This window comes from Paroedura picta, chromosome 9 (genome assembly GCF_049243985.1).
Source record: "Paroedura picta isolate Pp20150507F chromosome 9, Ppicta_v3.0, whole genome shotgun sequence".
Classification (NCBI taxonomy): Eukaryota; Metazoa; Chordata; class Lepidosauria; order Squamata; family Gekkonidae; genus Paroedura; species Paroedura picta.
In genome coordinates this window covers 60291244-60434835 of record NC_135377.1, presented here as the reverse complement: position 1 = coordinate 60434835, position 143592 = coordinate 60291244, and the positions used below count along the sequence as shown (strand labels likewise).

General features: G+C 44.3%; 3 protein-coding genes, 1 long non-coding RNA gene and 1 pseudogene across 11 annotated transcripts; 4 read left to right on the top strand and 1 right to left on the bottom strand.

Annotated features, from left to right (window-relative positions):
• The first annotated feature begins 5776 nt into the window (after window positions 1–5776).
• LOC143844263 (uncharacterized) lies at window positions 5777–21751 on the top strand. Its single transcript, XR_013233900.1, has 3 exons — window positions 5777–5864; window positions 20627–20739; window positions 21440–21751. It is a non-coding gene; the product is annotated as an uncharacterized LOC143844263 (long non-coding RNA).
• On the top strand, window positions 15580–16020 carry LOC143844262 (small ribosomal subunit protein uS19 pseudogene; annotated as a pseudogene).
• Window positions 21752–24083: 2332 nt separating the features above from the next.
• PARD6G (par-6 family cell polarity regulator gamma) lies at window positions 24084–109270 on the top strand. Of its 3 annotated transcripts, none has more exons than XM_077352980.1 (4): window positions 24084–24483; window positions 52254–52476; window positions 59031–59102; window positions 108241–109270. In XM_077352980.1, the coding sequence occupies exons 1-4, from the start codon at window positions 24412–24414 to the stop codon at window positions 109098–109100; spliced, it is 1227 nt and encodes a 408-aa protein (XP_077209095.1). In that variant the 5' UTR covers window positions 24084–24411; the 3' UTR covers window positions 109101–109270. The 3 variants fall into 3 exon arrangements, with proteins under 3 accessions (XP_077209095.1, XP_077209098.1, XP_077209096.1); XM_077352981.1 differs by lacking the exon at window positions 24084–24483 and adding an exon at window positions 46351–46477; XM_077352983.1 differs by lacking the exon at window positions 59031–59102.
• Window positions 109271–114550: 5280 nt separating this feature from the next.
• On the top strand, window positions 114551–121633 carry BLOC1S4 (biogenesis of lysosomal organelles complex 1 subunit 4). Its single transcript, XM_077352984.1, has 5 exons — window positions 114551–114930; window positions 115761–115832; window positions 116859–116960; window positions 118970–119104; window positions 120465–121633. Exons 1-5 carry the CDS (start codon window positions 114706–114708, stop codon window positions 120564–120566), a joined length of 636 nt encoding a protein of 211 aa, XP_077209099.1. The 5' UTR covers window positions 114551–114705; the 3' UTR covers window positions 120567–121633.
• Window positions 121634–123566: 1933 nt separating this feature from the next.
• ADNP2 (ADNP homeobox 2) lies at window positions 123567–138718 on the bottom strand. 6 transcript variants are annotated; one of them, XR_013234217.1, is made up of 6 exons: window positions 138361–138692; window positions 135836–135920; window positions 134384–134503; window positions 132781–132870; window positions 124125–128395; window positions 123567–124007 (listed from the first exon to the last, which is right to left on the bottom strand). XR_013234217.1 is itself a non-coding variant. In XM_077352975.1 (5 exons), exons 3-5 carry the CDS (start codon window positions 134489–134491, stop codon window positions 125390–125392), a joined length of 3204 nt encoding a protein of 1067 aa, XP_077209090.1. In that variant the 5' UTR covers window positions 134492–134503; window positions 135836–135920; window positions 138361–138692; the 3' UTR covers window positions 123567–125389. The 6 variants fall into 6 exon arrangements, 5 of the variants coding, with proteins under 5 accessions (XP_077209090.1, XP_077209092.1, XP_077209093.1 ...); XM_077352975.1 differs by having other exon boundaries at window positions 123567–128395; XM_077352977.1 differs by lacking the exon at window positions 138361–138692 and adding an exon at window positions 137238–137657 and having other exon boundaries at window positions 123567–128395.
• Between the last annotated feature and the right edge of the window lie 4874 nt (window positions 138719–143592).

Below are 143592 nucleotides of genomic sequence, written 5' to 3'. Positions count from 1 at the left end.
AGCTTATAAATAATGTGAATAAAATAAATAAAAACCCATGAGGCCTGTGCCTGCTACTTCTCAACCATTGTCTGAGCTGAAGGGAGTTTATGGGTTATTAGTCAGCATTTTAATTATGAATAATATGGTTGCATATTTTGAATTATGCAAATGGGGCTTCTTATTTATACTGGCTCTTAGGTGATCTCTTGCTCTGCGTTTTGATGACGTTTGGGTCTTTGCATTGGAAAGCTCGCTGGTATAGCCACTCATAAATTTCAACCCACCAAAACGATTACTCAGCAAAAAGCCAACCAATTCTCAAACAGATTTTAAAATATCCACGACACAGCAATAATAAACTTAAAAACACACACACACACATGAAAGACCATGTAATTGGTAATTATAAATGGTGGTTAGGTGGGGAGTCAAAATGACTCAAAAGCCAGATTAAATTAAAAGGAAGAGTGCAAAAGCATGATCCTGATCCTGGGATAATTTCCTTGGGCCAAAGGGATTTCTTCCAGTGGGAGGGGACTTCCTTGCTGACTCTGCTCCTTGGGGCACTGCAAAGGACATGTTGCTTGTCTGCAGTGGAAGGGGGGAAATGATGAAAATTACCATGCTTTTCATTACTGGAAATCTTCCACTGAGTCCAATCCAGTGTGGTTTTTTGTCTTTGTTTACAGCAGCTGCTATTTCATGTCATTTGCTTTCAGATGTCCATTCCTGTGCCATTGGTGCCATAAAAAGCCTCACCACAAGTATGTGCAGTAACTTACGCTTCTTCCCATAGTTGTTGTTGTTGTTGTTGTTGTTATTGTTGTTGTATTTATTACTCACCTCTCCTCATAGGCTCAGACGAGTTACAGTATAGCTCCAATAAAACCCCCTATAGAAACCCCATACATAATACAACAACACAGAACAAAGATGTGGCGGAAAGACTAAAATGACCCCGAACATCCCAACCCCGAACATACTGGGGGGGAGGGAGAAAGAGGATGCTGTTGACATTCACTACTGCTACTCCGATCCTATGGGGGACCCTGATTTTCCGTGTCTCCCGGCCTCAACCAACGACCCTGTGGAAGAGCTCTGTTTTGGAGGCCCTGCGGAAAGATGAAAGATCCTGCAGCTGAATCAAGCACCACTTGAAAGAACTTCTGTACACTAAGAGTTTGATGGCAAATAACTGCTTCTGCTCATTGAGAGATTTGTGTCAACCCCAGATCCCTTTGGCAAGTATGGAAACTGTGTGTGTGTGCGCGCGCGCACCTCCTCCATTATATTCCCCCAAGATGTCTAAGATCCAGAGAGCAAAACTTGCTCAAGATCCCCAGAAGTCAAATCAGTAGACTTGATTTAGAAGGGAAGTTGTAGCATATTATTTGCGAAATTTCTTTCCAGTGCCTAGAAAAATCATGATCCTTTCTTCCAGACTGTTTTGAAATTAGGAATTATATACGTAGACATGTAATGTATAAAATGCACATTAACGTAGCTCTTGTCACGGGTTTTTAAGCACAAATTTGATAATCACCTAACTATATACTGGGATGCTGGTAAAATGGTTAATGTCAAGACGTACAATGGAAAATATGTTGCATGATATTTAGAAAGAAGCTGCGTTATATGGTTCTAGCAAATGGAAGAATTCCTTATGTCCAGACGTTGCAATAAAGCCAGTCGCCTGCTTTAACTCACTCTCCTCTCTTTGCCTTCATTTGTAGGAGATAAGGCATGGGTTACTAGCCATTAGCTCTCTTTGTAATTAACTCTCTTGCACTCTTCTTAGCTCATTGAAGTCAACAGGTTTAGAAGAGTTTTAAAATAATTAATTCAATGATTTAATTAATCAAACAAATCAAATTTTATTTTAATTTTTAAAAACCCAGCCAAATCAGGTGACAAAAAATCTTTTCTTGTGGCCCAGAACTTTGCAAGGCAGAAGCAGTTCTTTCTTACTGAGTAATGAGAATAAGAAAATGACCTTGTGTTGTTGTTTTATAATGAAGCTGAAATTTCAGAGCAAGAGACAGAAACATCTCTGAGCCAGGCAACTCCCCCCACCACAGTCCCACCCCTGTGGCTCTGGCCTTGTGTGAAATCATATAAAAGTGGTGCTCCATTCAGCTTGGTCCTCTGAGAGAGAGATCCAGGCTTGGATTGAACAAATCTGCGAAACCAGAGTCCATTAATTGTTTAATATTGAAAATAGTAATAGAATGTAACAAATATAAAAACACAGGTGACCCAGTGACTGCTGCTAGACCTGGATCCAGTAAGTCCTGCTTCCCCCCCCCCCCCCAGGTATACAGAAAGACCTGACTTGTCTATTGATGACTCCAGTCTCTGGATTTAAGTATTCAAAGATCTGGCCATGTTGAGAGCTCCCAAATGAGATCAAGGCCCTAATAGAACTTAAATAGTTCCGTAGCACCTGCAAAATGAAGCCATCCCGCCAGGCTTTTGGCTAAAGGCCAGTGATTGGGGGGGGGGCTCCCTGCAGCCTGGACCCATCCCTGTCAGGCAACTCCACTATGCCATTATCCCCAAGCTCATGGTCTTCACCTCACTAACTTCCTGCAATTATCTAACGGATCAGTGCTCCCATGTCTGATGCTGACTGTTATGATCTGTTATATGTTCTTAATGATTCAATGTATGTTCCATTTTACTGATTCTGTGTACACCGCCATAGTGAGGGGGGATATAAATTTATATAAATAAAAATAAAAATAAAAATAAATGTGACAGGTGGGGTCCTGCAAGGAACTTGCTGCTGCAGCCATCACACATCCCTACCTTTGCTTTTCCCCATCTCTCACCGCCCCTTCTCTTAGATCGTTTATGCACTGGAGGTTTCATGCTGGGCTGCAGAGTGGAGTTTCAGTCGTGGCAGGTTGCCCCACCTCTTCCTGCACCCACACGGGGGGAGCATTTGGCCTGGTGCACCTCATCCAGCCCCGATTTGTGCTCTTGCACGGGAGCTGGGGCAGTGAAGTTCCCAGTGCATAAATGGTCTTAGTCTCTCCATTGCCCTCTTCTTCTTCCTTCCCTTCTCAATGGGGTCTTGCCTGCTGGCAGCCCAGCTGCCCTTCAGCTTTTCCCTCCAGGTACCCTCCACATACACATTGGCTGGGCCAGAGGGCTGGCTGAAGTGGCTCCAAGACCCCAGCCTCTCTCAGACTCGCCTTCTGTCTGGCCGTCAAAGGGTTTGCCTGGACCACCATCCTTTCTATGGGAAAGCTCTGAGCCCTCCCCCTTACCAGCAGTGAAAAACCTATTTAGCTTCCGTGTGCCCCAATCTACAGATTTAGAGATCCATGAATGGGGTGAGGGGTGGGGACAGGTAGTGATATGTTATTGGTAAAGATTGATAAACTTTAGCACAGTTACAGGTTTTATGAATCTCTCATTAGGGTTGGGTTTGGGCTGACTCAGGATGGGAGACAGGGATTTGGAAAAAGAACCTGACTGTTCCTTTCATGGCTGCTGCTGTTTCCTGACGGGAGTGAGTCACCTGAAGAGTGCCTGTCTGATAGGAATGCGCTCACGAACACCCAGGTAGCTGCCTTACACTGAATCAGATCATTGGTCCATCAAGGTCATTGCCGGCTACTTGAACTGGCAGCTCTTCTCCAGGGTCTCAGGCAGAGGCCTTTCACTTTACCTAATGCTCGGTCCTTTTAACGAGAGATGCCAGAGACTGCAGCTGGCAGCTCCCAGTTCCTCCCCTGATAGTCCACCCCTCCTTGCTTCTCCTTTAAACACAGAACAACAAGCCCCACATGGTCATTATAGGCAGAAATGGGTGGATGGTGGTGGAGACAGTGGTTTCCATTGGCCTTGGGCTCCATCCATCCTGGCTAGTCTCCTTGCCTATTTGCAAATAAAGGAGAGACGATAAAGGTGACCAGATTTTAACATTGGTAAAGCAGGACACCATTGACCGGGGGGGGGGGGGGGGGTTCTTGATTAAAAATTTGGTCTATATGGAGCAACAAAAAGTTTCATAGAACGCATAGAATGCAAAACTAGTATTGTAATATATATATTTTTAATTTCAACATAAGTACAATTTGCTAGGTACCCCCAGATGTCCCTCCAAAAGTGGGACAATCTGGTCACCTTAATATATGGACCCTTATTTGTCTCGTTCTGCCCCACCACCATAATTTGGTTTCACTGCCACCCCACCTCTATGCTAAGCTTCTGCAGTGCCTTTCCAATCCACCTGCCATTGGCATGACAGATTGCAAACATTTGGTTTGCGAAATGTTAATACTTATTATTTGCATTATATCATTCTAGAGTTAAATTCCAGAATCAGTTAATTAATTGTTTTATTTATTACATTTGTTAACCGCCGCTCTTGGATCAGGCAGCCCATAGATTTAATAGAAGAGCTCAGAATAATTCAAATATACTCATGCTTTGCAAAGCAGAGAAACTATGAGCTGAGGACCCCATCTTATTTTAAGGACTGAGTAAGCCGTAAAGGCATTGTACAATCTCTCTTGGAGTTGCGTTCCATGCACCCACACTCAGCCTTGGTCGTTCTGCACTCCTCCTCTTGCTCCATACCCTGAGAGCTACACTGATAATGAGCCGGATGTTTGTGGCTTCACGGAGAACGCCACTCACCCACACAACCCCTCCTGCAGTGGTGTGACTCAGTATTCCATTAGCAGAAGTCACCTGTATTACTGAGCAGTCAGGTTGGATTCGTGTATGTGGAAGACTTTTTACTGCCTCTCTAAACCAATTTGCCCAAGCTGGTTTACAAAAGGAAACAATGGTGCAAACAATGATTGACAACAGTACAAACAACAACTGGTTGATCAAGGGACCTGTAGTATCTCCAAATCCCCCAAATACCTTTGTGTGCAGTGCATTAAGGCTTAATAAACTTTGTATAGCTGAACATTTGAATGACAGGAAAACACTGATTTCTAGAACTTTTGTATTGTGCTGCAATCAGAGGTGGAAGGAGTTCACACAAACAATGGACATGACTTTCAATGGCTAGTAATTCTGGAAAAGGAGGAATTTCAGCAGGAAGTCTTTGGGAAATTATACAGGAACTTATTCACATTCTTAAATATATATTGTTTTCTTCTAATCCTGAAAGAATGAACTGTGTGTTCTTAAGGAATAGAACCAGTTGGAGTCCAGGGGCACCTCTAAGACTCACCCAGTTTTATTCAAGGTGTAAGAGTTCATGCGCACAGCACACTTCCACAGGCACACATGAAATGGGAATTAGAAGCCACATATATTAGCATGTAGCACAATGAAGATATTTAACAGACTGAAGGGTCTTATAGGAATAACAAGCTAAGTTTATAAGGTATCATTGATAGATAAACAGATAAACAAAAATGATAACCTTATAAACTTATCTTGTTATTCCTATAAGGCCCTTCAATCTGACACACATGATCACGCAGTGTACTAATATATGTCTCACCCTCTACCTATATATGTGGACTTCTACTTCCCATTTCATTTGTGTCTGAGGAAATGTGCACGCACATGCAAGCTCACACCTTGAATAAAACTTTGTTGGTCTTAAATGAGCCCCTGGACTCAAACTTTGTTCTGCTGCTTCAGATCAACAGGGTTACCTGCCTGAATCTATCTTCTTTAGAAATAGTTTGTTTGCAGTCTCCTGGAGCACAGGTTTTGTAACGTATTGAATTGGGTACCTGCCCCTTTAAGAGCACGGAAAAGCATTTCCCGCGCACGGGAAGTTTTGGCATGCACTTATATATACACTGAGCTGTTTGTTATTCTTTGCCAGTTACCAGTTGTACTTGTTGCCGTTATTAAAGAGCTGTTGGAAGAAGCATGGCTCTAGTTGCAATATATTATAGGTAAGATCCTATTTAGAAATGAATTCTCTGTTCTTGATCCTATAATGCCTGTGTGTGCATATTACAAAACTTGTATATTTCCAGCTGAGCAAACACCTTTAAATGTATACCACTGAAACACACCCATGATGCAACAGAAAGAGAGAAACCCAGAATCTCAAAACCACCTGACCTGGGGCATCTGCCTTTCGACAGCCAAATATGCTGAACTTTCTCCTTTTCCCAGCATCAGAGAAGTCAGATATGATCTGCAAGGCCATTGCTTCTGGGTGGTTGGCCTTAGAGAGGTGGTTCCTGTAGCTAAACGGCTGCCACTCAATGCAGATTTGTGTTTTAAAAGAATTTGGACAAATTTATAGATCTATCAATGGCTCCTAGCAATGTTAGCTCAATGAACCTCTATGTTTAAAAGCGGCATATCCAGTGCTGGGGATAATCAACAGGGCTATGTCCTCCTGAACTATCCATCTGGCTCCCAAGCCCAGTTTCTTCTGCCTCGCCTTCATCAGTGACTACAGACAGGGCTCTTTCAATTGTGGCACCATTGGAATCCCTTCTCTTGCTTGAGGTCCACCATCTTGCCCTTTAGGCCATAACATTTCCTTTAACTCAAGTAAGTGATTTATCTGTTTAGCTGCTTTATGATTTGCTTCCGGCATGAGGTCTATTTTATGAATATCTTTGTGCTTTTTTATGTCCATTGTTTTAATGGTCTGCTTTTTTGTATTGTTAGCTGATGGTGATTTTATGATCTTATGGTGCTTTTTAACCTGTAAGCCCCCTTACAGGACTGTAGCAAGGCACCATAAAAATCCCCTAAATCAGGGGTAGTCAACCTGTGGTCCTCCAGATGTCCATGGACTACAATTCCCATGAGCCCCTGTCAGCGTTTGCTGGCAGTGGCTCATGGGAATTGTAGTCCATGGACATCTGGAGGACCACAGGTTGACTACCCCTGCCCTAAATAACTAAACATGGAGACTTGTTGCCTTCGTACCTCAACTTCCTGGAGACGTTTTGCTTTTTGAGAACTGTTTCTCTGCAGACAGATTAAGGGGGTGAGCTATGTGGGTTGAAGGAGCAGAACAAAATTTGAGTCCAGTGGCACCTTTAAGACCCATGAATTTTTATTCAAGGTATCAGCTTCACCCTATCTGAAGAAGTGAGCATGCACATGAAAGCTCATGCCTTGAATAAAACTGTGTTGGTCTTAAAGGTGACCCTGGACTCAAACTTTGTTCTCTTTCTCTGCAGAAATTTAAATCTGTTTAAATCTGTTGCTCTCCCCTGTGCTGTCAAATGGTCATTCTAGACATGTGGGTGCCTGTTCTGACTGAACTCAACTCAGGAAATAACCATATAGAAATCCTAGGAAAGTGAAGGAAACAATTGTAAAAAGGAATTTAAATTAGGTAGGAGTCACTGTGTTGTGAGGTTACTGTAACTGTTATTCACCAGTGAATTACTTACACAGCAAATGGATGTGAATGCTCTCATTAGATAATATAGATCCATTGACGAAGAAGGCTTTAGGCAGTACATATGAGGAGATTTTGAAGAGATGGTGTAGTGGTTAGGAGAGGCGGGTCTGAAGAACCGGGTTTGATTCTCCATTCTTCCACCTGAAGCCAGCTGGGGGACCTTGGGTTAGTCACAGTTCTCTCAGAGCTATTCTCATAGAGCAGTTCTCTTAGAGCTCTCACAGCCCCAACTACCACACAGAGTGTCTGTATAGGGGAGAAGAAGGGAAAGGTGTTCATAAGCTGCTGTGGGGGTCCCTTTGAGTAGTGAAAAGTGGGGTATGAGAAACTAAATCATCTTCTCTCTTCTAATTCAAATGTGGAGAATTGGGTTTGATTCTCCACTCCCCTAAATGCAGCCAGCTGGGTGACTTTAAGCTAGTCACTGTTCTCTTAGAGCTGTTCTCTTAGAGTGTTCTTGGTCCCCCCCCCCTACATCACAGGGTGTTTGTTGTGGGGAGAAGAAGGGGAAAGTTGTTTGCAAACCACTTTGGGACTCCTTAGAGTAGTGAAAATGGAGTATGAAAAACCAGCTCTCCTCTTCTTAGCATTTTGCCATGACAAAGGTCACTGGGTATCCGCTTTCACTCTAACTCAGGCTTTCTCAACCAGAGTTTCGTGATATGACCATATATGGGTCATGTTGACCCCTCCCCCCCACGGCCAATGATGGGCCTGGAGGGAGTGGGAAGGGGAGGGGCCCCAGGTGGGCGTGTACACAGCTCTGCTTCCCAACCATATTCTGCACGATTGCGCCACTTCTGGGGTTTCTCAAAGGCTGAAGAATGTTCCAGGGGTTTCTCAACAGTACAAAAGTTGAGGAAGGCTGCTCTAACCAAAGTCACAAGGCTGTTGTGAGGGCAACATGGAGGAATTCTGCCTCCCACCTGGAGAAAGGGTGGGGCAAAAATGAGATGGGTAGGAAACAGAGAGATTCCAAGAATATCATTTGTGTTTTTGAGAGCACTGTTCCATCTCCAAGAGTTTTACAGCCCAGTTCCACAATCCACCTAAGCTGCAGTACTAGGAATGAAGCTATTTTATAGCCTATTAGCTGGCACATTGATAAGCGAGCAAGAACTGTTGGGCCATGCAATAGCGCCGAGGGAGTTCTGAGCCAATTCAAGTTGCTGTGCCGATGCGGTTAATCAGATCTGCATTTCTACACAGGCATCAGCCAGTACTGCTGTCTCATAGCATGAGTTATCTCTGCTGCATGGCCCAGAGGTGGAGGGGCATGCACTGGAACCAAAGAATGGCACCCTGTCCTACACCCAGTCTTAGAGTGATTTATGGCTCCATAGGAAGGCAGAGTGGCCGGGCTCCAGGCGGGCAAACACAATACAAAAGGAACTCTGAAGAGAACACAAAAACAGTACTGAGAGTACAAATTAGGCGTGGTAATCAAGGGTTCGATATATTATCAGAAACATGAACGCCACGCAATAATCAATATTACAAAAATGTAGGCCCATGAAAGGCGGAGAATAGTGGAACATACAGAATAAAGACTCTTACAAGCCACAGAGCCAGACACGGATTGAATGTAGCACTTCAGTGCTACACTTTGAACACAGCGCCACGGCGCCAAACAGCAGTATATTTTTTTTAATTTAGCATTATATTTCCAAAGTGCTTCATTACATTTGCTTTACATCGTTCCTTGTCTACATTGTCGATTCCTTATATGGGCCTACCACGGGCTGTTAAGTGAGAGGGTTTATTCTGTATAGTCCACTATTCTTCGCTTTTCATGGGACTCAATTTTTGTAATATTGATTATTGTGGAGCTCATGTTTCTGATAATATATCAAATCAAACCTTTGATTACTATGCCTGAATTTGTACTCTCGGTTCTGCTTTTGTGTGTCTGGAGATCTCCTGGGATTACAGCTGATCTCTAGAACTCCTACCTGGAGATAGGGATGCCAGCCTTCAGAAGGGACCTGGGGCTCCCCTGGAATTAGAGCTTATCTCCAGAACACAGAGATCTGTTGGAGGGTGGACTGTGTAGCATTGTACTTCACTGAGGTGGACTATGTGGCCTCGTACCCCACTCTCCCTTGCTGTTGTCTCCAGGCTCCACCCCCAAATCTTGAGGAGTTTCCCAACCTGGAGTTGGCAACCCAATATTACAAACAATTACACCTCCGTAACTTTACTTAGAAGTAAATTGGGTTAGAATGATGTAGCTCGACCTAGGGTGGCATTGCTAGCCCTCACAAAGCTGTCTGCATTATTGCTCTGTCCAGTCAGGCAATAAAAGGAAAGCTGGAGGTAAAGCCGTAATGTCCAATGCCTGCCGCATGTGATACAGAACAATACAGAGGCATCACTACTGGTTTATTATTGAATAATGAAAGATTGATGGGCTGCCTGGCTCCTCTGATCGTCCCAAGGCAGTTTACAAAGTATGCATGCCAGCATACAGAACGCCAGAAACAATTAAACTCCCTCCAAACATCACAGGGAAACAGCATCCTGAATGAATCACAGAATCACAGAATCGCAGAATCATAGAGTTGGAAGGGGCCACACGGGCCATCTAGTCCAACCCCCTGCTCAACGCAGGATCAGCCCTAAGCATCCTAAAGCTGATGAAGTCGTACAGATGCTGGAACGAAGAGCCTCTGCATCGATATCCAGGGGTAGTCAAACTGCGGCCCTCCAGATGTCCATGGACTACAATTCCCAGGAGCCCCCTGCCAGCGAATGCTGGCAGGGGGCTCCTGGGAATTGTAGTTCATGGACATCTGGAGGGCCGCAGTTTGACTACCCCTGGATATGACCATGCTGCTGCTCTGTATAGCACCTGAACGGGACTGAATATGAATCACACAACTGACTTCAGTGCACTTGGAGGGGTGTGACTCTGCCTAGGATTGCGCTGATAGTGTGTTTTGTATCAGCTAATGGGAACAGAGAAGTAAACATGAATGACTGCATCTGTGCCTTTTGCACCAAGCAACATGTTACGTTTTCTAAGGAGTTGGGTCTGGGTTCTCCAGTCCTGACTTTTGACTCTGCCGCTACACAGCAGCTGCAGGGAATGGCATATTAAAAGTCTGTGGGGATCAAATTTGGCTCAAGACCACAGGGGGTTCTTGCATTCCTCCAAATGCTGTTTTTACAAGCTGAGAAGTGCCCTCAGGGAGCTATTGCCCCATTTTGGAGCTGCCTGTGCATGGGAAGGAAGATTGCTTGAATGAAGAACCGAACAAGCCTTTAAAAATGTATTACAAAAGCATGCCTGAACATTTTTACTTGTCTCCGTTTTTTAGGATTTTATTTGTGTGTCTGTCATTTCACCAAAGTCTCTTGCTGTTACTGACACAGACGTCTCACTCTTTTTAAATGTTGAGTTACTTGGTGAAGCTTGTAACATTAAATTCCCAGTTTCCCTTTACGGATGCAAGTCATCCTCAAAATTCTAGAGAGGAGCGCAAAACAAGGCCTCCATCCTGACTACCAGATTCCATATCAACACTACCACATTGAAACAGGAAACTGAAGCGGTTTATGTCTTGCAAATCAATACAAGAGCTAAGTGACATTAGCTGCCCCTCTATGGACTCTGACCCCTCCCCAGCTTAGACCTCCTTGGTCAGTGGGATCCTCCTTTTATTTTTGGCTTAGTTCTAATAAGCGCCCCCTTTTAGAGCCTAAGTGCCAGGAGATCTGGAATGTAGGGAGTCTCATAAAGTCACCTCATTACAGCTGTGAAGACCCAGGAAAGAGGCAGGGGGTGCTGGCATTACCAACTGATGAAGTGCAATCTCCCGCCATCTCAGGGTTCTCAGTAACAATAAGGGCTTTTCTGCACATCTTAATTTTAGCGTCATACTTACCTTTTGAAGACGTTACATTCCAGGCGCTCCGCATGACGTTGCCGACCTCCCACATCCAGATAGCAAACTGCTTGCTATATCTGCCATTTTAAAGCATGAGTTGGTGAATCCCAAAAATTGGATTCACCAACCTAAAAAGCGCTATCCCCAAGCAGACAACCAGCAGGCCAGCAGTCAAAGAAATGAATGGAGGCCAAGAAATGCTAGCTCCGCCTCCAATGTCCCACCCTCGCACCCACCTCCCTCTCCCTTCTTCCGGGGATGGGAATTTTTTTAAGGCGAACTGCCTGGAGCAACAAATAGGTGGACAAGTGTGCAGGCAATGCCAGAAATATTTTTTCCCAAAGTTGTGACACAAAGCATGCCTCTCTAAAGGTTAAAGGTAAAGGTAAAGGTATCCCCTGTGCAAGCACCGAGTCATGTCTGACCCTTGGGGTGACGCCCTCTAGCGTTTTCATGGCAGACTCAATACGGGGTGGTTTGCCAGTGCCTTCCCCAGTCATTACCGTTTACCCCCCAGCAAGCTGGATACTCTAAAGGTTCCCCCTCTCCAAATCAGAAATGTGATTAATTTTTATAAGTATCAAGACTTGTGATTCCATAAGAGGTGGCATTCAAAAAGCACTATGCATCTATGATTAGATGCATAGGCAATAGTGGGCATCGTGGGACGTTTACAACATGGAGAAAGGGGAGTGGATACCTGGCTTGATTGACAGGCAGAAGAGAATCATGTATAAGGCGTGATGCTCTCTTCTGCCATTTCCAGCAGTGCTTGTGGAGGGTGAGAAGCACAAAAAGGCGGCAGCACAGATCTGGCTCACTTCAGCTTTATTCAAGTATGTTAATCATGTTACCTCATCTAGCCTCTTTGTGTCTATGCAGATTTGGCTCACAGTAACCTAATGAGCGTATTTTCCCTTTTTTCCCACCAAAGTTTGACAGCTGTTACCTTTAAACCAGACGGTGAGATTCAAACTTTGTATGTTGGACCAGTCATGCTCCTGGGAAAGTGGGCTTCCATGTCCAGCAATGGGACTCTTCCCCATAAAAAGTTCACCCCAAGTCAGGGGAAAACGTGCCAGGTTTCCTGTTGTCTGGACACCTCCTGCAACTGCAATGCAGGATTTTTCTCTTTGCTAAGGCAGCTCCTGGTTCTGTTCCTTGGACCTCTCCAGACCTCAAGCTCTAGATTTCAGGTCATGTGTCCCTTCCCTAGAAACTTCCCAGTTTCCTCCCTTTTATAAGTGTGTCTACTTGTTGGTGGTGAGTTAGTTCTCATGTGCCCAGCGTAAATTTTTTACATTTTAACTTTATTTTATATGCAGTAAAGCTATTGGCTTGTGTTTAAAACTATTCTCTCAACTTTGTCTCTTTTTTAATACCAAAATCATAGGCCAAGGTCCTGTTTTATTCCTTTTAAAAGCTGTTTTCTCCTTTGCTGGGCCCACTTTGGGACTTTTCCTACCTGACATATCTTCAGGATAGAAAATGAGCTCAGCTGGATACCCAAATGGAATGTAAACTGAATCATCATCGCATGAATTGCTGTTGAGCAGATGGTAAACCCCAACTTGCATGTGACTCTGGAATGCAATAAAATCAGGCTATTCTGGTAAAATATTTTTACTTCGCTTAACACCGCTGACTAGAACTGTAGGCCTGATCTTGCTCATAGAACTAATCTCTGCACAAGCAAGGCAGGAGAAGCGGTAAAGAAACTTATGACATAGCCATGAAGAAATTCTAGTATTTGAATTATCACCAAAAGTAGAAGGAATCTTCCCCTGCCTCCCCCCGGCCGCCTTTGGTTATAAAGACGGTCAGTTAATTCTACACTGTAAAGCCCTGGAGAATTGTATGCAGCCAGATATATTAAGACTGTCCAGATTTGCATTTCTTACAGGTCTAAATTAGCTTCTTGTGGAGCAGAGTCGTAAGGCAGCAGACATGCAGTCTGAGGCTGGGAGTTCAATCCCAGCAGCCAGCTCAAGGTTGACTCAGCCTTCCATCCTTCCGAGGTCGGTAAAATGAGTACCCAGCTTGCTGGGGGGTAAACGGTAATGACTGGGGAAGGGAATGGCAAACCACCCTGTATTGAGTCTGCCATGAAAACGCTAGAGGTCACCCCAAGGGTCAGACATGACCCAGTGCTTGCACAGGGGATACCTTTACCTTTACAGGTCTAAAATTTTTCCCCATAGGAATGTTTTGGAGCTATATTGATTATCATTTTACCTCTCATTTGTTTTTAAAGGGGGGAATGTAACCCAGTGAGAAAAAAGGGTGTTTTTTGTTTTTTTGCAAATGTCAGAATGCATTCATAAAGATGTAGAAGAAATTCAAAAGCTTAAAAGGGAAGCACAGATCTAATGCTTTCAAAGGTTCATCCTTTTATTCTGAGGAGGGGGCTTTCTGGCTCCACCCCAGAGACAAAGGGGCAAAAAGTTTCCCCTCATAGCACTGAAAGAACAAGGGATTTTTAATCAAGCTCTCTTACTTTACAGCTGACTGTGAGTCTGGTTGTGCTCCCATGAGCCTGCATGTGTTGGGCGTATTCTATATTTCTTCCCTCAGCTGTGGGAACAACTAGGACCACTGGAAATTATGGCCACGGTTAATAGCACAGCAGCCTGTTTTCCTCCTTTTAGCCTTGTCAAGTACCAGGACGACTGCTAAGCCTGGAGGTCAGGCAAACTGCCCCCAAGAACAAGCCTCAACTCTTGCTCCTCCTCCTTCCCTAGGGTTGCTAACCTCCAGGTCAGATCTGGATTGGGATACCAGCCTCTGAGTGGGACTTGGGGATCCCTGGGAATGACAGCTCATATCCAGACTCTATAAATCAGTTCCCCTGGAGGAAAAGGATGCTTTGGAGCAGCCTTTTTAATCTTTTGACTATAGAAGAGCCCCTGAAATAATTTTTCATGCTTCAAGGAGCCCCAGGAAGAGCTGTTAGCTTGCCACACCTCCCTGCCACGCCCCCCCAGAAGTGACATCACTGCCCATGTTAACAGGCAGGTTCAAGGAGGACTGAGGGGGAGAGGTAGGAGGCTGTTTTAAGTGGGAGTAGACTTGAGGGCGCCACCTCCTCCCAGATGCAGACACCACAAAAGAACTCACACTTGGAAGGGGGAGAAATGGAAGCAGCCAGTCCCACAGCTTTTGACTGAGTCCATTAAGGCAGGAGAGGACAGACCACAGACCCTTCCCACCGAGCCCCTGCAGTTCCCTGGGGATCTCCGGACCTCTGGTTGGGAATCCTTGATTTAGAGGGTAGACTCTATGACAGGGTACCCCAAAGGTCCTCCCCAAAGATTTCCAACCTGGAGCTGGCAACACTATCCCTTCATTTTTAGCTGGTGATCAGGAAGGACCTGGCAACCCTAGGTCTGGAGATTTCCTGGTATTCCAACTGATCACGAGATAACAAATAATATCTTTGGAGATAATCTCTGGAGAAGATCTCTGGAGAAAATGGCTGCTTTGGAGGATGAACTCCAGGGCATTCTACTTCCCACCATCCCCAAGGTACCTCCCATTCTGATCCCTGCCCTCTCAAACTCCACTCCCAAACCTTCAGGAATCTTCCAACCATGAGCCGACAACCCTATTCCTTCCCCATCCTTCAGGGTTTTTTTTTTCAGACTTTCATAGTCCCTTCCCTTGGAGCAAGTAGGAGAAAGCTGGAGATTTTTGTCAAATATTCCAAAAGTATTATGTATTTTATTTATCAAAATGATAATTAGATCCCTGGCACTCAGCTTTAAAAAGCTTTTGAGGCAGCTCACAGCACAATATATAAAATGAAAGTATTAAGTCAACTTGTACAGAAAAACCCACAATATCTAGGCCAGAAGAGCTAATGGTACACGATTTATTGGTTCACCAAATAATTTATAAGGTTTTTGGATATGTTATATGGAAACACATTAGAGCAAATGTGCTGAATGTTGTGTAAAGAGATTAGAACAGGCTTTCTCCAACAGGGTTTCATGGCCCTGGAAGTGTTTCCAGAATGGGTGGGAGTCAATTTTATATATTTTTAATTTGTTAAATATTTATTGGCTGATATGACCATACATGGTCATGTCGACCTGCCCTCCCAATGATGGGCCTGTAAGGGGTGGGAAGTGGAGGGACCCTGGGTGGGTGTGTACACAGCTATGACTCCCAACCAAATTCTGCATGACGGTGCCACTTCTGGGGTTTCTTGGAGCCTGAAGTATCTTTCAGGGCTTTCTCAATGGTAAAAAAAGTTGAGAAAGGCTGGGTTAGAATGTCATCTCATCCCCCCCACCCAGACCTCTGTTTAATTTATGACTCTCAAAAATTAACGGAAAAGCTTTTCCCGGTGAGGCCCACGTCAAGATGGCGGAAGTGGAACAGAAGAAGCGCACTTTCAGGAAGTTTACTTTCCGAGGTGTTGACCTGGACCAGCTTCTTGACATGTCCTATGAGCAGTTGATGCAGCTCTACAGCACCCGCCAGCACCAGTGTCTCAACCGTGGCTTGCAGCGCAAGCAGCACTCACTCCTGAAGCGCCTCTGCAAGGGCAAGAAGGAGAAGCCCCCCATGGAGAAGCCCGAGGTGGTCAAGACTCACCTGCGTGACATGATCATCCTTCCAGAAATGGTGGGCAGCATGGTGGGCGTTTACAATGGGAAGACCTTCAACTAGGTGGAAATCAAGCCTGAGATGATTGGCCATTATTTGGGCGAATTTTCCATCACATACAAGCCTGTGCACGGCCGACCTGGGATTGGGGCCACCCACTCCTCTCAGTTCTGAAATAAAAGAGGCTTTGGGAAGAAAATTTCTACATGTAAATAAAGGTGTTTCCCAACAACAACAACAACAACAACAACAACAACAACAACAACAACAACAACAACAACAACAACAACAACAACAACAACAACAACAACAAAATTCACGGGGGAAAATCATGGTAGAAAAACACCCCCTGGTATTTGGTAACTGTGATGATGGCTTACAATCAAAAGAAAGACCAAGAAGGACCAATGGTAAGAGCTTTGTGAGCCACTAAATTCTGCATACTTTATTAATATGTGCCACTTTCCTCCTCCTCCTCACTCAAGACCAAGGCCATGGGGGCAATAGCATACTTTAACCCAAGCAGATAAAGGTGGTTGAAAATGTAACAAAATGTTAAAATACTGACAGCTAATTTAAAGCTGTCACAACATAGGACATGGAAAGTGCAGAATAAGTAACCTTTAAGCATGTAGAGAAGAAATGAACCATCCAGTCTGGTGATAATGCCCACGGCTGATGGAATTTAAGTCCAAGCTATTAGCTATCTTGGTTTATCTTCAGTTTATGTAACAGCGGTTAAGACTGGAATCCTTCCTTTGGTTATAAATGCCTTGATATAGTAGAGAGAATTGCAGAATTCAGCTTGATAAGAGAAGAGAGATGGCAGCTCTTAGCTTAAGTTTAGGGAATGTTAAAATATGGCTCATTTCTGTTTAATAAAGTGAAGCTTTCAAATAAACGAGGATAGGGTGAAGGAAAACAAATTCTATGGATGAGTTAAAGTTGGTTACAGCAGGGGTAGTCAACCTGTGGTCCTCCAGATGTTCATGGACTACAATTCCCATTGTAGTCCATGAACATCTGGAGGACCACAGGTTGACTACCCATGGTTTACAGCACAATCGTGAGCAGTGCTATACCAGACTTTAATTATATAATGAATTAATATAAGTGTGCGTGTTGTTTATTTGACCACTGAAGAAAACCCAAAAGGTAGAAACTAGAAACACGTAGAACATTTTATAGGTTGCTATAAATGAGAAGTTATGGTTTTAAATGGGGGTATACTCTAATTTATGTGCACTAGATAATGAATAATTATTTTTTGTTTTAATCTCATTTTTGGTCAACCTTCACATTCCTAATTTGTACAGGCACAGAAAGCCTTAAGATATGTGTATGCCCTCAGCTCTCCCTGGATATGTCCTAAACACCATGCCATAGGTGGAGTAAATGATTTGTCCTCTCTACTTCTTGGTTTTCTTGGAGGACAGTGACTTCCATGTTGATGAGGAGCTCACTCCTCCCTTCATACTAAGAAACATAGGGAACATTCACTGCTTTCTTGAGATCAAACTATTTAGGGTGGGTTCCAGCCTGCCATTAGGAGCAGTGGGCTACAACCCTCTCCTCTATACTTGACCAGTGAATTCACAAGTATCTAAGGCAAGCTTTCTCAACAGGGGTTTTGTGAAACTCTGGGGTTTCTCAACAGCCTTGGATGGATTTTGTCAAATGGGTGGAAGTTAATTAATTCTAACGTATTTTTGGAACTTAAAAAAAGAATGGGGTAATATGACCATATATGGTTATGTTGACCCACCTGCCCTCCCCCCCACAAATGGCCAATGATTGGCCTGGAGAGGGTGGAAAGGGGAGGGGCCTTGGTCATAAAAATCCTTGCTGGCCAAGGCCCACTGTGTATGACTGGAGTTCAGAGAGGTAAGTACTCTCATTTTAAATTAACTGTGTTGGGGGGCAACGGAGTGACAGATGTCAGCCCCAGATCTAATCCCGGCCCAGTAGAGTAGGCTGCTGGGCTGTTTCTGATTTGGGGGGGGGGGGGGCAGAGGCAATGGAATATGATGTCACATCCAGTGGGAATGTCTGAGTCATAGCACTTCTGGTAAGATGTGACTTCTGGGTGTGTCACAGGGAGGTGTGGCTTGCTGACATAATTTCCGGGGTTTCTTGAAGCCTGAGGAATGCTTCAGGGGTTTCTCAATGGCAAAAAGGTTGAGAAAGGCTGCTTTAAGCTGTTGGAATATGCAAAATCTGTACTGTGCATGATTCAACAGCATATACAAAAATATTCTACTAAGGGGATTGGAGGAAATGTGTTGCTAGCTTAGTTTGTTATCATTATCATTATTATCATTATTGGCTGCCTCTCCCTAAAAATAGGCAAACATCAATAAAAACAGTATAAAACATTTGATATTAATCTTACAAATTCTTTATCCAAATACCTTCTTGAGTGCCCCAGATCTAACAAGTTGGGTCTGGATAATTCTGGCATTGATTTTGTGTCTGGATTTCAGGATGGAAGTGGAGGTAGGGGGAGGGGCTCTGTTGATGTCATATTGGCCTCAACCAGATGCCTGGTGGAAGGGTGTCATCTTGCAAGCCCTTTGGAACTTTGTCAACTCCTACAGGGCCCAAGTCTCAGCCAATCCAACCACGTTGGGGCAGGGAACTACCAGTAAATTGGAATTCACAGAACAAAATGCTCCTCAGGGAACCTACTTGGAGAGGCAGTCCCTCAGATATGCAGGTCCTAGACCATGTAAGGCCTTAAAGGTTAAAACCTTGAACTTGACCCAGAATTCAACCAGAGATCAGGTCGAATATGCATTTTCCATGAGATCCTTGTGAGGACTTGGGCTGCTGGGCAGCCTCAGTCTGAACCAGCTGTGGTTTCCAGATCAAGGGAAGGCCTGTGTAGAGTGAGTTACAGAAGTCTAGTCTGCAGGTGACTGTCATGTGGATCACTGTGGCTAGGTGTTCTGGAGCCAGATAGGGTGCTAGTAGCTTCGCCTGCCAAGCTATCTTTGTGACCTGCACCTCCTTAGTAAGGGAGGCATCGAAGATCACCCCAAATTTTGGACAGTGCTTCCAGATGAGGGAGGCATGCTTTGTTTTCTAATCCTTTCCTGCCTAGCCAGAGGACCTCTGTATTCAAGGGGTTTAGCTTCCAGCGGCTTTGTTGGAACCACTCCCTCACAGCTCCCAGATATTGGCCAAGGATTTTGGTGAAGCGTTTGGCTGGTCACTCATCAACACTGGTGGCACACTAGCCCATATCCCTGAACAAACTGTCCTAGAGGGACAGATGTAAAATAATACTGGGGAGAGAATCACGCCCTGCGGTAGTCCACATTGAAGTCCACAGCAGCGCAACAGCTCTTTCCCAACAGCGACCTTCTGTCCACGACCTTGGAGAAAGGAGCCCAGCCACTGCAGGAACTTAGATCAGGAACTTCCTGGGGGTTTTCATATACTCTCCCCCAGGGTCTTGATTGGCATTTTGGAGACTTCATGCTTTTTTGAGTATACTTCCTCCCTCCTGAATAGAACAGACACAGTTTCGTAGAGCCTGAAAGACAGAGCCCTCCCACCTGGCGTTTGGTTGAGGCCAGGGCAAGAGAAGATTTTCTAAGCACCAACCCTGAGAAATCTGACTGCAGTGGGGGGATTTTGAGTTGGGTTGCTTTTAGACTGTTGTATTTTAAATGTATTCACGTTGCTAGCTGCTGTGGGATGGCGGGTCCAGGAGCAGCGGTATACAAACGCGATTAATAATAAACAAATAAATAATGAAGACAACAGAATAGTTAGACTGTTAGTTAAGACCCTCTCTTCCTATAGTAAATTATTTCTCTTCTAAACAAAACTATTTTATTCTTTTAAACAGCCGGGTGCTACGCCCCTTGTTGCAAATTTAAACCCTGCCAGCATAAGGCATAAGTGTTCAACGGTGATGACAAGGAAAGAGGAAAGAGGAAGTTTGCTATGCCTACCTCTGTGTGGTGACCCTGGAATTTCTTGGTGGTCTCCCAATTGCAAGGGCCGCACTTCTTTCTTCATCTGAGATGACCCCCCCACACACACACACACACCATTAGTGAGATTCCCCTCTTATTTTGGACTTTCCAACATTGGGATATCCAGGAGGTTTCTGCCCAGCCCATGGAAGGATTCATCTTTTCCCTTTTTTAACTCAATCAAGAAAAGCAGTCAAGTCATTGATTTACACCCCATCCCGTTTCAGGGCCTGTCTTGACTCACCCAGACTTTTGTGTCAGTGCAGCTCTGGCTCATTTCAACCTCATTAAAGTATGTTAATCATGTTGCCTCACCTAACCTCTTTTTGCCCATGAAGATTTGGCTCACAAAAGCTGACAGTGTAGATTCTTTGCGTTTTAAAGTCTTTTACTTTATTTTGTATGCAACCAAGCTATTTGTTTGGGTTTATAATTGCTCTCACCCTTACTTCATGATTTCATTGTAGGGTTTCCATACCAAGATCCACTCTGGTATACACAGACCTACGAAGTCCTGAGTTATTCCTTGTGAAACCAGTTTTTAAAGCTACTTTGCCCTTCTTTGACTCCAGTTTGGGAAACAATTTAATTATTAGAAGAATGGGGGCAGTTTAAAGTTGTTCCTTTCTTTTAAAGCTAATTTCCCTTTCTTTGGGTCCAGTTGGGACATACAAGTAGTTACCACGGTCAACCCCGCTTAGCATCCAAGATCTGATGAGACTGGGCTAGCCTGGGCCATCCAGGTAAGGACATAGGTGCTTTCTCACATTTAGTGCTTCTGTTATGCTTTCCAGGTGGAGACATACTAAGAGGAGGAGAAGATTTTTCCAGCAGAAGTACCCAGAGAGAGAGACAAATGGGATAAAGTTTCAGGGGTGCGGGTCACTTTGGAAGACCATAAAACTGGGCAAGTCATGTGCTTTACTTCCTGTATGATGTTCGGGTTATCTTTGGGTGGGTTAAGGGAAACGCAGGTGGAATCTTTGCCTGTGGGCCTGTGAGTGTTCTCAGTAGTCTTATGTTCCAGCTACAGGATGGACCATAGAGAGATCTTTCCCTTTTCTTGGAAAAGAGGCCGGGAGGTGCAACCTTATCCTTAATTATTGGGATGTAAATCAACTGTGCTGCAGATTCAGCTGTATGACAACTAAGCTTTGTTGGGATGTGCAAAATCTATACTGTCCATGATTCAACAGCATTAAAAGAATATCCTGCAGGGGGCATCAGAGGAGATTATACTTAGCATAGTTAGAATGGGAACTTCCTGGATTTTTTCAAATACTCTCCTTCAGTGTCCTGATTGGTTCAGTTAGAGACTTCCTGCCCCTTTGAGCACACTTCCTCCCCGCTTGCCTCCAGACATAACAGACAGAATGATTACAGACAAGTTAGAACAGTTAGCTCTCTCTCTCTCTCTCTCTCTCTCTCTCTCTCTCTCCCCCTCCCCCTTTGTCCTACCCTCCTTTCTATACAAAATTGTTTCTCTTTGCAATAAAACTATTTTATTATTTTAAGCCTTCAGGTGCTGCGCACCTTTGCATATCGAACCTCTACTCACAGACTAAATGTCACACTGTCTATGTTTTTCTTCTTTTGTCTGTGTGCAGCAGCTCATCCATATATCCACAACTCAATCATGTGAAACCTTTCGACTGCAGACAAACCTTGGGATCATTGTAACATCACCGCCTATGAATTTGATCCTGCAGGGCAACTGAGACATCTGGTGATTTGAAACATTGGCATCGGAGTCTTCTGACTTAATCCTGAGAACATAGATGTGGGAGGGATCTGTGCTGCAACTTGATCAGAAAGGAGTGCTTAAAAAGTGCATCCAACAGGCAGAGAACAGGACTCTCTCCCTCTCCCTCTCCTTCTCCCTCTCTCTGCTTAAGCCATTGTTTCTCACCGGAATAAAGTTAGGAAATCTAATATCAGCAATGGCTCAATTAACAAGTTTATAGCTGGCCATGACGGTCTGTGGCAACAACAGCTGCACCAGCACATCATAATGAAACATGACATCATATTGTCACTAGAGAAAGCAATGCTGAAAAAGAGGCATTTTGAGATGCCAAGTCTGTCTCAGCCTGGGGGCTATTTTCTTTTGCTCTGGCATCTCAGTGAGGATAAAAAAGACAACATTTTGAAGGTGAATCTCGGAAAACGTCTTTTGGCATGTGGAATCTGCTAATACTTTAGGGGCCAACTAAGAGATATTGGATCAAGCTGGAATCCTCTCCCCCCCCCCCTCCACAAATGCCTTGTTGGCGAATAGCCTGGGCTGAAAGGGTTTGCATTGTATAGCTTGACCCACTTGCTTGACTCATTGGGGTCTCTGCTGAAATCTTGCCAGGGACCCTGATCTCTGCATGCGGCACATTTGGGGGAGGGGCTGCATTATATAACTGGGCAGGTGGGTGGTTGAGGCAATGAAGCTCAAGTATGCGTTATAAATTGTTCTTTTCTTCTCCTCTCTATGGCATTTCAAAACAGACCATTAATTCACAAGGAACACCTAATGTGATGCAAAAAAGTCTAGATGGATCACTTTGTATCTCTGCTAGTCTTCCCGCAGTCTTCCCCCCTCCACTGTTGCCCGGTGGGTAAGTTTCAGGGAAGAAGGAATCTTGCCAAGAAGGGACAATTTGCCTGAGATGACAGCCAGAACATTAGGACTGTTCCTGTTGAATCTTGAGATGGTGTTCCTCATGCGCAGGGCGCACTGTTTATGGAAACATGATCTCTACATGCACTCAGTATTAAGTTGCAATCCTGTGCCACATTCTCTAGCGTGATCCTGGGCAACAGGATTTACGTCTGAGTATACATTCACAACAGAAACTATTTTTGTACAAAGGGCCAAGTCTTGATTCCACGTCAATACCAAGTCTTTTTATTTCTTCGATGTCTATCCCACTCCTCCCTGCAAAGCAGGCTTGGAGCAGTTTACAATAAAATAATAACTACAGATAAAAACAATACCCCTCCCCTCACCCACTAGATACCTCCTGCCTGGATAAAGGCAAGTCCAATCCCGTCACCTCTCGGAAGCTAAGCAAGACCGGCCCTAGCTAGCACTTGGAAGGGATACCAGGGTTGTGACCCAGGGGCAGGTGATGGCAAGCCACCTCCAAATGTCTCTTGCTTGGCAGGCAGACAATCTTTGGATGGCCTGGTGACATCCCACCTATGCCATACGATAAAAGAAACGTGGAAGGCAACAGCGCAGACCCATAACCTGAGTCTCTGGGGTGGGCAGTATGTATGAGTGCCTGTTTGGTGTAGTGGTTAGGAGTGCGGACTTCTAATCTGGCATGCCGGGTTTGATTCTGTGCTCCCCAACATGCAGCCTGCTGGGTGACCTTGGGCTCCCCACAGAACTGATAAAGCTGTTCTGACCGAGCAGTGATATCAGGGCTCTCTCAGCCTCACCCACCCCACAAGGGTGTCTGTTGTGGGGAGAGGAAAGGGAAGGCGATTGTAAGCCGTTTTGAGCCTCCTTCGGGTAGAGAAAAGCGGCATATAAGAACCAACTCTTCTTCTTCTTCTAAATTCAATAAATAAACAAGTGATGAACTTTGCATTCGAGGCAAGAATATAAAATTGCACCCTTTATTCTACTGTAGTAAGCGTTCTAGAAAATAGGTAAATATAAGAAGAGTAATAAACCACTGCATTTATTTTGTCACGGTATACATTCTGCACCCCACCGCTTTATGTGCCCACACCCTGGCTACAGCTCTGGAGCCGTGCTTTCCCTTGAGAATTGCTCCCGCTCTGATGTTAATGGATCGACACCATCTGCCTCACAAAGATTACAGGTAATGTTTTGATTGAACAGCAAAAAACTAGTGACAAAAAAAAATGTTGTATCTTCCTCTACGTTTAAGGCGATCTTTAAAAAAAAACATTTTAAAAAGTGTGTAAATTTAAAAACCACCTGAGTATTTATATGAATGCAGCCATGCCTTTCTAGAAAGAGATTTAAAGCAAGAGAAGTGTCTGTGATTTCCCGATAAAGATTCCGATTTTGATCTCTACACATCCGAAACGGAGAGCCCAGAAAGCCCACGTGGGAATCAGCGCGTCCTTTAAGGAGGATTCCTGCGGGATGACAGTCTCGGACCTTTGCGCGACCCCGGCCATTGTGACCCGCCGGATTCAGGACTCTGAGCCCGTGAGGCGCGCCCTCTGGCGGGGGGCGGAGGCGCGGCGGAGGCTGCGCCGAGGGGGAGGGCCGCCAGGGGGCGGGGCGGGGCGGGGCGGGGCGGGGCGGCCTGCGTGCTTGGCGCCGCCTCCCCGAGCGAGTCCGGAGAGGCGCGTTGCCAGCCGCCCGCGAGCGCTGCTAACAAACAGGAGCCCGGAAAGCCGAGCGAGGCGGGCGTTGTGAGCGGCGCGCCGGGACAAAGTCGCCTGAGCGTTCCCAAGAAAGTGGCATTCCAGGGCCGGAGCCGCGGGAACCGGCCGCCTGCCCGCCGGGCGCTCTCGCACGCAGGCGGGCGGATCTTCTCCGCAGCCCTTGTGGACCGAGGGCGAAGAGGACCCGGGGGGCGGGTTTCAACGGGGGGCCGAGAAAATGAATCGGAGTTTTAATAAATCTCAGAGTCTGCGGTATTTTGGTTATAGCGCGGTGGAAGTCAAAAGTAAGGTAAGCGTGGCCGGCGGGCGACCGCGATGCGGCCCTTCTTCTTCTTCTCTCCCCCCCCCCTTTCATCTTTCTCCGACCTCCCCCTAATTCGTTTTTCAAATGAATGGGAAGGCCCTCCCCTTTTCTGGGCTCCCCCCCGCTTTGGTTATTGATGCTTAAGAAAACAGATTTGAACAACAAAGTTTGGTATGAAAGGGAGAAAACGTCCCGTCCCCCCGGCTTTAAAATAAACCCCCCGTGTTTGCTTTCGTTTTAAGTCCGGGCTCCCCCGCCCCCGGGTCTGTGTTCCTTTCCCCTGGCTGTCTCCCCCGCGGGGGTCCCTTAGCAACTTGCTCTGAGGCCCCTTCGGTCGTTTGCCGTGCGGGGAGGGGAGGGGGAGGCGTGGGGGCTGCTTCTCTGGCCGGGCATCTCCCGCCCCCGGTCTCGCTTCTTTGTTGTGCGCGGAGCTTGTGGGACTCTCCGTTCTGCGGATCCGATTCCGGACGGGGCTCGCGGCGCCTCGCTCGCCTTGTGGGTTCTTCCCAACAAAAGGCTGGCTTCCAAGCGGGGGGCGGAGGATCTCCCGAGGCTTCCTCGGATCTGGATGAATCCCGGGAGGCCGCCAGCAGAGGGGAGCGAGGGCTGTGCAAGCGCCCACCCGGCGAGTCGGCTCCCACTGGATCGCCCCTTGCGTGGGAGTGCCTGCAGCAGAAGCGAAATCTTCGGTTCTCTCCCGGCTCCCATTGTCTTCCTAGTGGAGGAGTGGCGGAGTTTTGTAGAAAAGGACGTCTGTGTGTGTGTGTGAACTCGGGAAGGCGACTAGGATACCGAGAAGGAACGGAGAATGTTTACCCCCCCTCCCCTTTCTCCCCCCCCTCCTCTCTTTCTTCCAGGGGGAGATTCGGTGCAGGAGCTGCCCCATATAACTCTCAGCCCTGCTGGGAGTCAATCCCATCTTGGCCCTTCAGATGGTTCAGGCCATCTTCTCCTGGCGCTCTTAATGCTGCCTGGCACGCCTGCGAGCTCTCCTCCCTTGCTAATCTTGTCACAACTTGCTGGGTTGTGTGTTTCTCCCCCCTCCGTAAGCGCCTGCTTCTCTGCCTGGTGGGGCTCCTCGGCTGCTTCTTGGGCCTGTTGCTCAGGGGTGTTTTCTCTGACTTTCCCCATGGATTCAAGTGGGCAGCCCTGTTGGTCTGAAGCAGCCGAACAAAGTGCAGTGGCACCTTTTCCTCCCTTCAGCACTCCGCTCACCTTCTGGTGGTTGTTTGCTCCAGTTTTCTGAGAGCACTTCTGTGCCAATTTTTCCCTTGTTTTGCTTCCAAGCCGATGGTAATTTAAAAACTGACAGATTCTCTTGGCTTTCCCACACACACACACATTCTTTTGTCACCCTTCAAAGATCTCTTCCCACCCACATAGAGGTTGTTCCATTCACTCGGAACCTTCTGCCATTCTCTTCCCTTTGTTGATGTGCAAGCTCCATTTCCCTCTCATTGTATTTCTTTTATACAAGTAGCATGAGTCAAGCAATAAGAGGCTATTGCCAGTCTCAGACTGCTGAATTTTAAAAAATCTAAAGCCACTGAGGGAGGATTTTAAAAGGAGCTGCATGAGTTTTAGTTCCCTGCTAGTATTGACTTGAAAGTGGGATCGAAGAAGAGGCAAATAGTAACATTCCCAGTGCAAAGGAGGGGAGGGGATTTTAGTGCTTTATGCAAACAAAATAAAAGGTGAGGATCAGTGCAGAATGGAATTGACCTGAGAGATAAAAGAGAGACACTGGGATGGGAAGCCTAAATCTTTGACATTTTTTCTTTTTACGTTTTAATGAACAAAGTTTTGGGGGGAGCATTTTTGCCAATCTCTGGAAGCTTAATATGAAAATGGTGGCTGAGCCAGATGGACCTTCTGTGAACAGCCAAACTTAAGAATTATTTGGGCTCCATCCGTTTGGAGGACAGAATGCAGTCCACACCGGACAGGCTTTAAAAAACCAGTGCGCAGGATCAGATTAGAGACTGACAAAGAGAAAAATGTGCAAATTTGTAAGAAAGGGCAGGAAATTAGCGTTACTGTGCAGCTGCCCTGGGACATCACCCCCTTTTTAAATTTCAATTTAATGACCACAAAACTAAAGAAGTTCTCCAGTGCTTCTGCCAGGGGACTCCTCCCCCATACAAATTGCAGCCCTGAGCACAGCCTGGTGGAGACTCAGCTGACTTTGCATAGATGTGTCAACGCGCACACACATGTTGTCAACAGTCACAGTTTGCAATGTCAGTGGGTTCTACTGTCCATGCAGTATACCAGCCTTCCTCAACTGTTTGCCATTGAGAAACCCCAGAAGTGGCATGATTGTGCAGAGGCATAGCTGAAGACATGCCCATTCAGGGCCCTTCCCCTTCCTGCTCCCTCCAGGTCCATCATTGGCCATTGCGGGGGGGGGGGGGGGGAGAACAGGCCAACATGACTATATATGGTCATATCACCTGGTAAATGTTTATAACAATTTAAAAATATGTTTAAAAATTTATTAACTGCCACCCATTCAGGAAATTCTTCCAGGGCCATCAAGGAACCCCAGGGTTTCACAAAAGCCCACTGTACACCCATCATGACCCCCTGTATTAGGAGATTGTGTGACTCTGTCCCATTTTTTTACAATGGCTGATAACACAACAGAGAATCCCTAAATTTTGGCACTATGGAGGGGAGCTTGGCAAGCTGCTTGTCAGTTTCCAACAAAGTCTTGTCAATTTCAGCATCAGGTTTCTCCTTTGACTCCTTCCTTTCTGTTCTGTTTCGTTCAACAAACTAATGCTAAAATGCATGCACGAGACCTGAACCACACAAATGGTAGGCATTTGCAGGACTACTGTGCAGTTGGACGCCACCACCCCACCCACCACAAGGGACGTTCCGCCCCAATTTAGAATAGGTTTTTTAAAATTGTAGCTGCAGAAGAAGTACATGGGAGGAAAAAGAATGGCGTGTAAGGTGGACAGAGAATCTGAAGTCAAGATTAAAGACTTACGGTTCTGAAAATCCACAGCAAGATGTGTGCGCATAATGGGCCTTTGTTGAAAGGAAGGCTCTGCTTAGTGGCTTAGTGAAAATCATCCCCCAACTTTCTGATTCTTCTTTTGGCAAGAAGAGATGCTGAAGAGCATCCCAGCCTCTTGATGCATAGCTCTACCCACCCCCTCCCCACCAGCCCTCTAGAATGGCCCTCTAGGGAATATGGAGAGTGCAAAAGCTGCCTGGCTTGCCCTCAGGACCCGGGCTGACCAGCAGCAGCCTGTGTCTTGGGAGAGAGACATAAATTACATACCGCTTAAGTATAGCCTTCCAACTCAGCCTCCCGGTTTTAAGTGCTTCCAGAGTTCAAATAAATCAAAGGGGGTGAGGAATAATGGGCCGTGAGTCCTCTTGGATCTGACTGAGGTTCCATCTTAACTCATGGTCCTGTTTCTAACAAGGCCAGCCAAATGCCTGCTGCAAATAATGATGATGATGATGACATGAAGGCAGAGGCCTCCTGTGTTCCATCTTACCGGCATTGCTGATAGCTGTTAGTAGACTGAACTATGCCATCTCAGCCAAGTTACTGGCTTCAGTTATCATAGAGCGGGGGGGGGGGGGACTGTGGCATAATGCTGGCAGGGGCTTGTGGGAATTGTAATCCATGGACATCTGGAGAGCCACTGTTTGGCCACCCCTGACATAGAATGCAACTTTGCTCCATATCGTACTGTACCGCTCCATGGGGTTTTTTTAGTCCTAAGTGGCCATTGCTACAGCGCATGGCAGTGAATCCATGAGTTAAGCATGGCATTGCATGGATTATTGCTTCTGTCCTGAATGACCAGCCACCCATTTCATTGGGTGACTCTTGAGTATTATGAGGGAGGAAGCGAACTCTCTTCATGCTGTTTGTTTTATAAGCTTGCCTTGGGTGCCTCTCCCCAACTCCAAAGCCCCGAGCACTTTGGTCTTTCCTCCTGGAGACAGTACTGCAGCCCTGGGTCTTGCTGAATTCAGTCCTTGGGAAGGCTCCTACTTCCTGCGCTTGAACTCTGGTGTGCTTCCATGGTGCGGCTACAGATCAGGAATATCTCCTTGATCAAGGCTCAAGGGGGTAGCAAGTGACAGTAGATGAGCGATAGGAATCTGACTGTCCTGCATACTGCAGGGGGTTGGACTAGATGACCCATGAGGTCCCTTCCAGCTCTATTAGTCTATGATTCTAAGCACCAGATGTGGTTGTCAGCAGTCAAGGTGCTGCTACAACACAGAGGACTCTGTGTGGGCACAGTTCATGTAGGGAGCCAGCTAGATGAGACCAAACCCACTCACTGCCTTTGACATGGCTGGTTGGGCACCCTTTCGATCAACCTTTTGACCATGAAATATTTTCCAGATTTTGAGGAACACCAGAAGTGGTGGCCTGCCCCTTCAGACAAATGGGCAGGGAAGTAAGACGCAGGAACCAGCCAGTCAACCAGTTGATCATTGAGACTAGTAGGCCTGTAGAGCAACAGGAGGAAGGGGTTCCAGTGACGTCTAGTAATGCCAGTGGCCATCTGAACTTCTGGGAAAGGCTACAGAACCCCTGGGGAGCTCTCACATAACCTCTGGTTGGGAATCCCTGCTTTAGAGTGTGCCCCAGTAAGTGGTTGTCCGGTGAGTCCATGTGGCGACTAATGCTCTGCTTACAATCACCTCTTTTATCAAAACCTTACCTGAACCACTGTGACTTCCCCTTGTCTGCATGCTTTCCCTGCCACCTCCTTTTCCCCTGTCTCACTGTCTTTGTTCCTTTGACAATCCCCAGGCGGGAGAGTAACCAAGGTCATCCTGGTGATGCATCTCAGGAAGGTCCCCTTTTCTTGCTGGCATTTCATTACTGGCTCATACCAGCTTACTTTGTCTTGGAGCAGACAAGAATACTATAAACTCCTTTGAGTTCCCCCTGGGGCGAAAGGTGGGTTATAAAATAAGGAAGTCAAATGTAAAGAAATATGCTGTCATGGTGGCAGTCCCCTGTGGGTCTCCGTTCTGCCGCCAGTTTGTAAATTCAGGCAGATTTCTTGATGCCTTTCTTGGTTTAGCTGTCTGAAAACATGGGCAGTAAATATATATCTGCGGCTGTAACTGACATAGAGACTTATACTGATTTACGTGTTTTGTACACTGTTCATGTAAACAGATTGGTTCTGGAGGTATCTCGAGGCAGCTACATTATGTGTTCTGTATTAGAGGTTAGCTGGTGCTCCTGTTGTGAAAATGATGGTTGAAGCAAAAAGATGGAATATAGCTGACTTCCATTCTCCCTTGGTATCCGGAGTAATCTTGTGTCCAATAATACAGAAAAATAATGTTTTTCTCTTTTCAGCCTCTCTATATATTTAGAAAATTCAGAAATGTGCACTGTATTAAGCACCCTTTAAATAACGGACTGCAATTCTAGATAAAGGAATTGAGCTGAGTTCATACGGCTCCTTTAGTTAGTTTATCCCTAACACGATTGCCAGGCTGGCTCACTGAGATTCGTACAGAACAAAGTTTGAGTCTAGCAGTGCCTATAAGACCAATAAACTCTTATTCAAGATGTAAGCGTGTGCACGCATACTTCTTCAGACACCAGTTCATACAGTCCCCTGTGTATGTACTGATGGTCAGTGGTTTGGTTTGGTTGCAGCACTCTGTCCCTGAGGGCAAACTAAGGGTGGGGAATCTCTGCCATCCATTTTCTAGATCAGGCTATCTCAACCAGGGTCTCGTGGAACCCTGGGGTTTCTTGATGGCCCTAGAAGGGTTTTCTGAATGGGTGGGAGTTAATTTTTTATATATTTGTTTAAAAGGGTTAAACATTTATGAGTGATGTGACTATTTATGGACCTACTATTTATCAACCTGCCCCTCCACAATGGCCAATGATGGGCCTGGAGGGGGTGGGAAGGGGAGGGGCCCCAGGCGGGTGTGCTTCCCAGGCATATTCTGCACCATCGCACCACTTCTGGGATTTCTCAAAGCCTGAAAAATGTTTCAGGGGTTTCTCAGTAGTAAAGAAAAGTTGCGAAAGGCTCCTAATAGAACTGATTTCATCATAGTGGTAACCTTGGTAGCATTCCGGTAGCACATACAATCTTTTCAAGAGAACCCGTTTGATCAAACACCAGATGTGGTTGTTAGCGATCAATGTTAACTACTATGAAGCTCAATAGTCTGTTTGGAATACAAAAGTGCTCATGTACCTACTCTAGTAAGGGGACAGCACTCAGTATAGCCTCAGCGATGTTGACCGTTTTATCACTGGCGTTCTACATTCCTAAGGACGTGTGAGTTCGTGATCGCTGTATGAAGTCTGCCCTCAATTTACGGCGACCCTGCCATGTTTTCAAGGCAAGAAATAAATAGCTGCCATTGCCTTACCCCTACATGGCTGACCCTGGACTTCCTTGGTGGGTTCCCATCCAAAATACTAGCCAGGGCTGACCCCGCTCTGCTTCTAAGTTCTTACAAAATCAAGCTAGCCTCAGCCAACCAGCTCAGGGCTTTGCAATGGCTGCATCTGGTTATAACCAGTTAGGAAGTAATGTAATAGTATATTGTGGATAGTAGGAATGGACAAGGTCTCTGGAGAGGCAGCATAGAGGTGTGCTAAATACGGACCATGTATCCATCAAAGGGTTGTAATGGTAAAGTTGGGGCCTACTGAAATTGGTACCTCCCTATTGCTGGTGTATAGACGGCTGATGAAGAAAGAGGGCGACTGATGCTGTTCCCTTATTGCCAGCAGTTTGAGGCTGTGATGCTGGAGCTGTGTGATTGGCCTGGAAGGCAAGGCAGCAGCAGCTAGAGGGGGAATTTTGTTTTGGGCAACATACTTCTGGGCAATTAACTCCACTCCACTACATTCCTAGTAAATGAACCTCAGATCAGGGTGATTAGGATGTCCTTCTCTGCCTTTCTCCAGGCTGTTCCTGTCGGGTGTCTTCTTGGGAAATAAATTTGAGTGAAAGGAGCTGCTTGTAGGATTGAGGCTGTGGCAAAGAATGTGTCTGAGATTCTTGGTGTATTTCTTTTTTATAGCTGCTTGGATTTGGGGAGCTACTGAAAACTGTGGTGGCTTCAGAGGTTATGAGAAGTCTGGAGGCATCCCTGCCTTTGAACCCCCAAATTATTTGGGTGAAAATTCAAGGGTTTCTAGTCAATTCATGGGACTTACTATCTTTCAAAGTCAAGCCTTTTCTGCTTGGTATACCAGCTTAATGTTGAGATAATGGGAAAACTGCTTCAGTAGTTCACACTAGAGTCAACCAAATTCTTCCTCTTTTATGGCAAACCCTATCAGCAGTTCCTGTCTGATCATCCAACGTGTGCATGAACCCAGACGGTAAGTGTGTGTTTCTGTGATCCGAGTCACAGAGGTATCTAGTGATGGTTAGCAGCAACCAGGTGTGAAATGGTTCGCTTGAATGCCTGGTATTGGAGACGACTTGACACAGAACATTTTATTTAACATGTTTTGTAGGTTTTTTGCCATTTCAGGGTTCAAGCCAATGCTTGATGTCAAATGAAAATGTATGTGTGAACCAGAACTGTGTCTTTCTGTAGTCTGTAATTGATTAAGCAAGTGGTGAGAGAAAGAGTAGGCACTGGAGTGGCCGATTCAGTTGGGAGAATACACAGTCATTAAATACGGGTTCTTTTAATTTGTTTTATTTAGACATTGCAATACTTCAAGGCCTTTAGTAGTAATCAGAAACTTGACACAATTAATCCCTTTCAGTGTAAATCCCTTGATTTAGGTTTAAGGTTTCCAGGATTCTTAGTCTCTTCTGTGTTGTGGACTGTAAAACACCCACATTCTGATCAACTGATACCCATTCATTTGTGTGTGCATCTATTGCAACTTGACTTGGTCGGGAGATGGAGATGAATGGCTCTCGAGCGCATATATCTATTTTAAAACATAGTTCAGGAATTGTTACAGTAACGTACTTGGAGTTATTGATGAAGTTCCTGGATATTGTACTTCTAATGGTACTGTTGTGTTTCTTAGATTATATAGTTAGCTTTCAAAGTATGGTCTCTTTGCTGTCACACTCATCCTAGCCAAGAGAGGAACAAAAATTGGGTGATGAAATGCAGTGTTTACTAAGTCCCAGATTCCTTCTAGTCAAAGTAACTTGGCCACATGTACCACTAATGATGGGTTGGAGGAGTTGAGATTATAAAGGTCAGTGGTCTTGGCACGCCTCATTCCTAAAAAAAATCCTAACGTTACTATAGCATATAGTGTAATGACAGGGTCTCAGTTAATTACTCTCAGCATCCCACAATTAAGACTACATCTGTCCATTAATCTCCAATCTTGACATACTTATTTCCTTCATTGTGTCCCTCCCCCCCATTTAAACCAAACAAATGGTGACTTCATAAACTCAGCTTGTTTTATTTATGTTTGGTCCTTGAATCTGTTAAACATCTGCATTATGTTGCATGTTAATTTGCTGCCCACCTTCTGCCTCTGTGTAATGGTTGGGGATATTCTGTTTCATTGTAACTGATAAAGTATGCATGCATATGAAAGCATAGCCCTTGAACAAAATTGTGTTGGTCTTAAAAATGCTGCTGGACTAGAGCTTTTTATAGCAGACTACAGTCATTACAGTGTAGAAATAGAAGAAAAGTTGGTTCTTATATGCCGCTTTTCTCTACCCGAAGGAGGCTCAAAGCGGCTTACAGTCACCTTCCGTTTCCTCTCCCCACAACAGACACCGTGCGAGGTGGGAGAGGCTGAGAGAGCCCTGATATCACTGATCGATCAGAACAGCTTTATCTGTGCTGTCCTATCTATATCCTTTTCTTTCCTGGCCTCTTCCCATGTGATGCAGGCAACACTGGGGTCCTCTCAATGGAAGATCCCTCCGCATTCAAGAATTCCAGCGTGTAGTTTTTAATCTAGGGATTGTTCAGGGAGTTTTGACAGATTAGCTGGGACTCTGTTGTTTTGCTCTCTAAAGCCCCAAAGTTCCCCATTTATAAGCAAGGGCCTCAGTCTCTTCTTGCAATTATAAATGTCTGGATTATAAATCCTGCACAGATGGCCTAAAGGATTGGGGGGAGGGGAAACACCCTGGACTTGTTGTTTACATCTGTTTCCTGGCTTGGTAGTCATATTTGCTTGCCATAGACAAATAGCTGTTTACGAGGATGGTCTTGGCCTGGCTGGACCTTTCAAGAGCTGAAGGAGGTAGGCTCAAATGCCATCTGGCCTGTGATTCTCCTGGCAAATGTTCTTCCAGTCCTGGTTGTCGGGGGAAAAAAAAGATTGACTCATCTCTCTGTTGTAAGCACCGACTTGTCAAAGCCTGTTTGAGAACTAGAAAGTTGAGATCAAGAACTGATGTTTCTCTTTGTTTGTTCTCCAGTGCTTGAACCTGTAAGAAGAGGTAGGAGTGGGCGTAGTCCGCCCTCTTGGGCCTTGAGGGGCGATGAGGTTGGGATTGCAGCGTTACGGTTGGTTTTGAAAGGAAATGACAGACCTTGGACAGGGAAGATGATAGAATTCCATGGTAGAAACTGTGCATGTCAACCAGAAGTGCTGGGGGAAGAGAAGCCTTTCAAAATGCAAAATAAATGCGGGTTTTGAGCATTTGTTTTTGTATATCAGCGTAGACAGGGATACCGTGTTTTGAAAAGCAAAAAAGAGGACATATTTCCCAACTAACTGCTTCAAATGAGTAATTGCTGTGGCAAATCTCATTTTAAATACATCTAGAAGAAGAAGAAGAGCTGGTTCTTATATGCCGCTTTTCTCTACCCAAAGGAGTCTCAAAGTGGCTTACAGTCGCCTTCCCTTTCCTCTCCCCACAACAGACACCCTGTGAGGAAGGTGAGGCTGAGAGAGCCCTGATATTACTGCTCGGTCAGAACAGCTTCATCAGTGCTGTGGGGAGCCCAAGGTCACCCAGCAGGCTGCATGTGGGGAAGTGCACAATCAAACCCGGTTTGCCAGATTAGAAGTCCACACTCCTAACCACTACACCAAACTGGCTCTACTTAAATCTACTATTTAAGATGTGATAACTAGGAATATTCCTAATCTTCCAACCACAAAAGAGCACATTTGTTCATCAGGGTTGGTGTGGGGCCTTTTGGTTTTTGTTTGTTTTTGTATGTGTATGTGTGTTTGTTTGTTTTTTTGCCTTCTTACAGGCTCAAGCACTGGGTGACACCATTAAAAAGGACATCTGGTGCCCCTAAACATAGCGATAAATACTGTTTTACATTTGGAACCCCCAATCTGCGGTTGGAAGAATGGCTGGATCAAGAACACATAGATCAAGGGTGGCCAAACTGTGGTTCTTCAGATGTCCATGGACTACCAAGCAGGGGCTCCTGATAACTCTAATTCATGGACGTCTGGAGAGCCACAGTTTGACCACCTCTGACATAGATTATTGCGTTGCTTGGTAGAACTATATCTGGGTCAATTCATGGCTGGTTCTCACATTCTGTGCTATAGATCTCTTTGGTTCTTAGTTGAAAAGTAATCTGAGCAAGCTTTGATTTAGTAGAGGTGGAATGGGAGGAAGCAAACCCTTTGCTGACATCCTAATATACACACGTGCATTTCCTTTGCATCAGAGAAGCACATTGGACCTCAACCAGGGCTAGAACTTTCTCTGCCCCCACCCCCACCTGGTGGAATGAGCTCCCTGAAAAGATCTGGGCTCTGCTGAACTTCCACAGTTCTGCAGGGCCTGCAAAATGGAGCTCTTTCACCAGGCATTCGGTTGAGGTTGACCAAAGCAACAGCATCTACTATGCCCCCAGAAAACCCCTACCCATATACTGAATCCCGAACCGATCCACCTATGGAATCATAGTTAGCAAGTTAATGCTGTCCCTGGAATTGTTATATGGAAATGTTACAGGAAATGTTATAGACACTGTTATCACCAGTTGAAAACACTGTTACTGTTGTTTTTATTTGATTTCATGAATTATGCTGTACTTCTCTATGTTCTATGAAAATTGCCCTGAGCCAGAAGGAAGGGCAACATAGAAATATAATAAACAAACAAACAAACAAAGGGACCTGATAGGGACAATGGCTCTGTTGAAAACCTGAATCTACTGGAGAGCCTGACGTTAACTGTCCTATCCGGAAGATGTGAGTGCCTTCTCACTAGCCTTGGGAAAGCATGTTTGCTCAAAATTTATGAAGCAAATTGTGTTCCCTCTGCCATTCCCAGGGCTTAGGGTTACTGATCCTTGCTGGCTGTTTGCCTGTTGATTTCCCAGCATCCTGAGCCCCATTCTTGTTTGACTAATAAGGACCAAAAGATAGAATGTAACCATTGCATACTCTTTCTCTTCATGGCCACCCAGCAGAATTTAGAAGGTTTTAAGTGCAAAGATAAACAGGAATAGGAATAGGCCTGTTCACTCAAGACTGAAAGTAGTGGAAAATACCCAAAGGATTCTTCTGCTCCGGAAGATCTCAGCAATTTATATTAATGTCCTGAAGAGGGGGAAAAACTGGTTAGTTTAAGGCCCATCAATGAACTGTCATAGAATAGATCAAACTTTGCTACTTAAGAAGAAACATTAGCACATGGGACTCCATACCATTACTAACAGTGGAGCAAAGGAGTGTTTCCTTTTTATGTGGACTAATTGTTACCCTAATAGCAGCTCCCTATGGATGTTTTGGTTTGAGAAAACAGAATAGCTACAGTCTTGATGAAAATTGGTCTTGTGAATTGTGAGTTCTGAGCATGGAACGCCAGGTGCACAGTTGGTTAGACCCAACTAGTAGAAGTTGCTATTGCCAGCTTCAGGAAGCTTATCCTTCAGTGCAGAGCTACACTGCTGCCCCACCTACCTGTGATTTGTGGCATCCTTTCATCGGTCGGTGAGGAGCAATGTGACTCACTCTGTGTAATCTGCTTTGAGTTCACCTCCTACCTTATAGAAGCATTTCCTCTCTGTCTGTCCCCCTTCCTGGCCCAAGTAATCCCAAGGGTCCTCTTCCATCTCTGGAAATAGACTTCTACACTACATTAGATCAGCGGCTTTTTTTCTTTGGAAGCGTTTTCTCTGTGTGAAGCAGGGTTTCTTCCCCACTTAGAGATGTCCGTCCTGCAACATGCGCATGCAATATAAACTCCAGGGAACTGGAGCCATTGCTGTCAACACTTACTTACATTGCAAAAATCACAAACCCTCCACAGATTTACCACCCACCTGTCAAGGACCAGTGCTCCTAAACCAGCCTTTTCTCCACCACCTCTATGTGATTATTTCACACCAATCCACTCTCCTCCACATTGCAAGTGTGCTCCCACTGATGGCTCCCTTTCTTTGCACTCCAGTCCCACTTACAGACCTTGACCCTCCACAAAGACCTGGTGCTGAAGTTTGAGCCTGAGGACTGACAGCTGGGGGACACAGGTTCATAAGCCCCCCTCTGCCATGGAAGCTGCTGGGTGACTTTGAGCTAATCACTCTCTCAGCCTAAAGTACCCTACATAGTTGTTGTTGTGAGAACAAAAACATAGATGGGGAGAACAATACTTGGAAGTAGCTTTTCTTCCCCGTTTGAGACCCTACACCAGCCATTTTCAACCTGTTTTGGGCCACAGCCTTCTTAGGAGCCTTTTCTCAGGTTCCAGGGCCCCCCGTCAAATAAGGACACAACACAACAGATAGATGGAAAATCGTTTATTATTAAACACCAAGAAAACATGAGAATTCCGACATACTGGAAAACCTTTTCAACGTGAAATTGAAGTTTAGAACATTAGAATATTTGGCCAAAAGAAGTGTGTGCATTCAATTTTTTTCTTGAATGTATTACGTGATTTTTTCTTTCCCTTGATGAGGGTCGAACTCTCTAGCAATTAATGAGGTCATATGTGACAAAAAGGACAATTCATTGGTTCAGTTACCAGGGCCTCAGTTGAACCTTTTGGGTTCCCCTTCTCACATTTCCCAGACCCCCGGGGGGTATATGGTCCTCATTGAGAATGGATGCCCTACACCAGGGGTAGTCAACCTGTGGTCCTCCAGATGTCCATGGACTACAATTCCATGAGCCCCTGCCAGCAAACTCTGGCAGGGGCTCATGGGAATTGTAGTCCATGGACATCTGGAGGACCACAGGTTGACTACCCCTGCCCTACACTATATTGCCTTGATCGGCTCCTTTTTTCCATAGGATCTTAGCAGTATTTGAAACCCTATGAGGAGATATTTTTTCCTCTTCTGAAGCAGTTTTTTTCCTCTTCTGAAAGGGCTACTCACTATTCTGTACTTCCACGCATAGCCTGAGCCTCAGAAATCCAGAATATTCCATGCTTTTCAGACTTTACCTACTTTGAACCAAAATCCATATCAAATATCCTTGCAATATTGTACACTAGTATCCCTCTTTATTTCTTGGTCACTATTCCTTTAGGCAAACCTTGTTGGAACGTTATTATTTTAAAAGAACATGGACAAATGCTGTTGGGTTTTGCCAAGATAGATCTCGGTTTTTATTCTTCTCCTAAAAACGTCCTTGAACATTTTCAGAAGAACTAATTGTTAGCTATGCTTGGTAAAATCTAGCCTTTTAAGCAGAAAGATCTTGTGATGAGATAACCTTTAATCATGTTTAGGTGCAACGGGATATTGCCACATCCCTGCCGGTTTTGCTGGTATTTGATTTAGCAAGTGGTTTGCTATATTGGGATATTCCTGAGGTTCTGAAATGCAAAGCTACAATGCTCAAACCTTCACAGCCTTCTTCTTAAAGCAGACTGTGTAGGGAATTTTAAAAATATTTTTAGAAATTAATTAATGCTCAACCATTCAGGAAACCCTTCCAGGGCTGTCAAGAAACCCCAGGGTTTCACAAAACCCTCATTGAGAAAACCAACTTTAGATTGATCCTGCATTGAGCAGGCAGTTGGACTACATGGCCTGTGTGGCCCTTTCCAACTCTATGATTCTATCTTGACTCTATCTAGCATTGCCTGGCAATCAGCACCTTCCCTCCCTATGTGTAGTGGCTGAAGAAATTATGTTTCACTGTATCTGCAGAAGTGCACATGCACGTGCAAGCTTATGCCTAGAATCAAACGTCGTTGGGCTTACAGGGGCTGCTGGACTCAGAATTTTATTCTCATACATTTACCATGTGAATGTTATGGGATTCTGTCCCTGGACTGTCCCTGGACGATAGTGAGAGAACGCTGTTTTCAGCGCTGCCTATACTGCTGTGCTTTTTGTTGTTGATGTTGCTGAGGGGGAACAGTTGCTAGGATGGGGCAGCACTGAAGCAGCTTGTGGTTGTCTTGCTTGCTAGTAGATCATGAATCTGCGAGTAGAATCTGATATTTTTTTCTTCCGTTTGGAAGAAACGTCAAATTCATGTCAAAGGAGTCATTCGAAGCATCCCTTCTTTTTCGGCTCCTATACCTTCTGCATGAGCCTCTTGTGGTGCAGAGTGGTAAGGCAGCAGAAATGCTGTCTGAAGCTGTCTGTCCATGAGGCTGAGAGTTCGATCCAAGCAGCCGGCTCAAGGTTGACTCAGCCTTTCATCCTTCCAAGGTCGGTAAAATGAGCTGGGCCGCGGCTCCCTCTCCCCGCACCCCCCCCCCGCAGTAAAAAACTTTCCAGGCTGCAAGCTTGCGGCCCGGGAAGCTTCTTACTGCAGGAGGGGGGGAGAGGGAATCAGGGCCGCGCATTGCGCATGCGCAGGCCGCACATGCGCCATGCATGGCCGAAATTGCACATGTGCAGCGCGTGCATGAAAGTGCCGTGCGTGCGTGATTTTAGCCGCGCATGGCGCATGTGCGCGGGCGCGCATGCACGGCATGCAAGGGCAGGCAGTTACCCTGCCGGTCCCCAGCCTCAAAAAGGTTGGGGACCACTACGCTAGAGGGTGTCACCCCAAGGATCAGACATGACCCGGTGCTTGCACAGGGGGTACCTTTACCTTTACCTTTTATACCTTCTGCAGACACATTCCCAGGATGCATTCCTGACCCTTTACCTTTTTGAAAATGGCCCAGATATTGCAAATGCCCACCCTATTACCTTTAGAATTCCATTTAAGTTCTAACCTCTTACATTCACTTTTAAAGATGGTGTATGATGGGTGTGTGGGTGTGAATTGAATGGCACCAAGTTTAACAATGTGGGCATGCTACTCTAAATGTTTTCCCTCCCCAATTGAAGAGATACCTTCTGTTTTGTATCAATATTTCATAGTGGAGGCTATCAGAAATATGAAACCATTGTTTAGCAGAATGACTAACAATAAATCTTTGTCACATTCAATTCCATGTTATTTTTTAGTAAAACTGATGAAAATATCTCTTTGATGCTCATTTTTTTATTCAGTTGCTTGTGGGCTATCATTAAATAGTATACAGTTTAAATATATTATGGAGTGGTTTGTTTTTTTTATTTGTCTCCTGCTGCTCGCCTCAAATAATTTCAGTCAAGAGCTTGAGTTGTTTTGGATTGGCCATCTTGCTTGTGAATGGTGGCAGAAACAGCTGTGTGCAGGTTCACAACTTCTGCCTCCTTTGTTAAGCCTGACCAATCCAGAATTCCTTTCATTTGGCTGCTGTGAAATGCCTAATTCGGTCTCTAGTAACCACGCCTGTAACAGGAATGATGCAGTCTTTGGCTGAAGTAATTGCACCTTACTTATTCAAGCAGGTTTTCTGACCTTGGACTGAACACTCTCTTTGCTTCAGGATGTAGGAAGCTGTCCTTGGTGTTTTGATAGAAATCACCAGTGTGTTCTCGGGTTGCTTATACAGGAACACCCGACCTGGATAGCCCAGGCAAGCCTGATCCCATGAGATCTTGGAAGCTAAACAGGGTCGACCCTGGCTTATACTTGGAAGGGCAACCTTTGAGGAATACCAGGATTGTGACGTGGAGGTGAAGCAATGGCAAGCGACCTCTGAACCTCTCTTGCCCAACTGCAAGACAAACTTGGGATCTCCTGGCTGCATAACACACATTCCATATGATAATAAATAAGAATAAAATAATGTGCAGGGGCTTTGTCGTGCTCGGCCAGGGGGAGTGCTTCACCTGTTACTCAACTGTGTGAGAGGCTTGGCATGAAATGAGGCATCTGAGCAAAGAAACAACCTGTCCGACCTGCTTGCCAACTTCGGTGTGGTGCTTGTCATCTTGTTCCATCTCCGGCATGTGATTCTCCGCTGAAATGCTGTTTCCATATCCTGCTTGAAGCCTTTGGGGATATAGGGAAGCCTTAACCCTTTCTGGCACGGGTCATCCCGTTGACTAGGCTTGTATCTTTTAGCAAACAGGTCTACCTAATGCTCAGTGCTGATGAACACAGGGATTGTGCAAGGGAAATGGCCAGTGGAGGGTCCTTGGTACTTCTGGATGGAAGTGGCTGAATCCATAGACTGGGTGATGGCATACAAAGGTGCACAATGTTTGTGTGTTCAGTGCTGCACTGCTGCCTCCTCATGTCATGGACCAGCCAGCTCCAGCAGAGCTCAGTGATGCAGGCAACTCCTCTGAGGAAGAGGCAGCCAGCTGGCCAGTAGCAGGACACTGCAGGAAGGTCATCTCTGAGGAGCCAGACATGGTACGGTGACCTCTCAGCCCTGAGTGGACAACAGCCATCTGCCAGCCAGTTCACCTTCCCTGTCACAAAAATCACAGGAACAGCAGAGAAGGAAGAATAGGAGGGAGATGTAAAACAGGAATGTTCAGGGCCAGATTGGCAGTACAACACAGACTCCATATCAGCAATGAGGATGAGTGTTTGCAGGAGCAGGACTGAGGTGGCTGCCAAGCCTGATGTATAAAAGCAGCAAACAGTGGTGTGGCCTCCTGGAGGCAATGTGTGTGATGGTTTCTGGCCTTGTAGCCTGTATTTCTGATAGATTCCCTCATCTCTGACCCTGTCCTGTGCTCTAGAACAGGGGTAGTCAACCTGTGGTCCTCCAGATGTCCATGGACTACAATTCCCATGAGCCCCTGCCAGCAGTTGGGAATTGTAGTCCATGGACATCTGGAGGACCACAGGTTGACTACCCCTGTTCTAGAACTCTGTTTTTGGATTTCCCTTTGGTTTTGAAGCTGTGAGTGTGCTTTATCTGGTATAGGGACTTTGAGATTATATTTTGGCTACTTCTGCCTATCTGCTGTGCACCTGCCATCACGACAGCTTGGCAGGTTACATTAAGGCATGAGCATACGTGTTGTAGGCTACCCGTCATGAGGTTACTTTCAGCATACTGGCCACAAAGACTGACCACTCTGGCTGCAGAAGGAATGATGAGTTGATGATGGAAAGGAAGTAATACCTTTTTGAAATCATTGTTCTTTTCTTCCCAGTACAACAATACAAGGTACTATAATGAAAACCTTTCTGCTTAAACTAGCTTGTAAGTTTTTTTAATGAACATGGAGCATAGCCACAAAGCCTGACAGAGCAGCAGCAAGAATATCCAGCAATGTATTTATGCTGTGTACGTATAACAAAATTAGTGTACTTATTATGCTGCCAATTTGTTTTAAACTCTGGGCTTCCCTAAGGAACTGCTGGATTGCATTTTCTAAGGAACCAAAGATTGCTAAAATAAATAAAATTAGCTGCCCCCGTGTAGAATTGAAATTCCTAGGGTTTCATGAGAGCCAGCAAGGGATAGTAGTTAAGTGTGACAAGACTGAATCTCTTCTGTGACTGGGTTTGATTCCCGACTTGTCCATAGGAAACCTGCTGGGTGATCTTGGGCTGGTCAGTTCTCTTGGAGCTCTCTCAGCCCCATTTGCCTTATAAGGTGCCTGTTGTAGGGAGGGGATTGTAAGCTGCTTTGAGACTCCTTAAGCTAGAGAAAAGAGGGGTATAAAAACTTATTTTTCTTCTTCATGGTGACCACGAGGAAATAATTTAGGCTTCCCGTCAGCATGTGTGATACGAACCTTAACTATCTTTTGTTCCCTGTGCTGGATCATCCCATTCCCTACAATATTTCTGTTGATAAACATAGGGATATTTTACAAATCACCATCAGCTGTTGTATTGAGCCTTGAATCCTGAGGCCGTGCAATGCTTCATTTGGTTCCTGTCCCAGGTTTAACATGCTATTTCTTAGTCTGCATCAAAGGTGCTTCATATGCTTCAGGTCCTGCTGCAGCTACTACTTCATGTGAGAAAATCAGTTTTGTGTGACAGCCACATATTTGTCTGCCTAGCTGCAAGTCCATGTGACAGTCAACTATGTCTCTCTGACTTAGACTGATTGCACTTGTGTACACCCAATTTCCTAGCAGGAAGGGAATATCCATGTAGGTAACTAATGCATACGAATCAGTTCTAAATAGAGTGTGTGTGGTATATACTAGTTTAAACTCCTTGTGCTGAACTCAGTATAGGGAGGATAATTGAAGCATGGCGGCACATGGAAACGTGTTTCCCAGGTTGTGCTTGAAGTGACATGAGGTGGCTTTTCTGAGCTCCTACAAAGGGATGGTTCTCCACAAGGGCAACAAGAAGCCCCTGTAGTATGTGGGACAATGTGCCTAATGTAAGGATAACTCAACTTGGTGATCATAGTTTTCCCAGTAAGCAACATGAAAAACAGAAAGAGAACAAAACCCAACCTGAGAAAACAGGTCAGGAGGCTGAGCAACAAAATAGATTATCTGTAACCATTAGTGGCTCTTAATATTTTGTAAGAGCCACTGTGGGAGGAGTGTGTCCGGGCCCTGTCCAGTCCACAGGCCAATCTGGCCCCTGGAGTGCCCGCACCCCCCAAGCCAGCTGCAAGGCGCACATGATGCCCCGTGGCCAGATGCTCCCCAGCCACCACAGGGGGTGTTCCTGTGGTGCCTAGTACACCCCACTTCTTAACCCAGCCGCCAGCTTGCCCTGTGGACTGGCCACCTGTGTGGACATTGGCCACGTCGCCAGCAGTGCCCTCAAATGGGGCAGCGCAAGCACCGTACGGGGGTCCCTCCGCTAGCACCCATAGCATTCCTGGATGCAACGGGCTTTCGGGCTAGTAATAAATATTTGTGTTTTAACTTTAAAGTACGCATTAAGGAGATTAAAAACATTAAAACCAAACAATCAGATCTGTGCAATGTTGCACATACCGTCTTAATGGCTGACCATGACATGATTATAGACCAAACACGTTTCAGCACAGAAGATCTTCATCAGTGATCAAATAAAATATATGAACACATATAATGATACAGTATGACAGTAAGACCTGGTTGGTGGCATAAGAGTCATAACATGTGAAGCTCCCAACAAAATATAATAATTCCAGATGTGGCGCTCGCAATTAAAAATCAAGGTTGTCAAGAACCAATAATTCTGTCCAAAGCCAAGGTTCAATCCTGAGGGTGCATCCTCATGTGTCAGCCAAAAGAAAGTAATGGTTTACAGCAGGGGTAGTCAAACTGTGGCCCTCCAGATGTCCATGGACTGCAATTCCCAGAAGCCCCTGCCAGCAAATGCTGGCAGGGGCTCCTGGGAATTGTAGTCCATGGACATCTGGAGGGCCACAGTTTGACTACCCCTGGTTTACAGCTTACAAACACTTTCCCCTCTAGAACTGTGGCTAGCCCAAGGTCACGGCAATTTTTTAATTCTGAAAAAGGGGAGCTAACAATAATATTTAGTCTCATGCAAATACTTTTCAGGTAGACTCAAATTAAATCATTTTTTAAATTGTTTCGCCAAGGTGGTAATTAAAAAACCTATAGCTAGTAATTATTAAAATGGTTGTAATTGTACTTTCCAGAGAGTAGTGCTGCATTACACAGATAAAATCTTGACAGTAATCCAGCGGTATCGCCTCTGTAGTATCACCGCAGCTCACAGCATTTCCATTAAACAGCCTCAGTTTCTGTTTAGGAGCTGTAAATATAGCCATTCAGTTATTCGGCGCATTTAACGATCAAGTAGTAAGTATGTGAGCTCAAGTAAATATATATTATAGCTAATACGGTGTGCAGAATAAATTTCTGCCTTTTGCCGTTGCAACCATTGGAACAGACACTTTGGGGAGGGGGGAAAAGAGGCAGCTATATTGGTTCATAGTGAAATCCATAACCAAGTGTCATATAATACCTTTTGTTTGGAGCGATCAAAATAAATACAACCCACGGACAAGCTTTTGAGTTCCCTAAAGCTCTCCATCAGGCTGAATGTTAAAAACAGAAAGGGAGAGCACTAGCAGATGCCATGACGGGAAGGATGAGTTCAAGACGGTGCCCTTTGGGCTTTGTGCAGCATGCTTCGCCAACTTTAATGAGTCCCAGATATGTCTAGTTGGTATTGGGTTGTGCCGTTGGCATTCTGGGGAGAAGAAGCACAAAATGGAAGATACCCAATTGAAAATAAGCAGTTGATCAAAGATCTCTAATATTCCAAGTGGGATGCACAAGCCTTCCATGTTTGTTTCACCTTCCCAGCACGTCATGCCAGCTCCCCATCCCCTGGGCCTTGCAGGGCATTTTGCAGACATCCTTAAGGATGCCCACCATCCATTACTGGCCCCTGGAAAAACCTTTGTGCCACTCATGACGGCACTCTAGCTGCTCCCATTGCTTGTCGCCCATATGGAGGAATGGGTGGGTGGGATGGGTTGTGTCGCATTTGGGACTTGAGCCTGAGGACGTGGCACAGGGCCCAGACCCCCTCCTCCCTCTGGGCAACCAGCAGCTGTCACATCCGGGCCAAGGAGATTTCCCCCTCCCGGTCTGCCACAGCAGGGCCAAGCAACTCCAGTACCATGGAGGCTGCCATTGCCATCTGCCTCCGTATGGTCAGGGCACATTGTCAGTGACATCAGTCGTGAATGTGAAGGAATAGGTACCTGGGGAAAGTATTGCAGTCCACCCTGCCCCCTCCTCTCTGTGCCATCTCAATAATGTGGCAGCATTACTGTCAGGATGGGGCCTCAGTGGAGTTCAGTCTGCAAGGATTGTCTGACTTGGGTTGCATCCCCCACGCACTCCCTCCTGTGGTCCTCAACAATCACCAACACCTCAGACCGACACAATGGATGAGCTGTATTGGAGGGAACCTGGGACTACAGTGTGGTAAGGTTGGGATTGTGGCATTGACGTCTGGACTCCCACTCAGCCCTAGTGCTAGGGGTACCTCCCTGATTGGCATTGGTAGTGAAGGACCAGAAGGCTGTCTCCACATGATCATAAGGCCTGGCTTCCGGTGTAGGGGGGCACATGGTGGGGTTTCGGCTCCTCTGAAGGTGTTGTGGACTAACCCAGAAAAGGGCCACTGAAGACTCCTCTGAGGAAGAAGCATCCAGTGGACTTGATCCCAACCCATAGCCAGTGGTAGAGGCATGGTAGGAGGAGGCGGTCTCTGAGGGGCCAGATATCCATCTTAAGCTAAGAACCAGCACACTGGCCCCTCAGCCCCCCAGCCCTGAGCTGGCAACAGAGAGCCAGTTGCCAGTAGTTCACTCCCCTTTCACCAGAGCCTTGGGAAGCCCATAAGAGGAAGATGAGGAGAGACTTTCAAGACCAAAGGCCATCTGGCAGCATATCACTGGCCATGATATGATGTGAGGATGAGTGCTTGGGTGACACAATACAGACTGCTGAGCAGCACGGTGTTTAAGAGCAACAGAGAAGGGAGTGTCTGTGAAGAAGCAGCTTGTCTGATAGCCAGTGACCTTACTGCCTCTGCTCTGGATTGTCCTCTATGTCTCTGACCCTGACCTGTCCTTTTGTTTTATTCTTGCATTTCTCTTTGGATTTGTAGCTATGTCTTATCTGCCTCATGGCTGAACCTTGGACCTGTATTTTGATGTCTGGCCCTGGAATGGCTCTACAAACTCTGAGGCCTAGAAACTTCATCTGTGTGCCTGATTCAGCATTCTGTCAGAACTCCCATGTGTCTGGAGATGCAGTCCGTGACCAGTGACAGGGCATTCTGCACATGCAAGGGAAGGTTTTGGCCATCAAGGTAGAGCTTTCAGCACGCAGATTGGATGAGATTCCCACCTACCAATGTGATTTGTGCTTGGGGGTGCTGTCAATGGGCAGGGCACATGCCTGGTGTGGTGGTGCCACTTTCAGCCCCCTCCCCAGGCAGCTGCTTCAGACATCCCCCAATGAACCAGTCCCTGACCATTTCCATGCAAGGGAGCACTTCTAGCCTCCTGGCTACAAGGTTTAAGAGCAACAGATACCATGTTCAGAGCAGCACAATGCCACTGGTGTTGGCCAAGGAAAGGAAGTGGGTTGGGGGAAGGGTTCCTTGCTTACCTGTTTGTGTTTTGCCACCCCTGAGATCCTGGCAGGCAAGCTGCAGTACCTGTGGGCCTGAAATCAGGGAGAGGCCAGCCATGGAGTGACCACCTCAATGGGTACTGGGGAGAGGCGTGGCAGTATGCTGATTGTGTGTGCACTTGGTTGGTGTCCTGAGTTGCTTGGGTTCCTGCAAGCATGGCAACAGCTGAGTGGATAAGAATTTGCCATGGGCCTGTGCAATTTTTGCCTGTGCAATTTTGCACCTGTTTTGAGGTGAGTCCCCATGCTGAAATTCCTTAAGGAGCTGACTGGGTGGCATCACGCCCCTTGGCATGCGCACATTTCTGCCGGCAAGGGGGTTCACGCCGTTATTTCACCAAGTATGCAGTCATGGTGCAGCTGTGCTGGTGTGAGCGCATCACACAGCACTGCTCATTTATTAGCTATATATATTTGTAAGCCGCCGCTCCTGGGCTTGTTGTCCCGCAGTGGCTGAGCCCTCCACCTGCATAAATGCCCCTTACACCGCCATATCTCCCGAGTTACAGCAGCCAGCTCCCTATTCTGACTCCCCCGCCATGATCGTTCCATTAACTTCCCTGTCAACTACAGGTAAACATTTTGTGTGACTTGCTTGCTGCTCAGGAAAAAAAAAATTGCTAAAAGAATAATTTGGACTATCATCCTGGCCCACGATCTGACATCACTTATTTTTTTAAGAGTTAAACTCTCATTTTCTGTAACTGCTTGATATGCTATCTTTTCCTGGTTTAGTTGTGACCATATTGACATCAGTTGCCTAGCAACTAATGAAATTTGTCTTGGGTTGTTTAAAAACAAAGCCGTGGATCAAAAATGCACACGCCGTATAAAAGGAATAAGACCAGAGAACAATTTAATAATTAAGCATGCTGTTAAAATGCCGAATTTACTAGGAGGAGGGAAAAAAGAACCCAGGCTTTGATTCTCTGGCTAAAGACTCACCTTTTCCATGCCTCTATTGGCAATAAGTCCAAAGTTGTATAAAAAGATTTGAATGCTGTCAAAATAAAGGCAGATGTTCCCCATAGATAATTGACCAGTGTGCTGGGTCTCAAATGTCTTTCACGTAACTGGCTACCTGATCCTTTTAAGTGAAGATATTGGAGATTAAACCCAGGACCTTCTTAGATTCATAGATCTGGAATCACAGAATCATAGTGCAATCATAGAAATGTAATGCAAAGCAGATGCTCTACCACTTAACACCTGGATGACACAAAATATGGACCGGAGTGGGTCGTAGAGACTGTATCACTCTAATCTTGGTCGATCTACACTGGCTCTTACTTAGTTTCCAGGCACAATCGGAGGCACTGGGCTTGACCCTCAAAGCCCTGTATGGTATGGGATTGATGTGCCTGAAGGACCACCTACTCCCTTATGAGCCTCCTAGGCCCTTACAGTCATCTTTGGAGGCCCTGCTTGAGGTGTCCCCAACTTCTGAGGCTAGGCAAGTGGCAACCCAGGAGAAGGGAATTCTCTCCCGGGGGTGGGGGAAGGTTCATCTGTTGCTGGAGGTTTGTTGTTGTTTTCTTTGGAATTCCCTCAGTGATCCCTCCTACCTAATTCATTGTTGTTCTCATCTTTTGTGGACTTGTTACCTCTTTCAGAGGACTGTATAAGCTGGTTCGTTTCTCCTTGCCCAGATCACTCTACCACAGAATTATGCCACACATTTTTGGGGCTTGTGAGGATCATGGAGGATTGAGGATGGAAATTCCTAGTTCCACTCCACCTCCTCCAGGATTCTTAAGATCTAGAGAAGGCTAATTCACACATGCACATACTCCCCCTTTAATTGATACAACGTCCCTTGCCAATGTGAGGCAGCATGGTGTAGTGGTTGAAGAGTGATGGACAGGGGAGCTGGGTTTGAAACCCTACTCCTCCACGTTAAGCCTGCTGGGTGACTTTGGGCTAGTCATAGTTCTCTTAGAGCTGTTCTCACAGAGCAGTTCTCTTAAGGATCTCTCAGCCCCACCTCTCTCACAGGATATTGTGGGGTGAGGAAGGGACAGATGTTTGTAAGCCACCTTGGGATACCTTCAGGTAGTCAGGTATATATAAAAAACATTTCTTCTTTTTTTGGAGCATATTGAAGTCTCTCCTGGCCATTGTCTGTGTGTGTTTTCCCTTCTGCTTAGTTCTGCCTGTGGATTTTCCTGAGCATACAAAGACCTTGCCTGTGGGTGGCTTGATATTGCTGAGTTCACAATGGGCTCAGGAGCCAGACAGATTGCTATTAGGTTTAATATCTTAATTATCCTTTGAAATGTAAACAGGAAAGGGTAATTAAGAATGTAAAAGCCTTGTTGGGTCTGACCGGTAGCCCATCTAGTCCTGCATCCTGTCTCACAGAAGAGCTGACCAGTTGCCTGATAAGACCAACAACAGGGCATAGAGACCAAGGCTTTCACCTGCTGTTTTACTGCCTCTGAGTATGGAGGTTTCTTTTAGTCACTGTGCTCAGTGGCCACTGATAGACCTGTCTTTCTTGAATCTGTCTAGTCCCCTTTTCAATCTATCTGTCCCTGTAGCCTATGTATTCTGGCATAGAACTCCACATGTTAATCACATACTGAGTAAAGTGGTATTTCCTTTTGTCTATCCTGAATCTACTGCCCATCAACTTCATTGGATGCCCTCAAATTGTTCTGTGTCAGAAAGGGGAGAAAAGAGTCTCTCTGACCACTCTACCCAGGCATAAGTCGTCTCTTTTATTTATTTTCTAAACTGAAAACTCTCAAACTCTTCAGCTTTTCCTCTTATGGAAAGTTCTTCAACTCGTCAGTCATCTCGGCTGCTCACTTCTGTACGTTTTCTAGGTCTGCAGTGTCCTTTCTGTGATATGGTGACCAGAACCACACACAATATTCCAAATGATGCCACACCATAGATCTGTAGAAGGGCATTATAATAGCTGTTTTGTTTTCTGCCCCTTTCCTAATAATCCCCAGTTCGCCTTTCTCACTGCTGGTTGACATTTTTATTAGGCTACCCATTATAAACCCCCCTCCCCTCCCAGTTGTGCACCTATTCTGTTCCATGGGGATGAGTCCGTAGCCTTAGAGGAAAACCAGTCTTCATTCCGTTAAAAGTTGTTTATATCTCTTGAACTTATCCAGAGCTTTTGAATTGTTAACCTTCTGGTTGACCCTTTTTTATTGTTCTCGGGTTTTGATTTAGTATGGGAATAGGCAAGAATTCCTATTGAATTGGGGTTGTTTGGTTTCTTGGCCAACCTTTGTTGCCTCAATTTGCAAATCAACCAGACAGTGACTAATGTCCAGAAGATTCTGAGAAGTGGGGCCATTGTCTGAAAAAGCAAACATACGTGACTCTGTTTTGCTAGTCCCTTTCCCTAGCACTGTCAACTTAAATTGGCTTCAACCCCTTTTTGCCCTCTCTCTCTTTCTGCTTTGATTTTGGCAGTGTCCTTTGGGGCGTTTGCATTAGGTAAGTAGGTCAAAGTAGATTACTGTACTTCACCAGTGCCCTAATAAGAAGATTACATTCCCATAACGAAGAATTGTTCTGGCGTGAAATGTCTTATTGCAGTCTGTCTGATAGGCGACTAATCAAACATACAGACTTCTGAAGCCGTTTGGCTCTTTTCTATGGTGTGGGAAGATTCAAGGATTTGGAAACAGCCAGAGAGAGGAAGATCCACAGTGAGATATTGAGTGTCTTTCCCATGTGGTGTGGGAAATGCAGTGCTGCTGCCCATTGGTCTTTAATCAGGAGGATGGAAATAGCTTTCTTGTCAAAGGAAGAGGCAATTGGTAATAGTTAGATCAAAAGTCTGTGGTTTAAAGGCAGGGATGGCCGACTGACAACCTACGGAACCTTTTTTTGTGGCTGTGGCTAGGCCTAAATAGATGTTTGCCGCTTATGTGAAAATGATTCAAGCTGCACAATTCCTTATATGTTTTAGTTCTGTGCACTGTTGACAGCAAACTTGGGAAGAGGCCCATCTGATCTTGTCTGTGTATTTCGGTATATAACCCCCCCCCCCCCAACTGCATTGCCAAGTGACCTGATCTTGTAACATCTTGGGGAGAGTTGCTCCTGAGTTTGCCCAGAGAGATACTCTGAAAATTAAGCAAACATTTAAAACTTACTTTCATTGTTGTATGCAAGTTTCCAGACTGCACAGAACTCTTCTTTGGACATGAAGAATTCCAGACCAGTTAAAAGCTTTTGTTCCTTAATGTCTGAATATATTTTGTGCAATAAGAATCACTTCTTTGGATAGTTCCGTAACATAGTTGATGGTCTTACTGAAGAAAGATGCTCTCGACTACTCCTATGAGTATATCACGAAAAAGGATCTTCAGAACACTGAATGCTACATTCTATTTCTCAATAAATACTGAATGCTACATTCCATTTCTACATTAAAAGCACAAAATGATTTTTTTTTTAGTAATTTGTGTCTGCCCCATCATATTACTGGCTGTTGGGGATTTTATTCTGTTTATCTTAAGGGGGCATCATTCCTGGGCTGGTAGAAATGGCAACCCATAGATTCATGGCATAAGGCAGAAATAAAGAGTAGGTACAAGAATTGCTTCCTCCCAGATGTTGTAAACAAGTACACTGAGGGCAAGAGAGAGAGAAAAAATTGGTTGGGACCCTCGGTGTGCTTTGCTGTCTTCAAGGATCTTTAAGAAAGCCAAAAGAGCTTTTGAAAAACGGGTGCCTCTCTTGGCTACGACAGAACTCAAGAGGACTAATTAGCTGTTTCAGCAAAGAATTATCATATGGCATCATATGACTTAATTTGGATGTTATGACACAGTTTACTAATTTGTCACAATTTGCTTTTGCCTTATATCCCGACAGTTATGGTGGTTGTTCATTTTTTTTCTGAGGAAGATTGCTTGCACTCGAAAGCTCACACCTTGAATAAATCTTTGTTGGTCTTAAAGATGCTACTGGACTATTTTTGTTGTGTCTCTTTGTAAGTTGTGCACAGTGATTATGAAGCCAGTATTAATAATTAAATTAATTTGTGTGAGTAGCTGGTGTTGTAGAAGTGTTGGTTCTTATATGCCGCTTTTCTCTACCTGAAGGAGTCTCAGAGTGACTTATAATCACCCGTCCTTTCTTCTCCCTACAACAGACACCCTGTGAGGTAGGTGAGAGAGCCCTGATATTCCTGCTCGGTCAGAACAGCTTTATCAGTGCCGTGGCGAGCCCAAGGTCACCCAGCTGGCTGCATGTGGGGAAGTGCAGAATCGAACCCGGCATGCCAGATTAGAAGTCCGCACTCCTAGCCACTACACCAGAGGATGTTAAACTAACTGAATGTGCAAGCTAGTTTTAAATCGTATGGACAAATAAGATTGTAATCTGCATTATTATATAGAGCATAAGCATCAAACCTGAGGATATTTTTTTTAAATTTGAAATCCGCTGACATCCGCTTTCTTCCTTGATTGCAGTTTGGTGCAGAATTTCGAAGATTTTCCCTGGATCGTTACAAACCAGGGAAATTTGAAGACTTCTACAAACTTATTCTTCACATCCACCACATATCTAACATGGAAGTTATGATTGGATATGCAGATATCCACGGGGATCTTCTTCCTATTAATAACGACGACAACTTCTTCAAGGCTGTCTCGAGTGCGAACCCGTTGCTTAGGATTTTTATACAAAAACAAGGTAAGATGAAACATTCTCCCAACATTTGCTGGCAGGGGCTCATGGGAATTGTAGTCCATGGACATCTGGAGGGCCGCAGTTTGACTACCCCTGTTTTAAGGCCTACTTTGTCCAGCTTCCACTTTCAAAAGTATCAACGGACACCCGAGTCCTATTGTGCTGGGTCTTTCATCAGCACATTGGATTGGTTAACCCAGGGGTAGTCAAACTGCGGCCCTCCAGATGTCCATGGACTACAATTCCCAGGAGCCCCTGGCAGCAGGGGCTCCTGGGAATTGTAGTCCATGGACATCTGGAGGGCCGCAGTTTGACTACCCCTGGGTTAAGCTATTACTACTGAGGGAAGCAATCATGAGACAAAAGTCTGTAGTGAATCATATTTTAATAGCATGTGGGTAGAACCATTTGCATTTTCCTTACATTAACATGGCAGGTGCCAAGCTAAGATTATTCAAAATGTCGCAATCGTTCAGTGTTCTTAGTCTGAAATGCCTCTCAGCATGTGGAAAACATGAGTGGATCCTTAGGAAATCTTCATATATCTCTTGGAAATCGTCGTAATGGTCTATAGAATGCTAGGTGCAGAACCCACGAGGGTTTGTTTTCATCATTTCCCCCAATACATCACCACCACTACCCCATGAGGGTTTGAATCAAAGAGTTCCAACCCTCTACTAGTATGAAATCCAGAAACCTATAGAGAATAAAAGATGCTTAGGTTCTAAGAAGGACTTGTTGGCTTCAGACAAGAGTGTTGGAGAAAAGAACAAAATCTGTAGCCTTGATCTTGTCCATTTCTACATTTTGCTTTCCCCCCCTGCTCATGAAATCCTATGTATATAAGGAAATCTCATTGAGTTCAGTGGGACCTATGCCCTCGTAAGCGTACTTAAGACTGCAGTTATGGGTTACTTGCCTAATTGTTTGTTCTTTCAATCATTTTTAAGCATTTTAGCAATCCTGAGCAGGTTAGCAAAAGCATGTTTGAGCGGTTGTATTCCAAAGCATGTTTGAAGAGCAGCAACTGTGTAAACAGAACAAAAGGGGAACGGTCAGTCCAAGCTAACTAACCTGGAATAGAAGACGTGAAGCAATACAAATAAGAATTAGCTCTCTTAGACAGAATGCAGCAGACAATAGTAGGCATGACAAACAAGCCATTGTGGACCTTCTTTGCTGTTGTGGAGGAGATTCGTTTTGTACTCTGCACCAGTCTGTGTGTGCATTCCTTATTTAATGTGGGTCAATATGTACCATATAGTATATTTACTATCCTCTGATTTTTCACAACCAAAGCGTGCAAATACATACTTCAGTTGCCAGGTGTTGCGGTTTCATGGACTGGTTCATGTGGTTCCACCCCTCAATTGCCTAGACCCCTCTTGGATTCTTTTTCCTGCTTGCATATGGCTAATGTTGGTAATACGTAGGCAAGTGGGCAAGTGACTGATTACCTTGGATCCTAAAGATCAGCATCTTATTTTGTTACACCACTCCCAGCTTCATTTCACTTGTCTTTCTCCCGGTCAGTGCTTTATGAGGAATGCGCTCTCCCCCATGCATTCCTCAGTTGAGTTTGGATGTGGAGCTGGAAAGTCAGCATTTAAATGAACTTTGATCTCCCATTGCATTGGTTTTGAATTCAAAAATGTAGAAAGGGAGGAGGAGTAGAAGGGAACTTAATGTGAAGTAAACACATGGATGTCTTTGGCTCAAGAATGCTGCACAGAAAGGGGTAGCCAGCATTAAATTGGAGAAAATACAAGCTTCATCTTATGTACTCCTTTGCCAGCCATTATAAATTTACTTCTGTAGTCAGATCCGTGCAAAGGATTTTTTGGGGGGGGGGAGGGGGATTACGATATATTCCAAAATGTTTGTGAAATGTCTTAATTACACTTTCTCACTTTTACTTGAATTTTAAAACTTTTTCTATTATTTTTCTAACTTGTGCCATTGTTAATAGGTTTTCATTGATCCAATGAGTACCTTTCTCTATTTTGTTTATTTAATCTCTGGGGAGGGTTAAATGCCCCTCCCCTTCCCAAACTCCTTTGCTGTAGTGTTCAACTTTGTTTCCTCAAACATTAAAATAATAGATATAAAGGGGACATGATAGCTGTGTGTACAGTTTACACACCAGTCACTTAAATACAGCTGTTTGCAGTGTTGGTGGTTTTTGTTTAGTTTGGGTTTTGGTTGTGGACCAGAGCTCTTAAGAATTCTAAAGTACTAAATGGGAGTTCCTCCGAAATGTACCTCTCATTGTCACTTGGCATTCTGGCTGGGCAGGTTGTGACTAGATTACCATCTTGGTTTAATGTTCATCTCTCGTTCCAACATCAAGGCAAAGGGCTCAGGTGTTGTGCGCGAGGGTGCTTTCTGCTAAGTATGCTGAGCCATCAGCCCTGCACTTGGTTAAAGGAACAGACTTTTCCCTACAGGTGGAAGAAGTCAATACGGTAGAAGGCTCTGAGGTTAAAGCACATCTGATTGGGTGGCCTTGGGCCCTTGTCCCTTAGCTGCAGAGGGTGACGATGCCTTTCCTCACTGCTGTGATCAAGAAGGAAGGATTATCTGCCTTTAGGGTGGCCAGCTCTGGGTTGGGAAATACCTGGAGACTTTGGGGGTAGAGCCGTGAGTGGGCGGGGAGGAACCTCATTGGAGTTTAATGCCCTGGAGTCCCCCCTCCAAAGCAGCCCTTTTCTCCAGGGGAACTGATCTCTTTAGTCTGGAGATGAGCTATAATTTCAGGGGATCCTCGGGTCTTACCTAGGGACTGGAAACCCTGTCTGCCCTGTGGATTAGTACAGGAGACATAGTTGAATAAAAGCACAAGGAGAAGTAATTAGTTTAAGGGTTTGCAGGACCCGTAGCACCAGATCCAATTTAAGGATTCAAGGATTTAAGGACCTGTAGCACCAGATCCAATTTAAGGATTGTTGTCCTTGCAATCCACAAGCCACAGAAGTATGAAGATCCTCCAACAATAAAGTGTGAATGTCCCCTAACTATACAGCACCGCAGGGCCCGTAGCATGTGCTTCATGTAAAGGTAATGTGAGACGTCCTGCATTTGCTTGTTCTGCCGATAGACATACCTTGTGTCCAGGAGCAGTTTAAGGATTCACAGGACTCGTAACACCAGAGCCAGTCTAAGGTTTCTGGGGCCCTAGCAGAAGCAGCCAGACTGTGAGCGGAAAGGCCTCCCACAGTGGAAAGGGGTGTCACAACAAGTGTTTTTAAAGAGAAGAAGAAGAAGAGTTGGTTATTATATGCCACTTTTCACTAACAGAAGAAGTCTCAAAGCGGCTTACAATCCTTTCCCTCTTCTCTCCTCATACCCTGTGAGGCAGTGGTCCCCAACCTTTCTGAGGCTGGGGACCAGCAGGAATTCGGGCTGCGCCCGCGCGGGCCATGCCCACGCATTGGGCCGCGCCTGCGGGCCACGCCCGTGTATCAGGCCGCGCCCCACGCCCGCATGGGCCGAGCATGTGCGATGCGCGGCCCGGCCCTGATTCCCTCTCCCCACCCTCCCACAGTAATAAGCTTCCCGGGCCGCAAGCTTGCGGCCTGGGGAGTTTTTTACTGCGGGGGGGGCGGGGAGAGGGAGCCGTGGCCCGGCGCCATGGCCTTCGCGGCCCAGGACTGGGCCGCGGCCCGCAGGTTGGGGACCACTGCTGTGAGGTAGGTGAGGCTGTGAGAGCCCTGATATTACTGCTCGGCCAGAACAGCACTATCAGGACTGTGACAAGCCCATGGTCACCGAGCTGGCTGCATGTAGAAGAGGAGCGGAGAATCCAACCTGGCTCAGCAGATTAGAAGTCGATGCTCCTAACTAGCTTACTACACCAAACTAGCTTAAAGAGGGAAAGGGGGCGGAGAGTTATGGTCTTTATCCATAGGGGAGAAGGCGCTATGCAGGGCCCCTGGAAGTGCAAATGCTACATGTTAATGTGTGAGTTGTTCTTTTCTAAACAAAACCCTCAGTATTCACGTTAAATTGCCTTGTTGGCTCTTTACAGTAAATAAGTGGTCTTTGGGTTGCAGTTTAAGCGCTCGTTTTCTAAAAGGTTCACCATCTCTGATCTAGCCTTTCCTTAATATCTTCCAGAGAAGGAGAACCCACTGGAGGAAGCTTGTTCCACTGAGGAACCGCTTCCGGGTGTTTAGCAGAAAATTCTTTCCGATTAATTTCTGGTCCAGCCCTCTGGGGCAACAGAAAACAACTCTGCTCCATCTTCTATATGTCAGCCCTTCAAGTATTTGAAGATGGTTATCATATCACCTCTTAGTCTTCTTCTCCCTAGGCCATTTAATATTATATTATTATTATTATTATATCTCCATGTTGCTATTTAATAACATAGATGTATAAATAATAATCAAAATTAGAAACCTGCTCAGTGATGATATTACTGCCTTTTACATAGGGGAGGTTGCATGCAATAATGTAGACATGGACCCATTAAAAAGTTGGGTAACTTCTGTTCTCAGTCAGCCTACAGAATTGTTCACCTTGGGATGGGCATGTTTATCTCAAGTGGAAATGATAGCTTGCACAGCAGTGAACAGTTAATCACCCCAAGTCTGTGCAAATATAAGGATCTGCCTCTAAAGTGGTTAGGGCAGAGCTACAGAGCATTCAGTGCTGTGGGTTATTTGTCATCTCCTTTTCTTATCCTGTTGCATTACATCCTTCATATTTTCCCCTTGTAAACCTCCAAAGGGCTGGAAGTCCCAGTCCAGGCAATGGTCAAGCTAGGGCTGCTGAGGTGGAACTACAGAACTGCTACGAGCACTCACTGTTTTGGATGCATACCCTGAAAACCTTGTTAGTTGCTAAGGTACTACTGAACTTGAATCTAGCCATTTCCTTAAATAAAGTCTCCCTGCGATCTGCTGAAGATCATTAGATCAAAGGAGATTGAAAGAAGGAAAAGTAAGTATCTAGTGTATTATACACTGGCCAATTCATATCTATGTCACTATGTACTAGGGACGTACACTGGAACTTTACTAATCAACATCCAACTCAAACATCCATTCTTTAATATTGTAAAACCAGCCTGAACGTAGACAGATATTCCAGTATTCAGGAATGGTGGGAACCCTTTCTGATTTGCCGGTTGTCCTGGCTTCTCAGTGTCTGGTTTCAAATTCCTGGGCAACAGAGATTAATTCCAGAGTTCTGGGTGTGACTGGGATGTCATCCAACCAGAACAGTTTGCCAGTGTTTCCACAAAATAGCATTATCTCAGTTGATTCTCTACAAGAACAGTTCCACATTCCACCCATTGTTGCATTCTCTGAAGCTTGCTGTGGCTGTCTGACTGTATAGAACCATCCACTGTATTTATATGACCTGTTGTGGGACTAGGAAAATCAGCTACCAGCCAGGTGGCATCTGTTTAAGCTTCACCTCTGCCACAAACCCTTTGACCCTGCAATCCTACACAAGGCAAGGGAGGTAAAGGTATTATCCTGCATTTTTTCATTGTGGCAGACAGGTCATTTCCCCTGCGAACAGAAGGGGGTGGATGCAGTAAAAGGGAAGCAGAAATGGTGATGAAACATCTTTGCTGAAGAAAGAGTTCAGGTTTTCTCTGTAGCTGCAGGATCCAAGATAAGGAATTTAACCATTTAACCTGAAACTTTTTCCATACTAGTAGTAGGAATAAGGGTTTCAAAACTGGGGGAGTGATACGGGAATATTAAGTGACTTCCTAAAGATGTCAGTGGGAGGCCTGTTTTGATCCATGTTCTACATTAAAGTATAAGAAGAGTCTCGGGTTCAGTCCCTGGCAGTTTTAGTTCAGGGATCTCAGGAAATGCTTTTCTCTGCTGGTCTTGGTAGACGGTGCCAAGCTAGATCTGGTTCTGCAAAAGGCTGCTTCCTAGCTTATGTAGTTTCCATAATATAGACTTTTCGGGTCACTGTGATGTTGTTGATCCAAAGTTGACTTTATTGGCTGTCATCAAGATGAAATTTACAAGAGCTAAAAGGCCCAAGCAGAACGATTTAAGGGGTTGGTGGCATTAAACAAAAATAAAGCTTATGATTCCAGGTTTGGTTGATCTTTCAGGCAATGTTTAAGCTGATGGAACATGGTGTGTCTTTATGGGTTTGGTTCTTACCCCACTAAAGGCAATGGTTGAAATACTTGAACTGGTGAGTTAGTGTTGTGGTGGACAGAGGGTGGTGAATCTGACATGGGGTAAGACTTTCATTTCTGACCCAGGAGCCTTTGATAAGGAAAGTGCCTTTCTTTCAAGGGGGAAGAAGAATACCTTGTTTAGAGAATGCATCCTTGCAATTATTCTGGTATGACTTTCCTATGTACACAAATTAAAAATTTGATTAATTTAATTGCACCCAAGCGGAATGAAAGAACGAGAAGGTATAGTTGAGTCATCATAATGTAACTGTCTCTTTCTAAACAGTGTCTGAGATGCCTGGAAATAGAAATGGGCATAACTCCCCCCGCCCCAAGCCCTGAACCAAATGTACCTCACTGGTTTGGTGAGTTCTATTCCCCTCTCTCCCATCTGCAGTAAGCAACCACTTGAAGAAAGAGGGACAGGGACCGCCCTGGAAGGGACTTCTGTTCCACCATTCTCCCAGCTGTGAGTGTTAATGTGTGTTAATGAAGAAAGTTGATTCATCTGAAATGTTGCATTGGCGGAGAGTTTTATGGATACTAAAGGTAAAGGTAAAGGTAAAGGTATCCCCTGTGCAAGCACCGGGTCATGTCTGACCCTTGGGGTGACGCCCTCTAGCGTTTTCATGGCAGACTCAATACGGGGTGGTTTGCCAGTGCCTTCCCCAGTCATTACCATTTACCCCCCAGCAAGCTGGGTACTCATTTTACCAACCTCGGAAGGATAGAAGGCTGAGTCAACCTTGAGCCGGCTGCTGGGATTGAACTCCCAGCCTCATGGACAAAGCTTTCAGACGGCTGCCTTACCACTCTGCGCCACAAGAGGCTCTTTATGGATACTACGGGCCACCAAAAAGACAAATCAAGCCTGAAGTTTCCCTAGATTGAAGCTAAAATGGCTAAACTGAGACTTTGGTTGCATTATGAGAAGACAAGAGTCACCAGAAAATATAGTAGTTCTAGGAAGGTTGACGGCAGCAGGAAAAGAGGAACATCAAATGTGAGATAGAACAAGATGAGTAGTTGTATTTGTCTGTCTGTAGCAACAGAAAAAGAGCAAGAGTCTAGTAGCACCTCAAAGACTAACAAAATTTGTGGCAGGGGATGAGCGGTACCTGGATCTGAGAAGGTGAGCAGTGACTTACAAAAGCTTATTCCCTGGCACAACTTTTATTAATCTTTAAAGTGCTACTGGACTGTTACTTTTTTCTGCACCATGAGATGGAAGCCAGAGCTCTCCGTTTGCGAGACTTGAGCCAGGCTGTTAACAATAGGATGTTTAGGAGGACATTAATTCCATAGAGATGGTTTCAAAATAAATGAGCTTTTAAAACGTGCAATGCACCGCAGGATGCTTGGAATCCTGCATGTTGAACATTGCTTTGAACATTGAAGAGGCGAGAGACGAGGACATCACTTGATAATCCTTGGCCCACTAGTAATAGATCTTTTGGCTGGCACCAGGCAAAGCATAAGGAAATTAATGACCTCCTACTGGCCTTTGGTGGGTGGAGTGGGTGTCCATGGTAATGTTCAGAAGAGGATCATATGTTTCAGTGCTCTCCCGTATGAGCAACAGAAAACTATTATGATGGGGAAGGCTAGGCTAGACTCTCGCTTGCTTTCTGTGGGAAGAGAATGTATGATTTAGGGGAAATGTGACACTCTTACTTGCATGCCAAAGCAGAATATTCCCAGTACACCGGTACGATGGGCTTCCATGGGTAGGTTCCAGAATATTCTAAAAATATACAGAGGATTGCCGCAAAAAGTTAAAACTAACTGTGCTTGCCAGGCGAAACTCTAATGCTGTTTGAGTCCAGTGGCACCTTTAAGACCAACAAAGTTCAATTCTGGGTATAAATTATAAACGAGTGACTTAGCACGTGCAGTGAGGTAAGAACCCAATATCTCTGTTCAGCCCTGAAGGTTCCATTGTCCTGAGTGTTGTAATAACTTGTAATTCAGCAGTCTCTGAATCCAGGCTATTTCTGAATTCTCTTGCAGTAATCCGCTACTTTAAGTTCCCACATTGAGTGGCCTGGAAGGTTGAAATGTTCTTAAAGTTGCTCAGTTTTGTGATTCTTGATATCAGATTTGTGCCCATTTATATTTTGATATAGGATTCAACCTGTTTTCTTGTGCTACTCTCTTGACTCTAACTAGCTCTTCCTGGCAACTACCTTCCACACATATATGTAAGGCTTGAGCAAAACTCTTTCAATGTATTGGAAGAAATGTGCAGAAATGTGAAATCTTATACCCGGAATTAAACTTTGTTGGTCTTAAAAGTGCCACTTGTTCCATTCCTTTAGATCAACATGGCTACCAACCTGAATCAATTCTGCTGTCTAGGGCAGAAGGGAAAACTAGGGTAGAATTTAAAACTTAGTCAAATACATTCACCTGTTTTATTTCTTGAATTATTTGTTTATACTTTTATTTCTTGACCACACCCTCCCCGTGAGCAGATTCGGGGCTGCTTACAACAATGTTTAACATTTAAAACCAGCGCTCAATAAAATACAGTAAAATATTTAAAAAATCTATTCCTGTTTTTAAACCGTACTTCAGATAACTCGAGGCTGTCCCAGTTCAGCCTTGCTGCCAAGCCCTGGTATAAACTGGCATTAAAGTCATTGGCCTTGCTTAGATTGAAGCCCTTTAATGCAACTGGTTTGTGGTCTGGGCTGTGAAAGAATATTCTGCTGCCAGAGATTTGACTACAGTTTTTCAGGCAGTGGAGCTGTTCTCCTGCTTTGTAGTAATGTGCTGAGTCCTTTTTCCACCCTGGGGATTTCATTTATCCAGTTGCGTTTGCTGTGGTAATGGCACAGCTAAACCCTCAGCAATGTTGCTTGGTGCAAAGCATTCCTTGCGAAGGCTATCTGGGGTCCACTTTCCTATTCAACTGGGGAGGTTGGCAGCCTTTGGCTGGGTGCTCTCGGTTTTACAGTGTCTTATTACAGCTGCCCTCAGAGCTGATTCACAAATGTGCATCTCCATGGAATGCAGCAGTGGTACTGGACTTCGTCTTCATTTTCAAATTGTAGCCACGGAGTATTTTCTTGCCCCTGGCCAAGATTATTATTATTCAGGAATTTTCCATCTTCAAAATACAGGCCACCATTGACCAGAGAAACGCTTAGCACATGCTGGTTAATCCTGAAAGCCTCAGCTCCATGTGGGTGTATGTATTCCCCTTTTATTATTTTGTTTTCATCAACTTGTTTTGTGCGAGGCCTCTTGGGCTTTTCACTGAACCAACTGCTTTTTTTATAACTCAGCGGAGGGAAACAATGAGGGTAGTGTGGCGTCCATATGTAAAACTGGCAGGCTGTTTGTGAGATTTGTGTCGTCCCTAAATTCTTATAAAGGAGTACAGGGCATTTTAAAGCACAGCATGGGTGAATGGAAGAGAGGCCCCTTCAAAATAAAACCCACCGTCTCCCTCTCAGTTGTTGCTCTCCTGGTGGAGTAACCCTTTGGGGGGGAAAGACCCTGAGCAAGGCAGTTCGGAGGAGATAAACAAGTGTTTCAATATCCCGTATGCTTTAGATCTCTCCCACCTACTCCCTTATAGGAATTCAGTACAATCCTTATTCCTAAAAAAGTATGTCATGCTACACCAAGATGAGTGTTTGGTTCCTCTCTCTAGGATGTTTGTCGTGTGGGTCATAATTGAGGGTGTTGAAATGGCCAGAAAAGAAGCACTGTAATGTAATTAAAGCAATTAAACCCTGAGCAAGCGGGTTGGTAGTGGTAAGGAGTGGTTGCCTCTCATTTGGGCTTGATTCCCCTCTCTTGCTCATGAAGCCAGCTGGGTGAGCTTGGGCCAGTCAGAGTATTTTCAGAGCTCGCTTAGCCTCATCTCCCTCACAGGGTACCTGCTGTACTCCTCTGCAGGAGCTCTCATGGTTCCACAAGGCCGGGTCATTGGTAGAGGCCAGGGCGCAGAAAAGCGAGGGGCCCTTCATATTGAAGAACCATATTTAAGAACTATCTTAACCCCAGTTGATAGAAGACTAATTCCTTGTATTGGGAATTAGTCAGCACCTCTGAAGTTGTACCTGAGGCTCCAGAAGGGGGTGAGAGGGAAGGGGTGAGGGAGAATATGGGGTGACTTTTATTTACTTTTTCTTTTCTTGCCACTGGAGTATGCTTGTTCTTAATGTTTTAACTTATGTGGGGTTTATCTTTTTATTGTAGCCCTCTGTGAGATGATTCTTTCCCACTGCTAGCTAATGGCATTCTTTTAATACTACTAAGAGACCTTCCGCGTAAACCAATAGTTGTTGCATAGCCCTTCTTCAGAGGTTGGTGGCACAGGAGCACCATCAGATCCTTCTTGCGTAGCGGCTTAAGGATTTAATGCTGGAAGCTGAAGTCTTATCACTCCTTCAGTTTTTAAAATCAAACCGGCCAACTTTCATCTGGCCTGCCCTAGAATTACATCCACGGGAAAAGATTATGCTTGTGCTGTTTCAGGATGTGCCATTTCTTGGCTAGCCTGGCATGCCTGAGGCATGTAGCTCAGCAAAAGAGATTTTTCTGCCCTTTGCTGTGGCCTGAATCCAAATGTACAGTGCGTGGCCCAGCGAGTGAGTGAGAAGCACTTCTAAGTCTCCCTGAAAGAGATTTAAGCACGTGCATTGCTCTGCCCCTGGAATCTAAAAGAAGGCTGTTAATTAGCCTGTTTAATGAAAATCCTGGCTCTGGGTATAAAGTATGTGTCCTTGAAAAGCATTAAAGGCATTCCTTTGCTTCAGATAGCAGCTTGTATCAAATGAAACACCTGGAGGGGTGCAAGCGATTAAGATAAAAGAATATGGGTACGGAAAACAATTCTCAGAGCCGAAAAGATATTGCAGCATCCATTTTTAAGTACCGGGACTGTTTTATATCAATGTGATTAGAGTGGTATAGAAATTATGAGTTATTGTTCTTTAAAATAAATAACTTACTCTGTGCATGACCTGCCAGTGGGAATGTTGAGTGAGTGGATCTAAATGGGAACCTGTTTAGCTGGAATTTTATATATATTTATTAAAATCTGTATGCCCTGCTCTTCCCCTTGGCTCTCAAGGTGGTTTATGATCCCAAATTCAAACCATTGATTTTTTAAAAATTAACCCTTCTCCCCAAGAAGGTCATACAACTTAGGCCCCATTAAAAGCTTTCACAGCTGGGAGTCATAGAATCATAGAGTTGGAAGGGAACTCCTGGGTCATCTAGTCCAACCACCTGCACTATGCGGGACACTACTGGGGCAGTCCTCATCTGGATATCTCTTTTTTCATTGGGTTTCAGTACAATAAAAATATAAAGTATATATGTGAAAAGGCAGCGGAAAATCAGGAGAGAGACATTAAGACGTCATGAAATTAGCTAAGTAGAGGCCCTTCCAACTGTGTTTAATGAACTTTGAGTGACATGTACTGAACTAAGGAAATATTGTTCACTCGTGCATAGGATAATGTACTTACTGCTTTGGAATGCTTACAGCTGATATAGCCAATTCAAAAGTGTGTATCCAAAATGGTTACTTTGTTGGAATGTGCAAAATCTGTAGTGTGCATGATTCAAGAAGATGTGAAGGAAATCGGGGGAAATATGTAATTAGTATATTTAGATCAGGAACTGGCTCAGTTGGAAACTTCCTGCTTACTCCTTGCTTGCTTCCAGAACAGACTGAATGAAGACAGAACAGCAGTTAGACAGTTTGTTAGGTTTCTTTCCTATCTTTCTATGCAAATTTGGTTCTCTTCTTAATAACGCAGATTTATTCTTTTAAACAGCTTGGTGCTATGCCCCTATCTTTGCATATTTAAAATTTGCAATAATTATCAGGTTAGACTTAGCTTGTAAGTAGCTAGTCGCTTGTTTGCCTGGAGTAAATAAAGCAGAAAACATTTTATAAACTGCAGAATTGAGATGCATCACAAATGACAGACCACACTGAAGACTAGCATAGCTTTTTGTGGGCTAGTAAATTTCATTGACTTGTTTTCTGGCCAAACTAGTTTATGGGCTTCCTGTTCCTTACAACAGGTAGAAGAACTTACTTTAGAAGTTACTGGCTTTTCCGTTTCTGGCAGAGATAAAGTTTCACTGAATGAATCAGATATTTTTAAAATACACAACTACAACATGACTTTTTAAGTTACGAACTTGGTTGCAGTTTAGCTCTGGTTCCTATCACATCCAAGTTATTACAAGCTGATCTGTAGTCTTGCTAATCTCTACTACAAAAGAGCTCAGGATTAGCTCTAATTAGGGCTTTGTGATTTCTTGTTCTTGCATTTTTCTGTTTTTTCTTGTTCTGGCTTTTTTTTTTTTCATTTAAAGGATGCCTTTCCCCCTTCTTCATCTTTGAAGGCTAAAGCTGCACCCAGTGTGTCATCTGATCAAAGCGTTCAGCATATCCTTCGCCAAAGGCAAACAGAGAAGGCCTTGCCATAACGGCCTGAAAGGTCTTCTTTCCTTGTTCCAAACATGATCTTTAAAAACTTGATAAAGACTACTGGAAAATACCAAAGCTCATACACTATTCTGTGATATCTTTGGTACTAAGGTTTCTGTTGACGGCAGAGGATAAAACCTGCAGTAATGGGTTTAAACTACATATAGAACAATATCAGCTAGATATTTGGGAGGGGGGATTTCACTGTCAGAGTAGTTCAGTGGTGGAATAAGCTGCCTAAGGAGGTGGTGAGCTCCTCCCTCTCTGACAGTCTTCAAGCAGCAGCTGGACAGATACTTATCCTGGATGCTTTAGGCTGATTCTGCACTGAGCAGCAGGTTGGACTAGATGGCCTGTATGACCCCTTCCTACTCTATGATTCTAATAAAAACTATGACTTGGCTTTTGTGTTTGGGTGGTTCTGGTATGTTTCACCATCTTCAGAGCATAGAAGAGCCAGCCTGGTGTAGTGATTAAGATTGGCAGACTCTCATCTGAAGAACAGTTTGATTCCCCACTTCTCCACATGCAGCTAGCTGGGTGACCTTACGCCAGTCACAGTTCCCTCAGAACTCTCTCAGCCCCACCTACTGCACAAGGAGCCTGTCATGGGGAAAGGAAGGGTAAGCAATTGAGACTCCTTCAAGGTATAAACAACAACTCTTCTTTATAGTCCTCTGCATTGATCCTCATTGAGAGAAAGAAGGGTTTCTTTTTTTCATTCCACCATTGAATATTAGGATTCAGAAAAGAGGGTGGCTGTTCCTTCTCCTCCACAACTAGATTTTGGCAGTGCTTTTGAAGATGCTTTAACAGGAGTTGCTTATTATTTGACATCTCTTGTGCGCCCTGAGACAAAAAAATAACAAACTGCCTAGCAGAAGTCAGTATTTCATAATGGGTAGGCTGTTATTCCTATTAGTCTGCTGAGTCAGACCAGCTAAATTATCTAATGGGAAAAGGGTTGTTTGGAAGAGATTCAGTAGAGTCTCCTGGAATTTATTCCCATTCTTTTTGTTGCCTCTGGAATGTGTTAAATCGGCTAAGCCCTCTGTTGTCTTTTTTTCCTTTGCTTTCTTTAGCTTTTCTGTAACGTCCTGGAGTTATTTCCCTCCCCCCTTCTTCCAGAGAAAAGAACCCTCCTTTTTGTTGTGTTGGCAAAACATCTCTTGAATTATGGCCATGAGAATTGTTGGAGTGGGGAGGGGGGCGTGCTAAATAGCTAGTGCCTTTTGCCAGTGGGTTATTTTTGGTGGCTTCAATTACAGCCTTCCTTTCCTCTGGCAACCTCCCTGGTGTCATGTAAACGTCTGCTGAGTTGCAATAGCAAAGCCTCTTAGAGAATAAGCCCAAGTCTGGAAAGAAGGCCATGTTTGCGGCAGTGTGCTCCTCCCTCCCTCCCTCCCTCCCTCCCTCCCTCGAATCTGGACTTCTTCCCCTCATCATATAAATATCCTTGGTCAGGGATATTTTGACTTGAGAGTAGCAACAGGAAGTTCCACTTGGAAAGTTGCTCCTTAAGAGGCAGCCAAGTGGTGGAGTTTTTAGCTGTTGCGGGGTATGTGTGTGTATTTGACACTGAACTTTACCTGCTGTGTACTCTTAAGAGCCTCCTTTTTTGTATTCTCCCTGACGACAGCTGATGTTTTAGCAAGTGCAGTTGCAGTGGAGGTGGGGAGGAGGAGAGTTTTGGATTCTTTTTTTTTTTTAAGCATGCTGTTGTGAGAAGCAAGCTGTCCCTTTCCCCTCGTCTCCTGGCCTTTCTCAACCAAGAAGGCTTAGAGATGATACTTGGGTTTTGTGAATGGCAAAGTCAACAGTGTCTGACTACTGTTTGAGAGGCAGCCAGGAATGACTAATGCTCCTGAATCCAATTTGTATGGGATTTTCTTTTTTTCTCTGAGAACACTGTTCTGTGTTTATCCCTTCTTGGTAGATCAGACGGATGCTCTGGGGGCAATTGTTGGTGAAATTAAAAAATATGTTTATATGAATGAAGGAATGAATTTATTTAATACAGCATTTAGCCAGAATGGATTTACATGCTTAAATTATTATTAAAATAGAAATCCTTAAGAAACAATGCAAATACATTGAGATTCATTTTGAGTAACGGAGTCCCATCTTTATCCACTAATTATCTTTTGACGTCCTCTATATGCAGAAGTACAAAATTTAGCAGCCTGCCTGGAAATAGACAATTCTCAACATGCAGTTCTTTCAACCTAATCTATGGCACGGGGTTATTGTGAGGATAATATGGAGGGGAGAATGATGAAAGCTGCTTTGGATCCCCAATGGGGAAAATGCAGAGTATAAATGAAGTAAATAAATGAAATATGTAAATAGATAAATATATAAACAAATATAGAGCCCAAGAGGTCTGCTGTATGCCAAACATGAGCTTTACCACTGACCCCGCCCCCCATGAGCATCATATGTAAAGATGGAATTTGAGAATTTAACTTGTTGACTTCTCAAGACAAATCACTATGAGACCTTGCAAAGTATTTCCCGAAAGCATCTCCTGAAGAGACAGTAAATCAGTAGCATAAAATGATGCTCTGGAACTGGGGGGGGGGGGGTAGGGATGAAAAAATGTCCCAAAAAATTAGTGACAGCCCGAATTTTACAAGGTATATGGAACACATACCTGCTCAGGAGCTCCTACATCCCCAATCCACCTCTCTCAGATACACACGCAAATTCCTTCTTCCCCATTCCCCCCAACTCTCACCACCCATACGTTTTGCTTAACTGACCTCCTCCTTGGTCCCTCCCCCTCTTTCAGACACATACTCAGACTCCGTCCTCCCTTCTAGCTCCCCCCCAAGTGGTGCAATTGTGCAGAATATAGTTGGAAAGCATAGCTATGTACATCTCCACCCATGGCCCCTCCCCACCCCTCCAGGCCCATCATTGGCCATTATGGGATGGGTGGGCGGGTCAACATGACCATATACGGTCATATCACGTGATAAATGTTTAACCAATTAAAAATATCAAAAATTAATTAACTACCACTAATTAAGGAACCCCTTTCCAGAGCTGTCAAGAAACCTCAGGGTTTCACGAAACCTTGGTTGACAAAGCCTGATTTAGTAGGACGAATGTGAGTTCAGAAAAAGGAAAACTGAAGTTCCTCTTGTAGCAAGGGAAAGAGTCTGAGTTCCTGGAGAGCCAGTTTAACAGGAAGGTCAAAGAGGTATTCTACCATGCTGCTCACCGGGTGGGTGACCATAGGCTAGTTTTTCTCTGGCTAACCTACTTCACAGTACTGTAAACTGGTGTGAGCTTTATATGCCACCCTGAGCTTTCTGGATGAGGTGATGAAGTCCTAACTGTTTTGATCAGAAAGTATTTTCTAACCCAGAATGTTGCAAGATCGCTTTGAGAGTGTCGTTTCCCCTCACCCTACCTCCCCAATGCTGCACCCTGTGATTTGCTTTATGGACAGCTTTCGTTTCTTGAAATCTGTGTGTTGTCAACCTGTAGGCCATGAGACTCTGGATCAGAAAAATACCACTAGCAACCATTTTGAATTCTTCATCCACAAACATGTAGATAGAAGTAATCTGGCAGATGTTAGGGATTTGGACTTCCAAAAGGCTTTTGATAAAGTCCATGGCCAAAGGATTATGGACTGCAGTAAAGCAATGGAATCCCTTTGGGGACTGGTGTGTGTTTCAACTTTAATAAATGATACGTAAACAGGGTGAGCAGTGAAGTAACAAAATTTATAGATTACCACAGATGATTCATAAGGACGATTAACCAAGACAGACAGGAGAGATTTCACAAACTTTTTAAATGGACAACAAAACTGCAAATGTGAATCGATATACATGAGGGCTTTCCCTCATTTTTGTTTCATTCATTCTGACCCCACACTGCTTTGGTGGATCCCTTGATTTCTGTATTCATTTTTGTGCCTTTTCACTTCTGTTTTTTGTTGTTGTTTTTTCCCCTGGGATTTTTCTGGTTCTTTTGAGACTGCTTTTACCCTGATAATTTTCTGGAAGCTTTGACTTGACTTTTCCTTCTGCATAATGTTTTTGTCAGTTTTCTTTGTCCTGCTTGTTCCCCACCACCACCCACTGCTCTCTCCTCCCCAACCCTGATGACAAGTGGTTTTATTTGTTTTTATTTTAAATGGCGCTAAAATATTACTGTACTGCTAGAGAATTGTAACAATAGGCTTAGCAAGTTCTCTGAATCCCAGGTTTCCTCCCTCCCTCCCTCCCTCCCTCCCTCCCTCCCTCCCTCCCTCCCTCCCTCCCTCCTTCCTTCCTTCCTTCTTTCTTTCTTTCTTTCTTTCTTTCTTTCTTTCTTTCTTTCTTTCTTTCTTTCTTTCTTTCTTTCTTTCTTTCTTCTATTCTATCCCCCATAGAGGGGAAACATATATTTGTAAGGGAAGGGCAAAAAAGCATTTTTAAAAACATAAATGCTGGAAATGCTGAGGATATGCTAGCCTATTGCAGTGGTGTTTTTAGAACAGGATGGATGCCACTAATGCCACCCCCAAAGACAACAGCTCTCTCCCTTGAAAATTCTCATTACTGAACGCATATGCAAAAGAAAACAAACTAGATCCACAACCGAGAAGATGCACAAGGAGGGCAGATGTGCAGAAGAATGATGCCCAAATTGATTCCAGTGCTTGTGAATCAACTGCCAAGAAAATCAGGGGTATGTTGAACATGCAGAAAATATGTAAGTGTCAAAGTGATGGGATGAGCTCAGTAAGCTTAGACGGGAGTCAGTGTACATTGGATCGCATTGTTAGAGAGTATTCTTAAGCAGGTCTACTTAGAAACCTACTTGGATCTATTTAGTGGGCTTAATCCTTAGTAAGCATTCTTGGGATTGCAGTGTTAGTGTAAGAAAAGAGATGGTTGTGGAAAAGGTGGACAAATACAATTTTTAGAAGATTCTGGTGGGTAGCTGTGTTGGTCCGAAGCAGCAGAACCAAGTTTGAGTCCAGTGGCACCTTTAATACCAACAAAGATTTATTCGAGGTATAAGCTTTCATGTGCATCTAACTCCTAGTATAAAAACTGTATCTGTCCACTTCTTCCCCACCATTAATAATATCAGAGCCATCTCTTTTCCTATACTAATGCTACCTTGAATAAAACTTTGTTGACACTGAACTCAAACTTTGTCATGCCAGTAGAATTTGGGACTGGCAGTAGATGCAGAGCAGACAAAACAAGCTGTACCTGTTCATATGCAAAAAGGATGTGTGCTGCCACATAACACAGGGACAGCCATTTGATTTAGATCGCTTTATTAGAGCTGCTGTCCTGACCTGGATAGCCCAGGCTAGCCCATTCTCCTCAGATCTCAGAAGCTAAGCAGGGTCAGCCCTGCTAGCATCTGGATAGGAGACCACCAAGGAATATCAGGGTCATGACCTGGAGCCAGGCAAACCACCCCTAAATGTCTCTTCCCTTGAAAACCCCACAGGGTCACCATAAGTCAGCTCTGACTGGATGGCACTTTCCATCACCACCACCCTAAGGGCTATTACCCATGATGGTTAAATGAGCCCTCCCAGTCCTCTGGACATGTTGCTTTGGGAAAGGTTGGGGGAGCTTGGTCTGTTTAGCCTGGAGAGGAGACGACCGAGAGGGGATCTGATAACCATCTTCAAATATTTAAAAGGGTGCCATATAGAGGATGGACCAGAGTTGTTCTCTTTTGCCCCGGAGGGACAGACCAGAACCAAAGGGATGAAATTAATTCAAAAGAAATCCAGTCTAAACATCAGGAAAAAGTTCCTGACAGAGCGGTTTCTCAGTGGAACAGGCTTCCTCGGGAGGTGGTGGGTTCTCCATCTTTGGAAATTTTTAAACAGAGGCTGGATAGTCATCTGACAGAAAGGCTGAATCTGTGAAGGTTCAAGGGGGTGGCAGGTTACAGTGGATGAGCGATAGGGTTGTGAGTGTCCTGCATAGTGCAGGGGGTTGGACTAGATGACCCGTGAGGTCCCTTCCAATTCTATGATTCTATGAATTTAGCACCAGATCTTGGTTATGAACTTGACAGCCACATCTCAGGAATTATAATCCCTTCTGCTCCAGCAGGCCTGTTTGAAAAAGTAGTGATTTACAATCCAGTTCCTCCAATATTTAGGCACCATTCTGCTAATGGCACTTATTTTCCTCTCCTGATTTGAACACTGAGAGGGAATTTAAGAATCCGTGCCCCTCCAATGCTACCTCCTGCTTCTTTCCTGCTGAGGCTAAGCAGTGGCTTCCTATTGGGGAACTGGCCTTTCAAGCCGTGGTCCATCCAAAGGGCAACAAAAAAACATGTAAACAGAAAGCTGTAGAAGGGGGGTTATTATCTTCTGCCTGTACTGCAGAGGCAGCTTGTTGACAGTGCTCATGGCACCAAACCTTGCTGTCTTATTCACTTGGCTAACTGGATACCCTTTGGCAAACCCATTTCACCCTTGCGACTCCACTGGTCGAAAGGACAAATGAGAACTAGTATTTTTAATAACAGCTCTACTGATATACTGAAAGCGCACCTTGGATTAACTTTTGGTGCAGTGTTTTGACACAAGGAAGTGGAAGCTCCTTTCCAGAAGATTCTTTGGGGAGCTTATTTTGATTGCGATTAGTCATATTTATGACCTCCACTTTCTTGCTACTTGTGTTTTTACAGACTTTTGGATAGCGTGTATGTTGTGTATTGTAAATGCTGCAGAACACCATCCTGTTGTCAGCAGACCCAAGGCTTGAGGAATGTGCAACAGACTCACTGCTAATTGCCTGGCCTGTTTAGTCTGTTCTGGGTAAATTTGGGAGCCCTTTTACAAAAACGGTAACGACTGGGGAAGGGAATGGCAAACCACCCCGTATTGAGTCTGCCATGAAAACGCTAGAGGACATCACCCCAAGGGTCAGACATGACCCGGTGCTTGCACAGGGGTTACCTTTACCTTTACCTTTACAAAAATAGCTAGTCTCAGAATGTGCTTGGACAGAGAAATGCATTTTGGAGTTGACTGCTTGCAAATTCTCTGTCTGGCTTTCTATTCAGCCCCAGATAAAGTTAAAAAGTTAAAAATATAGACAAATCCCGTAGGCTAATCACTGAAATAACATAATATGCATCACTCAATGCATTGATCTTAAAGTGAGTCTTCCTTAGAGGTCTAATCCTGAACACCCCTGAGATACTGTAGTTGAATGCAGATAGCAGTCAGTGGGATTTAAAAAATCAATTTATTCTCCATGAATATCAAGTTCCATTAAAACAGAACTGATAGAAGATGTCCATAATTTTTTTTTAATCTCACTGGCAACTATCTGCATTCACTATTGTATAACATGTGGAAGATCCACTTTGGGGTTGCAATGTGCTAGATCTAGCATTGTATGGTACATATTATGTTATTTCAGTGATTAGCCTACGGGCTTTGACTATATTTTTAACTTTTAAACTTTATAAGTTGTATGCAATAAGGGTTAATATAATTTGATTATTCATATTTTGCAGACACCTAACCGTTTGGGTCCTAACTAATTGGTTTGTTGCGTTTTGTTTTCGTAACACCATCTCCTTTTTGGTTTTCTTTTCTACTCAGCCCCTTCCAACTGCTTCAAGAAGCCAAATCTTCTTTTGTACAACTCCTTGCTTTTAAGTGCTTTCCTATCCCCAGTGTGTTTATTTCAGGCGCTGTGTTTCTCTCTCATCTTTGTGGGGAGTAATAGATGGGGTGATATGCACTTGGAGGTGGAATAGTACTGTCAACTTGCACCTGTCTTATGGCGACGGTAGGGTTCTCAGGGCGAGAGACGAATACAAGTGGTTTGCCACTGCTGTCCTCTGTGTAGCGACCTGGGTTTCCTTGGTGGTCTCCCATCCGAATATTGACCACGGCCCCACCCTGCTTAGTTTGAGAGCGGGCTAGCCTGGGCCATCCAGGCCAGGGCAATGAGCACTCAGCCTGGAGACTATGAAGCCCACATTTCTATGGATTTCTACAGCCCACATGCAGAGTTAGTTTAAAACAGATGAATTCTTCAGCCAGCTGCGTGAAAGCATCTGTAAGGCTGGCAGCTGGCCATTCAACCCCCTCTTAACCATCAGCGAGTTCTGCATGAAAAGGATGAAGTGATGATGTGATGATGATGTTAGCCATTCAGTTTTGGCGATCCTATGGCTCAGCTGCTGCCACAACTTCAGATCTTGCACCACTTCTTTTAGTTGTACGGCGCTCGGGCCGGTGTCCGTTTTGATCGTGTCTTACCATCATGTCCTTGGTTGGCCTGGTTTCCTTTTACCACTGACCAATCCTAACACAATTGGTTTCTCCAGTGAGTTAGATCGCATGATGTGGCCAAAGTAAGTGAGTAAGTGGATCTAATCTAGAGGCAATGGCCATGCTGTTCGGCCTGGAGTTCCTTGTTTCATTCTCAGTGTACGTGCATGGCTGCCTTCCTAGCTCCGCAGTGGGTAGTTTTGTTTGCATTTAGACTTCTGAAGACAATTGTATGAAGTAAGGAAATCCTGATGTGTGCTTGTGTTTATGAACAAAAGGGAGCATGCTAGAGCTTTCCACTGTTGCTTTCACAATTGTTGAGTTGTATTCAAGCAGAGCAAAGCTCAAGAGCTTCCTGGTGTCCCTCAGTTACACAGGGCCCAGACTGATTATGGCCTTAAAGGTTATTCCAGCACTTTGAACCTGATCCTCAACTCTATCAGCAACCATTGCAGCTCTTCGAGGGCATGTCATATATGAGCACTCTAGGAGGTCCTTGTAAGGGCCCAAGTAGCTGCCTTTAGGACCAACTGTAACTTCCGGGTCAGGGCCAGGGGTAGACCCACTTAGAGTGAGTCACAGTAATCTTTGCCTGGTGGAGATGGTAGAACACCTGGCGAGATACATTCATTGTCAGGGAAGCATCAAGGATCATTCCCAAATTTCTCACAGAGCCAGCGTGGTGTACTGGTTAAAGAGCAACGGAGTCTAATCGGAGAACCAGGAGTTTTAAAGATCAATAGATTTACAGTGGTATAAACATTCATGAAGACAGAACGTACTTTTTCAAATGAACTTCACGCTGCCTCATAGAATTTTATGCCACAGTTTTTAAGGTGCCCCATAAATCTTTGCCGTGTTTGGCTTAAAATTTAGTTTCAAGTCTAAGATGAACAAGTAACGAGAGACATTGGAGTGGTATGAGTCTGAAAAGTTAAAATTTGAAAGCCCGAGTGGTGGAAGAGTGTTAAGACTAGGACGAGATTTATTTGTTTACTAGCTTTCAAGCCTGTTGTATCCAGGAATGCAACGGACGCTAGCAGGGTGCGCCTTCAGTGGGGGCAGGTGGTGACAGAGCTACCTTCGTTCATGGCGGGCACAACGGTTCGGCGGGCGGGCGGTGTCTGAGCGGGGCGTTGCGGTGGTGGCCGGCAAACTTCCCTGTAGCTGGTCGGGCGAGGCAGCAGCACTGCTGGCTGGGCCACAATGGCTGCTCACAAGCGGGCCGATCGGCAGCGAAGCACAGAGCCGCGGAAGCACTCTCCTCATCAGCCAGCCAGCGTCTGGGTGTAAGTCAGGCCGAGTGCCTCTCTGCCGGTTTCTGGAGGCAGGCGCTCCATTGGCCGGCCCAATCCACCACCCGTGCAGGCGGAAGCACAGGCCATACACCCGGAGGTGTCCCGGTCAGCGCTCTGCCCAGAGTGCCTTTTTTAGAAATATTACAGCAAAAATGGTTAAAATTCATCGTGTGGCGTGTTTAGCAGAGCCAGGAGATCTGAGGACTGCCTGGAAGCCAGGCAAGGGATGTTCATAGGTGGTCTCCCATCCAAAGACTAGCCAGGGTCAACCCAGTTTAGCTTCTGAGTTCTGACATGATCAGCTTGCCTGAGCTATCCAGGTCAGGGCACCAGGCCTAGAGAGATTTGGACTAGAGAGACTTGGGCTCAAATCCCCCTGTTGCCATAAAACTCTCTTGGTGGCCTCAAGTCCATAATGCTCTCTCAGCTCCAACCTATCTTGCTGGTGTTTGTGAGGACCGATCTGTATTTCCAGAAGGCATTTTGAACGGGTAAAAGTGATGTGCTTTCTTGGTTTGCTGTTCATATATTTCCACCTACTGTGGTTCAGTGCAGAAGGGCCGTTCTCATTGGGGAATTAGTCATTTCCTCTCTGAGTGAAAACTTCAGGGCAGCTGTTGTAGCAGCATGTTTTTGCCTTAGAGGTGTCTTTGTGTTCCATAGCTGTAGAAGATTTTGCAACATGTTCATCAACTGCTTGGGATAAGGGTCCATATGAACCTAATTGGCCTCCTTGCTAGGGCTACAAGGTACTACCTGGATGTGGGCAGGGGATGGGGGGAAGGGGAGGGTTGCCAAATCCAGGCTGGGAAATGCCCAGAGAAGTAGGGATGTAGCATAGGGAGGACAAGGACCTCAGTGGGACACAAACAATGCCCTAGAGTCCATCCCTTAGAATCATAGAATCATAGAGTTAGAAGGTATCTGGGTCATCTAGTCCAACCCCCTGCACCATGCAGGACACCCACAACCCTATCACTCATCCACTGTAACCTGCCACCCCCTTGAACCTTCACAGAATCAATTGTGTCCTCAAGAAGAACTGATTGCTGTAGACTGGAGATGAGCTGAAATTCCAGGAGATCCCCAGGCCCAACCTGGAAGCTGACAACCCCACTCATTGCCCTGGTTAACCAGGATTTTTGTGCCAGGTCTGCTTCTGTGTTCTCTGGCAAAGAAATCAGAGTCCAGTATCACCTTTAAGACCAACAAATATTTATTCAGAGCGTGAGCTTTCGAGTGCAAGCACTCTTCCTCAGACTAAGAACTAACCATCATAACAGTAGATGGTCAGTTCTTAGTCCGACTAAGAGTGCTTGCACTCGAAAGTTCACGTTCTGAATAAATCTTTGTTGGTCTTAAAGGTGCTGTCCTCTGGCAAAGATGTACACTAATTATTGCTTCAGCCAATGTGCTCTTTGGGTTGGGGCAGGTGGAGAAGCATGAAACGGACTTTCCGGCAAACCCTCCATGCTGTTTCTTTTGGCTTCTCATCAAAGTAGAGAGAAGGCAGGGGTAGCTGCTTTACAGATCCATATGGCCGTGGAATTTCTGCCCAGCAGCTCTGTGTAATAATCCCAGAGTCTGAAGAGAGCATCCCACTCTCTGCAAGGAAGTAACGGGCTCATTTGTCTGGCTGTTAGCCCACTGATTTGTAATAATTCCCCGTCCCCATGGATTTCACCTGTGCCCCTCCCTGTAAAAACTGAAGAACAGCAATATAATGTGTGTGCTGTGAGAGGTCTTTGAAGCCTCTAATTGTTCATTAGCTCTACAAAGATCTTTCCCGTGATCTCTGCTACAGAAAGAATCATGGTAAGGAATATTAAGGAGCAAAGTTGCCCAGATTTTCTTACTGCACCCCCGTTTTTGGCGGGGGGGGGGGGGTTAGGACAGCCAAAGTGAAATGGTTGTCTTTGTATATGTTCTCTCTCTGTGTATGTGCAAATTCAGAAAATGTGGATCGGTGTTCTGTTATTTTCAAGATGTTTGTTCAGTTCTGCAGCATTTCACAGTCTTTTGAAAAAGTGAGAAAGTCCGACAAAAGCAATCTGACTTGTCCAAAATGGTTTTATGGGGAAAGCGAAGGAAGCCATCCATACAATCAAATGCCTGGAAAGGGTTGTGCTGGGCAGCCGTGCTTGAGGTTGAGCCGTGCCTGGAGAAGGAGATGGATAGGTGCCAGGTGCTGCCAGGAGGGCTGACATGCTTCTTGAGTCATCATGGATCTTGTGTAACTAAAACATGAAAGCCGTGATAATTTGCAGAAAGAGTTGATTCTTCAGCTTCTGACTGCAAGCCTGGTGGGTTGGGGCAAATCAGATAGCTGGCATTCATCTGACTGATAATGAAATACACATAGTGGATTGTTGGTTTTTTTGTTTGTTTGTTTGTTTTAGTAGGCTGCATCTCAGTGTTGGGGACTTGAACAGACATGCTTTCCACCTTGGGAGTGTAGCTGTACATGCTACACCCCCTGCTGTCATGGTGTAATGGCAGATCTCTTGTCTTTGACTGTTCTTAAACAAGCTTAGGCTGGAAGAGTTCCCCCCCCACACCTCAAAAAAAAAAAAGCCTTTCTGTGATCTCTCAGCAACTCAGCGCAAAATGAGCTTTCGTGCTTTCTGCCTGTTGGAAGACGCTAACCAGGTTTGCAGGGCAGGGTATTGATGCTGTTCTGGATTATCTTTATGTGGAAAATAAACTGGCTTTTTAAACTTCTCTTTTGTAGAGTCTCTCCCAAGGATTGTTCCCTGATCCTTCTTAAGAACTACATGGCCTCTCTGATTTGAGTGGGGAGGGGGGCTGTGGCTGGCTTTTGAAACTGTTTCTCTTCAATATACTGCTAGAAGCATCTGTAACTGTTAAAACTGGTATGAAACGGGAAGTACAACAGCATTCGGGAATTTAGGACTAAGGGGAAAGGATTGGACATGGTTCGCCATAGGTGCTTCAAGCCAGAGAGGGAGGGCTTAAAGAGAAAATTAGTGTGGCCACAAAATTCCAGAGGGCTAGAAATGTTTGTTTAAAAGGGAATAAAATAGCAGGGGTTACTTAAAATTGCCAGGTCCTGCAGCCACCTGAAGAGACTTGTCTTTATCACTAGGATAACTCACTGCCACCACCTGACCTCTGTACAGAATTGCCCACTGGGTGAGTCAGGATTCTCAGCTTCCCTTCCCAGATCAGAGAGCTTACCTCTGTGCCTCCCATTGCCCAGTGCCTGGTCAACATGGGACAGTTTACTACCTGATATTTCCATGAAGGAATAGCCACTTGTCAAATGCTAGCTTTCCCCTCTTGGAGCTACTTTTACAACAGTTATCAGACATGGTAGAGGCCTATGTGGTACAGAGAACCACTATGAGCATCACAAGCATATTTTTAGCACAGCACCAGATTGAGCAAGGGATCTAAAAGAAATGGTTAACATGTAATCCCTCTGTCCCTCTTCCTGTACATGCCCTATCAGATGTTAGAGGACCAGGCTCCTTAACTATGAAAATTGCAGATCTCTACAGTTTCCATTACCTTGAAGCTTCCTTCAGCTGTCCAAGCCAACATGTGGCTAATGATTGCCCCTCCAGATCTCAGTTGTTCTGTCTACACTAATAAATTCAGAAGAAAAGAGACCTTCCTTCTTGCTCTCCTGAGTTTTATCACCTCTCTTTTCCCCATTCACTGAGCAAGTTAGGTCTGAATTATTGCATCAAAATCTGGAGTCAACATTTGTGTTTTAGCAATCTTGAGTATGCTATATGGGTATACCTAAGCTAAAAACATACTTTTGATGTCTCGACATTACACAAAAGAGCTGTTCACATACATATGTTGTTCCAAATATGGACATGGCAAAAGCCTTACGTTGGAGCAATTTGGACCTCCAACTAGTAGAAGTTGCTAATGCCAGCTTCAGGAAGCTTATCCTTCAGTGCAGAGCTACACTGCTGCCCCACCTGCCTGTGATTTGTGGCATCCTTTCATCGGTCGGTGAGGAGCAATGTGACTCACTCTGTGTAATCTGCTTTGAGTTTGCTTCTTACCTTATAGAAGCATTTCCTCTCTGTCTGTCCCCCTTCCTGGCCCAAGTAATCCCAAGGGTCCTTTTCCATCTCTGGAAATAGACTTCTACACTACATTTGATCAGCAGCTTTTTTTCTTTACAATTCTGGAAGCGTTTTCTCTGTGTGAAGCAGGGTTTCTTCCCCACTTAGAGGTGTCCGTCCCGCAACATGCGCATGTAATATAAACTCTCCAGGGAACTGGAGCCATTGCTGTCAACACTTACTTACATTGCAAAAATCACAAACCCTCCACAGATTCACCACCCACCTGTCAAGGACCAGTGCTCCTAAACCAGCCTTTTCTCCACCACCTCTATGTGATTAATTCACACCAATCCACTCTCCTCCACATCGCAAGTGTGCTCCCACTGATGGCTCCCTTTCTTTGCACTCCAGTCCCACTTACAGACCTTGACCCTCCATGAAGACCTGGTGCTGAAGTTTGAGCCTGAGGACTGACAGCTGGGGGACACAGGTTCATAAGCCCCCCTCTGCCATGGAAGCTGCTGGGTGACTTTGGGCCAGTCACTCTCTCAGCCTAAAGTACCCCTACATAGTTGTTGTTGTGAGAACAAAAACATAGATGGGGAGAATGATACTTGGAATTTGCTTTGAGGCCCCATTTGGGGAGGAAAGCAAGGTACAGGTACCTAAAGAATAAAAATGATGCAATAAAATCTCATTAGGTCTTTTTGTTGTCTCAAGACTCTTGTTTTATCTCAGCCTCCAACTACACCCTTGCTCTCACATGCCACCCAACCTAAATACAAGCACTCAGCACCTTCCCTCACCCAAGCAGCTATATTTCTCCTCCCCTCCCAAGCACGGTTCCAGCACTCACCCTACCGCAAGCACTTCAACCCTTTCCTTCTGTGCGCTTCCGTCCAATCCTTCATACCCCCCCCCCCGCCAATACACTGGCATTTCCAATCCTGCCCTTTCCCACACACCCATTCCCGTTAACAGGTCCGCCCCCCACCACTTTCACACATTATGACTTCCGCTTCTTCCTTGCCTCCTCCCCAAAGACCTCTTATTCAGCATCGCAATGGAGAAAGAGCAAGAAAGGCAAACAGAAGAGGAGGAGAAGGTAGTAGCAGCTGTGGTGAAGGAGGTGGCTTCCGCTACTGAAGTGACGGATGGGCTCAGCATGCTTGGGCATTGACTTGGAGGCAGTAACCCCCCACCTCTGACAGGAGAAGGAGAGGGGGGGGTGGCCACATATTTGCAGCTTGGCCCAACTAAGAAAGAGAGGAAGGGGACACCCTTCAGCCAGCTGACATGATGTGGGTCTTTTTGCTGCTCCTGCCACTCCCAGTCTCCCATTTCTTGCTCGTGGGCCAGTTCTGGGCCCCAGGCCATATGTCTGGCACCCCTGTTGTAGGGTCTGAATTTAATTGATTTAAAACAGCATCTAGCCAGGACCAACACACATGCACAGATCATCCACAGAATAAAAACATTCAATAAAGTGTAAAAACAATATTTACACTAAAGTTATTCTCAAAAAATGAAATCCTATTTTTGGCCACTAATTATTTTTTTAGCGTGTGCTCCCATATGCAGTGGCACAAAATTTGGCAAACTGCCTAGAAGTGGCCTCTTTCCCTTGCCACTGGAGGAACTTAAGTTTACAATTTTCTGAAATGACACCAATCCTACTGAGGAAAGGGGAGACAAGATGAGCTCTGGCTGGCATATAAAATGGACATCTCAATAACATGTGTTCTACTTGCCACACTGGGGAATGGTACTGAGAACAGTCAGAGATCCATTGGTGGCTCCCAAGCCACTGAGCATCACTGATTTAGCAGGTATTGAATGAACAATATATTAGAAATGGAGTTTCAATTCATCTTCAGACAGTCCCTATTGAAAGATGTAGGTGGGAAATCAAAATAATTCCTGATTTAGCTCAGGCATGGAACTGTGCTCTTCTGAGTATTAATGAGAGTATCCATGTTGACGGGGAGAAAAGCTGTCTTGAAAGCTGCCTTGCACCAGCCGTAGTCTTGTCTCCTTGCAAGTAGCAGCAGCAGTTCTGTGAAATGAAGGGTTTGCAAGAAGTGGAGACTGGCTGTGCTCAAGGCCCCCGGCAATGAGAATAGGGTTGGTGGGAACATGTTAATGAGTCTGTTGTTGAAGGAGAACCCATTGGGGCATGAAAAGCTACTGGGCCAGGCCAGCTGAAGAACCACCAGCTTGGCAGGAATGTGGGCCACACGTCTAAGGCTTTTCTCCACCCCAGGTTTTGGCAGTGAAAGCTCCAATTTCCTTGACAACATGAAGCTTTCATCTCTTCTAAGCCTGCAACACTGGCTTTGCAAACCACAATGACAGTCTTGCGTGCTTTGGTATTTGCTTTACGTCAGGCTGGGAAGCTGAAATCTTATCCATTAAGGGAAAATGGGTTCTAATTATTGTAACATATGTTACTACTTTTCTTTTTATGGGTTGCATTGCCTAAGCAGGAAGCTTGGGGCTTCAATTATGGATTAAGCTTTGCCCCCAAATGCCACTTTTGGGGGCCTCCAATGCTCTGTGACTGGTTTTGCTCTTCTGAGATGGGGTTTCTGATGGATAATGTCTTGGCGTGTGATGCTGAAAGCAAGCGCCATATAGGAGGGCAAGTAAAAAAAAATACTGCTACTAGGGCGCCAGTTGACGCATGCACGGGTTTATTCCAAACAAAATGTGTTTAAACGTGTCTCTGCAATCCGTGGCTGGCTGCAGACAATTCTCTCAGTACTACACGTGTCTTGATCTCATTAGAGTGCCTTCAAACAAAACTGAAAACGGCATTGGTGAGAAAAAAGCCCAGAAAGTTGTGCCAAGGAATCTGTTATCCATCATGACAATTCACCTGTTCATTCATCGAGCGTAACAAGGGCTGTACTATGAGGATTTTGTTGGGAAAGCTTACCACATCCACCCTAAAGCCCTGGTCTTGCCCCTTCAGACTTCTTTCTTGTTCTCCAAACTCAAACAACATAGAAGGAACAAAATGTGAGTCCCTCAAGGATGCCAAAACTGATGTTTTTAGGTGTTGTAAATTGGAGAGTGCAGAATTTTTCAGGAAAGGGCTGGAGAGATGGTAACACCTCCGTCTGAAGTGTATAGACTTGAATGAAGGATATGTAAAGAAACAATAGCTTCACAGTTTGATATTTTTGAAGCTGGTTTTAATACCCTGCTTTTCACTTCCCGAAGGAGTCTCAAAGTTTACAGTCGCCTTCCTTTCCTCTCACCACACCCTGTGAGGAATAGAATCATAGAATCATAGAATCATAGAGTTGGAAGGGGCCATACAGGCCATCTAGTCCAACCCCCTGCTCAACGCAGGATCAGCCCTAAGCATCCTAAAGCATCCTAAAGCCCTAAGCATCCTAAAGGAAGGTGAGGCTGAGAGAGCTCTGACAGAGCTGTGATTGGCAAAAGGTCACCCAGATAGTTACATGTGGAGGAATAGGGAATCAAACCTTACTCTCCAGATTACAGGCCAGTGCTCTTAACCACTATCCTACGCTGGCTTAATAAAGGTATCTATGATTTATTATTATTACTTTTATTAGAGTTTTAGACCTCCTCTCTCCCAGGATGTGTTCAAGTCTGTATAAAGGTAAAGGTATCCCCTGTGCAAGCACTGAGTCATGTCTGACCCTTGGGGTGACGCCCTCTAATGTTTTCTTGGCAGACTCAATACAGGGTGGTTTGCCATTCCCTGTGGTCTGCTTGGATATGGGGGAGCGGTCTGACACCCCAAGGTGATTGGTTTTCTTGTCAGGCATTTGATACATGCACACTGGTTATTTATACACATTGCGATGTGACATCGTGGTCAGCATCTAGAGCAGGCTCACTCAACAGGGGGTTCCTGAAACCCTAGGATTTCTCGGCAGCCCTTGTAGGGTTTTGCCAATTGGGTGGGAAATTAATTTAAATTTAAATTAGAGAGAGAGAGAGAGAGAGATAATTTTTTAAAACATTGGGTGATATGACCATATATGGTTATGCCATGATGGGCTTGGAGCAGTGGAAAGGGAAGGGCTCCTGGTCATAAAACACTTGCTGGCCAATGCTAATTTTACATGGTAGCAACCAGAATCCAGAGAGATGACTGCATTTGGGGTATGAATTATTATTATACAATAAATAATAATAATAATATAATATATCACCCTCCCAGGCAGCTTCAGGGTGGCAATTGGAAGGCCCAGGATCTCCAGCTGCTGATCTTGGATCCTGCAAATTGCCCAATTAAGGGTTACAATAATATTTCCTGTTGCCATAGTAGCTGTGGATCTGAAATTTTATTCCCCCCCCCCTCCATTTTTTTAAATTTCCCATGCAGTGGTTTTCTGGCTCCAGTCATTTCCATAACATTAAGTTTCAGGACCGCCTTATCTAATTTGGCAGCCGCCTGCCTTCCAGATGAGAATGTACATTTGAGAAGCGACTCCCGTGTGCATGAAATGCTCAGCAGGAAAGCATGCGACCATAGTATGTTGCTGCACCCAACAACATTTCTTCTCCATAGAAGCAAGCGCGTGTGTATGGAGGAGGGGGGGAAACGTATGGGGGGGGGATCCATGCTTTAGCACAGAAAGATTCCCACCTTGCTGTGGCCTACTTCTAAAGGTGCCGGCCACAGTTACTGGTGAGACATCAAGGGCTACCAGGCCACAGTCACAGCCCAGAAAACACACAACAACCAAAATCAGAATAACAGTGGAGCAGGGATCCTCTAGTCTCCTCATTTCCGTTATTTCCTACCGAATGAGCATGGGCTTTGCATTACAGCACATTTCTTATTGCCTGCTAGGTCCCAGTAGCTGAAGATCTGCCACACTATCTTCTGAAATGTCCACTTTACACAGATCCAAGGAGGAAATCCTTATCCACGGTTCCTTTATATATTTATGAAACAGCCTGGGGGGTGGAACGGTCTGGCTGCCCTACAGCTCCCTCCCGGGTCGGCAAGCACACCCGGCACCTTGCGGAGGCACCGGGTGTGCTTGCCGGGCTGTGCACGGCTTTGTGGTTGCGGGAGGGAGGGGGCCAAGGATGTCTTTCCCCCCCCAGGCCATGAAGCACAGCCGCAGATGCGCTTCACGGCCCAGGGGGAATCCAAGCAGTTGCCAGGGGGCGAAGGAGGCGAGGATGGCTTCCCCCCAGGCCGCGGTCTCACCAGGGGGGAGGGGGGTCGAAGCTCCCCACCTTGCGGCAGTGGGCAGAGGGCCCCTCTCAAAGCCCGTTCTTATGAACGGGCTTATGAACAGGCTTTGAAGCTAGTTTCTAAATAAAATCATTCCAGGGGCATTTTCTTCAGCTCATGATAAATTAAGGTATTTGATTTCCAATATGGACCCATTTGTGACACCTTTGCTTCGGCCGCAAGAAAGATTCGAGCTGGCCTTGTGACAAATCCTGTGGGCTAATGAGCAGAATGTGTGGGTTAAGTGTAATTTTTATTCTGTGTTTGTTTTCAGCAATTTTATTGTATCTGATGATTTTGGATGGCCTATGGTCTAGTGCAATAAAGTTTGACTTGACTATTCCCTACTAGAGGTTCATGGGCTGCTCTGCATTTATCTCTTTTAGCTGCATGCATTTGGTTGACTGAAAGCTCAGCTCTGGCTTTCTTATTTGGACCTGGTTGAGAGGGTTTGTTATGATTGGATTCTCTTTGCTTTTTTTCTTTTCTGGAACGATGCAGAGTTTTGGTAAAGGAAAAGTTATTCCAGCTTTCCACTCCTTGTGGCTGGTACAGATAGTTACAGGGTTTTGTGCGGTCAACGAAAGTTTTATGCACTCTCAGCTGGTTCTGTAGCAACAATGAGCTTTTCTTCTTTCGTATACCATATTTTCCCAGAGCTCTGCTGGCACAGGTCAATGTTGCTGGTGGGAAACATAAAAATGTTTTGGCATGACGTGGTGGCTACAGACATTTTTGAAACAAAAGGGCCATTTGTTAATGGGAACTTTCCTCAGAATGGAGCAGAAAATCTCCCCCTGCCCTTAAACCAAATGAAAATGGATCACATGCCAAGGGGCAGCCTGTTCCCAAGCTTTAAAAGGTGGGGGAAAGTACCTTTTAAACTTCTACCTCAGATATTTTAAAATCCATTTTTTTTCCAATAGAGTTTTAATAGGGTGTGAGTTTTAACAGGGTATGTGTGTGACCAATCAATTTATTAAGGTTTTTTTTTGTTATTACAAGTAGCATCTTTTACTATGACTACAAAGAAAAACACAAAAAAACCCTAATTTTTTTATTTAAAAGCCCTGACTTTCTACTCACCCTGAACTTCATGTATTACAGATTGCTGAGGAAGCGAATTGTAGCTGTGTGCAGAATTTACCTCACAACTTCTAATTTATTTTACTAGGAATTCTTTCTGCACACAAATTAACATTCTTATAAGAGTGGTAGTTTTAACATACGAAGGAACAGAACGATCTGAATTCTACTGTGTGGGGATACAGTGCATTTTTAAAGCAGTCTGTCACTTCAGATATTTTTAATAGATGACATGTTTCTTGATAAAATGTTGACCCAATTTCTAGCTTCCCCTCGGGAGTTTGTCCTGCTCTCTATTTTGGAATTAAGTGCTGCTTCTTGGGCTCTTCTTGGTTCTGTCACCTCCCGGTAGCTTTGCTTCAGAATCTGTGGACATGGCCTCTCATGGGTTCACAGAGGGGCATGGCTTTGTCCTGCCTCAGGTGGCAGGAGTAGTCATGTTCCTTTTCATTGTCCAGTACTCACAAAGGGTGGCAAAATGCAGGCCCTCTGGGGCTGCTTTCATCTCTCTTCTATGAACTATGTAGCTGTCGTGGTCTTCCCTTTGTGCTGGTGGTCACTCCATTCTGGTTTCTCTGTTGCAGAAGGGTCCTCGTTGACCTCTTTGTCCAGAGCAGTCTTGTGTCTTCTGCTTGACTTGAAGTGGAGGGGTGCACTAGCCTTGTTCACAAGTTCCAGTGAATGCACATACAATCTGTGTCCCCCGTACGCATAATTTTTCTTTATACAAATGTTGAATAATTTCTCACATTGCATTCAGTGTTTGTATAGCTGAACATGCGATCAAAATCCCACCTTTATCCATGGTTTTGTTTGTAAATTGAACATCTGCTGGCTCTTTCTGAGAAACAGAAATGTAATGTGGACATGTAGGGGCGTTTTTATTATTTTAGTTTCTATTTTTGCACACCCTTACCTAGAGGCTCAAGAGCCTCATGTGGCGCAGAGTGGTAAGGCAGCAACATGCTGTCTGAAGCTCTGCCCATGAGGCTGGGAGTTCAATCCCAGCAGCCAGCTCAAGGTTGACTCAGCCTTCCATCCTTCCGAGGTCGGTAAAATGAGTACCCAGCTTGCTGGGGGGTAAACAGTAATGACTGGGGAAGGCACTGGCAAACCACCCCATATTGAGTCTGCCATGAAAACGCTAGAGGGCGTCACCCCAAGGGTCAGACATGACCCAGTGCTTGTACAGGGGATACCTTTACCTTTACTTACCTAGAGGCTCAGGGTGGGTCCCAACTGAGTTAAAAGCATACAATCCAAGTTTATAAAATTGCAATGAAATCTTGTTTATTGTACCAGTTTATAGTACCGTCAGTAGTTCCAGGGGGCTTGCAAGACACCAGGCCAACAGTTGAGGCCAGGCAATGAACACGAAGACACCGCTTGCCCCCCTCCTCACAAAACCAATCATGCACCAGCCTCAACCCACCGCCCAGCAGAAATGAAATTCTGTGGACTTGGTCTGTCATGGGTTTACTGAAGAGCATCACCCTAATTGAGGCGGTATAATGAGTTAACAACATGAATTGATATAATTTAATTAATAACTAAATTTGAAAAGTTAAATCGTTATCAGTTTCTATATATGTAACTTTATTACACGTACATGCCTGTTGTTACCCGCCCTGAGCCAGGAAGGGCAGGCTATAAAAATGAAGTTATTCTTATATTGTTAATAAAATACTTTCCTTAAAAATAAAACAATATAAGCACAGTACTAAATTGCCAATCTGACACTGTTGGCCCCACAGCAGTGCCACGGTTTAATTGGAGAGGGAGGCAATGCCTCTGTCATCACTTCCTAAATAAAGTTGGAAGATGAAGGATTGACTGATGGATCTAGTCCAGGTTATGGACCGGGAGGCCAGCTGGAATTTTGGTGTCCCCCAGGCCTCAGCCATAGGCCTGGCAGAACAGCTCTATCTTACAGGAACTGTTTAATGTCCCACAGGGCCCTGATCTCACCAGGCAGAGGGTTCCACCCAGCCAGGGCCAAAAAAGCCTTGGCCCTGGTTGAGGCCTGTTTAATTTCCTTGGGGTGGGGAATCTTCCGAGAATTGCCTTCTCAGCACAGGACAAAGGTGCTTGAGAGGCTTCCAGCTGGTACAAAGAACCCCCACATGTTTGTCTGGAAAGCATAGAGCTGAATCAACTTTTCTCCTCCTTTGCCAAGGCTTGGCTCAAGCACAGATGGCTAGGGCATGCCAGGGCATGGCTGGCTACAGTGCCTCGGGTTTGAGTGCTCCACCTCAAGAGGTGAGGGGGAAAAACCCTCTGGCTGGAAAATCAAGTGGCATTTCAGTGGTGGAGGAGGAGGGTACACTTTTATGCCTTAGAACAAGGGTGCCTCCTGAAGTATGACTAAGATATTTCATGCATATTATTTCTGCTTTATCAGTAAATCATGGTATCAAAAGCTACTTTAAAGGGCACAGATCAGCTTGGACTTCAACATAGCGTGTCAGCAGGGAAAGATTGGAGAATGACTGCCGCTAAAGAAGGAGTGATTCAATTTTCCTTGACTATCTGGCCATTGTGGTGCATTTGATCTTTTGGGGTTTGAGCCTCTTCTCCCTCTCCTGGAGTCTTGCAGGTGAAGCCTCAGCTGTTGTCTTTCTTGCACTGAAAGGCAGTAGAAATCACATTGGCATTTTTCCAATAAGATGGGGCTCCATTCATGGCAGAGAGCTAGGAGGTCATTTAACTCGAAACTGGGCTGTGGTCTTCCTGGATGCCGCTGCCTCACTTCTCCGTTAGCAGGTTATGCGTCTCAAGTTGGGCAGCTTCGTTGTCGTGGGGAGCTTGGAAGCTCCTATGAGGCTCTTTCTACTCCTTCGTCATGAGATTCTCTTAAAATAAGATATTCCATTGTCCACTGCATCCTTTTGATTTGACCTTGTAGCACTCACTCAAGAAAAAGTTTGAGAATTGTTCTTTTAAAAATGTTAATCGTTCATGATCTTCCAAGTATTATATGCAGTGGTGTTGGGGTAATCGTATTGGTAAGACCACCAGCAGCAGCAGAAGATGTGTGTTTTTATATACTTAACTTTTCTCTGCCCAAAGGAATCTCAAAGCAGTGTACAATCACCTTCCCTTCCTCTCCCATAACAAACACCTGTGAGGTAAGGGGGGGGTGTTGAGAGAGCTCTTAAGAGAACTGTTCTGTGAAAACAACTGTAAGATAACTGCAACTAGCCAAAGGTCACCCAGCTGGCTGCATGTGATGGCAAAAGGAGGATTAAATCCCAGTTCTCCAGATTAGAGGCCATTGCTCTTCACCACTGAACCATGCCAGCTCTCCACATTGCCAAGTTGGCAACATCATTCCCCACCCAGACAAGTTTCCAACTTTAATAACATGCAGGAATGTTTTTCTTGTGCTGTCCACTATAGGAACAAGAGCCTTGTTGCAAAATATGTGTACAGACCTTGGAGAGCAGATCAGAATGAAGAAGGAGTAGAATAGCACTTTCCAGCAGTTCCACAGAAGTCAGTTGTCACTGAGGGCCGCCTCAGAAGACAGATTGCTTTTCTGCATTCTGTTTTCAATCAAAATTGTCTTGGAGATGTTCTCACAGAGCAGTTCTCTTAGAACTCTCCCACTCCCACCTACTTCACAGGGTGTTTGTTGCAGGGAGAGGAAGGGAACGCTACTTTGGGACGTCTTTGGGGAGCGAAAAGTGGGGCATGAAAAACCAGATCTTCTCTGTAGTCTTCGAGAAGTAAAACCAGTGGAGGAGATCTTTCTTTTCCTTCAGTATTCCTTGGTGTGCCCATTTAATGTTTTACCTTTATGTTTTTATTGTATGGCCTGTGTATATTCTAACCAGGAGATCCTAGGATTGTCTGGCAGGCAGGCAAAAGACATTGACGGTGTTTTGCCATTGCCTGCCTCTGCGTCGGGACCTCCTTGAAGGATCTGCCACCCAAATCCTTGGAGGTCTCCCATCCAAATACTAGTTAAGGTCAACCCTGTTTAACTTCTCAGTCACTCATTCATTCATTCATGAAAGTTCAGGGCGGTTCACATAAAACAGAACAGAAACAATACAGAACTTAGATTAACACTAATGAATGAAGTGAAACAACAAGCAACATGAAACAGTAGAAAAATCAAAAATTAAAGTAACTCCTACTGATAGCCCAGTGGGTTGGGCGGAATTATGGTGGGTACCATAGGAGAGAGGCTCAGGGGGAGGGCCCTTGGGAAACAGTGGTTCAGGTCAACCTCAACCAAATGCCTGGTGGAGGAGCTCCCTTTTGCAGGCCCTGTGGAACTGTTCAAGTTGGACAGAACTCACCAGCTGTTGGGCCACTGAGTTTGACTGTTCCCCCAGATTTTAACTAAACGCAGCCTTCCCCTCCTTGCCAAAAAACAAAATGCCTTTATTGTAAAAGTAGAATGCATGTGCTTGTGTTAAGGTGTATTTTGGAAGTCCAACTGTCGGTGGCTTCTGTGAGGAAGACAAAACATCTGGATGTCTCCTGCTCAGGCCTCTTCTCAAGTTTTGTCAAACCGACAATGTTATTTTTATTCTAGTCGGTAGCTATGCCTTATGCCAAGCGCTGTTCTGTGTGACTAAGACGGTTGCCAGTCTAGGAATCTCCTCATTTCCTGTGGACTGCATACTGCGCGGACATGTTTTAGTTAACATTGCAATCAAAAGTAGAGGTAGAGAGTAGCTCTACAATAAAATGGCTTCGCGGAGATGTGCACTTGGGAAAATATTTGTGTTTGCTCTTCTGTTTCTCCTGTCTTTGTTTGCTTTTCTATTTCGTCAGCCCATGTAATATAAACATGTAGGACGTCAAGTGTACTGGAGAAAGGAATTAAATGTGACATCCTACATGTTTATATTACACAGGCAAATATTTTTCCAAGTGCACAACATTTCTTGGGAAAAAGAAGGCACTACACTGTATACTTTACTGGGAAATAAGAAACAACTGTACTTTGTCACAAACTTATGTGGCTTGCCTCTAAAACATAAAATCATTTTATACAATGGCTCATAGAAAGGCTTTTTCCTCCCTCTCTTTATCTGCATATTTTGCCATATCTGCATACTCTCTATAACTTTTAACATATCAAAATACAAAGGAAAGTATTATATATCTCATCTCATAAGAAGAAAAAAATATGTTTCTGCTCAAAATCTACTTCCTTATACATTTATATTCAAAACTTGCTTCTGCGAGAATGAGATATACAATTTTAAATTGTTTCTCATTCTAAAGTTGTCTCCTGCTTGCATATTACATACCCATCTCTCTTCAAATTTTGTATTAGATCTTTTTCTCAGATAAGTTGTTAATTTCGCCTTAACTGCATAGTCGCAAGTTTTTCCCTATTCTTCAAAGCTTGGACAGACATCTAAGTTCCATTTTGCTGGGTAGATTATCCTAGTCCATGTCATCATGTTTTTGAATTTCTCTTCCAAAATTTCTGGTAATTTATTAGGCAGCATATTCAATAGATCTTAGCTTCCACAGAGAATTTAAATTTTAATATGTTCTGCACTTTTCTATGTATTTCCTTACATTCTTTTTTTTTTTTGCAAGTTCACCACATATAGTAAAATATGGCTTGACATTCCCAGCATTTTCCTGTGTAGTTTTGTCTACTTTCTCAATAACCTTTGGGGTTATATATCATCTAAAAATAGTTTGTACCAGTTTTCTCTTAATGCCTGGCTGACTATAAACGTAATTTCTTTTTTCCATAACCATTCCCAGCTTCCGATTGATGCATAGATATCGGCTTTTTAAAATTCTGTATCCATTTAGTCATATATTTTTTCACTTGTTCTTCTGTTTCTAACTGAAGGAATAGCTTATATATCCATCATAGTAAATGGTCTTTCTGTTTTATAATCGTTTTAACTCATTCACTTCTCCTAGAGCTCCACCTTCTGTAATGATAGTTTTCTTTAGTCTTGAAACTGACTCAACCATTGAATGTTGATTCCTTCATCTCTAATATCTTACCAGAACTTTATTTTCTCCTAAGCATTTGCCATAATGCCGTACATTTAAAAAAAACTTTTATTTCTCGTGTTCTTATCATGATAAGCTTCTATTGAGGACAAGAGTGGAGAATTTAGAAGGCTCAATAAATTCCAGCATATAAACCATATTCTCAAAAGTTCACCTCTAATTATATGACTCCTGTCTTGTGTTATGATTATAAGTCTTCATCTAGGGCTGCTGATTCAAGTTTTACTATTCTTTGTCCGAGGTTTTAAATCCAACCCGCAATCCAAACCAGACCTGCCACATGGTATTGTAATTGTATATTTGGAACTGTTAGCTCTTCTCTTCTTTTCTTGTCATAATATTTTAAAGCTTATTCTTGATTTTAACCATTCTAAATAAATTTATCTGTCTTTCCATATGTAGATATACATATATGTATATATGTACCTTTGGAACAAATTTAGTTTGGGCAGTTCATGCATTTTGATTGCAAGAATTCTTCCCAGCCAATTTTTTCCATCTGGATAAATCTGCTTGTATCCATTTCCAGGTCTTCTGATAATTGTCTTTTTTTTTTTAAGATTACAATTTTGTCCAGTCACATTTATTCTCAAATATTTAATGGGATTGATGGCTACTGTACATTCTGTATTCTTTATAATATCTTCTTTTTGATGTTGCCTTAAGAATTTCATTATCATTTTTGTCCAAATTCTTCAATATGTTCCATTACTTACTGTAACAATTTGGGGGGATCCAAAACTGTTAGAACCATATCATCTGCATAGCTTTTCATTTTAAAGTCCCCTGTGCCTTGTCTGAACTTAGAAGTTAAAGTCTCTGTAGCTAGGATAAATAGTAAGAGTGATAAGGGACATCCCTGGCATGTTCCTTTTTCAATTGAAATGGCTTCTGCTAAATTTCCGTTTTAAAGTCTTTTGTAGAGTATATAACTTGCTTCCAGTTCCAGAATTCAGGGCTACTTTCAGTAGAAAAGGCCTTGTTAAATTATCAAACACATTCTCTGCAGCCAGAAATAAAAACACTGCTTTCTTTTCTTGTTCACAAATTCAATTGCATCTATTATGAATTGTGCATTATTTTTCATATACCTATTTGATATAAAGCTTGCTTAATCCGTGTGTATTAAAGTTGCTATACATTTTCTTAGTCTTTCTGCCTTTACTGTTGCAAAGTTTTTACATTCTATGTTCAGTTAAGAAATAGGTCTATATGACTGTGGTAGCATTGCATCGCTGCCTTCTTGATATTGGAGTTATTGCCTTTCCTTCTTTTATTTCATTCATAACTTTTTGTAATGGTATCATTAACATTTCTTCAAAATGCTTGTAATACACTGCTGTCAGCCCTTTTAGGCCTGAAGCTTTGTCCTTTTAAATCATATAATCATAAAGTTGGAAGGGACCTCCAGGGTCCTCCAACCCCCTGCAGAATGCAGGAAATTCACAACTAACTGCCCACCCACAGTGACCCCAATTCCATGCCCAGATGATCCCCCCTCCAAAAAAAGAACCCCCACAGTTCCTGGCTAGTAATTTTTTTCATTGTCTTGGAGATTTCTTGAATTATTATGATGATGATTCTCTTAATTGTTATGAACCACTCAATGACTGTTGATACCATCCATCATGGTATCTTTCTGAACTGCCTTTCAGGATTAAGACGGGGAGGTGCTGTTCTGTGGTGGTTCCACCCCTGCTAACTGTAACAGTTCTACCTTGAAATACTGAGTTAAATGTATTGAGTTAAATAATATATATATATATAATTTCCTTTGGGAGCACAGAAGCTTTTTTTACAGTATCTCTGGTTCTCCATGCTCTTCAAAACAGTTATGAAGATGATCTGATAGGAAGAAGAGAAAGAGCAGGTAGCTGTGAGTCCCTGCATTGTGTGGGGGGTGAACTAGCATTCACTGGCAGGGGCTCATGGGAATTGTAGTCCATGGACATCTGGAAGACCACAGGTTGACTATCCCTGGACTAGATGACTCTGGAGGTACCTTCCAACTCTGTGATTCTATGATTCTTCAAAAATAGAAGCACATCTTACATTACATATTCATGTAGGTACATTTAACTTATTGGGAACAGATTAACTTCAAAAAAAGTTACCTCGCTGCAGTTCCAAGCCTGGGTAAGAGAAGGAAAAAGACAGGTCCTATATAAGATGAAAAACAGAAGGCAAGCAGTGGCCAAAGAGGCTCAACATGAAAGGGTGGGGCCAAGTATACGCCCGGGAGAGAATCCTCTTAGCCCTTTCCCTCCCTGATCCTCTTGTATGCAGAATTACAATATCCAACAGAAAGTAGGTTTTAGTCTCTAGTGCTGAGGGACTGTTGCTCTGCCCTTTGGCTTATGGTGCTGCACGAGGGTCTGTATTGTCTTCCCTGCTTTTGAACATCTATGTAAAGTCACAGCAAGAGGTCATCCAGAACAATGGACTGAGTTGCCACTGATACGTAGAAGACACCCAGTTCTATCTCATGCTTCCAATAGATTCCAGGAAAACTGGAAACTGTGAATGGATGCCTGGAGGCAGCTTTGGAATTGGATTTCTAAGAATTCTGATAGCAAAATTTTGTAACCATTGTAGCTTCCATACAGTCTCCAAGGGCAGCCCCACATAGAACACGTTGTAGTAATCTAATCTTAGATGTTACCAGTGCATGCACCACAGTTGCATCCCCCCCCCAGGAAGAGCCACAGCTGCCTCACCAATTAAAACTGGTGAAAGGTACCCCAGCCCACCAGTGGGAGGCTTGGCTCCAGGAGCATCCCCAATCCATAAGCCTATAACTTTAAGGGGGATAAAACAGAACAGAAGATACCCCAGTTTCTGAGATCTTTCCCACACACACACACAACATCAGGACTACCTCCTGTGACTTGGTAATGTTCAGCCTGGAGAAAAGGAGGTTGAGAGGGGACATGATAGTCCTCTTTAAGTATTTGAAAGGTTGTCACTTGGAGGAGGGCAGGATGCTGTTTCTGTTGGCTGCAGAGGAGAGGACACGCAGTAATGGGTTTAAACTTCAAGTACAACGATATAGGCTAGATATCAGGGGGAAAAATTTCACAGTCAGAGTAGTTCAGCAGTGGAATAGGCTGCCTAAGGAGGTGGTGAGCTCCCCCTCACTGGCAGTCTTCAAGCAAAGGTTGGATGCACACTTTTCTTGGATGCTTTAGGATGCTTATGGCTAATCCTGCGTTGAGCAGGGGGTTGGACTAGATGGCCTGTATGGCCCCTTCCAACTCTATGATTCTATGATTCTGTGATTCTGAAGGGGATTAAGCTTCTGTTTGTTAACTCCCATCCTCATAGGCAACCATTTTGGCCTGAATTATACCCATTACCAAATGATGTTCCAAAACCAAATTCCCCCTTCGTGTTATATTTCAAAATGACACTTTAAAACAATGTAGTTGACTTGCCATGTTGACAGCAAATCTAAGTAACTTATCAAGACAGGTTATACAGGTTTGGTGCAGCCTTCCAAGCTGCATAAGAAGAGAGTAGTCAGAAGGAAGTGCCCAAATGAGTCAACTTCTGAAGGGTTTGAAGGAATATTGTTCAGCCTTTCTGCAGCAAGCCTAGTAGTATGATTAAGTGTCATTCTCCTAGAAGACTGGATCAAACTTGTATATTTTTAGCCTGATCGCTGTTTGACATATGTAGAGAATTGTGCACATAGTGATTTACAACCTCCCTTGCCCGGGGTGGCTACTCTGTGACAGTCAGTTCAAAGACCACCATACAGTCTGGACATATGATATCTTCCAGAAAGCCCTGTGGTTTCAGATTGCAAATAGATAACATTCTCTTCCCCAGCCTCAACTTGCACAAAACATTTCTGAGAGAAGATCTCCAGGGCATTTGGGTTTCTGTCTAGACTACCTTGCCTACTGGCAGGAAGTGGCCACTAGCAGGAGATGGGGTTTTGCGGAGTATGGGCCTCAGTGGTATATAGTGCCACCGAGTCCACTCTTCAAAGCATCCATTTTCTCCAGGGGAACTGATCTACGTAGTCTGGAGACAAGCTCTAATTCCAGGAGATCCCCAGGTTCCACTTGGATACCGTCATTCCTACCAAGGCAGGGACAGCTACCCCTTTTCCCATACTACGTACCATGTGCCAAGCTTTCGCATGTGACACCAGTTAAATAAACGGGAACTAAAAGTGTTGTACTTTGGCTGGATCATCCCTCAGGGATTCCCAACCAGGATTCTGGGGAACCCTGGGGTTACGTGACATCTCACCAAGGGTTACATGGCCTTTCTCAGATGTTCTGATGGCCACTGACATCACTAGATGTCACTGGAGCCCACTTTTGTTGCTCTAAAGGCCTAGTCTCTTTCTCCACAATGGAAAAATCATAAATGCTTGATTGGTTGATTGATTGGCTGGCTGGCTCCCATATCTTACTTCTGTGACCACTTCTCTTAAGGGGCATGACACCATTTCCGGGTTCCTCAAAGCCTGAAAAATATTTCAGGGTTTCCGCCATGGCCAAAAGATTGAAAAGGGCTGGTTAACGCACAGTTAGTCTGTATATGCATAATATAAGATACAAATGTTTTGGACCCAATTACAAAAAGAACAAAAAAACCCTACTAAAACTATAATAGATGTACATGTAAAATATGGATAGGTATTTCTGTATGAATTAAGATGTTTTGGAAAACCCAATGTGAGAAATTCTCCACCTGTAGTACCCTCATACTCTCACTTGGATGCCCAGGTTGACCTGATTTGTAAGATCTGAGAAACTAAGCGAGGCAGCCCTGGTTAGTACTTGAATGGGAAACCACCAAGGAAGTTGAGGGGTTGCTACGGAGAGGCAAGCAATGGCAAACACCTCTGAACATCTCTTGCCTCGAAAACTCTGAAGGGTCATTGTTAGTTGGCTGCCACTCAGCCACACTTCACAAGCACACATGCATGCACACACAGACACACAGACACACACACACACACACACACACACACACACACACAGAGTACTCTTACAAATCCCCCAGGAGCTTCCAGACTCCACATGAGAAATGCTGCGTTTAAAGCACAGGGAATAAGTTGGGAACTTCTAGAGGAGGTAGAGGTCTTCAAACAAAGAACCAATGCTATTTGCTTAGATAAAACTATGGTGATAATTATAGTACATTGTCTGAGGTGACAAGGAATTAATGTAGTCTAAAATTCTCCCTGACATCTTTTTCCTGGTCAAAAAGCTAACCCACAAAAAGGGGCTTCCCCATTCTCTCCATCGTCCAGTTCTTCTCACCTCTTTAATTTTTAAACAGAATCTTCCTTCAGTAACTTGGGTTCTGGTTGTTCTAGTTTCAGAGTTGATAAAACAATGGCTTGCATCCCCTTTATGGCAGTTTTAAAGTATTTAAACTTCTTAGTTTCCCCAATAATCTCTTTCCTCTTCCCACCTAGGAATGTTTGAACTGTATCAACCTTGATCAGCTTATCAGGTGGTTTATTGAACGTGTAAACTGTAATGGTTTCTGTCTCTGTTGTGATTCGAGCTTTGATGTCAAGTTTGTGAGGGAGCAATTGAGACTTGAGGTGACAATTTACGAAATCAAGAGTGCCCGGAATGAAAGGGATTTCATTTTGCCTAGTAGGTTTGATTATAGGCAGTAAACATGTCTCTTTTCTTATATTCTCTTTGCTTATTCTGGCTGTGCTACAAGTTCTAAATGCTTGCTGTCTGTAAGACTGGTTGTGTATTTGTTCTAATGCAATGACTTCAACTCTAGACAGTAAATCTGAATGCTATAAGTCTGAGTGTGTTAAACATTTATTGGGTGATATGACTACATATGGTCTCGTCAACCCACCCACCTCTCCCAAAATTGCCAATGATGGCTGAAGGTGATGAGAGGGGTAAGGGCCCTAGGTGGGCATGTCCACAGCTATACTTCCCAACCATATTCTCTGCATGATCGTGCGACTTCTGGGGTTTCTCGAAGCCTGAAGAATGTTCCAGGGGTTTCTCAATGGTAAAAAAAAGTTGAGAAAGGCTGCTGTAAATAATAGATATTGAATAAAAAACACTGAATTAGCTTTTCCATATCTAGTGTAATCTATAATAGATGTATTTGTTTTATCTGGCCGCAGTGCTGCATTAAAATAAATTTGAAGGCTATAATAGATTTTTGTTTCTTCAACTTCAAAAACTTGGGAGGTCTGTTTGGACAGCTTTCAACATGTAGCTTGGTTGTGGGCTGAACAGTTGCTTTGAGAATCACTGAAAAGTCAACTTATCCTTAAAAATAGAGGGCAACTGGTGTAGGATTCTGGAATGGATAAGTGCAATACAAAGGTCCACCTTTACCCCCTGTAGGTATATATCATGATTTATTTTTAGATCTAGCAAGATGCAGCTACATGCTCAGACTGATACCATTAGTGATCTTGGTCAATTAATGATTCAGTCTTATCTCATCCAGTTTGTTTGCCATCTAGGGTTGCCAGCCCCCAGGTGGGACCTGGGGATCCTCTGGAATTATAGCTTCTCTCCAGACTAAAGAGATCAGTTCCCCTGGAGAAAATGTCTGCTTGTCCATAGCATTATAATCCACTGAGGCCCCTCCCTGCCCCAAATCCCACCTGCTCCCGGCTTCTCCCCTAAAGTCTCCAGGTATTTCCCAGCCCAGAGCTAGCTACCCTACTGCCATCTGATGGCATTTTCCCGAGGTAAATAGGTCTATGAATGCTTGCATGCCTGAGCCTGGTGCATATAAACCACCTTCAAGAGTGATCATAAGAACTGCCATGTAATATGGCAAAAGAATCAAAATGGTGCTCAGGGTTCTCATTAGTCATCTGCTACTCAAACAGCACTTCATGCATGCATACACAAACGTCTAGCAGAGATGCTGGGCTTCAAACAAGTGCAAACTCTGCTCCAACCCAGTACTGCAGGGCTAATTTCCTTTTACTTGTTAACGTATAGCTTTCACTTTAATGTTCATGCATCATAGACAGCGTTGATGTTTCTCCCCCAATTTTCTCTTTGCAGTGTCTTAATTTTTACGTGCTCTTAATTTCCTGTGTCTTACACACCCTGTCTTAAAGACTCCCTGTTGTATCAGTGGTTTTCCTCGCACTGGATGACTGTCTATGACTTTCTTGTGGAACTCAGGGCCACTCCTTGTTGAGCCCCACAGGGCCGCTTGGCCTGCCACTCCTCCTAGCCTGCGTGGTAACACTATGAAAGAGCTGGGAATGGAATCCAGCCCACAGAAGCGCGTGAATTGTATTCTTGTTCTTTCGGGACACAGATGATAACGTGACATCCCAGACGTTCTACCAGAGTGGAGAACAGAGCTGTTTTTCCTTTGGGTGCACAGGTGGACGGGTTAGCATGCCAGTTCGGAAAGGCTTTCGATATCCTGGATGGCGACGGTGTGGGGGATGATTTAAGAGAAGCTGCAGCTGTGTTCTGACCCCTGAGGAGTGTTTATCTGTCGAATGACTAAACCTTATCCAGCAATTCTTGGGTGTCTCTCAAAGGTCATGATTTGGAAAAGATGCTGGAATTTCAGATCTGGTGCTCTGTTTTGATGCCAGTTCAGTTCTGGGATACAGAGTATCCTTTCGAGGTTTGGGCTGGGGTGGGGGGAGAAGACAGTGTGTGGCAGTTTGTTCCCCACACTGGAACAGTGCGTTGTAGTGTTATCAAGACTGGCTATTTTCCTCTTCAGCTCCAGAAGTCACTGCCACAAGAGACCCCCAAGAAGATCCAGAAACCACCATCCTCTGTCTTGTGGGGTTAGCCCCTCATTGCGTGATCAGCAAAACTGCCATCCTAATGCCTAAGATTTTATTTTTTTTCATAACTACATCAATCTTAAGCTCATTCTCTGAAGCAGAGGGTTTTTGTTTTTTTTGTGTTTGTCCTTCAATAGTTTTCATCTTAAGGTACAGTTTGCATTTTAGAACTGTTGCCTTAGAAAGAATGTTTCTTTCTGGTGGAGCACAAGTGTTCACATGTTCTTTTGAGTAACAATATTTTTTTTTAAACCTGTTTACTTAGCCATGCTGGCTGTTATACCTTAACTAGCTAATGAGTGCTATGCAGCTAGTAAAGGTCAGTTAGGCTAAAACCGAGGACACATTCAGGAAATTATACATAGATCTATTGATGCTGAAAGATGCTGAAATATCATTGATTTTGAGATTTATACGCTGCCCCTCCCAGCAGGCCAGTTCAGAGCAGTTTCCAACATTTCATAATCCAGTACATAAGTAATAAAATACAATTTGTCATAAAACCATTTAAATAATTAAAAATTAACATCAAACATTAAAATCAGTCGAACAGTTGATTAGCCAGATAACTCATGACACTATATTTGAGTTTGGGGTGGGGGTGGGGTGTTCATTTAGATAGAGACCTGTCGAATTTTCATCCCATGTCATCATGATGTTTTCATTGCATGGAATCACATGAGGATTGCTTTCTCTTTGAAGTCTATGTATGTGTATACCTATCATTGCCTTAAGAGGAGCTGGGTATTTTGTCCCCCACTTTTTCTACCTGAAGAAATCTCAGTGTGGCTTAAAATTGCCTCCCCTTCCTCTCCCTGTGAGGCAGGTGAGGTTGAGAGAGCTCCAAGAGAACTGTGACTGGCCCAAGGGCACCCAGGAGGCTTCATGTGGAGGAATGAGGAATCAAACCCAGTTCTCCAGATTAGAGGCTGCTGCTGGAGTTTTCCAAAACTTTACTATGGAAAACCTCAAAAGTTTAGACGGTGGGTGTCCATCAGTGTGGTGGTCAGATTCCCTGTCCCCCTTATTCTGGCTCCTTTTCCTATGTCCATATATTGCCTTTTCTAAACTTGGTGGCTTCATTCCCAACCTGTATGGTTTCTGCTCCATCTATCGTACTTGGTCAGCCTCATTTTCTATGTCTGTGAGGAGCGTTTCTCTTCTCTCGGTCCCTGTGACTAATACCACCTTTGGATAGCAGGCATGTATATCGTAAGGCAAGAAATAACTGGAAACTGACCCATAGTTTGTGCTGCACAGGCTAAGTGGATCTATATTATTTGTTATTGGGTTTTTTTTAAGTGAACAAAATTCTGTTGGGTCTAGAGAAGGGTCCTTCAATGCCCATATTCTGCTTCTGCATGGTAAACACGCAAAACATAGTATAGTTTGGGAAATAGCATTCCTTAGTTTCAGTAGCAAGAACAGTGCAATATTATTTTCCCCATAATTACTCTTCTTCACCATCCTTGGGATTGCTGGGGGCCATCAATGATGCAAGTCAAGGGGATTTGGAAGTCCATTAGTCATATTTTGATTAACTGCAGCAAACAACTTGCAACTATTGTTGTTTTGGAAGGAGTGAAATGTCCAGATTTAGGAAATATGACTTTCTTCCCCTTGGAGAGGACTGTGGGATCCCCCCCACAGCAGCCTGCTTGTTTTGGCTGTACTTTCACTGTGGAGATAGTGACAAATGTGTCAGAGCTGCTGCCAGAGAAATGGGAAGAATGAAGGCTGCTCTCGAGCCTTTTGTTTAACTGGCAGGAAAAGGAAATAGTTAATTCCTGAAAAAATGCATTCGTTACCATTTCTGCTTTTATGGCAAACTCCTGCATTCTTGATAAACCACCTGCTCTTTTCTAATGGGTTGACACCATATTGCAGATGAAAGAATGGCATGAAATCCAGGCAAGGAAAGGGTCATCTCACTTGAATCCCATAGAATTATCAGGGTGATCCTCTTAGTTTCTCTTCATAAAACTCCTCTGGAAAAGGAGTTGGAGGGGACATCATGCTCATGTCACCCAGAAGTGATGTCAGCATGTCAGAGACGTTGGGAGGGTCAATGTTCTGGTTTTTCAGCAAAATTCAATGGTAGAATTGGCTTCTAACCATAGAGTTTTGCCCCAAAACCAGAGTGTCAGCTCCCCCAAAAAACAACCCCAACTTGCCACTATCATTTCTAGGAGACATCAGCATGTCACATTAAAATGCAGAATTTTTTTCAGTTTTGGGGGAGTTTGGGAGGCAAGGTGTGTTTGGAAAATAGGGAACCCTTGTCTGGTCAAGTGGACCTGGCAAATCTATACCCAGAGATCTTGGAGAGTGTTATCTGCAGGTTGGCAAGCATAACTGGAGCCCTCAGGTCTATTCAGCTAATGGTGTTCCTTTTCTTTTGTCCCAGTACCTTCCCTCAAAGGCAAGCAACGGGAAAGCCTCATATATCAGAAGTAGCCACTTTGGCTTTTCACATGCCAGTCCATGGAAAGAGCTAGCATTAGCTTCCGTGCTAATCCCAGGAAAACTGCACCATGTACCTTTTCTGAATGTTTGAATCAAGGCTTAGAGTAGCATCCATGTTTCTTTTCACAGAAAAACATGCTTTTGCAACCACTAAACAAATATCCACAAGTATTAGCACCTCATTCCATGACAAAGCAAACCTAGATCTGCTTAGATTTGGAAAGGCAAGAGAATTTTTTAAAACCCCTATGTGTGTTATTGTCTGCCCTAGGAAACTTTATACAAGCTGAGCAGTGACCTCTGGTGGTCATCAGACAAATACGCCTCATCCTCAGAGGAAGCAGCAACCAGCCCTGGCCCCAACCTGGTGGAATGAGCTTCCAGAAGAGCTAAGGGCCCTGACGGAGCTCTCTGGGTTCAGCAGGGCCTATAAGACGGAGCTCTTCCACCAGGCGTTTGGTTGAGGCCAGGGCAGAGTCCAGAGTTACCGATCTGAAGATGCCACCCTGCCTTTTTTACAATCAGGGCTCCCTGGGTTAACATCACCCAGGGTCATCTATGTACAGAATCAGCAGGGTTATGGGCTCAGGAGGGAGTAAGTAATCTGATTATGCCACCATCAACTGCAATAAGGGATGTTTATGTGTTTTTATTCTGTGTTTTTATTGTTTTATAGTTTGTAAAGTGCCACCAAGACGGCTGATGTCAAGAGTGGCGGTCTAGAAATTGAATTAATTAATAAATAATAAATAAACTGGCTGACTCATGATACTGCCTTTGCTGATGTTTAAATATCTGTTTATGCAGAAAACAGCCATTTCATTCTTTGGAGTAGAGATGGGCACAAACTGACTGATGAACTTAAGTTCATTGTGAATTTTGGCTGGTTTGTGAAGCAGTGTTTGAGACACTGTGTTCATGAACAAGCATACACAAATTTTGGTGCAGTTTATGGTGATTTATGATGTGAACAGCAGAAAGCAGGGGCTTAGCCCTGCTTTCTGTTCCCCATGGCTTTCTGCAGGGAGCAGAAAGCAAGGGGGGGTTAAACGTTAAATGGCTCGCAAACCTATACAAACCTTCCAGTTTGTATGAGTTCATGGTTTGGTTTACAGTTCAGCCATGAAGCACAAACCGAACCACAAAATGGCAGTTCAGTGGTGGTTCATTCCCATCCCTAGTAAGGAGGACCTCAGCAATTCTGGTGAGGGCACTTTCAGTGTAGTTTAGAGAGCAGAGGTCAAAGAGGAAAGGAAGCTAAGACAGCTGGAGTGAATGATGGTTCAAGTGTTTGTAGGCAGAGGTTACATTGGATAACCTTTAGAAGTGACAGTATGTCAAAATGGGAGGGGGTTTAAGAGTGATGAAGACAGTGGTATGTTTACATGCAGCAAAAAAGGTGAAAGAGAACAGAAAAAGATAGCAAAGAGAGGAAGGGGAATGAGGGATAAGTATGAAAGAGATGGCAACTAGTCCAGGTCTTTGTAGGAGACAGGGTCAAATAAATGCATGGAAAAGGTAGAGAACAACATTTTCAAATTGTTTAATGGCCTGGGGGAAAGTAATGGAAATGGGGTAAACAGATCAGGATACATAATTTCAATTCCAGCAATTGAAGGAGGAAACAGAAGCTTGGAGAAAGTTTTCTTACCTCTCTGGTCGCACTTTTTCCCAAAATGTCCTCTGAAATGCTCCCATGAACAGAATTGAGACAGGGGCTGGGATTTGTGTTACAGTGGGAGGGCAAGGTGAGAAAGACAGACTGCACAGATAGAAATCCTTATGTCCATCGAAACATTGCCCCAGATGGGGAGCAGTGGGTTAGGCTGTAGGGGGTGTCAAATGTAGAGGAGCAGCACTGAGGGATTCATGAACTTGGCATAAATCAGAATATTCCCTAGCCTGAAAGATGGCAGATGAGTTGAGGGTCTATTTATAATAGACAAAACTCTGCCTGTTCTCATATCTCCATAGATGTCCACTTGCACAAGAGCGTAGACTAGAGAACACATGGAGGGTGTGAGTAAGAGCTGAAATTAAAGGAGTTCCTTTGGGAGAGGGGCTAAAAAAGTCGAGATCAGAGATGTTCACTGATGGTAGAAACTGCGCAGTTTAAAGGGTGATGTGGGCAGAATCGATGGAAGAATATGACATTTCTCAGCCGCAGCATTGATTTAATGAGAAGCATCTGTTCTATAGTTTCATCATTCTTTGCTCAACTTCTTTGGGCACAGTGCACCTGGGAAGCTCAGGTTTGTCTTTTGTTCACAGACAGCTGACTTGCTAAACTTTTCCCCACATTGCACGCAAAAGTGCAATATTAGCTGTATGAGCGTGAGCTGAAAATATCGTCGTCCCTCAAGCCATAATGTTAAGGCATTCTCTTTAAAACCAGTTTACCTTAAAATTCAAATAGCTTTGGTTGCGTATGGCTTTGTGTTTTTCTGTCTGGCTTATGCTGAGCTCTTGCTGAAATCGGAGTTTGGCAAAGGAAGAGGCCAAAGTTCATCCTTAATCTGCTTCCTTTCCATCTTTCTGGGTTTCTAAATGGTCTCTCACTTTATAACAAATAAGGGGACAGTTCAGTTCCCCTGCCGGAGTTTTATCATTTTACAAAAATACTTGTTTTAATCCCTGTGAGGAAAGGGAGTGATACGGATAAAGCACGTGATTTTTCTGAAATGGGCTGAATAGTATGTAGGTGATGCCTGGGAGGCCTGGAAGGCTTAAAACCAGCCACTTTAAAGTTTTTCCTGTTTATTTTTGAATTCAGTCATGGAGACCTATTGGGCTCTAAGGCATCCCACTGCTCTTAATGAGTCACTGGCTTTATTCCCAAAGCTGCCTGAAGTGCTGCTCGCTTTAGTGGAAGTAATTCGCTCTTTGATGTAGTTTCCAGAGCTGTCAACTAATGTTCCACAGTTCCCAGAGGAATTAATACGCTGGGAGTATGAGCAGACTGAAAATGGAAAGTCCAAAATGAATTCTTCCTCCAGGAGTCTGGCAGTCTGGAATTCTGCTTGTTGACATAATCTTATCTGGCTAAACTTTGGTATTTCATCTGGCCGGCAATTCCTATGAAAAGCAGCTGTTCAAGCAGTGGAACTGATGCTTCTGATATTGGGGTGGGGTGGGGTGGGGGTTGAAGGGTTGTAATTTGTTGATGGTCCTCCCCCCTTGAAAAAAAACCCAGATACTCAATATTCTATTTGTTTTTGTTACATTTGCCTCTAGTGGGTAGTTACCAAACAGTTTATTCACATCTGTACCTGCCCCCCCCCCCCAATAACAATCTCTTACCAGCCGTCTTGGGGTGGTGCACAGCGTTTAAATATACAGCACTGAGTAATAAAACAATTATTCAATAAATTAAGCGTTTAAAAACATTTAATCTACAGTTCTACCTGACAACCGAATAGTTCAACAGTAAGCCTCATGAGCAGGTAGGAGAGAGGAGAGGGGCAGGATAAGGGCAACCAGATTTTTCAAAACCATTTAGGCAGTGATGAGAGCAAAGGAGACCATTTTTAACTGACAGGTAACTGGTAACTTCCTCTAGACCAGTGGTCCCCAACCTTTTTCAGGCCGGGGACTGGGGGGGGGAGAGTGAGGCCTGGGGACCGGGAGGGAAGAGGGAGAGCCACACTTGCCACGCAACGCTTACTGGCGGGCACAAATGCGCAGGTGCAGAGCTTCCACGCCTGCGTGTTTGTGCACCACTCAAGGGCTCTACAGCCCGGTACCGGATCACATGTTTGTGCGCCACTTGAGGGCGCTACAGCCCGGTACCAGACCGCGGCCCGGGGGTTGGAGGGGAAACATTTGCTCTAGAACATTTGGAGCACTCAGCCCCTTCCCACCTAGCTGATGAAGTTGGGCCAGCAAACCTTCTCTAAGTCCTGTCTTTGCTGCCATGGAAATTGGATGTCTTCGCTCTCTTCAGATCCTTGCAGTTTTTCTCCTTGGGGTTTTTTCATTCTTTCCATTCTTCTTCTCTTCACCCTGTTCCATTTCTACAAAAGGGAGATAAGGAGGACTTTTATTTTTGAGTGATGGCTCTATTTTAAAAATGTGTCAAATCAGGCTAAAAATGGCGCAGTTGGACAAGCATGACTGCCGCCTCCCGTGCTTGGGCACGGCCCACAGCATCTCTGCTTTATTTGCAAGCAGTTCACCCCAAAAGCTCAGGTGGACTGGGCTACCAGGCTGAAAGCTACTCTTTGGGAGAAGGGTGCAGAAAGCCGACTTCTATCTTATTTTCCTCTCTTGGTATACCCTACTGCTGTCTGCAGTCTCTGCCATTCTGCTGCTAGCATGGGAAAAGGACCATGAACTTCCTTGAAGATACCCATTGATGGGGTGTGAAGCTACAATTACCTCCAGCTGCTGTCTTTTGAGGGGAAATATTTATTAAAGGAAAAAAGATTGTTCCTGCTGCCACATCAAGATGACTTACCATTATGTCATAGAATGAGCTGCAAGTTTGGAAATAATTCTGTAAGGCAATAGGCTGTAATATCTGCCCGAAATGTAAAGATCATTTACTTCCTGTCAATCAATCAATATTTATTTACAGTCATTCAGACCGAAATTCAAATACATGTAATTAAAAACTAGGACAATTTAAAAAGAGAAAACAGTTATAATACTATAAAAAATGTTAAAAGGTCTGACAACATAGAAACTTTAAGATGTTAGATTCAATATTTCAACATACCTTATATTACCAGTTACAATTGACTCTTTGTACTTTTTAAATTGGATCGGATAGAAATTTTCTGATCCACATACCTAGTACACAATTTCATGACGGCAGTGCAAAATTTAGCTGTGCAGAGAGCTATTTGCCTATCTTCATCTAGAGGCAGCACCTTGATTTTCTCCTTTAGGGAAGATCTTGGGTAGGTGTTCAAAATTGGCTGAATAAAATTACATCTGATGGCATCATAAATGGGGCAGAACAGAAGCACATGTTCGTCTGACTCTATCCGTCCGCTGACACAAGGAAAGAGTCTCTGAGCAAGGTTGTTTTTGTTTTTTTGTAATGCCCCTCCAGCACAGCTGTGGGTAGAGCTAAGCATTTCGCTTGGGTGAGGGCCCTTCTATGTCTAACACCATTCTAAAAACCCATAGACAGCAAAGGACTGTATCACACATAATACAGCAGTAATTACGTGATTCCCACAATTTTAACCAGGTACCAGGGAACCAAAACCAATTCCAGTTCCCTGGTGTCTATATTCCATATTGTCCGTATGATTGTGAACATGCTTTTGCTTATGTACACATTAAGTCTTTAGATGCATACTTTTAAAATATGATGCAGCCCTGGAATGTATACACTTGAAATACTTGTGTTTCTATTGATTATGTTTCAGTTATTAGGTGTTTCTTAAGAATTACACAAGAAAATTACTAGTGGGTATAATGATGACTATCAAGATCATCACTTACAGCTTTCGCTGTATTCATATTTGGCTAAAGGCTAAGTGGGCGGAGAGTGGGTGGGGCCCCTCACCAGGACAGACAGCATTTCTAGCACAATCTAGGCCCTCACCAGGACAGGCCAGAGAGGCTTCTAGGCCCTCACCAGGACAGGACAGAAAGCCACGGGGAAGTGGCAGGACACTGTGAGTACAGAAGGAGGCCTTCCCCTCGGGCCTAGAAGCACAACCCGGGGCCTCAAAGAGGTCCAGGGTGTGCTTCTAGGCCCGAGCGGAAGGCCACGCCAACACCAGGGGGGGGGGAAACAGGCCTTCCCCTCGGGTCTAGAAGCACACGGGGAGGGGGGGCCTTTCAAAGCCCATTCTCACGAACGGGCTTTGAATCTAGTTAAGAGAATAAATCAACATTTTAAAAAGAAAAAAATAGAATACAGGTCTCTCTTTAGATGCCCCTTAGCAACTGCATGTTTGTTTGTGGTGGCTCCCACCATAAATTCAGGGGTGTGGTTCAGTGTGTCAGTAACTGCCTGGCTGGGAATTCATATGACTGACCAGTTGAAGGTAACTCGGAGCTCATAGGTCAAATGTAGCCTAAAGGTCCTACCTCTTGATCAATCATTTTCACCTGCGCTTCTAGCAGATCTGGTATGATTTTTAGCCAAGCCAAAAGATTTTCAACTGGTTTTCAAAGGGAAAAATATGTGGGCTGCATATGTCTATTTTTCCTCTGTTCTGCTTCTCACCCTCAATGTAATCACAGTGTAATATTTCAGTGGTCCCCAACCCCCGGTCCGGGGACCGGTACCGGTCCTTGGATTAGTTGGTACCGGGCCGCTGCTCCTCCTCATCCTCCTCCCCAGCTGCTGCCTCGGGGGCTGCTTTGCCACTCTGCTGCCGGCTCACCTTTGGTGCTCTCCAACGGCCACCGTGGCTGGGGCTCCCCCTCGGCGTGGCACTGTGCAGCTGCTGCTGGCAGCGCCCCCCAGCGGGCAGCAGGAAGTCAGGGGCACCGGTGGGAAAGCATGCGGAGCAAGGGATCAAGTGGCAGTGGTGACGTCCCTCAGCAAAAGAGTACCCCCCCCCCGGTCCTCAGTAAAATTGTCAAGCATTGACCGGTCCCCGGTGATAAAAAGGTTGGGGACCACTGTTCTAGATCATTCATCCTGATGAGCGACAAGATAGTTAGGAGCACATGGGTAAAGGAAAGAAGGAACTTGACTGCCTCTCGTTCAGTGCTCTTTCCAGCTGGTCTGCTGGCCAACTCAGTTGCCAACCACAACTCTAGATCCTTTGTAAGAGGCTCAGTCAAAATAGAGTGTTGGATGGCCTACTTTAGCATTATCTGGATCAAACTGTAGGAAGTGTTAAAAATAAGCAAGGTTTTTAGCGGAAACAAATGCCTGCATTTCCTAACAGTGAGATATAAGCTTCCATTGTTTATTGGAAATACCTCATGAATCTGTAGTCCATGGAATTAAATGGAACATTTTATCTCTCCTTGCAGATGAAGCAGATTATGGTAATTTTGGTTCGAACACCTTGACCAGGAAAAAGAAAGCTCTGGTAACCCTTCGGAATGACAATCTTCGCAGACGCCCCCATGTTAACATCAGCATGCCGCATGACTTTCGGCCCGTCTCTTCCATCATTGATGTGGACATTTTACCTGAGACTCATAGGAGGGTAAGATTATATCGACATGGATGTGAAAAGCCACTGGGATTTTACATTCGTGATGGGACGAGCGTCAGAGTAACTCCTCATGGGCTGGAAAAGGTGCCGGGCATTTTTATCTCACGGATGGTTCCTGGTGGCTTAGCAGAGAGTACCGGCTTGCTAGCCGTCAATGATGAAGTCTTGGAAGTGAACGGCATAGAAGTGGCAGGAAAAACACTTGACCAGGTAACAGACATGATGATCGCCAACAGTCATAATCTCATCATCACCGTCAAGCCAGCGAACCAAAGGAACAATATTATCAGAAGCAGTCGGATGTCTGGGAGCTCCGGCCAATCGACAGACAGCACTGCGAGCCACCACAGTTTGCCTTCTTCCCATGTCCTACAGAACTTCCACCCTGACGAAATGGAGAGTGACGAGGAGGCTGACATTGTAATTGAGGGCTGCCTGGAGCCACAGCACATTCCAAAATCACACAGTCTTCCTTCTGGCAGCCTTTCCCGAATGAATGGCAGCAGTCTCAGCCACAGACTTCAGAGGGACCTGATATTCAATAATAGCTTGGGGCGTGAAAGCAATGGCAATATTCACAAAATACTAAGTTCCTTAAAAACTGATCCTCGTCATAGTTTGGTTCTTCCCAAAGGCGGCATTGAGGAGGATGGAACGGTGATTACACTCTAGAGGACATTTGTATGTCATTAATCTGACGTGCCAACTGGATCAAACATATCAACACCGTGAAGTGTGGGAACCTTCATTCTCATAGACCTTTGCGTGAAAGGTGTTACTGTCCAGAAAAGGATGGTTTCACAAGTACGCATAAAAGTGCGACCTATTGCAACTTGTGAAAAGGTGTACATATGATTTTTTTTTTTACTTCCAGATCCAAAATGAGGGAGTGAGTGAAGTGTTCAACTGTTTATATATATATAAACTGTTTATATATATATATATAAAAGAAATCTTACAGGACCCTTTGGCTAGATTACAAAAATACATGGTTTATATTTTGGTGATAATAACAATAAAAAGGAATGGGCATGAATTAATTAATTAGCATGGGAAGAAAGATTACCCTTAAATGGGCTAAAATTTCCAGGATTGTCTGCCATTAGATACTGTTCTTTAGCTTGTTTACACAGAAAATTGACTATATTACACCCAATTCAGAAAAGGGCTGTCTAGAGAATCTGCTTTGTACTCTATTAGCAGTGCTGAGGGGATGCTGTATTTACAGTTTTTAAAACAAAATTTTGACCAAATAGTGATTTGTATTATATTTTTTTAAGTACTGGAGGTGGAGTAGAAGATGGATATTGTTGCTATCATTTCCATTTAGATCAGCACCACGTGCCGATCAGTGGCAATACTGTCTGAATGCTAAACCTCAGTTTTCTATATGGTACATGTGAAAAAGGGAGGGGGGAAGATGGTATGGAAGGTTTAGTTACTGGGCCACCACTATGTGAGATGTGCATTCTCTTTTTATTGCTAAAGTATTTATTAGATAAAGATTCCAGTTTTAGTAATCATTTTCTTATTTTGGTAACATGAGTGAATAAGAAAATATAACAGTGCAGTTGTTTAGGCATGAGAAATTCATCCAAATTGATTTTATGGTTCAGAATTAATTTCAACCCAGAGTCTTTAATAATGACAGCTGGTGCATATTGACTGGTTTTCTAATCTAGTTTATTGAACTCCCCCCCCCCCACACACACACACACACACTGGAGTTATTACAATTCAGCATAAGGTACAAGTTTAAAGCAACATGTATCTTAGGCTGGTGTTATTATCATGATCATGATTAATTATAAAACGAGGCAATAGCAGTCTATTCCAACCTAAAGTTTTGTTTCAGCTCTGTTGCTCTCATCCACAAAATGCCAGAAGTTGTTAATAGAAAAGAATCTTGTTGAATATATTCATGAAATGTCTAGGAACAAAATATAATGGTTTTACAGTGTATTTTTCTATTTTTAGCTGTCATTTTTCTTTGTTTTTATTGTGTAGTATTGTGTATAATTAAAGTCTTTCTGAAGGAATTAGCTTTCCTTGATAATTGTATATTCTGCCCTTTCCATCATTTATTTTGTAATAAACAAGACTTGAACATTCTTAATGATAGGATTTTAAAAGCCCTTTATATTTGTTTTGATATAAAATGTAGAAATTTACATTAATGGTGAGTAGAAAAATCCATCACTATCCACAAAACCAAATTCTGATCACCAAAGTAGCCCAAATAAAGTGTAGTTGGGTGCTTTGAAAGCGATTTTAGCACGTCTCTAGCAATGGAGATTTAAAATACTTACTGAAATTCCTGACAAGTCCATTTGAAACATGAATTATACCATCAGGATATTCTAACAAAATGGAGACAGTGTCTTAGCTAGCTCAAAGACATTAAGACTTTGATGGTTCAAAAGCATCTAATGTATGTGAAAGTAATGAGACCAATGTGGATATTGGTACGGATGGAGTGCATCTCTCTTCAAATACCAGTATGGTCATACAGACCCATGTATTAAAGAAACAGGACTGAAGCAAGCCTTACAGCAATGTATAAGAAAGATCTGTGAGGGACCCCTTTGTTGGGAAGTATGTAACCCAGGGTCACCAACCTTTCTGTTAATGAGAGTTATTTCTGCCTAATGAAAAATATTCAGAGCTACATTGCCCTCCCCACATAGCATGCTACTGGGTTTTGTTTTTTCCTAGAGACGGAGCATGGCCTGTGAAGAGGACCAGGAAAGAGACAGTTAGCTAAACAGCGCAAATGAAACACCTAGAGATCTTCTCATGATATTTTTCTATTTTTTCAGGGATGCACAAGCTACTCTACAAATAGCCTGCACATGCGACCTGTTGGAGATGCTTGATCTACCCTATTTGAGAAAACTTTGTTAGGTGTCATGGCTCTCACAAACAATGGCCAAAAATAATTGCTTTAACCCACCACCACCACCACCCAGAAATAACTGTAAAAGCACCAAAGAATTGATTGTTCTCTTACTGATCCCTAGTTAAAATGTTCACTTAGACCGTTTATGCACTAGGAACTTCAGTGCCCCAGGTCCCATGCAGGTGCACAAATTGGGAGCGGATGAGGCCCACCAGGCCAAATGCTCCCCCGTGTGGGTGCAGGAAGAGGTGGGGCAACCTGCCACGACTAAAGCACCAGCCTGCAGCTCGGCATGAAATCTTCAGTATATAAACAGTCTTAGACTACAAGCGCAGCTTCAGTTCTATATTTGGGGTGCAGCCTGGCAGGGGTCCAGATGTCTGAGGGCATCAAGGTACACTGTTGACAAGAAGGGAGAAAGGTGGAGTAAGGAACTGGATACTTGTATCATGATTATAACTTCTTCTTAGTAGAGGTCAAGTGAGTACAGATTTGAATGCATGCAACCTCCTTCATTCTCTAAAAGGCTTTGACCTCATCAGCAAAAGACTCACAATTTCTTAAGAAGCTTTTCGCATTTTGGTAAAAAGGATCACAGTGCCACTTCACAAGGGGTAGACTATTGCATGGATTATTCTCCTCAATTATTTTGCATCCATATGAATCAAAGCACTTACAGGTACATTAAAATAGTGATCCCCAATCTGTGGGCCGCGGACCACATGTGGTCCTTCGACTAATTGGAGGTGGGCCCCGAAGGACGCCTTCCCCCCAGCCCTTTACAACACACTTCATTGTTGTGGCGTATCTGTATCTTATTTTGAAGGGATGTTTAAACATTACCATAGCGATCAGAGAACGCTAGGGCAGTGGTTGAGAGTAGAGGAGTAAACTACCCCCCCCCACCGGGCCTCAGTAAAAGGCGTTGAGTGGTCCCCGGTGTTGAGTGGTCCCCGGTGATAAAAAGGTTGGGGACCACTGCATTAAAACATGCTAGCAAAACCTGGTACAAAGGATCAGGGAGTTGGCAGGGCATAGTCACGCATACTGAATAATGCACTTTTGGCCCATTTTCAATGTATTTTAGAGACCATTTGCACATGGATCTTCCCATTTCACATAGTAAAATCCAGTTACAAGGTGCGCTGAAAAAGTAGGTTTGATATGGGACAGGTCATTTCAGAATAGAAATGATTAAAGCAGAATTGTTTTCTTCTAGATTGGGGGATACCTATTTCAAGAATGTAATGTAACTTGCTCATTTTTCTACCTTTTCATTAAAAGTGTCTTTACTTTGTATGTCTGGTTTAAAAACCTTTATGAGGACTGAAGACATTGTTCTACAATAGCGTCCATAGTACCACTAATATACAGGATGATCAGTTTCTGTAACTGGAAAGAAAGACAAAACATTTATTCGTATTATAAATTGCAGTCTAAATTAACAGGTTTGCACTATTCTTTAAGTAAAAGGAAAGAGGTATTACTGCTGTAATTCTGAGTTTCTCTATGGTGTTTGTGATTATGATGATGATGATGATATATATATATACACACTGTCCTAGCTCAGGATAGTTTACAATGAAAATAGAAAAATGGAGGTAAAGTAGTACAATACAAAGAAAGCCTCATGAACTTCTAAACATTTCTAACAGTAGTAGAACTTGCGTCATTTTCAATCATAGGGTATTTTCACTTTACAACTCTGCATTTATGTAACTGTTAACTGCAATAACTGTTGTTCAGTTCTTTTTGGGAGTGTTTCCAGTTTCCGGAGTTGTCCTGTGCCTCTACTGAGTGCAGTTTGGTGGTGGGAGGGGCCTTAGGGGCTCTATTTGGTGGTGTTTTCATTGATGGCTTGGGGAAAGAGCTTTATTTTGCAGGCCTTGTGGAATTGTTTTAGTTTCGGCAATCCTTGCATTATTGTTAACACAACTTTGGGTTCATAAAGTTTTCTTTGGCATAAATAAGCAATAACAAAGATGTAATGTGTATTCAGCGTTGCAATGAATTGTGGGAAAAAATATGTGGCCAGGCAAAATGAACATGCCAAGATGAGCAGATTGTTTTAACCTTGAGAAATACATTAAGAGTTTTTCCTCCCAGTCTGAAATCTGCTGACTATTTTTAGGGGAAATGACTAATGTTACACATACTGAAAAGGGAGTCGGTGGCACACGTGTAGGATTATTTTTCTAGAAAAATGTTTTTTTTTCCTGGGCACTGTTAATGAATTACTATATATATAATATAAAATACCTCCGTAAACCAAATTAAACTGGAGAAGGAAATAATCTCAAGAGGAAAAACCTGTCCTTTCTGTCTTAGCAGAGGATGAAAAGTATTACTGAGTTGTTCCCTACATCCACAGAAGTCACTTAGGTGGGGGGGTGGGAGTTACAAAATTGTTTCTTACTGTTCCATAGCTGTTCTTATTTAACTGCCCTTTTCCATAACAGGATAAAAAAAGAATGCAGTGACCCCTCATTCCCCCTCCCCCCAGTATATAATTTACACATTACAATGACCCAAAACAAATCCCAATAACCATTCCAGTAGAGTTCAGTAGGACCTTTAAAACCAACAAAGATTTATTCAAGGCATAAGATTTACTCACGCCTTGAATAAACCTTTGTTGGACTTAAAGGTGCTACTGGCCTGATTTTACTGTGCTACTTCAGACCAACACGGCTACTCATTTGAACCATTCTAGTAGAAAAGTTTGAGAATTCTTCTTAAATATTAGTATTAAACATACTGAGATGCACTTTTCTAAAAATAAAACATTCAGCCTTTGTTTTTGGATTCTTAGCAGGGGGGTTGGTTTCCCGAATACCCCTCCCTAACTGTTCCCGAGGAGGGGGCTTCTACGGATGTGGGAGCGGCAAAGGAGATGCCCTCCTCTTTGAGGAACAGCCGTGGAACGAAAGCTGGGCTGAAGCCGATAGCTTGAGGGGAAAACGGAAAAATTCTCCCCCTCTGCTCGTAGACGCTGGAGCGTCGGGGTCTGCTGGGGGCCATGCCACGCGCGTCCCCGACAATCTTCTGTTCGCCGCCTTCAGCCCTGAGTCGGTCTCTCGTCCCGGAGCCCCGGGATCCTGAAAAGGGGGAGGACGTTCCAAAGCAGCACCGCAAAGCGGGCAGAGGTCGCCAGCGAAGAAGGACGAAAGCGGCTTCGCTTGACCTTCCTCCGTTTCTGGCTGGAAACCGTTAACGGCTCGCTCTGCCGCCCCCGGACACGATGACAATTCGGCCGCCTTGGCCCCGCCCCATGGAACCTTCCCTTGGAACGTTGTCCCCGCTGAGGTTCCGTAGTGCGGAAGGCGCCTCGCGTCCACACCCGCTCTGTCAGGTGACCGGCGGTTGGCCAGGAGGAAGATGGACGGAGACGACGAGGAGGCGGCGGCGATGGCGATGGAGGCGGGCGCCGCAGCCGCGGAAGACCCCTCGGCGCAGCTGAGCGGAGACAGCGGCAAAGTCTCGCAGAGCCACAGCAGCGCCTCCGGCCTGGGCGACGAGGAGGGAGAACTGCTGCTGGCGCCCACGGCCGACTACGCCGCCTACTTGCTGCAGCCGCTGGAAGGAGCCGCCTCCGCCGGGCAGGTGGGGCCACTGAGGCGCGCGCGGGCCCGACTTGACCCTTTCCCGGGAGCCGGACGGCGCTTGCTCTCGAGGAGGCCTGGCTACGGCCGCTCCCTTCAGAAGGCCAGGGCGGCGTCCGACCGGCTCCGAATGTGCCCTGCTGTCAGGAGCGAAGGGTCTGAAAGCGATTGACCGTTAGACAGCAGCGTTTACAAGTGTTTAAATGCCTTCATCTGTATCTTGTTGACTTGTGTAATTCAGGCTGTTGTGGGCGGGCCTGAGTCCTCGGAGAGAGAGCGGCGGATAAATGTATCGATAAATAAAAATAATATGTGAAATACTCCTGTTCCCTGCAGTCACTGTAGGGGAACATCCTTTTTATGATGCACAGGCATTTGGCATGGGACTACAACATGGGCGGGAAGAGGGGCTTCTGCTTTCCCTCCCAGTGCCTTTTTTCCCAAGCCAGAACAGCCCCAGAGGGGGAGCTATTAGCCTCAATGTGATGTATGTATACAGAATACTGCAGAGGAATCCAGACCCAACTTATTAGAAAACACCATAGCTTGGCCTCAGTTGAATCAGCTTCGTAGGTTGATGGTGAAGGTAAAATGGAACAGAGAATGATGTAATCTGCTTTCAGTCCCTGTTGGGAAGAAACGCAGGATGTAGATGCCTAAATAAATGCTTTTTATCCTGTCTGTTTCCTCATCAATTATGCTACCTGAAATTGTTCAAAGACAAGGGAGAAGGGTTGTTTTTTCTATTAATGTAATCCTCTGCTTTTCATAATCTCACTTGTGCTTGCCACTATTATTTCAACGTATCCACTGACATTTTATTCTGCTCAGATCAGAACCTTAGACAAGAGCCTGGAAGATCTGCTAACCAGGGTGGATGAGTTTGTGGGGATGCTAGATATGGTAAGTATTCCACTTTGTGAAAAGGTAGCACTGTAATAAAGCATTTTCCTTTTAACAATGCAGTGCGTTCTGATGATTGTTGAGGGTTCTTATTTATTTATAATTTAAATTTATTTAATTTTAGCTTTTCTATTCAAATCAAGTGATGAGCCTCTTGTGGCGCAGAGTGGTAAGGCAGCCGTCTGAAAGCTTTGCCCATAAGGCTGGGAGTTCAATCCCAGCAGCCGGCTCAAGGTTGACTCAGCCTTCCATCCTTCCGAGGTCGGTAAAATGAGTACCCAGCTTGCTGGGGGGTAAATGGTCAAAACTGGGGAAGGCACTGGCAAACCACCCTGTATTGGGTCTGCCATGAAAACGCTAGAGGGCGTCACCCCAAGGGTCAGACATGACTCGGTGCTTGCACAGGGGATACCTTTACCTTTATTCAAATCAAAAGGCCTTTGTTTATGCCTTAAAACAGAGGTGAAATGAACAGTTTAAAAAGTAGATGCCCACTAAATACTTCTTTATAAGTGAAGTAAATCAGAGTTTTGATCATTGCTGTAATAATTGACAGGTCCTTCAAACATTTTTCCACTTCCCTGGACAGTCAAAATCCATAAGGCAATCCTTAGAGAAAGGATATGTGGCTGTCTTTTAGGCAACAAAATATATTGGCTTTCACCAAAAGGAATTTGCTTTCACTTTATTATGCCTTATTCAAATCTGTGGTAGCTGTTGAACTTACTATAGATTAAATTCATAGAATCATAGAGTTGGAAGGGGCCATACAGGCCATCTAGTCCAATCCCCTGCTCAATGCAGGATCAGCCCAAAGCATCCTAAAGCAATTCTATTGTTAGGAGAATCCCATCAATATGCCGTGAGTCAGTTGTACTGGTTTTGTACTTACACCGTTGTATGCACTCAGTTTGACATTGTAGACAATCTTAAATCAGTTTTGTAGAATTTACCAAAGTTGGGCCAAACTTGGCTGCAGTTTTAGATACGGCAAGTTTACTTTTATTTTTTTTAACCTCCCACTAGATTCGAAATGACTCCTCTCAAATTGTGAATGAAAGTGTGCCACATATTCATTCAAAGGCTATGGAAATGAGGCAGCTGTATAGAAAGATAGACAAACTGGAGGTATGTATTTCTAATGTCTAATTTTTACATGAAATACCAGTAGCAATATTTTCATGTAGATGGGGCAGGGTTGCCTATAACATCTGTTAAAATAATCTTGAGTTACTGACCTTTTGTAGAACTTTAAGTTCCAGAATGTGTACAGAGCCTGCAAGAGCAGTCCATGTTCCTTGTATATTTGGATGCATGTTAGTTCTGCCCCTGTTTTGGCCTGCCTTCTACATGAAAATAGATATACATATGGCTCTCTGATGGCACCTTGCTTTGCTTACTCTAAAGCTGTGGTACAAACCAAATGTTAATATATGCAGTGCAGGCATTATAGTACAGTACAGTGCAATTAGTGAAAACAGTTCCTATATACAGTGCATGATAAAATGAAGTATGATCAGCTGATATAAACAGTGTCATTTTTCCTGCTGCTTAGATGTTCCATCATACATGAAGTTTTTTTTTTTAACTTTTGTCTTTTATAGACAGTCTACAACAACTGTCCAAGGCCATTCTCCAATGGGATTATAACAGAAACAATTCTGAAGAAGAAATTGAAACGGTATCTTAATTATACAGCAGACCATCTATTGTTCTACTTTACTAATTTTTATACTTTATCATGCACTGAATTGTTATACTTTAATGGTCATACTTCACTATATCATGCACTCTATATAGGGACTATTTTCACAAGTTACACTGTATTGTTTACCCAGAATATATTGGCATTTGCTTTGAACATAGTTAATTATATCTATCTCCCCCCCCCCTTTGTATGGCCTCTGGTACTCAGTTCCTTTTGTGGTTTTGTACAGAAGTCTTTCCCCTCTTTTTGATTCCTTTGGCTTTTATGTGAGGAATATAAAATGTGCCTTTGTCTAGTAGATCTTGGCCGTGAGTAATTCACAGGAATGGCTTACTAGCTCCATTCCAGTCTTCAGAATAATGAACCACTCCTGAAATATTTCCACTGTGTTCTGAAGTTCTAAACATTAGAAATCTTGTGGCTAGTGAGCCAGCTTGGTGTAGAGTGGTGGTCTACAACCTGGATAACTAGGTTTGATTCCCCATTCCTCTACATTCAGCCAGCTGGGTGACCTTGAGCTACTTACAGTTCTCTTAGGGCTGTTCTCACAGAGCAGTACTCTTGGAACTCTCTCAGCCTTACCTGCTTCACAGGGTGTCTGTTGTAGGGAGAGGAAGGGGAATGTGTTTGTAAGCTGCTTTGGAATTCCTTCAGGTAGTGAAAAGCGGGGTATAAAAACAGTCCTTTTTTCCTTTTGTTTTCACACCTACTGTACTTCCATCACTTTTTGTAAATTTGTAATAAAGGGGTGGAGGACCCACCTTGAGTTTGAGAAAAGTAGGTTTAGGATGCCTTAAATAAATAAATCTTGAAACTTGAAATGAACAACTTGTGAACTGTTGGGGCCACTTGATGTTTGAATTAAACAATCCTTACAAATATGAATAATCCAGGTGTATTACTGCAGCACACTGCAGACCTGCACTTACAATAAATTGATTTTTATGAGTTTAAATCCAAGGCTAGAATGAATCACAAATCTGCATACTCTTTCTGCTCTTCATGCAGCATTTGGAGACTGAAGCTGTTAATGTTTTAATGAACTCCCATTAATATTAACAGCCAAATTCTTCACTGATGTCAGGTACCTTCCAAGTAGCTAAACTGATTTTAAGAATCCTGGTTACTGGGAAAGAAATAACCTTTACTGATTAAAGTGCCCATACTTGGATGTCATAACTAATTGGAGTTGGTTGATGAGTTTGGTCTTCGATCTTGGTGCACAGGAATCTAGCCAACTTCTTGCCCGTCACTTTCAAACTGAGACTTATTTGAATATCTGCATTGAACATACACCGGATTGTGTGTACACACATCCTTATTTTTTTTAAATGATGAATTACGTAAACAGCACATTGAAAGTTTTCAGGGCTCTTCAGTGCTTAGACACATTCTGTTGCTAAGCTGTTTGGTTTAATTTTTCAACCAGGCCTTCGTAAAAATGGTCGGAAATAATGTGGCCGGAATGGAGGAACACATCACAAAGGCAGAAGCAGACCTTGGGACATTTCCAAATACTCTCAAAAAACTTTTACACACAATCAATGTGCCATCCTTTCTTAATGTAAGTTTTCCTTATCAAGTATGAAAATACTGGTTTCATCAGAAAGGATTTCTTAAGCAAGGCAGTTAAACCTGGAGCTTTTGTAAATTGAGCAGTCAGTCTCGTGGAACCAGTTAAAGGACATCCTGAGTTTTAATATTGCAAGCGTGGAACGTGAGATTTCTCCCTTTTTGTTGATACACCTGAATGAGCCTTGTAATACACATACAGCGAACTATGTCCTTATATTTAAAAAAGAGATGAGTCTGAGACTTCCCATGCAAAATAACCTTCTTCCTTGAATTCTGATGGCTCACAGAATTGTACTCGTGGGGTGGATTTATGTTGGAGACTATTGCTGCAGAACATAATTACGTACTGTTTCCATTTTTATAAGAGAGAACAAAACTTTGTGAACTGGTTAAAAAAAATAATCTCAGAAAGGACCAGCCTAACCGTGGGGATCCTTAATAAGCTCAATAGCTATTGTGATGCTTCTTAGCCTGAATTTGCCTCTGTAATCTTGTATCATGTAAAAATGTAGATTGCACAATCCTCATAACCGTGGGCTGGTACAGGACGTCACATTGACTGCTTTTATTAACACATACAGTTTGTGCACTGCATGCTGTTCAAGTGCTGTTTGGCCCAAGTATCCCTCCCTTTGAGGGTCCTGCCTTGTGTACTTGCCTGCCTAGAATTTTGCCCCTTCCCGCAGTCATAAGACAGCTGCTTCTCTGAGAAATGTAGGGCTTCATTTCCATTTGTATCAGTTCATTTTTGTATCCCATCTGGAGACATTGTGCTTCAAGGTAAAAAGGTAAAGGTATCCCCTGTGCAAGCACCGAGTCATGTCTAACCCTTGGGGTGACGTCCTCTAGCATTTTCATGGCAAACTCAATACGGGGTAGTTTGCCAGTGCCTTCCCCAGTCATTACCGTTTACCCCCAGCAAGCTGGGTACTCATTTTACCAACCTCGGAATTATGGAAGGCTGAGTCAACCTTGAGCCGGCTGCTGGGATCGAACTCCCAGCCTCATGGGCAGAGCTTTCAGATTGCATGTCTGCTGCCTTACCACTCTGCACAAGAGGCTCACTGTGTTTCAAGAATGAGGTTTTATATACTCAACTGTGCACTGATAAAGCAAACGCTGAAATAGTCCTGCCTCTAGTATTTTATGCAGGCAGTTGGAAAACTGTCTGCTTTTCTCTTATGTAAAAAATATGCATTCTCAAGCTGTGAAAAGAATGAAGGCATATAAGTTTTAGAGGACATATTATTTCTTATAGAGTTGATGTAAAAATATATAAGCGTTAAAATCTGCACTTGCTACCTTGTCGTTGTATGAAAGTATTTTAACTTACGGATGTTGAATTGCAGAAATCGTCATCCTTAAGGCCGAAGCAAAGCCTTTATGAACCTCCTGAACTCTTCAAGACTGAAGACTACTTTCCCTCCATGCGTGAAACACAATATATGTGATTTAATGGACAGTAATGCTCTAAAAATATAGTGTTATTAGTGGGCAAACCACACGCTAGTCTTCTAGGGTACATGTCTTTGAAAGCTACAGCCTGCTAGCATTCTGTGCACCACATTCTTCAGCTTTGTTTTGTTTGAAAGACATGATTTTTTCCCATTGCTACATAAAGTGTAGCCTGTATACTCCTGATGAGCAAAACAGCTTGACCAGCAAGCCACTTTTGAGGAAATACTGTGGAGCCAAGCATATCTGTACACAGGCCCACCCATGCCCTGCTGAGCAAACTTGCTTCCCCTATGTATGTAATGCTAAAGCAAGGAAGGAAAGGTTGAATAACCTACTGCTGCCACATACCTACCCCGCATGTTATTCTAAGATGGGGTTGCGAGTAGATCCTCGCAAGGAAGAGAGAGCTTATCTCTGGCTATAACATTGCAGAGGGACAGACAAGATTAAGCAACCTAATTTTTTTAATACTCTTTTCACCCTTAAGCTTGAAGGGGTTGGACAGATGGTTTACTTCTTGTTTAACTTGGGAATTAGTTGTGAAATGTACAGATCTATCAGCAGTTAGAGAAATAATTTTAGAAGAACAAAAATAAGATCAAATGCACATTTTCTATTTTGTTGTGGATTTTGTTGCTGCTATTATGAATCCACTAGACAGGATTTTAAAAAGTTTTGTGGATATTTAAGTGCAATAGGACCAAAACTATGCATTCATGTCCTTAATTAATAGATCTGAAGTCTGTTCAGCATCTTGAACAGGGAGGTTATCATTCAACTGTTGCAAAAGAAAATAAAACAGCAGTATGTGTTGTGACATTTTATGGGCTACTGGTCTCAGGTTCCCTTTGAGGAATACCCTAAAACTTGTGTATGTAATGCCAAAAGTCAAATGACCAAAGCTCTTGTAAGGTGAAATTCAATGAAAACTTTACATACACCAGAGTCTTTGTGTTTGTCTAATGCCTTCATTCTCAGACCTTGAAACTATAAAGTACTTGTTTCAAAGAAAGATGCTGACATCTGGAAATGGAGATTAAAAAAATGTAATTCTTCATTACTTGGCACTGTTGACTGCTCACTGCTTTCTTTTCTTGCTTCTTGCGTCCTGCTCTGACATATTTCACGTTTCACTCCTTTGCCTCACTGTTCTTTCAAAGTTTGTCAGAATAGTTCTATTGTCTTTTTCTCTTGAGTTCCCTGAGTTCCTCCCTGGAATCTACCCACCAAAATAGCAGAGTGGACATCATTTAACTTAACCAAATAAAAACTCTGATATTTTGAGACAGTCAGTTAATATAAGAACAGTAAGAGGGACGCAATACCAAGAAACAGTATATATACATTCTCTATTTACATGTTTAGTGTGTGACACCTGCTTAAAGGAGTAAGGGTTATATAACTTTTAAGGAGGGAACTATTTTTTACAAGATGCCTATCACCACAGACATTCTTTTAGTGAATCTTTATGCTTGAAAACACCTCTAATGTACCTACAGTATTACATTTTTTAAAGCAAAGAGGTTGCTCAACCCATTCAGCTTTTAGCAAAATGGATGTTGCTCTTGTTAAAATTCTGCATTTGCACTTCTTGTTACATTTAGTCCCTTCTGAATATTATGTTCTCAGAATGTTAAGGAAATTAGAACAGGTTCTAAAACATTACAGGTTGTCAATGGAACTAAGTACTTTGGTTTAACAAGTTTGCTTCTTCAAAGTGAAACTAGGATACTGCAAAGGAGGGGGTCCTGGATTCTGCTACATCAAACCATGCAACGTCTACTGACATCACTAAATCTAACCTGTGAGAATTCATCTCATCTCTCTAATCAGTTTCCTCAGATAAGCAAACTTTTTCAGGGTTAAGATAAAAAGGAGGGGGGATACAGTTAATTAAATGGGGAAAGACTACTTCACCTAGCCTTTCATCTTTTACATGCAGGTCAGATGTGACAACAGATTGTTAAGCTAACACAGCGACTCTTCTGGAACAAAGGCTACCACAATTGAGTTAGATGCTAGCATTTTTACCTAGCAGAAAACAACAACAGGCTTGTTAAAACCATGGCCAGCCTGTGCAGATAGAAGAGACACAAATGTATTTTTGATTTTTTTTTCAGACTTAAGGAAAGCCCCTGGGATAGTCAAGGCAAGAGACATTCAGAAGTGGTGTGACATTAGCTGTCTCTCCATAGCAACTTCAGACTTCCTTGGTTGTCCCTCCCATCTACATGCTAACCAGGACTGACTGCATAGCTTCTGAGATCTGGACCAGCCTGTCCTGTCCAGGGTTAGAGATGGCATACTGCCGTCAAAAGAAAGAAATCCAAGATGTTTGGTATTCAGAGAAGCAAGCATATTAACATTTATGCACAAGTAACTTCTACTGGAAAATATGCACTCACAGAAATGTGGTACTTGGATCTTGTCTGAACATGCTAACAAGCATTTAGCAAGCATGATAATCAGACAAGCATAGCCAACAGTTAAAGCCAATGAGTTCTAAAATTCAGCACTTTAAAAGCAAGAGTTTAGTGTCCAGGCATATTACCTAATCTAAACCAAACCTCAGTACACTCAAGTAGCGCACAATTCACAGTGTGTGTGATCCATGCATGAAAAGGTGAGGCCTAAAGACAGCACCGTATGTCCGACCAGATCTGGGACGGAATATGTGTCCCCTTGCTCTACCCAAGTATAGGTGGTGGTGAATACACCCCTAAAAACAAGACACTGAGTGAAGCAGAAGGGTATGCAGGCAGGTGAATTTCACACAAGACAGCGATTCCCTTTCATCTTTGGAAACTAACTGCATATTTTGAGCACCTGGATTCGTCTGAGGTCTTGTTCAGAGGGCTGTAGCTACAGTAGTCAAAAGTTCATATAAATGGGATCATACAAATTAGCACCTTAAAACAAGTGTACAAAAGGTTACAACGGGCTTTCCACTGGCAAGACCAGGCTGCGTGAAAGAATGGAAGCCAAGCCAAAACCGCTCTTAAAATGTTCTGAACATTTATAGAAACGTAACAGCTTGCAATATGTAACTGCTTCATATGTACAGAGTTATTTACACGTATCTTCACCAAAATAAAATAGTATCTCTTCTTGCAGAAGAGATTTGTTAGTAACTAGAAAACAATGTTAAGTCAGCACGTCAAATACGTTCTTTAGCTCATTGTCAATTCTTCAGTGGAGTAACAGTCCTGTTCGAGCGGATTTAGTGTTTACTGATCATACAGTAGTTTTAAACAGCAGTGTGTTTGGATTCAAAAAAATACCAAAAGCATACACTGTCCCCCGAGTAAAATGAATTTTAAAAGTCAAAACAGCAGGAACAAGAGTTGTTACAGGTTTCAGAGATCCGTTTTGTTTTTTTCAAGGAATACACATGCTATCTTGCCTAAGCTTAGATTAGACCAGGGCTAGTTAACCTGTGGTCCTCCAGATGTTCATGGACTACAATTCCCATGAGCCCATGCCAGCATTAGCTGGCAGGGGCTCATGGGAATTGTAGTCCCTGAACATCTGGAGGACCACAGGCTGACTACCCCTGGATTAGACCATTGTGTGGCAGGGTGATGCATCCAATATTAATTTAGCTGCGGCAATGATGGTAATAGCTTTCAGTCAGCACCAATTCAAATACCACGGAAAAGTAATACAAGATTTGACTATGCTCAAGGTTCTGTGGCTGCATTTTGATGACCAAAGAAAAAATGTTGAGCGGCACTCATATTTTCTCAAGACTGCAGATGTTACATACCAGGCAGGATGGAAACTGAAAAATGCTCCTGTAGTGGGATTGCTGAAGTAGACTTCCATGTCTTTCTCCAAATACAAGTAGCCTAGTTAGGAGATGTGTTAAGCAGCTATTAGAAATTTGGACCTGGAATATTTGCCAGCATACTAACAGGAAAGCTAGGGGCAAGCAGTCCCAAGCGAGCTTCTTCCTGGAATGAGTATTCAACACCAACAGAGAACACCTTGCCCAGAGATAACACCAGATTAAGGGATTCCTGTTTAGGCTTTGCAGCTTGCAAAGGATTTGGGGAAGGCCTTACCTACTTGGAAAACAAAATTCAAAATATCAGGAGAAATGATACTGCTTTTTGATTCAAACTATAGCAAACTCCCTGAATTCCTACTGACATTTCAGCAAAGTGTGTATGTTAAGGAATAGATTCACCGCTAGAAAAAAAAAAACAATAAAAACTAAATTTTCCAATAAGGCAAATTTTCCCAAGTCAACGTTTTGCTACTAAAGAAAAAGTTCAGAAGCAGTCCTTGAAGAGGCACCTGTCAGATCTGTTCCATTATATCTTTTGATTAACAGGCTGTGCCAACAGCACTTTTGATTAACAGGCTGTGAAATTTGTTACCGCTGTTCTCTAGATAGGTTTTTAAAGAGGTAATATGAAGATTGGGTTAGAAGTCACCACCTTGGTTTTAGGAGAAGGTAATTTTATTATCACCATCTAAATCTGCTTTGATATTTTGCCAAAACAATACACTTCATTTTAGAAACGATCAATACCAAGCAAAAAACAAAACAGGAAACCTGTGACACAGCTGCAAAAAAAAAAAAAAAAACATGGAGAAAACTACTCCATAAACAAAAAAATATATAAAACCAAAGTACAAAGCCTCAGGTATACTATACGGTACCCCTACTGCCACAATGAACAATTGCCTGAACTGAAGGAGGCACTGCATACTAATTCTTTAATAGGTCACAAGAAACTGAACCAAATAAGACAACTGTGGAACTAAGTAGTATGCAATCTTGACTGCCTTATATTAATGTCTTTTAAAATTACAGATCTTCTGATTCACCTTTTAAGAGCAAACTGTGCTTCACGTTTTTAAGTTCAGCCATACTGAAGCCCAAAAGCACAGATGGCTTGAGAGTTTTTATCGACTTTAGGCATGTATGTCTCTTTCTTCCAAAAAAGGATGCGATGTCAACTTTCCACGCACCCAGAGCAGAAGATAATAGTTCTAGTTCTTTTTTAGAGGGATACGGCCTCTTATGGAAATAATCTGCAAGAAAACATTTTTGAGCATCATTAGAGCTATGCTGGAATGGCTTCGGATTTAACGCTAAAATATGAAGCTCATCCACTGACAGCTGTCCCTTTGTGTCAATCTTATTTTCAGTCTTTTGCCGTTTGGAAGGCACAAAATTCACCTCCTTTACTGGAACTTGGGCTGTACCACTGTTAATAATCAGGAAGGGCTGGTCGTCGTCGACCTGCTCCTCTGAAACAGCATAAAGATGATCGGACTGTTTCCTCTTGGATGGAAGCGTCACTGTACTGTGCTTCTCACCATTCACAAGTGGCAGATCTTTCTTCTCGTCGATGTCCAGCTCCATTTTCACAGTCGAGTTGCTGTCTTTGGGAGCACTCCGGCAGCGAAGCAAGTGCACAGCGATCGCGGTCAGGGTCATGTTGCCCGTGTACACCCCACAGCAGTGGATACACTTGAAAGCCGGAGTCTTTAGAATGGTGTGCACCGTGGGCATGATGTGGTGCCTCTCCTTCAAATGGATCTCATAGGCCTCGGCGCTGGTAAAAGTTCCGTAACAAAAAGGGCAAGTGGAGACTTTCTTATTACTCTTATTTGTTGCTGCAGCCTCATGCTGCAGTCTTATGTACAGAGGGATGAGCATCCGTGAATTCACCCCCACAAGTACTGCCAGGTGCACTTCTCTTTCGCCAAGTTCTTCTTTCGACGTTATGTTGTAGTCAAAGTGAGAGAACAGCAGGTCCCCTTCAGAATCGCTCTCCAGTTGAAATCCTTTGTCATCGTAATCGGTATGCAGCTTCTTCCTCCCTTTATGCACGCTTCTGGTGTGGTCTACGAGGCATTTCAAGTCATGGAAAGTGCCGGTGCAGAACAGGCAAGCTAATCCGTGCGTGAACAGGTGCTTTATAAGCTCCGCCTCAGAAAGGAAACATTTGCAAGAGAAACATCTGACCGTCTTGTCTTTCAGCCACCTGAGGAAAGGCGCACAGGCAGCCACCTTATCCGGTTCCAGGGTCACCTTTTTCTGCGGAAGACTGAACTTGTGGGCCACTTGCATGTGCACCTGATAGACGTTTGATGGGAAAAGCTCGCTGCAAACTGGGCAGGTCTTCCACTGCTTTGCCTGTTCCAGAGCAAGACTCATTTCAGAAGCAGAGGGCGTAGTCCTGGCAGGGGCATTTGTAGGAGAAGTTATGATGATGGGAGAAGGCACAGTCACCGGAGGCTGAGGCAGCTGATTAACGGTCCCAGACTGCATCAGCTGAACGGGCACTTGAGGCGGGGTTACTGTGGCCACCCCACTGCCAGGCGGCACGGGCAAAGCAACGGAGACTGGGGCAAGGGTGTACGTAGGGATCCCGTTAACTTGCTTCCCTGTTGGAATTAACTGCCGCAGTACAGGTCCAGCAGTGAGTAAAGTAGCGTTTTGGGAAACTCCAGGTCGGACAGACGAACTGACTGGCAAGACCCCTGATACGACAGGCTGATTAAACTGAAGAATCCCCGGTCCGACCGACTGGTTCACAGGCAGGACCCCTGGTGCAACCGGATGATTAAACTGAAGAACCCCCGATGTAATTGCCTGGGTCACAGGAAGAATCCCAGGACTGTTGGGCGGATTCAAACTGCCAACAGGCCTGTTTGCCGCAAGGACCCCCGGCATGCAAGGTCTGTTTATGGGGACAGCGCTAGCCCCAAGAGGTCTATTTAGAGACCCAGATGGCTGGGTCACAGGGAGAGCCCCAGGCACCACCGGACTGCTGATAGTCCTAACCGTTTGATTAGCAGGAAGCAGAGTTGGCCTGATGGGCCGACTGAACGAAAGGACTCCTGGAGGAACACCCCTATTGATGGTGCCAGCAGGCTGGTTCAGACAGAAAACCCCAGGCCTCACGGGCTGCTTTACGGGGAGCCGAGGAGAGACAAAGACCTGGTGGGAAACCGCAGGCTGAAGGGAGACGCTGGTCTGACCCCCTGAGCCAGGCGCAGAGACAAACGTAATACGGGACTGAGCCACTGACGTTGAAGAGGATGTACACTGAATGCTGCTGGAGCCACTTGAGATGGTCAACGGCCCAACAGTATTTTGAACAGGTTTTGTGGGCATCAGAGCTTGATTCTGATTGACTGGCGGGAGCGAAAGCTGAACACACGATGCGGTTGGAGCCGAACCCACCGGGGCAGCTGCAGGTACCAAGGGCGGACTCGGTCCAACCGTGCAAGGCTTGGGAGCAATGCTGACAATCGGCAGTGGCTTCGACTGTCCTGGTTTCTTAGGCTGCACTGAAATGACAGGCCTCAGGACGTTCTCCAGGTCTTTGTGCACTTCGGACGTCAAGACGTGATAAATTAACGAGTCCCGGCTATTAGCAAAAGCGTTGCATTTCTTACAGTAGTGGTCCGTAAAATTCTCCTCGCTTTCATCGAGCCTGTCCTCAAAATACGTGTTGATGAGATTTGGGAAGTGGGTCACCAGCACGTGTTTCTTGGTGTTGTAATACAACGTGTCCGTGAACTGACACTTCTGACAGATGAAGTTCACCGCGTCGCTGCGGAACTGCCTCATGCCCCCGCTCACGTTGTAGTTTTGTATTTTCTTCTTTGAGTGAAACATCCGAAGGTGCTTCCCCACTATTTTGGAGTGAGAGGCAAAGGCGCACTCGGGGCACGCGACAACTAATTCTTGGTCAACTTCGTCTTCATGGTAACGGTTCAAGTGGTTTTTGAAGGAAGTAAGAAACTTCGATGAAAACTTGCACAGGCTGCAGCAATACGGGTTAGTTCTGTACCTCTGCAAAAACAAGAACACAAAGAGAGAGAAGAGCTACTTCAGAAGCGACCTATGACGCGTATGTTGATGACAGCTGCAAGAACATGGAAGGGCAGAAAGTCACTATTCCCTCATTACCAGGAAAGAAAGGATTTCTACTTTTCTTCTTTCTTTTGCAAGGACGTGTGTTTTCCTTTACTCTTAGCTGCCGTTTTATTCCCAATATATGGTTTCCAATACACAATGAAATAGCAAACGTCCATGGCGAGCTTCCCCAACTTTTAGTGTATTTATGAACAAAAGAAAGACTCTTAATTGGCTGTTGTGGGTTTTCTGGGCTGCGTAGTTGTCGTATGGAAGTTTTTAGTCCCTGACGTTTTGCTAGTAACTGTGGCTGGCAGTTTAAGGGGTAGGACACAGAAAAATGGGAACCTCACCATGGCAAAATGTGAAGTGTGTGAACAGTTCCTGGGCATTTTATTTACTTCTGAGGGGGAAATGTGTGTGTGACACGAGTCTCCCGGGAAATGGACTAGAACACGGAAGTGCTTTTCCTGTGTCTAGTTGTCGTGTCCTACCTCTCAAGATGCCAGCCCACCAGAACATGAACACAGCCCGGAAAACCCACAACCACCACTTGACTCTGCCTGTGAAAGCCTTTGACAATTCAATGACTCTGAAGGTCAGTCGACCTCCTAAAGAAGGGCAGCTATACATGAAAGCTGTCGCCCTGCCCCTGATAAAGGCCAGCCAACCAACACCAGGCTCTCCCTTCCCAGTTCCTATGGCCTCCCCATCCAGGTCACAGAGCCCCGTCACTATCCTCTGCTGCCAACAGGAACCTTTCCCTACCTTCTTCCAAGTGATAACCTTTCAAATACTTAAAAGACCTAAGCAACATAATGCCAATTTCCTCTGGAGTGAGAGCTCCCTGTTTTGCCCTCTAAACAAAGAAATTATATCGACATCCAGGAGCAAACCTCTACTTCCCAGTGAGTCTACAGAGAAAACACTTTATTTCTGTTTGTCATGGAACAATCTGCAGTTAATCATAGAGTCGTAGATGGCTGAATACACAATCACATGAACATCTCTCCACCAGAGTCTCTGCCCCTCTTAACTTTTTCCATAATATTATTGACTAAACAAGATAATTATTTGGTGTGCTTTTCATCCTACCTTGTGAATTATGGCACAATATTTGCTTTCTATAAACTATAAGTATCGTTCGTTACAATCCTGTTTCTGAGGGTTAGTAGATTCTATTAAAAGAAACACAACCACTTAGATTTTGTTTTCTGTTTCATCGTCTTCAGGTGGACTTTAACAGCACCATGGACCAAGTGTGGTACAATGTGGACTCTTACTACTGTCTTAAGAAAATCAATGACAAAATATGGTATTTGTGACTGATGTCACAGTACTGCCATGGTGACTGGACCATGTGCAAGAGTGACTAAATATTCAGGTGAGCATTAGCTCAGATTTACTTGTGATCACCTTAGGAGAGGGGTAGTCAACCTGTCGCCCTCTAGATGTCCATGGACTACAATTCCCATGAGCCCCTGCCAGCAAATACTGGCAAGGGTTCATGGGAATTGTAGTCCATGGACATCTGGAGGGCCACAGTTTGACTACTCCTGCCTTAGGACCACAAACCAAAGCTGAACAGCAGACTGACAGCTCAAACAAGGGACTGCACTGTGGAATTTCAGAATTCAACAGAATCTCCAAATTCTCCATGTCACCTTCAGAATACTAACAGGTACGATACCAAGATGACAAGTGCTGCAATATTATGTGGAGGAAAACGGGGTGGAAGCCGATTTTACCTAATTCTTTCCTGCCGGGGAGAAATATGATCAAGGCGAACACGAAAATGCATAGATTCATCTCGAATCTTGGACCCTTGACCACCACCAGGGCACCAGATAAGCAATATGAAGATTTGAGCTCAGGACTGTGGCCACAAGCCGTGTCACAAAAACAAAACAAAAAAAATGAAGAAAGGTTGGGGGAGCTTGGTCTGTTTAGCCTGGAGAGGAGACAGCTGGGAGGGGATCTGATAACCATCTTCAATTATTTAAAAGGCCGCCATGTAGAGCAGCGGTCCCCAACCCCTGGTCCGGTACCGGTCCATGGATCAGTCGGTACCGGGCTGCAGCTCTTCTTCGTCCTCCTCCCCGGCTGCTGCATCGGGGGCTGCCCTGCCACTGGCTCACCTTTGGTGCTCTCCAGCAGCTGCCATGGCTGGGGCTCCCCCTCGGTACGGCACTGTGCAGCTGCTTCTGGCAGCACCCCCCAGTGGGCGGCAGGAAGTCAGGGGCATTGGCGGGAAAGCAAGTGGATCAGGGGCTTAGGTGGCAGTAGCGGTGACATCCCACGGCAAAAGACTATCCCCCCCCCCCCCCCCCGGGCCTCAGTAAAATTGTCAAGCGTTGACCGGTCCCCAGTGATGGTTGGGGACCACTAAGGTAGAGGATGGAGCAGAGTTGTTCTCTCTTGCCCCGGAGGGACAGACCAGAACCAATGGGATGAAATTAATTCTAAAGAAATTCCATCAAAACAATAGGAAGAAGTTCCTGACAGAGCAGTTTCTCGATGGAACAGGCTTCCTCAGGAGGTGGTGGGTTCTCCATCTTTGGAGATTTTTAAACAGAGGCTGGACAGCCATCTGACAGAGAGGCTGATTCTGTGAAGGCTTAAGGGGGTGGCAGGTTACAGTGGATGAGCGATAGGGTTGTGAGTGCCCTGCATAGTTAGTGCAGGGGGTTGGACTAGATGACCCAGGAGGTCCTTTCCAACTTTATTCTATGATTCTATGAGAAGTGAATCGGGTCCTACTGCATGCGCTTTTTCACTGCTGTCAAGCTACAAACTAATCCCCTCCACCACAAATGCCACAGGCTCCTCTCTTTCAACAGCGACTGCAGCAAGGAACTGAAGAACTGGGGGAAATGCATAGAATAGTTGCCTAGCAACAATCCTATCACTTTTTCAACAGCCCAAAAGCACATCTCTGATCACCTGGGTCTTGGAGGAAGCTACAGGTAAAAAGGCAGGGAGTGGAACAAAGACAGAGAACAACGGTTTAGGAACAGCTTGCTGCTATTCAAGGACTGAATAGGGTCCATGATATTCCACTGCAAATCACAGACATAAGCCCAAAAGGTAGCAGGAAAAACCGAATATCCCAGGGGCCAGGAAGAATTTTGGGCCCAAAATCTCCAAATTAGGTAACAGAAGCATCCTAACATTTTATCAATTGAATTCTTGTGTAAGATTGCAAAGCATATGGAAATAAGCAACTACGTTACCTAGTTGTAGTAAAATGATTAGAATATCAATATTTGGGTTGCCGCTAATTCCAGGAACATAAAAAGGATAAATTATGTACAATATATATATATTTGAATACTGCCCAAATGAAGTATGCATTAAACAGGAGCTTATATCTTGAATAAAACTTTGTTGGTCTTAAAGGACTCAAACTTTGTTCTGCTGCTTCAGATCAACATGGCTACACTCCTGAATCAATGACAACATATGGTAATGTCCAGAAAGCTCTTGTGCAGCCTTCAAGTTCAGAATGCTATATAAGTACCTAAGGACTCAATTACTTTACATTGCATTCTAATTAACAGAGAACTGGTGGGAAAATTATGATTCCAGGAAATGCCAATTAGTGTCAAGAGGGAGCCTCCTTATTCTGTGAAGCCACAATAAAGTGTTGTCGTCTTCCTCTCTAGACTCCTAATCCCACTATTTATAGTACTCTCTTGAAAAGACAATTCTACTCTTACACACATAAAGAGACAAACAGACTCTAAAGAACCACACCAATGGCTTTGTGTGTACAAGAGGACTTTAGATCCCACCCATTCCCAAAGAAAAGTACAGCAACAAGCTTTTTGAACAGAAGTAGTCAGTTTGGTGTAGTGGTTAGGAGCGCCGACTTTTAATCTGGCGAGCCGGGTTTGATTCCCCACACTCCCACATGCAGGCAGATGAGTGACCTTGGGCTCATCACAGCCCTGATAGTTCTGTTCTAACCAAGCAGTCTTGTCAGAGCTCTCTCAGCCTCACAGGATGTCTGTTGAGGGGGAAGGAAGGGAAGGTGATTGTAAGCCACTGAGACACATGAGGCCTGATAGGTGACCACAGTTCTCTCACTCACCTACCTCACAAGGTGTCTGTTGTGGGGAGAGGAAGGGAAGGCGATTGTAAGCTGCTTTGAGACTCCTTTGGGCAGTGAAAAGCAGTCTATGATATGGCACAGGAATGGCTCTTCAAAGCAAAAGAGCTTTAAAAATATCCACTCTGGGCTCCCACAAGCCTATGGGTTATGTAAATAATGCTTTGGATTCTAGATATCATTTTCTAAAAACAAAGGCAGACATACGTACTTTTCGTTTAGCCACCGATTCCCACAGAGAAACATCACTCCATGAAGTGTTGCAGAAATATTTTTCTCCGGGGTCAAAGTTTTTCAGCGTCTATGAGAAAACATATATTGGTAAGAATAGAAGGATGCGTTCTTTTATATATTTACATTAAAACTAAGACAGATAACATGGCATAGTTATTAAAGCATCAGACTAGAACCTTGGGTGACCTTGGGCCTATCACTCACTCCTGGTCAAACCTAAGTCACATGGAGCTGTGAGGATAAAATGGAGGAGGGGAGGGCTGGCCCATGTCCTGAGTTTCTTGGGAAATGGTGTGGATAACATGTGATAGATGTTTATCTTCTTTAACCTGAAGTCCAGTTAATATTGTATCTGGCAAATCTTTTCAATTGTGTTTCAGAACGAAATTACATGCACTTATTTTATTTATTTATTCAACTTCTATACTGCCCCTCTCAGAACTAGCCATCTTGGGGCAGTGTACAACATGAATCTAAAAACAGTCATTACATAATAATATAAACAAATATAAAAAATAAATAATAACATTAAAATAGCTTGCAAAAGCCTCAAAGCTGATCTCCAACTGACTACTATTTGCATGCCTTTCCTACAGGATATAGGAGGACCAAATAACCCTACACAACTGGGCCGGGCAAGAGCTATCAGACACACCGGAGGTGGCACAGAACTCACATTTAGCCACCTTCACTGCCATCTCATAGGTTCCTGTAAGCGTCCTCTAAGATGTTCTTGAGGCTTCATCACGAGTCACCCTCCAACCTTGCTCTAGCTGTCTCAGCTCCCACTGCTTATAACGCAACTCATCGGTGTACCAGGGAGCTGGCCTAGGGCGGGAGGACGTTGGATGTTGCCAACACTGGAGTCTGGCAACCAGCAGTAGACTCAATGTCTATGGAGGGTCCCTGCCTTTGCGAGCAACACTGTGACATCATCACAGCGCTAGAAATTCTAGGGTTTAATCACACAGTTCTGGGCCAATGCTAGAGCATCTCCCAAGGCAATGACATCATCTGCAGGTCATGCTGGAAGTGACATAATGGCATTGGGATGATGCCATTCTCCACCCACTCACCCCATTTTTCCCCTGCTGCCCAGCTGAGTGGCGGTGGGAAGAGCAGGTGACATGTGAGCAGTATCTGGCCACTCAGCTATTTATTTGCTGCTAACCTGCTAATCTAGACAAGTTCAAACCTTTCAGAACTTGGAAGTTAAGCAGGGTTGACCCAGTATTTGAAAGGAGACCTCCCAAGGAATACCGGAGTCGTGACAGAAGGGCAAGCAACGGCAAACCACTTCCGAATGTCTCCTGCCTGCCAGCCAATCTTAGGATTTCCTGGCTATATTACACATATGGCATACAAGAAATATATAATCCTGGGTTTTGCACCAACTTTGATACTAATGCAATTGCTTTCTAAATTTCCAGGCATGACCAATGTGTATTCTAAGCATAATTCCAGTAAGAAACTATTAATGCTCTCTTGGTGTGAAACCTATGCTGCCATAATTTCTCCAGCATATAACTGAATAAATAAACAAAATGCTTACAGGTCTCATGATTTTGTATATTCATTACCTGTAGTAATTCCTGGCAGGTATCAAGCCCAATATCCACGAGAATGCCTTTCACTTTCTTCCTGGCCTTCCTTACATTATCAAGGTTTTGAACAGGAATTTGAAACATGTTGAACTTTTCCTGAAAGACAGAAGATGACAGAACCATGTAAGTAGAATCCACAAAACTGTTAATGCATCTTTCATAAGACGCTGCTGTGCATCTTTAAAATTTAGATCAACTTCACTTTTATTAGAGCATATTTTAGTAAATGCTTTTTTACTTGGATTAACTTCATGACTGATGCATACTTGATAGAGCAGATTACATCTATCATAGATTTGCATTCTGTTTACATGCATCATAATATAAATTATGATAGCAGGGTGCTACAATATTCAAGATTTGAGTATTTAAAAGAAATAGAACTCTATCCCTACATCATCAGCACCATTATAGTGCCATTAAAGGGTATGCCATACTTCAGTTTCTTGCATTAGCAAGGAAACTCAAATCTGAAGTTATTCAGTAAGTGGAAAACCCCACAAACTAGCTGCAAAGAACTGCATACATTTTGCTTGAAAGGCAGCAGTTGGAGCATTATGCTTATGCTCAGAATACAGTTTTGTTAACTCACACTTTATGATCTATAATGAGATATTTCCAAATGCAATTGGTGAACTTCAGATAAATGACTTCTCTTTGGCTTGGCTTACGTTAACCATATAGCCAAGAACCATCATGGCACAAGGACAAGTAAGATGTTTCGTTAAAAAGAGAAGGGCTACATCCTGGGGGGAAATGCATCTACATGCTGTGTGATACCACTGAATCAATCTGTAAAGTTACAGGGAGGCAACAACAGCCTCTCTCTAGCCCATGCCCTTCACAAAAGGTATACATAACCTTACGATCCAATAAACTACTTGAAAAAACATACACAACATTTGTGTATGTGTGTGAGATGCATTCACTCACACACACCCTATCTTTGGCAAACTATTACATATATATTCCCAAAACTTTTCATGCATACTTCCAAATTGTCTCCCAGTCACGATTCTATGGCAGCCTTTCTCAACTTTTTTACCATTGAGAAACCCCTGAAACATTCTAAAGTCTTTGAGAAGCCCCAGAAGTGGCGCAATCGTGCAAAATATGGTTGGGAAGCATAGCTGGGTACATGCCTATCCAGGACCCCTCCCCTTCCCACCCCCTCCAGGCCCCTCACTGGCCATTTTGGGAGGTGAGGTGGGTCAACATGAGCATATATGGCTGTATCACCTGAAAATAACAAATTTAAGTAGTGTAAAAAAAATTAACTCCCACCCTTTCAGATAACCCTTCCAGGGCCATCAAGAAACCCCAGGGTTTCATGTGAACCTGGTTGAGAAAGCCTGTTCCATGGTCATACAGTCCCCAAAGACACATTGTTTTTAGAGAACAGCCCAGGGTGTGTTCCGTGACAACTACCTCTTTCCAATTTGCCAAGCCATTGGGAACCGTGCACTTCAAAATATTAGCTCAAACTCCAGGTCCTTCAATTCTCTTCTTGGTTCTTGAAACAAATCGACATGTCATGTTTGAATTAAAAGCAACATAAAGGAGTATGCTTTTAAAGAAGTTAAGTATGGTGGGGCTAAGGCAATGGAAGTGGGAGGAGGAGGAAGGGGAGGAGGAGGTGGTGAAGGTGAAAAAGAAGAGCTGGTTTTTGTACCTCACATTTCACTGCCCGAAGGAGTAATAAAGTGGCTTACAGTTGCCTACCCTTCCTTTCCCCACAACAGACATCTGCTGAGGTAGGTGAGGCTGAGAGAGCTCTGGGAGATCTGCTATGCAAGAGCAGAACATGGCCCAAGGCCAACCAACTGGCTGTAGGTGGAGGAGAGGGGAATCAAACCTGGTTCTCCATATTAGAGGTCGCTGCTCTTAGCCACTACACCACACTGGCTCTCAATATGGTAAGATATTATCAAGCACCTGGTCAGTCATGATCAAATATTGCATGAAGTCAAGAATGCCACTGTATTGGTGGTGGCTTTTTATTTTGTATTATTACAATAAAGGATTGCAGAGACAACGTCCTTTTTGAAGTGAGGCCTCCAGAACTGCACACAGTACTCCTGGTGGGTCTGACCAACAAGGTATGTTGACAAAATCTGCTTGGAATGGAAATCTGTGGCAGCAGCCAAGCCAGCATTGGTCTTTTCAGATGAAAAAAGTATGCATTTCTGACACACTGATTCTACCTAGAATCCATCTGGTCTGAATGCAATGTTTTAGGTCGCTGTGAGACCCTCAAACAAATAAACAAATGTAGCCTCCGTTGACATGCTACAGGACTATTGAATACATTGACTGAAGTCTTGTGACCGGCATTCTGACTGCACAGCATCCTGAGTGAATGGTGTGAAATTACAGGCCTCACACATTACGAAGGAGTGGCCATCAGCATTCCAAGTCTGGGTATCACCACTTCCCAAGACTTTGTGGTATAAGAAAGGCAATTGTCCAATTAATTTTAAAAAATACATTTTCCACTCAGGGCTGCCATTCTCTTTATTTCCACGGAAGCCAGAAATGCAACCTAATTCCCGGCAATCTACAGAAGATGTCTTAAGGGGCCTGAAGCTATTTTTTTCATCCCCTCAAAAGTAACAAAAAAATTAAAAAGAGAAAGAAATATCCAGCATGGGAAAGAGTTCTTGAAATGTTATCACGCTGCTTTGTGCTACTTTGGCCAGTCCCGATAAAAGGTATGATATGCATGCATACCTAGAAAAAGATGGCTGATTTCTTGGGAAACAAAGTTTCCAAAATCAAAGGCCTATGGTGTGTTTGAACTAAGAGAAACAGCATTGTGTCTGATTCTCACCATGTTGGGTTTTCCAAAAGGTATCCTGAAGATTCTTGGCATTTGCCATCATACTGCATCTATAACAGGATCAGTTTCATAGTGCATTAAGCAAGAACCAGGATGGGAGGCATCAACCCAGTTAAAACCTTAAAAACATGAGCTTGGGCAATGCAAATATGGAAGTAGTGCTGCTGGGCCATTGGCAGGGGTTGGCAGGCAAGAGTTGGGGAGGATATTATTACTATTTATTGTATCTATTCATGCAATTTATATACTGCCCCTCGGGAAGCATAAATAATAATTACAATAATATATAATAGGTAGCCAAGTAGGTGCAACGGTTAAGCAGAGAGATTGGGCAATCCGCCTAAATAATCATATCTAAGTTTCTGATCCATTCAATCGCAGCGTGGGAGACTGCAAAGCACTCTGTCACATCTCCTGGAAAGCACAAGGCTCACATTCCTGTGACAGTCGAGTGGGCGGGGGGGGGGGGCAGCATTGGCACACTGTTGGGAGATTTAGGGATGGAGCCTGGGGAGGACGAGGACCTCAGTAGGGCAGAATGCCATGGGCCCCTCTCTCCATCTGGAGAGGGGCTGCAATTCCGGGAGGCCCGCAGGTCCCTCCGGGAGGCTGGCTTCCCTCCCTGAAGTTGCCCCAAATCAGCCAACTTCACCTCCAGCGGGCCCAGCGACTCGCTGCAGGGCATCCCTCGTTCCGCTCATTCGCCCTGGGAAGTCCCGCCACCCGGTTCTCCTTCCGCCAGCCCCCGCGCAATGTCGGCAGCGGTCTAGCCCGAAGGGTGACATCTCCCCGCCCAGGAGCGTCCCGGGAGTTCCGCCCCGGACAGCAGCTCGGCCCACGCGCGGGAGGCAATGCCAGATGCCCGGCGGCCCGCGCAACCAATGCCTTCCCGGCACCCCAAGCCCCCTCTGCCAAAGGGCGCCCACGCGAATGCAGCGGCGCCCGCCCGACCGCCCGGAGGAGTGCCCAGCGCGCGCACGGCGGCGGCAGGGGTTGGGGGGGGGAGCCCAGATGCGCCGGCGGTGGCAGCGATCCTGCCGGGAGGCGCGCCAGGCTTAGCTAGAGCAGCGCAGAGCGCGCGCCGGGGAAGAGTTCCTCCGCTGGTTGCACCTACCTGTCCGGCCTGCAGGGGGAGCGCGCTGCCTGCCCGCGGCTTCTGGGCTGGCGCCTCCCTCCGGCGCGCAGGCGCGTTGCAGCCGCCCCCTCCCCTGCGCCGCGGAGTCTGTCGGCCGGCCACTCACTGCGCAGGAGCCCCGCCCGGCTGCGCCGCCTCCTCCTCCTCCTCCTCTGGAGCTAGAGCCCGCGCTCAAGGGGCCAGCTGCACCGGAGCCCCAGCATCACTGCTGCCCAGGGGCGCCCGGCCCGCCCTGCCCTGCGCCAAAGGCACGGCTTCCCCTCACGCCCAGCACTGGAGCCCTGCTGGTGCTCCTCGCCTTCGCCCTCGCCCACCCACCTCCGCCTGCTCCTCCCTCCTTCCAGAGCCAGAAAGAGAAAATGGCGCTCGAATTGTCCCAGGAAGTGACGTTCCCCCTCATTTGCATATCAGGCAGTGGACCAATTAGGAGACGCTTGGACCTGCGCTCCCATTGGCTCCCTCCATCAGCACCAACTCCCTTGGAAAGGATGGTGTGGAGAGTGCAGCTCCTTGGAGGCGCTCTAGGAGTTCCTAAGAGTTTTCTTTCTCCCCACCAGTTGCTCACCTGTCACCTCCAGGGCCACTCCCCGCCCCTCCCCCCTTCTTGGCTTGGCACCTCTCTCCAAAAACTAAAGTAGAAACTCCCGCGTGATTTTGTGGGGTGACGTCACCACCAGGGGGCGTTGCCGTGATGATGTCACTCCCATGTGATGCAACCACGTGGTCTGGCAGCAGTTCCTTGTTCATTTGCTTAGAATGTTGTGGAAGCTTTATTTGCATCAGTGTGTTTCTGAAATCACCCCTTGCCTCCAACAGCCAATGAGATTCAGCCATGTCAAGAAGCATTGTTTGCCATTGGAAGAGCAAACCACCAAACCTTTCAGGGCAAGTGAGTCAAAGGGTTCACCCTTTGCAGTGACTCCATGCAACTTAACAGAAGGGTCTTCTTCATGCATCCTTCATAGAAGAAAGCAACCCAAGGAGCAACTCAATAGAAACTTTGATTTCTTCCCCAAAACATGATCTAAATGATCTAGCTGGCCAGGAGCTCAGGACAATGTTGTTCATGGGCTGTTGGGAACCATTTAAAAATGAGAATTCTTCCATTCCTCACACGGCAAACATAAAGCATAATCCAATCATTTTCTGCAAGAGCGGCTGAAATAACTATACCTCCTTACATTACATTAAAACTATCTCAGCTAGACAAATAACTCTTATTCAACAATTGCTTGCTAAACAGCTTGGTTAATCTATTTAGTAACGATCATCAACTATAAAATCCATAAAACACATAAGCACTAATTTTCCTGATCAAAGAAAACAAGAGGAGATAAGGCAACTGCTTGGACATAGGGTGAAAAATAGAGAAATATAATCTGACCAGAGGTAAGAATGTGTGAACCAGAGAGGTCCCTTTAACTCCCTGGATCTTGGACCCACTTTCAACCCCTAAACTACAGTGCAGGACCTACAAAGGGGCAAGTGTGGTACATTGACAGGAAGAGATGGAAACTGAGCTACAACGTCATCAGTGTCAAGCCCAGGCAAGTAAACAGCAGACCAAGAGAATTGGGGACAAGAAACACAACCAGGAGGTCCATTGTACCTATGGATGAAAATTATGGAGGAATCCTCAGTACTAAATGACCTTGCTTCACCATCCTATTGTTCCTTTCAGTTTGCTTACAAAGGGAATCATGGCACACTTCCATTCTACGCATGGACACTAGCAGCAAGTCCTTCCAAGAAGCGGCAAAAAAATGGAGTCTATAGAGGCTCACAACCCGAGCAGGAGAGAGGATATAGATGGAACTATTAGGAGCTCTGCTGTATTGACCGTTGGTCTACTTTGGTAGCCAATTGGGTCATCCAGAAGGCTACTGCAAGCAAATTGGAGAACTAGTTTAATAACATCCTCACCCTTGCTTTTGTTGGATAGTCTTGACTGCAGTGGAAATGGTTTCCTATCTAAATGCCACTAGAGTAGAATACCTGAGTTCCTTCTATTCCCATGGATTGTAGGACCCATACAAAGCTTACATGTCCCACCAGGAAATCTTTGTATCTGGATAACTCCAGGGAGTACACATTGATGTAGTTTCTGGATGAGCAGAGGAGGCCATGTCAACCAGATTGCCACTTAACTGGGAGGTGGCACAATTGGACAGTTTTCTCACTCCATTGTTGCTGTTATTACAGGAGGACGAGGGGCTTTTTTATCCTTCTTCCTTTGCATTTAAAAATAATACTTACATGTTTGCTAAGCATTTTGCAAATAAAAGTACTCATGTCCATTTCAGTTTAGATTCCATTGTTGGAACGGAATGGGAACTGAAAGTGCTCAGGACTTCTTTTTTGTTTTGCAACTGCTTGGGCACGTTTTCATTTATGCTTGTATAGATCCAGAAGGCTTCTGTTAAAATCCTGAGAATCTCTAATACCTTGCTATAACAGTATAACAACAACGACAACGATAATAATAATAATGATAATGATAATAATGATAATAATAATAAAAGTGCCATAAAGTGGCACCTGACTTGCGATCACCATCAGGGTTTTCGGGGCAAGACATAAGAGGAGCTGGTTTGCCATTGCGTTCTTCTGCAATGCAACTAGAGGCCAGTAGAGTCTCCACCAGCAGACCATCGCTGTGTGTACTGAGTCGGCACTTGGGGATCCCCTTGACGCCAGATTACAGTTAAGGATTTTGGGATTGGACTATCGCCATTTTAGGGGTTGATTGCAGTTTTATGGGATACTGACTGTATGTTTTATTGGGGGGGGGTATTGGGATTTCAATCTAATCTGTTGCGAGACAGGATGCTGAGCACTGTGGAATATAAATTAAATAAATAATTATAATAACAACTGTCGTCTTTCTTGATGGTGTTCCATTCAAGTACTAACCCATGGCCAACCCTGTTTAGCTCAGGCTAGTCAGGGCTTCATAAACAATATCAACAATTCATAATGGAATCAGCACAATCAGTCATGAACATATGAAGCTGCCTTGGTCCATCAGATGGGCAGCAGCTCTCTCCAGGGTGTCAGGCAGAGATCTTTTACAGCACCTTCTGCCAGATCCTTTACCTGGAGATGCCGGGGATCAAAGCAGGAATCCTATTATCACTCAGTGTGAAGGGAAAGACCTCTGGATCAGTACAGACAGTAGCACAGGGCCGGTTCAGCATAGCACCTAGGACCCCTCCCCACCCACCCCTAGGCACATTGTTGGCCATTGGGGGGAGCAGGTCAACAGGACTGTATATGGGCATTTCACCCAATAAATGTTTAACAGATTTATAAATTATATTAAAAATGAATTAACTGCCATCTGTTTGGGAAACACTTCCTGGGTCATCAAGGAACCCCAGGGTTTCACAAAACCCTGGTTAAGAAAGCCTGTTCCAGAGACTCTTGGCTGAATCCACACAGAGAGGACAGCATGCACACATGATTTCTACCCATGATTTTTATTGGTGCTGTATTTCTACCACTGTTCCCTTCAGCTGGACTGATAGGTCTTCTCCCTCAACACAGAAGATACCAAGAATATGCTCCACTTCAAGCACCACCGTCTGGTGACTGTTCTTCTAGAAGCACCACTGCAGAGGAGTATTCCCCTGTACCTTTGCATCAGGATACTATAGATAACATCACCCATGGTGTCACAGAGCTGTCCGTTTCTGAGCAAAAGTGATCCACTTGGTGGACCAAGGCTTTCTCAGTACCAAAACCAGGTGAGAAATGAAACCAAAATGGGTTTGTATAATTTCTATTATCCTGGCCATTCTGAGGCAGGTGCTGGTAGTTCTGTTGGAATATGCAAGCTCTATGGTGCATATATACAAAGAACCGACTGGAACATCCTGCAGGGGCTATAAAGGGGACAGCTAGCTAGAACAGCAAAGCTAGGAACCTCCTCCTATTTCAAATAGTTTCCATTCTTGCCTCTGACTGTATCATTCAGGTTTTCCCTGTTCTTCTGAGGGTTTCTTTTTTCTTGTTATTCTCTTCTTCTCTCCAACTAGAGCAGACAGACAGGCTTCTATCTCTCCCTTTTCCTATACAGTTTGTTCTCTTAATAAAATCAGAGTCCATTAGCACCTTTAAGAGCAACAAAGATTTATTCAAGGCATGAGCTTTCAAGTGCAAGCACTCTTCCTCAGACTAAGAACTCCCTGCATGACAGCGGGAATATATAGCAAAAATTAAATCTGTTAAATTAGTAAACTGTGTCACACATCCAAATACAGCCATATGATAATTATAAATAAAATAAAATAAAACAGCCAATCAATCCTCTGGAAATTCAGTTGTAGTTCACAGAAACATAGGAGAAATAAAACTATGTCAGTGATCAAAGGTTCCCACCTCACCATTTGCTGTTTGCCCCATCTGTTACCATACAATTGTGAAACATTCCTGTAAGGGAATTGCTGGCAATTATCTCATCCCAAGACCAGGGAGTTAAACTCAAAATTCCATTCCATTACCATTACCTTACAGTCACATATCACAAATAAAATAAATTGTGAGGAATATGGATACACAAGTTGAACAAGTTTAGCATAAATAGTGAGATAAAAAACCTATGTCCTTGTTGAGTCCAGGGTATGTCATAGTTTTGAGTATTGTAATAACTTGCATTTCTGCAATCTCCCTTTCTAGACTGTTCTTGAAGTTCCTTTGCAATAAAACAGCTACTTTCAGGTCCCTTATTGAATGTCCTGGATGTAGGGGATGTCCAGTAGGGGAACACTTCAACCTTCCCACTGTCATGTAGGGAGTCTGAGGAAGAGTGCTTGCACTCGAAAGCTCACACCTTGAATAAATCTTTGTAAGTCTTAAAGGTGCTACTGGACTCTGAATTTATTGTGCTACTTCAGACCAACACGGCTACCCATTTGAATCTAGTTTGTTATCTTAGTATGTGCTCAGCTTCTATGCATATTTAGATTCTGCCAACAACTTGTCAACCTACTGATCTAAAGTTGCATTTTCAGACATATATCAGAAGAAAGGGATCTCCTCTGCCTGTGATCCTTATGTCCCCCAAAGAGCACTATGCTCGGCCAACATCAACCAGCTAATGAATCCTGGCCCTTGAAAGAAGGTACTTCATCCTCCATTGTTTTCAATGGAGGAGGGAAAATAGCCAAACAGCCAAAAAAGCAAAGGCAGTAGAAACCCAGCAGAAGTTCT

Bases quoted from the DNA above. Each gene is read 5' to 3' on its own strand.
- PARD6G (XM_077352980.1), top strand. From the start codon at position 24,412: ATGAATCGGAGTTTTAATAAATCTCAGAGTCTGCGGTATTTTGGTTAT. The intron at 24,484-52,253 runs GTAAGCGTGGCC...CCTTGATTGCAG, and splicing joins CGGTGGAAGTCAAAAGTAAG to TTTGGTGCAGAATTTCGAAG. The intron at 59,103-108,240 runs GTGAGTGTTAAT...CTCTCCTTGCAG, and splicing joins GTTCCACCATTCTCCCAGCT to ATGAAGCAGATTATGGTAAT.
- BLOC1S4 (XM_077352984.1), top strand. From the start codon at position 114,706: ATGGACGGAGACGACGAGGAGGCGGCGGCGATGGCGATGGAGGCGGGC. The intron at 115,833-116,858 runs GTAAGTATTCCA...ACCTCCCACTAG, and splicing joins TTGTGGGGATGCTAGATATG to ATTCGAAATGACTCCTCTCA. The intron at 119,105-120,464 runs GTAAGTTTTCCT...GTTGAATTGCAG, and splicing joins ATGTGCCATCCTTTCTTAAT to AAATCGTCATCCTTAAGGCC.
- ADNP2 (XM_077352978.1), bottom strand. From the start codon at position 134,491: ATGTTTCAAATTCCTGTTCAAAACCTTGATAATGTAAGGAAGGCCAGG. The intron at 132,871-134,383 runs GTAATGAATATA...GTTTTCTCATAG, and splicing joins CCTGCCAGGAATTACTACAG to ACGCTGAAAAACTTTGACCC. The intron at 128,396-132,780 runs GTACGTATGTCT...TTGTTTTTGCAG, and splicing joins AATCGGTGGCTAAACGAAAA to AGGTACAGAACTAACCCGTA.